This window comes from Coloeus monedula (assembly GCF_965178545.1).
Source record: "Coloeus monedula genome assembly, chromosome: 11".
NCBI lineage: Eukaryota > Metazoa > Chordata > Aves > Passeriformes > Corvidae > Coloeus > Coloeus monedula.
The window spans coordinates 2,328,125-2,447,500 of NC_138791.1; the positions used below are offsets into that span (position 1 = coordinate 2,328,125).

Consider the following 119,376-nt stretch of genomic DNA (forward strand, 5'->3'; position numbering starts at 1 on the left):
ATTACAAGGTATGATAAAGCACATTCTATCCCTGAAGGGCCCTTGCTAAAAACTATATCAATTTAATAATTTTTTACCCTCTCTTTAAATGGGAGCATTCTGCCCCTCTCTGAACAGTTACCTCAAGAGCTTTCTTGGGTGTAAGACAGCCAAGATAATTTAATTGCTTCTTTTTAAGCTGCAGTTACTCACAGTGGGAGCAGTGCCAAACACCAGAGCATTCCCAGTACAGGCTCCTCCTTGAGCTGCCCCTTCCTTGTGGACAGTGTCCTGCTGAAGGCTCCATCCCCATCCAACAGCAGCACCCATCCCTGAGGAACACGAAATAGGAAATTCTCCTATTTTCCTTTGTGAAGCTCAGGAGCCCAGTTCAGCAGACGACAATGGGCAGGCTCAGGGGTTTAGAGCTGCTAATTGCTGTGTCACTTGGGCAGCAATAGCCAGGGACATTCCTCTCTGCTGGGAATGGTTGGCATGGGATTAGTTATACATGGATATTCACACTGGCATGCATTTATATTGTGGCAGAGTTGGAAAAAACAGAATTTCTTTTTCCACAGGCTAATTTCACATAATGACAAAGCAGTTACTGACTTCCACAAGAGCACATTTCACTGCAGTCACATGAGACCCTTTCAATCTCCTCTTGCTTGCAGCCCAGCCAGTTTCACTGCTCACTGCTGCACTGTTCAGTCTAATTTTACATTTTATTTTGCTAAGCAGCAGCTTTCTTAAATGCCAGGGAGAACATCTGTCTTCTCTCCATCACAAAGAGACACAAAGGCATCTGTCAACACGAAGCTGTGTCAGCCAAATGCCTGCTACATTTAATAGTCAAAAAGCTGCTTATCTTAAAACTGTTTACTCAGTTTGGGGAAATACTCTGCACACAGAGCCCTTCTGAGAGCCTCTGCTATCGTGGGGAATCAAGGATACCTTTTTTAATCCAGGAAAACTCAAAGCTCTGATCTCCTGCTTCCTGAAATAGTAAAATACTGTGGGTCGAGCTGTGTTAATGACATCTGGCTTGTGTGTTAAAACATACACAAGATACCACTGAGGTTATAGTAGTTCTAGGTAGTTAAAAGGAAGTATAAAAAACACAGGGCTTTTTTATTTTGCTTTCAGAGGAAAAAACTGATTCAACTAGTTTTAAAAAAGATTTCTCAGCCTAAGCCTAAACCTTTGCTCTCACTGCCATGCTCCAATATTCACTTACCTTTTTTTGAGGGGGGAAGCAGAGATGAAAATAGTGGAAAGAACTAACAATACTTACAGATCAAAGCAAGGGCTTTTCCTTTTCCTTTTTTCTTCCAAGGGATGAATTCCTGGGCTCCTGCTAAGGCTACAGAAAATGTCAGCTTATCAACTTCCCCAGAAGAAAGTGTGTGTGTGTTCAAACAGCACCACAAAGGCTTTTCTCTTGCTTTCCCTGACATACCTGGAGTGAAGTTGATGTAATTTTTCTTCATCACAGGTTGTGAGGAGTTACTGGCACTGTCCTGGCTGCTCCAGAGTCTCCTGTTCCATATCCTGACACAAGCACAAGCACCTGCTCAGGAAACATACCCAAAATCAGAGCTGTTAAAAATAAAGTCACCCTCTGCTGTGAAGGTTTTTACTTCCAACCTTTTGTCACTCGTAAATCTCTTCTTCTCAGTGGCTCTCATACTTCCCTCAGGAATTGGAAAATCATGATTAAAGGAAGTCATTTATTAACCTGCAGTCCAATTACTAAAGTAACAGCAGAGACCAGCAGACATAGTTCTTAAAAAGTAAGCACTATTCTCATTTTTCCCCTAAAACACAGTCACACACAGGTACATAATTCTACTTTTGCTGTGAGAAAGCCCCAAGGATACACCAGGAAAGTGTCCAGAAGAAAATAACATCTAAAAACACTCAAGACATTTTCTATGTTGCAATAAAGATGTGACTGGCTGAATACAGGCTCAGAATCATCAACCATATATAGGTAAAATGCACTTCAGCTTTTAAAGATGCTGCCTAAATTGTCCTATTTCAGAGCTCTCTGTTTTGCTCCCCTCCTCTGACAGCTAATTCAGCCTCCAGCTCCCTGGTCTAGGCAATGTAATTAATGTCATTAACTCAAACAGGGAGTTTTCAGGTGGGGAAATGAAGAAAAACCAAGAATTGCAAAGCCACCACCCACAGAGCGTGGTGGGATCCCAGGGCTTGTTTTAAGGATTTTCAACAGATTTCCTCACAACAGAAAATAATGCTTTGGTTGCTGCCAGGCTTACAAATGCAGCCTGTGAGTCAAGCTCTGACCTTTCAGGATGATGCAAAATCAGCAGCAGTAAATCAAATCATGACTTTGCTGACATGTCTGTAACTTTGAGTGATTAATCCAACAAATAAACAATTTCTGCCTAGAAATGCAGCAAAGAGGAGTGTGGGACTCTCCTGCTCTGCCCTGTTGCAGCTGAACTCGATGCAATTTTCCTCCTACCAATTCTCCCAGGAAATGTGAAAAATGCCTGGGCGAAGGCTGAGGGTTAAAGTCAATACAGATCCACTCATTAGAGATCATTAAAGAGAAACCAGTGAAGGCAGGAAATATTCTCTATTTAGATGAAAAGTTTGTTCCTTTTAACATTTCCCCATTGCAGATCCCATCTTCTCTCCATTCTGTCCTTCTGGGACACATCCCCAAAGCAAATTACATGGATTTTCCCCTCAGAGAAATGTCCATTTTACCAGCACAGCTAAATTAGCTCACACATCACTCTGGACTTTGAGACTTCTTTACACAACTCCCCAGCCATTCAAAAATTGGTTTTCTGCCTTTCTAATGCTAAAGAACAGATACAGACCATTGCTTTTCTATTGCTTGCACAAATCTCCACTGCTGTGTGGCTGTTTGCCCTGCACAGACACCCAGGGACAACAAACAGAACAACATCAAAGTGCTGCAGTGCCTGGAAAGCTTTCTTGCCATCAGTTATTTTGGTTATAACTCACGTGATCAATTGTAACACTGATATCTCACAACTGTGTTATGCAGTCCCAAAACTCAGAAAATATTTCACCCAAATTTTGCAGGAGCAAAATTAAAATCAGGTTATTCTAAATAACGACATTTGGAATTCATTCTGTTCTTGAGCCATTTAGCTTCACATTTTCAAGGCTTTTTTACACAGCCACAAAACAGATGGGTTCAGTTTTAAATTAAATTAAAAAGGAAACAGATCCTTGGGAATTGGAGGAACAACAAAACAACAAAACCCCGGTGGCTGGGAGAGCAGCAACATTTTGAGAGTTGAGAAAGCTGCAATTTACCCAGAGAGGCAGACTGGGAAAAAGCAAAGATTCTCCCCTCAGGAAACCTCCACTGCTTAGCTCTGCATCCCCAAAGTGGGAATCAGCTCCACTACGACCTCAAACCCAAACACTGCAGGAACTCCCACACAGGATGGTGTTCAGGGAGCACAGGGATTGTTCACTGAGGTACAAGATCACACAGTGACACTTCCAGATCTGTATTTATTTATTTAGCCTGTGGGTGAGGAGTCTGCTTAAGCAAATCTATTGCTTTCATTGCTCTGGAGGTACAAATTCAGAACAGTGTTCCTGCCCTTACTGAGAGCACCAGAGCAGCTGGGTGACAAGAGAGAAATAGCACTTAATTTCTGCCAAAGAGAAGGTGAAAGCTGGCTGGGTGACCTGTACTGCCTGTGACCCTTTGAGGCCTTACAGCCACAGTTACCTGTAGTTCCACAAAAGTGTGAAAACCCCACAACAGTGTGGGAGCCCCCCAAAGGAAAAAAACTGATGCTGAGCTGCAGGAGAACTCCTCAGAGACAAACCCTGGCCAGAAAAAGGGATGTGCCAAGGCCTGTCAGCAGCCAGGGAGATGAACTGGAGCTCTGAGGAGTGGCAGCTCCTCAAACCAGTGACGGTACCTCTGCTGGGAAAGCTCCCAAACTGGGGCAGCTCTGGTCCAGCCAGGCTCCATCCAGCTGTTTTTCCTGGCTCTCCTCCAGGTTCCTCTTCTTCTGCCCCTTCATATCTCCCATCTAGAACAAGAGAGGGAAGGAAAATATTAACATGGTACAACAAAAGAAATGCTGGAGCTTTACTACAACAGAGATTTGGGGCAGTGGGCAAGGCTTTCAAAGGTTTTTTCAGTTCATGTGCTCTTGTCTCATAATGGAAGTTTTGTACTTTTTTTTCAGTGAAAAGTTTAACTGGGGAAAAGAGCCAATGACAACACTGGAAAAGGTTTGTAAAACACAAAAATATCACTAACACCACTGGATAGCCCAACAAATTACAGGTCATGGCAACTTATTTACACTTTGTACTTAGTTCATGAACACTGCTCTGTAGTTCACTCAGGAAGTGGACAAAACCCCCTTTTTTTTTCCTCTTCTGGAGTATATTTATGATTCGAATTCATCAAGAAATGCTTGTTAATTAAGAACATTTTAAAACCCCCCAGCCCAATTCTTACTTGCTTCTTAATTTTGTTCCATTACCAAAGTCAAGGCACACCAAATGAATGCAAAGCTTCAGTTCCTGGGGACAGGAACTGTGTCAGTGCAGGCCTGGGAGGACACAGCCAACATTTCCTGCCACTCTCAGCCTGGGCTGCTGAGCTCTATTAGCCCCAGTTCCAGCTGTGCTGACCCAGGCTGAGCATAGATCTGAACCCCTTTGGGATCACTTACTGTGAGACAAAGTCAAGCTTCTGGCACTCAGATGGGTAACAAACAGCACAAGCCTCAAAACCAGAAACTCCTTTTAAAGGGAGCATTCAAATAACATTTCCTTTTCTGTTGTTTCTTTTCCATCAGAATAACAGAGCTCTTTGGTGATTCCTCTCTATTTCAGCTGATTTGTTACACAAAGCCCAGAACATACCTGCAAGAAAGAGCCAAACTGGAACAGAGAGCAGTTAAAAGTGAAGAACAGATTTATTTAATCCTCTTTTACACAGGTAAGTTTTAAAAATACATGCTTAATGTACGATTGTCTTTACATTTGATATCAGCCTTCTCTCAGAACTTTGAAACCCAGTTTAAGACACCATCAAACCCTGGCTCAAGCATCCCAAGACGGGCATCCAAAAATTGAGGCAAATGAATTCCAGTAACCACTCCTGGACAAGTTGTCCAAATTCAGCTACAAGGCATTAGCAGTGCTAGAGGCGAGGCAGACCTGCATCACCTCCAGAGTCTGCACTGTTTATTCTCTTGCCCAGCTGGCTCCACTGAGACTGGTCTTGCTCTACCAAGCCCTCACTCTGCCAGAGTTTCCTCTGAACTAACTCAGACTCTCGGGGACTTTCCTCAGGCTCACACAGCCCAGGGAATTCTGCCTCGATCCACCTTCCCATGGCTGTGACAATTACAGAGAGGACAGAGGTGCTTCAAACAAGCAGCGTTTTTAGAAAGCCCAGTAAATTAATGACATCAAACTCCAAACTGTGAAAGCTGGAATGTAAGACCTTGGCTTAGAAAATTTCTGAAGACACAATCACCTACAACTATAGCAACAGAATAATTTTAAAGCAGTGCTTTGGTCATATTCTGAAACGTGTTGTGCTGCACGTCCCCATGTCCTGAGTGTCAGCCCCTCCTGACACCCTGGTGACATTTGAGTCCCATTCTTTTCCAGTATCTCACATCAAGAGGTATTTTGTTAATCTCTGTTCCCAGAGGACTTTTAAGAATTGCTATCTTGAAGTTATCTCTCTGAATCTCTTAATGACATTTCCAAATACTACCCACAGGAAAAAAACTTAACAGATACCATTGTGGTTGGGAATGAATCTGTCCAGCCACAGCATAAGGCTGGCTATGCACCAGTGACCTGTTCCATCCCTCCCTTGCAAATCCAGGCTCAAAGAAGCCTGGCTTAAGTTTGTAGCATTGCTAAACTCAACTGAGTCCACAGGGCAGAAGTTACAGCTCACTCATCCCAACTACTGCCAAGGAAAAATCACAAATAGTGGCTAAATGCATGCAAGAAACATGCAACAGCAAATGTTTTAATTAGGGGGAAATTGTCTTTGTGTAACCAAATAATTGTGGTGTTATCACATTCACACCACCTACTGTTCAGTGTCCCCAACTTGGTGCCAATAATGATGAATTACTGGGATGTATCAATAGGATATATCCAATAGCCACTGGGTGGGACCTGAGTGAGAGCTTTTCATTAAAAGCCATTTAAAATGTAATTTAGAAAATAAAGGACCCAAGGGAAACTCAGCAGCAACTTTAGGAAGATAAAATGAATTAAAATAAATTATCAGAAAAAGTAGAAAGAGACACAGAAACTTTTTTTAGAACCTTGGTCTAATGTGTCATCTGAGAAGTAACTAAGTTGTAATAGTGCCAGATTTTGACATCACTGGAAGAAAGCCCACTACCTAGAGCAGCCACTGACCCCTCTTCCCTCTGAGTTTTCCTTTAAATGCCACCACAGAGGCTCTGCCTGCTCAGTGAGAACCCAGCACAGGCAGAGCCACCCCTAAAGGCTCCGCTGCACGAGTTCCTGCAGAGCTCCAAACCTGCCACTACCAAACAAAAGGCCAAACAAAGGCATCCTTTGCTCTGCCCAGCAACAAACAACCCAACACACCGAGAGCCTGCCCAGGAACACCCTGAGCCCGTGACCTAGACAGACACGCAGCTCCTCGCATTCCTCCGATGGCCAGAATTCCTGCCGTGACTCCTCGCAGCATTCCCCAGCCAGCTCCTGCCTGCAGTGACGTGGCCAAGGGCTGCTGGCCAGGCAGGAAACAGCTGCAGCAGCTGCTCGTCCCCCAGGCCTTGCTGCTGCCACCGCTGCCGTGGGGACACCCTGCACAGCCCCAGAGCTGCTCCAGCTCCCCCTGAGCCAGCCGAGTCCCTGCCGAGGCAGCTCTGCAATGTGCCCTGCGGCTGCTGTGCTGCAGGTACACGCTGCTGGGAGAGCCGCCGCACTGCCCACCAGCGTGGAAAGACACCTTTTGTTTGCGCTGCTTCCTAAATAATAATGGAAAACGATGCTCAAGACCACCTCCTCCCCTCAGCTGCTGCCCTCTCCACACCAGGAGTGAATTAAGCCTGATTTACAACAGCAGAACTTCTACAAAGGCCTAATTACCATGATTTCATTCATAAAGAGCTAATGTATAAATATGGCTCTCCCATTTTAAGTAACATTGGCAATTTCAGCAATTCAAAAGGCTAAACCCTGGATCCTCTGAATGGCAGGGCTGCCTTAAGTAATTAAACCCCCTCATCCCTCCCCCGTCACACACAAAAAACCTCAAAGCGAAGCCAAGAGCCCTATTTAGGAAAGCAGCAATTTCAGGAGGAGCTGCCGGTGATGTCATGGCATTTAAACGTCGCCTGAGTCACAGGTTCCTGAGGAAGTGGCAACACCTACGGAATTACTAGATAAAAGTCAGCCTTGGAAGCACGAAATGAAAATAAAGACGCTCACAGACAAAGCAAAAACCTCAAGGAAAATCGTGCCTGCTTTATAGAGTTCCTCCCCGGTAATTTGTGGGAAGTCTGTCACTGGAAATGAACTTGCGTGTCACTGAGAGCCCTCCCTCGGGGAGGCTGCGGCACTGGGGATGTGGGGAGAAAAGGAAAAAGAAAAAGAAAGAGGAGAGAAAGGACTCCAAAAATTGTCAAAACTCAGAGTCCAAATGCTTTCAATGCAGCAGACATGGAAGCTTCTCTCCTTCCTTCCTTCCTTCTTGCCTGTCTTCCTTGCCACGATGAGGAAACAATTCCAGCAGCTCTGCTCCAGGCAGCTTTAGCCCGCACTGGTTTTATTTGGGAAACAAAAGCACTCCAGCAATGAGACTTCACACGCCTCGAACCTTGCAGTGCAGGATGCACCAACTGCAGCTTCTGAGAGAAGAGTGGAGACCACCAGAAGACCATGAAGACCATTAGACCAAAACAGAAATTAAGGAAAAAACTACAGAGCTCCAGTTTAATGTCTCCCCTTTCCTACTTCAGTAGTGCAGAGTAGTATTTCACTAACAAATCAAACAATGAATCACTCTGCTGAGATCTTGCAAAAGTCAAACGTCCCAGTGCCAAAGACTGAAGTTACGCACAAGCCTGAATTTTTGCATGCTCAGACTACTGAAGCAGCAACCCACAGCCAAGGAATGTAATAACAGAAAGTAACTGGATGGGAAAGGAGGGAAATTACAAGGAATAATTTTTGAAAAGTCGTGCTTTTGATTTGGAGCAGCACAGCACTGTACATATGCTCCTGTCCTTTCCTGTTAGCTCACTAAAATATTTTGTTAAGAAGCGATTTGAACTTTTATCCCATTTAAAATGAAACGCACGTGTGCATGTGACCTTCACTGAGAGACAAAGCCCATTGTGCTTCCTATCAATGTCCTACATAAACATCCATGCAAAGAACAGGAGGAAACAGGCATTTAGAGAGCTCCAGGAGATGGAAGGAGCGTGTGCTCCCTGCCAGCCAGGAAACACAGCACAGGCTGTTTTTAAAGCTCCTGATTATGCCTTTTCTCCCTAAACCCAAGGAGCTCCAATGGCAAGGGAGCACTGGCTTGATTAAGCAGAAAGAACTTGTGCTGACAAACAACTGGTGGGTTCTGAAAATCTGTTCAGAGAATGTCCTAAATAATTCCACTGCATTTGAGAAAGTGCCATGGTGAAGTCACAACAGGCAGATAATATAATTAGTGAGGGCTGCAAATACAGCTTGAACTTATATATGGTTGGAGCAGTCATCTGCATCCTCATCCTGAGGTGAGATCATCTGGACTGGGAAATTAGGCGGAAAAAACTGCTGCCCAAAGACATGGAATACCTGAAGGCACTCAAAGTACATCATTGCCACTCCGGTTCAGTGCTGTTAATTCTTCTGGGAGGAGCTTCAGCCTGGTTAAAATGATCCTCAAGTGACTCATTCCAGGGACTCCTCCACAACCTGGCCTGGTGTAAGGATGAGGATTGCTGGCCTGAGGAGAGAGGTGGCTACAGAGGAGCACGAGCCACAGCCTGGTTCTCAAGGCTTCAAAATGGCAACAGAACAGTTTGACCCAGGATAACTGAAAATAAAGCCCAGAGATATTGCTGATAGGTTATCAATACAAGTAAAATGAGAGAAAAAAGGTCAATAAACTGTTAGGGGTTTTTAATTCCAAACCTGCCAACTGTTGCACAGGTAAGAAAATGAGCTTTCCAAAAATGATGAAGCTGAAGTGGGAATAGAGAGGGCAAGCCTAGATGAATTTCAAAACTAAAGCATTACCTCAGTGGTGTTTTGAAGCACTGTCAGGCTCTGGAGAAGGCCCAGGCAGCTGCAAGGAAGGAGAGCTGGAAATGGCACAGGTAGGCAAGGTTTTCATAGGTTAGGAATTTATACCCTGGCACAGTCCAAAGTCTTCCTAGTGTAGTATTTCTGCCTTTAAAAACAGTTAATCCAGGTGCTCTGGAAGAGCAAAGGTGCACAACAGCCTCTGGAAGGAAAGTTTCATTCCAGCAGGATATGCACGAGCACATCAGCTGTGCTGAAAATGAAATTTAAAAAAAAAGAAAAAAAGGAATTAATGAAGCCAAATGGTAACAGGCTGGAGACATCTTCCAGGCTCTGTTTCTTATGAAGTCAGCTAAATTTCCCATGTTGCAAATATTTCTTTAATGGCTCTCTTTGGAGTATAAACGCTTATTTGTTCCTAAGGAAAGCCTTGCATTCTTATTTAAAAAAGAAATAAAAAATTTTAAAAAGAAATTACTTAAAAAAGAAATTTGGCAGTAAAATCCCAGCACTGAGCTGCTCCTGCTCTCTTCTTCCTGTGCACACTCTGAATGCAAAGTCACAGAGCAGCAATCCCTGAGCCAGGGGCACATGGAATGGCCTGGAGCACGTGGAAGGAGCAGACAGGCTGGGTATGTGCCAGCTTGAAATGTTTACTTCTGCAAGAATGTGAGCAATCCTTCCTATTCCCGTAAGAATGGAGAGCTACGACTCTCCTGGAACTCCTAAAATTTGGTTATACTTTGAAGAGGAACTATATAAAAATATCCTCATGGATTCTGTCCCAGCTCCCAAAGATTCTGTGAGAGGCACAGTGTCCTTCATCACCATCAGCTCAGGGACCTCACCCAGCCCTGGCCTCCATGAGAATCCTGCACAGCCAAGTCTGTTCCCAAAACACATCTCAGAATCACACTGGTTTTATGGGGTGGCTTGAAAAAGGGGAAGAAACTCAACGGGAAGTTGGGAGCTGGGCGAGTTCACCATGGCCCAGCAGGCCCAGAGCAGGGTGAGGATGGAGCAGCAGTGGTGAGCTTGGAGGGGCTGGGGTTACCCTTGGACTTGATGATCTAAAGGGTCTTTTCCAACCAAATGCTCCTCAGATTCCATCAGCAATCCCAGTTATGCAAGTTAACAGATATTTAGGAACAATTTGTTCAGTAGGAGGGAAACACATGCTGTCGTTTGATTCCACAGAGCAAAGCTCAGAAATAAAACCCATTTCAGTGAGGTTTCTAAATAAGAGCACAAGCGCTTATAGATGGCACAATCACTCCATTTTGCAAATACTTCTGTTGCACCTATTTAAGGTGGGCAGCCAAAATTTATACAAAGAAACAAGATTAGAGTCATAGAATGCTAAGGGGTTGGAAAGGACCTTTGAGATGATCTGGTGCCACCCCCTGCCATGGGCAGGGACCCACACAAAGGGCAATAAGAAGATCAAAGATGGCAAAAAGGGAATTTTAGTTTACCTCACTGGGCTTCTCTGAGGACACAGTACCAAAGCCATGCAGAACACAGGGAAGGGAAAGCATTTTTCCAAGCTCAAGCTCAGTGATTTTAAGGCCTGGAGCAGTCACTGCAGTTTCCTTTGTTGTGCCAAAATAACTCCAGTGCTGCTGACATCTACTGAAGCAGAATCTCTTTAGTTCTTGGGAGCCATCAGCTTCCTGGGAATAGAACTCCTGTGGTTCCACCCCTGATGACCTTCTCAATCAACCTGCTTGGGCCACCATGAATCTTCCTCCATGGATCTAAGTGTGGTTTCCACGTTTGTGCCTTTCTCCCTTCCAGAGCCCAGTGCTGAAGGCTTCAGACTCAAAACACCCACTTTGGGAAGGGTTCTGGCCATGGCTGGGATGGCACCAGGACAGTTCAAGGTGTCCCTGAGGGAAATCCATTCCCCACGGACAGAGCAGGACACAGCAGCAAGGATGAGCGCAACTCAGGGCTCCAAAAAAGAAAACTCTCCTACAGAATCTCAAATTCCTCACTCTGATGGATGTGTTACATTCATGTAACAAATTCTGAACCTCAGCCAGCAGAACACACTGCAGGGGTGACACTGAAGCAAAATCCCAGCTGGTAGAAGTGTGAAATCACAACAGAAGCTGTCATCCCATGAGCTTCTTTAATGCTCAAGTACAAAAGTGGTGTCAGAGCTCTCCACTGAGATCTTCTAACAGTATTAAATGTGCCCAGGTGAGGCCTGTGGGTGCCACAGCTGCAGGCTGCCATATAATGCCAGGATATTTCTATTAGATAGTTGAGGAATATGAGCAGGATCCTCTGAGATTGCTCATTCCCTCTTCCCAACAGATTTGGTTCACACCAGAAAAGCCCTGGCTGGGTTCTCCAGTGAAAGTTCAGGTTCTTCACTGGTGCCATGGGGGAAAAGCTCCTGGCAGCACAAATGACATTAAAATCCCACCTTCTCCATGAAAAAGGGAAAGTTTAGCTTGTCCTGTTAAACAGCAAACACTGGAGCTGGGGACTGTGCAGAAATCCTGCATTAAGTGCACACATGGCAGCAAATAAATGTATTTATCTGCTGTTAATATTTGAATGTACATTCATTCATTCATGGGAATGGATTCTCGGGATTTGTCACTCAGTAAATGCCCAGAAATTGAGTCAGTGCAAAAGGAGAACAATTCTGGTCTGCAAGGAGAAAGAAAACAACATTCTAGTGAGACAAGGGAAGTTATTCCAAGCCAGAGTGAAGTGTTTCTGCACATCAGGGACATCTGGGAAGCACATGGACAGGAAACAGCCCAGCCTGGGAGAGCTGGATGGCACTGGAATGAGAGGTAAGGAAACACTGCATTAACCCTGAGCTCTGAACCTTTCTGCCTCCTCTTCTGCACAGACACGTCCCAAGCAAAGCTACCAGGGAGCTTTAGCAGGCCAAGCAGAGTTTCAGGTATTTAAAACAATTATTAATGTTTACCAGGTTCAGGAAGATGTGCAGCTTTCAAGTTGCAGATAACCCCAAACTGCAGAGCCATTCACACTCCACGGTCAGCAACTCCCAAAGATAAAAAAAGCAGATTATTCCCTTTAAACTGCCCTGGCACCAACCCATGGCTCCAGCTGGACTATGGCACGGCTACAAACATGGCTCCAAAGTCATCATGTACTTTAAGTGCTTTAGAAATGCACATTGCAGGGTGTCAATCTCAGTGTCCAGTGCCTGGCCACCAAAAGAGGACTTGTTCTGATAACCAGCTCTGATTTCTAAAATATATTGAGTTCATATATATTTTATATTACACTGAAGTTACCTAAGCTAGACAGTCCCCTATGTAAGAAATCACATTAATACAATGACTATGACAATAAATAAATAGAAATAATGGCTATTTTAGACAATAATGGCTATTTTAGACACTTGGTGCACACCTCAGCAGGTTTCAATAAATCTTCTTTTCTGATCAGAATATAGGAGTTGCAGATATCCTTGACCTGACTGAACTTCTTCTGAGGTGGCATAAGAGAGAAGATGGGAAATTCTCTACAAAAAAAACAAACAAAAAAAAAAAACAACAAACTCTGAGCTTATGTTAAGGAAGGAACTAAAATAATTGGATTGACTAACTAATTTTCATAACATATCTGGGAAACAGAGGCTGCTTGGCAGATAAAGTGATTTGCATTTTTTTAAGTGAATTAGCTCATAAAGTCCACAATATAAAGCTATGAAAGGGATTTCAAATTTCCTTCTAAAACCTATTCCAAGTTAAGACCAACAGATTCACTTTCAATACTGCTGTAATGTACTTTGATATTTTAAAGCTCCTTTTTCCTCAAGCTATTTTTTAAACTCAAGGATTCTCAAACTCCTGTTTGTGCTCAGCCATAATCTCTGAAAAAACTCAAACCAAAAAGGAAAAGAGATTTGCTCTTTTTGAACTCCTGCAAGGTTCTGCGTGACCACACCCAAACCCAGCAAAGTCAGAGAACAAATTTCTCATTTCAGTGAAGCATTTCCCTACAAGTTTTGACTGAATCAATGACCCACCACCCCCTAAAGCAGTTTTTAACCATGTAACAGAGACTTCTCTGAGCTTCAGGGGAGCCTAACCATGATACAAATGTATTTTGGTCTTTCCTGGGCAAAAATCAGTCCAACCACTTTGTTTCCATGGTATGAAAGGATAACATCTTTACAGGGAGTAACAATTCCATGGATACACCCAGAACAACTGCACCCTAAATTCATGTGGTAGAGGCAGCAGGTTGAGGTCCTTACCCATTCCTGCCCACCTTTAAACGTGAAATTTAATTCCCAAGAGCAGAAAATGCTCAATTCTTAACAAATTCCAACTAAAGTGCCCCAAATCTGAGAGAGATGAACAAAGACATTCAGAAATGCTGCTTGGACATGGCCATTGACAAGCCAAATAAAACCTGGCATAAACAAACCACCCAAATTGGCTTAAGCAGCATATTTTATATGTAAGCCATATTCAGAAACTTAAAAAAAACCCCCAAACAAAACCCAAAAGAAAGAGAGCAGGTTTAAACATAAGCACATTGCTCCAGTTATTTACACAATAAAAATGAAAACATGGCGAGTTGTGTCCATCAGAGACTGCTTTGAAAGTGGAGTTATTCACGGCAAAACGTGGGTTCTGTTTGTTTGTCTTTGCAGCAGCCAGGAGGGGTAAGCAATCATTAACTTGTCCAAGCAGAGATAAAAGGCAGGGCTGCAGTGCAGAGCAGGGCATCCTCCTCCCTCAGCCACCTGATTTCAAACTGTTTCATCATCACTCATGTCCCAGATCTGCAACAAATAAAGGAATTTTAGTTTGTGGAGTTGAAATATGCCCTTAATACACTCCTATAAATTCACATTGCTGTTTAAAAGGAATAATAAATAGCATTTTATGAACTGTTGACTAGCACCAATGGAGCTTTACAGAAAATTCAGTGGTTTTCTCCTCTGTTAACAACCTACACATCAATAATTATTTGTCATCTTGGGGGTACTTTTAACATCTACTTTTCAGCATTTGTCACTTTGGCTATTTACTATTTATTATCATTTACAGTAAGGCTCAGATGAAACCCCAGATATTCTGGGCTGGTTTGCTGACTCACTGGCACACACTTCATGTGAGTAATAACTTCTAATAAACAGCTTATTTTACTAAACTGCAGAAAAATTATTCTAGACATTAATTCAAGAACTAATTGGTCACTTTACACTCAAATATTGGATGTCATAAACAGCAGCTTAAGGACAAGAAGTTATATGGAAATTTGTACTTTTCTAGTGCTTAAAAAAGAAATAAAGCTACACCATTTTTTCCTGCAATACAACACAATTGTACTTTTACTTTCTGGCTTGCCCTTGGCCAGTAAGTGGTTACAGAGTGGGGGGAAAAGTGAATATTTTCACAGAATTTCAAGGTGTCCTTGTGAAAACACTGAGGTGGAGTAGCAGAAATTCAGACCAGGGATCTGCAGAGCTGTTTGTGGGGGGAGAGCATATTCTCCATATCCTCCAAGCTTTTTCTTCCAGAGAAACAGGGGTGCTCCCAAAACACTTTTTCTGATATTTTAGAGGTTTAGCTCATGGCAAACACCCTCTTTTCCACCTGGCAAGGCTTAAGCTCAGGACTAACACGGGTACAGCTTTGAGCTGGATTTAAGAACATAGTAACACCAAGTTTATAATACATAAAACCACATCTCTGACTGGGAGCGTTTCTAACTTGCCCAAATTATCAGCACCACTTGTGGAGTGTTGCAGATGACACTTGACAAGTGGTTTGGATGGCAAGCACAAAAATGCCATTTCCAGAGCACACAGCTCCCAGAAATCCCTTGCTGGCCATGGCCTGACCAAAGGAGCTGCAGCACTTCTGTGTCCCTGGGGAAATGAAATTCAGTTCCTCTGTTCCAAAACACAACTCGTGTGTTGGCATGAGGTGGCCAGCTGAGTTATTCTCTCATTTTACATCCTGACCACTAAAATCTATCAACCCCCCCTCACAGCAGAGCATGAACAGTTATTTGGGCTGTAAATTCTTCAGGGCACAAAGCAGTGTTTTACATGCACACAGTGCCTGGGACAATGGGGCACTGTTCTCACTGCATTGGGTAGACAAATAAAAAATACAAATAACCCCTTTTCTAGCCAGCCAACAATGCCTATTGACCTATAGCTTTAATAAACCCCTACAGGAAAAAATGGACTATTTCTGGAATTTAAAAACATTCTGAAAAAAGCTCTTCACATCCAGCCTAGGGAAAGACATAAAATCAAACATTTCTCTGCAGTGCTACGAGCTGTGTAAAAGGAAAACTCTGAATGGCAAGATTTGCTCCATTCCTAGAAGCGTCACAAAATGGTGGTGTAAATCCTTATGGAAAATGCTGAAGGAACAGTTTGTTTACAAAAGGAAAAAAGAGTTTTCATCCTGCCCTAGATGAGCAGCTTGGAGCTTGCCAAGGCAAACACAAATGTCCAGCTCGCCAGTCAGGGTCAAGGATGTGGAAAATAAATACAAAAAACAAAATCTTTAAATAGAGTTTATGGTATGATTCAAGCCAGAGAAAAGCAGAAATCCCAAGTTCAGTCAGTCCCCCCAGCCCTGTTTCTGCAAACAAAGCCCACAGACTGCAGGCCTGACAAGGAAATTCTCTCCTATCTAAAGCAGCTCTTTTCTAGGAGCTTGTAATGAAAAGGAGGCTTTTTACAAAAAAATCTTCACAACAATACTGAAAATGAGGTTGCCAGGTATTTAACCAATACTCAAACGTCCTGGACTGAGGAGGATGATTTTTAAATGTTTGAAAAGTATTTTCCCCCCAGGAGAACAGAGAGTTTTGGAAGACAGGTTACACTTCATGCAATCTCAGAGCAATCAGAACCATTAAACCATAGAATGGACTTAAAGCTCATTTTATTCCAAACCCCTTCCATGGGCAGGGGCACCTTCCACCAGTCCAGGTTGCTCCAACCCAAATCCAACCTTGGACACTTCCAAAATTCCAGCACAGCATTTTGAGTCCAATTTACAAAGGTTTGTAAAGAACAAAGCAGTGGTATCTTAACAAAGTGCATGCAGAGGGAAGGGGAAAACACAAAACAAAAGGGGAAAATTCAATACAGAAGTTAACAATTGCAAATTACCTCAAAGAAAACAAGCTCCACGGGACTGTGCAGAGGAAGTTGTGTGAAATACTGACAGCTACATTATCACAGGCTCCCGACTAACAGCAAGAGATGTTTTCAAAAAAAGACATTTAAACTTTAATAGATGATGACTATGGAGATTACTTCAGAAGAGTGAACCTTTTAACAGAGGCAATAACAAAATACAGAAAGCCTACAGTGTGTAAAATCATTGTAAAAGAGTCTGACTTCCAAACCAAGCTGTGAATTCGGATTTTTCCACTTCTCCTCTGTCCTGCAGCACACCTGGGTGAGGCAAACCCAAACACAGCTACAGGCAACGACAGGAGAAGTCATAAAATGGGAAGATAGTGAAGCAGCTGTCAACCCCACCCCAGCCTGCACAAATCTGGGCAGATTATCTGAATGCACCTGTTCCTTCAACTACCTGCTTTTATATTCAAACTTCTTTGGAGGGATTCTTAAACTTCACATGCAAATTACGGCTATTCAGCAGAAGAGGAGGATTCCCACACTTGTTTTCTTGCAAGTCCAACTATGATTTTTGTAAATAATAGGAAGAATGGCGGGGTAAGGGGGGGAAGCCTACAAATTCCCACTGCTTGATTTTCCACAGCTCCAGATTGCACATTCAATAAATCCAGTGAAACAGAGAGTTTTGCATTTCCTCCCTACCACAGGAACACCTGGTACCTGCAAACTGAGCTTCCACAACAACAGCTCCAAAATCGGTGCTCACCTACCCAGGCAGTGGCTTTGCATCTTCTGATTAACATCTGTGATTCAAACAGATAACGACTGTTTATCTTATGAATAAACTTGCAAGAATAGAAATGTACCTTGAGGGGATTCTGAGAAGTTTCTTGCCTCCAAACTGCCAAACAAACAAACAACCCCCACATGTTGTTTTCTGCACACAACTGAGATGAATTTACAGACACAGGGCCCAAAACGCTCTGCTCAGGAGGACCTGGAGTCGATTTTTTATGCAAACCACAGGATTTACTGTGTTGTAAATGCTTCACATATGGTGAGGAGTAAAGAGTAAAATTCTAAAGGCTGAAAATGAAATGTTCCATCAATCAAACAGCACAGCTGAGGATCACATGAGAACACGGCTTCCCAAAGCAATTGTCAAACCTTAAGTCTATGATTTAGAAACAAGAAGGATTTTTTAATGAAAAAAGAACACATTCAAGCAAGCTTTTGCTATTTTACAGCAATGAAATGTGAGTTTTTTGATAGGTATGAGGTTAATCATGTTCTTGTTCTGTGCTCCAGCACAGAGACAATACACCAGAATTTTGGGCAGCCTAAATCACTTGACAGTGTGGATATCTGGCTAAACATCCCCACGTGTGTGGATATGTGGCTAAACGTACTGGAAGTGACCAGAGCTGCATGAACACACCTGTGGGACCTGTTCCATCCCTGGCTGCATCTCAGCAACAGCAACAAAAATGAAACTGCGCCTTGAAATTCATTAAATACCTGCAAGTTCCAACCTGCAGCTTTTGCAGCCTTTAAGGTGCAGACCGAGGGGGATAATTACAAAGTTCAGCACCCTCCTTTCATCTCGGCTCCCTCTGCACAGTGAGCACTTCCCTTCCTCGCCCTCAAACCAGGCACACTCCAAGCGTTTTCCATGCTCAACAATTCCCTCCCCATCCCCTTTCCCACAGGAAAGAAACCCCAAGTGAACACCCGACAGGAGCAGTGCTCTGCACTAAGGGGACATCTTGCTTTGCTCAGAGCATTCCTCGCTGTCCAGGATCCAAGGGAATGCACTCCAGCGAGGATCCACTTGTGCTCCCAGTGCAAGACCTCATCCTACAGTAATTCTCCCAATTTTCTTTTTCAAAACTACCTTCTAACTTCCTCTAATTAGACTGTATCCAGGATCAGCTCTGGCCATAATCTGAATAACTAACTATCAGATATTTCCTACTTCAGCTGACACACAAATGACAAACATAAAGCTACAGAAATTAACCTAAAAAAAAAAAAAAAATCAAATCCAAGGCTTATAAAGCCTGCATTTCTTTCAAGCTGCTTTATTTAAGCAGCAGGTGGAGAAAAGGGTGGATAATTCCTCCAGATCCCTGCACACAGTGCCCTATCCCAGCTAGCTGACCTGGATGACAAATCCCTGGCATCTCTTGTACCTCCACAAATTCTGTTTTTCTGTGTCTGCCCCACAGCCTTCCCTTTACTTTCTTGCAATAAAATCAAATCCATCAACTGTGTACCTTTTTTATTTTTTTTTTCTCAATGCTGGTGGCCCTGACTGCTGCTTGTTTTGCCCTTACAGCCTTTCCAAAATTCGGTATTTTCAGCCCACAGCCTGAAAGGTCAGAGTGATGGGGCACTCTCATTTTAATCTCACCAAACAGCAACTCTTCTACAAGTTCCTCTTGTATGAAATTTTTTAAATAGATGTACAATACCTAGAAGAACAGAATGGTTTGGGTTGGAAGGCACCTTAAAGCCTAAATATCTTGTGGAACTGGTATCTGAAGGGCTTTGAAAGCTATTTTTAAGACCAAAACAGAGAAAGGCAAGTAAACAGCACAGAAGGTATTTGTTTACAAATAAACTTTCAGCTAGAAAGTCTTTTTAATATCTCCAGCTCCAAGCAGATCTACAAACAGTAGCACCAAGCAGTAATTAGTCCCTTCTGGGCTTATAGCACTTTTCCCAGGTATTCATCAGAAAATGATATGAAAACATTCACAAAAAGGATTTATTTTGGTCACGACTAACCATTAACGAAACAATACAAAAAAAGAAGCAAACCAAAAATGCACACCAGGGTTTTTCTGGTATAAAAATGCCTCAGACAGATTTCCTTCCATTGTTCCTTGTTTTATGGGGGGGAAAAAAAAGTCCCAAAGCACCGAAGCAGCAAACACAAACCCAATTTCTCTCCTGTCTAGAAGTGCTTTGAGCTGAAAAGAGCATTTTTCAGGGCATAGCACCGGAGCTGTTGCAATGATGGCATCTAAGCAGAGACTTTCTACCACTCTGCCTTTTCTTCAGGCTCCTAAAAACTGCAAACAAGTGTGAAAACAAATAAACACATCCCCCAGCATGCTTGATGATTGCCATTATTCTGTTTTGTGTGGGATTTTCAACCTCATTTTGCTACCACCGACAGGCAGCCATCCAAGGAGAACGTGTGTTTGAAGGAAGCCACAATTAATGTAAATTCTGTCATAGGAATGGTTAGATCTGATATAAAGCTTTTGACTGAAACGAAAATAAAACATTGTAATATATAAAAGTGTATCTTTGAATTCTTCTGTCATCTTCCCCCTTTGATGTGCCCAGGTTTTACATTAAAAATAAAACTGTAAGTTTATATTCATCACGTTTATAAATCCTGCAAAAAATTGGTAAGACAGATATAAAAGCAAATTTCCTTTCAAGCCTTGTACAGGAAATGTGGATTGGACACATAAATGGATCTCAGAATAATTAAACCATTTCTACACCTGAGTCTGTGCCACTCCAACTGCCCAGATTTTGTTTTGCTGTAAATCCATAATTTACCATGTCCCACTGCACCTTTTTAACTCCCAGGTGATGCAGAGCTGCTGTCAAAGACCTCTAAATGAGCTTTCAGGTCACGACAATCAAAGTTGGTAGCTCCTGATTAACAGCAAGCAGCAGATTAACTCTACAACTGAACTGCAGGAACAAACAATCCAGGAACGACGAAGAGATTGTGGAAGATGGGACTTCAGGGACACTCAGTGCTCTAACATGGGGGCACAGCATCAGTGAGCTCCAGAGATAGTCTGGAAATCATTTTGTCCATCCCTTCACCCAAAGCAGGGCCAGCTCCATCAGGGTGTTGTTCAGGCTCCTGGCTACAGAATCACCACAGAATTACAGAATGGTTTGTCCAGCTGAGTTTTAAAGACTTCTGAGATTTCACAGCCTCTCCAAGAACCCTGCTCCAATGTTTTGACATCCACATATGAGATTAAATCATCCCTTGTAACATCTTTGTTAAATTAGCCCATACCTACCACATATCCATAAATATGTCTTCCATCATCATCATCACCATCACCACCCTCACAATGCTTCTTTACAGCCCCTGACAGAGCAACACCCTCCTGGCAGGACCAGCACACTCATCCAGGCTTCCAACAGCTTAAAGATGCTGAATTCTACAGCTCTGTTCACCTAAAACCCAGATAATCCTCATTTATTCTGAAGAGATTCCAGCTGGCTGGCCAGACAGAGCACACATTGCTGTGGGAAGGATCAATCTCACCACTCTTCATGGAATCAGAGATTTTGGGTGGGAGAAGGAACTTAGATTGACTTTTGCAAATCGTATCATGAAGGGACACTGCGCCTTGAGAACTGGGAAGATCTTCCCCTTCTTTTCAAAATATTCCCAAATTCTACAAGGGGAAAAAAGATCCATAAAAATCCTTCAGGCTTTACTGACTGATTAAAGAGCACAGATCATCCTCAGAGGAGACAGAGATTCCCATAACAATAAAAAGTGTTATTGGAAGGTCACCTAACCCAGATATGAATCAAGTTTCAATCCTACAGCGTTTGCGTGTTTGATCAGCCACGCTCCATCTTCACAAAGTGCAGCTGGCAAACACGAGCAAAATATGCATTATTCTCAATAATTCCAAACCCAACAACAGGGATCCTTTTCAGCTCAATTCCCATGATCAGAAAATAACATTTGGCAGAAAAAATTAACACATGTCCCACGTGCAGTTATGTCATCTTACATGTGAGTTCTGTGCACATCTTCAGTATAACCAGACTTCCTCTCATGCACTGTCTGTAACACGTAAGTAACAGAAAACTTGAAATGCAATCAAAATATTAATTCATTAAAACTTTGATTTATCCAGTGACCTCACTAATCTCATCATTGTTTCCATGGAGATACGTGTGGTGTATACACAACATTTCTATCTTGTGGAGGAGGCAGCAAGAAGTTAGGGAAAACTTTGTCCTCTCTCCTCTTTTACTGAAGGAATGCTCTCCATATAGTTAGAAACTAAAATAATTTCTGAAGATATTAATTGAGTGAATAAAAGAACATGGTTTGCAGTGTTAAATGCTCAAAGATATGGGATTATCAGATATATTTCATGATATATAGTTGAGAAACTTAGGGGAGATAAACACATTTGTATTAAAATCTTCCATGCCAGGTTCCCTCACGATTAACCCTGTCACTTTTTCCATCAGGTTTATCAAACAGGACAAAAAAAAATATTACCCAGAAAATTGCAAGTGCTGGTATAAAAGCTCAACTAGGAAAAAAAATCAGTTATTAAAGGTAAGGTAATGACAGTGATGTTCTAGAAACAGAGGAGGCAGATTAGGGTTCTGGTTTGGTTTTGTTTCAAAAGGACAGAACAAAAAGAGTAGAAAAAGTGTGAAAAAGCAGAAGGTGCCCAGCAATAAGAGAGCTCTGCAAGCACCTTGCCTTGCTCTGGGAACATTTGCTAGGCCCGTGCAATAAATTCACAATAAGTAACAGAGGCAGCCTCCACTTCCCTCAAAAACTTATGCACTGATTTAAAACCATATGTCCAACCCAGATCCAGCTGAAAACTTGTCCAAGTGTCAGATTTATTCCTCTAACACTTCAATTAATACAGACACGACTGAACAAACAAGAATTTTGATGAGACCATGCTGATGTTTTGGGCCTGGAGGGTCTTGCAGGACTCTGGATTCCGCAAGCCCTTTTAAAACTGCTTTTGATTTTCTGACCACAGAATTTCAACATCTGCTGGACTAACAGATTGTCTGCAAGTAGCTGTGTCCCAGCTATCAAATCTCCTTATTTAATTCCCAATTTTTATCTGCCCTGCTGGACCTGCTGTAACAAATTGGGCTCCCACTTGCTCTGCTGTTGATTTTTCATTCCCAGGAACAAAGCAATGCTTTGCCAAACTCCTGGTGGTGGGCAAACCTTATTCCAAAGCTTGCTGGATGAAGCCATGACCACACCAACCAACTGCCTTCTTGGAGGGCAGCAAATTGTTCAGCGATCCCAAACCAAACCCACCCTGCTGCACTTCCCTGGCTGTGCCCCAGTGCTTTGAAAAAGCAGAGTGACACAGCCCCTGCAGTCTGATCCAGCTGCCACAATCCAATCCTCTTATTCCAGGTCTATTTAGCCCAGTCAGGCTTAGCAAAGCCCTGCTGCAGCCCTCCCATGGATCCCAGGAACACAAGCACCCCATGGAGCTCTGGGGATGGCACAGATGTGCTCCAGCAGAGGCTTCCAGTTGCTTACAAGCCCAACAGCTTGTTTTGGCTCAGAATTCCCTTCTCCCCCCATCTGGGGTGGCTTTGATCTTTGGGTCTATTCTGTGATTGCAATTCCATGAGTTTATGGGATCACAAAGAACGCGTGAGTCCAGCTGAGAACGACAGAGTGAGAAGCTGCTTTTAAAAGCTGGATTGCAGGCAGCAAATGGGGTGAGTGTGGTTTCAGAATGGGACTACAGACCTAGGCTGTTCAATGGATTTTCCATAAAATTCATCCTCATCATATATATATATATATATATATATATATATGATCAAAACCAGGTTTACACTCATTTATAAACATTTAAAATCATATTACACTTCTGGAATCCCAGAATCCCAGACCAGTTTGGGTTGGGAGGGACCTTAAAGCCCATCCAGTGCCAGCCCTGCCATGGGCAGGGACACCTCCCACTGTCCCCAGGTGCTCCAAGCTCTGTCCAGCCTGGCCTTGGGCACTGCCAGGGATGAGCTGCATCCCATCTTCAGCTCCACGTGGAATCACCTCATTCTCAGCCTGATTCCACACCAAATTTCATTCCCTTTTTTTGGCTCAATGGAACATTCTTGCAAAATGCCAGCGCTGCATTCAACTATTGTGTAATGCAGAGACTTCAAGAAAACCCCAACCCAAACAACCCCACAGAAGACATGTAACACAAAGTAACATTTCCCAGGAGCAGTATTCCACCCAAACATCCTCACTGGGAGCTCAGAAAAGTGAATTTTGTATTTTCACACCCCCTCTCCTGCATTAACCTTTCAAGTGCTTTACACAAAATTTATCTAAGAGCTGTTATATACTGCTGATATTTCTCTTCTGGTGTGATAAATAAAAGCATCATTATTCTACTGAAGGAGCTCTTTGTCCTCATAACTATATAAAACTTTTATATTGCAACTCAGATCTGAGGTTTTGATTTCCTCCACATCAGGGATGGCTGTTTTACCTCACGTTATTTATTATGGGTAGCAGAAGAGATTTTTCTAGTGAGCTAAATCTGAATTAGAGACATTCTTCTCTGCCCCTCTGCACAACATTTAATATCATTTACTTTCATTGTAGATTAAGCAAAGTTTTCCTTCATCTTTAAAGACATGAGCTGTTTCTTCCACAGATAAAAGTTCATAGTCCCCAAAACCTGGCACAGGCAACTTTGATAAATTATTCCAGATACACACAGTTATAATGGAGAGAATAAATTTGTTACAGTGGTGATTTTTACAAATCAGAGCTCTATCAGTGCACTTTTTAGATAAGGCAAGCTTTAAGAACCTTCCTGGTCACAAATCATTCACCTAAATGAATAACCTCCTTTTAAAAAGCAATTTCTTCCTTCTCTAAGACAAACTCTCAATTTAATAACTTCAGTTATTAAACAAATTAAGCTGTACTGACATTATGATGTTACTCAGATGAATTAGTCACATTTGTCATGAACAATTGAATCCTCCAATGGGTTTAGCATCTTGACTGAATCTTTTTTATTTTAAGGCTTATTTCTTGGTGGCAGAGGGGGGATTGCTATGGGAAAGAGGGGTGGCATTTGTTTTTCATGTGCTGCTCAGCATGCACTGTAGTGAAGCTCCATTTCCAGCTGAAAAACCTACACAGCAAATTTAAACATTTAACCAAAGACTGCCTAATTATTTTAATAAATAATCTATAATTAGTACAAAACCATGCTTTACAATTCTTGTTTTGAAAGTCAAGGAACTGTTTTCTAGTTCAAAAGGTTCCTAAAAAACTAAATGAAGCTGTCCTGGTGGGATGTACTCATTTCCTGCTGATCTGATACTGAAACATTGTTCAGAGTGACGTTGGTGATGGAAGGAAGGAATTGCTCATGGAAACTTTTGTATTCTCTGTGCAGCCCCATTAAAGCCTCAACAACAACAACAAAAAGTTCCGTAACATTAACCAGCAATACTGAGGGGCTAAAAACCATCCAGCCATTACCAATCCTATCTCAGGTTTGGATCTGCACGCTTCATTTTCTGGGATGGTTGCTTTGAAGAGCAGGCAAGACGTCAGAGTCACTTCAGAAAACCTCTCCAATTACCAGAGAAGATGAGGGCTATGAGAGCATGAAGCCCTTGTCAGAAACCCCTGGGTGTGTCCAGCCTGGGAGCCTTCCTCAGCAGGTGAATGATTCTCCAACTGCTCCCAGCACAGCAGGGATTGCTCCCAAATTCTTAATTAATATCTAAAAATACATTTAATCAATAGTTTAAACTTACTTTAGACTTCATCCCTTCTGGACAAAAACTCTGTCTAGGCTTCATGTCTTGCTAAACAACTGAGTGGGATTTATTTTTCACAAGCAAACCACACCTTCAGTGGCAGTGGAGTCCTATAACCCACCTAGAACCACCTGTCCCTGGGCCAAGAGCCAGGTGATCACTCTATCCAGCATGACAGACCTCATTTATTCCTGCCTGAGCTGTAATTTGTGATTTTCCTGCTCCTTCTCTTATTAACTAGGCAAAAGCTGTCCCTGACAGCAGCAGCAGAGCATCAGGCCTCAATCTGCATCCTGGGGATATCACAGCAGAGCTCTGCGCTCGCACTCAGGAGTCTCCACGATAAAGCAAAGCCTGAGCAGAGGTTCTCAGGGTCCTTCTGTGGTCATGACCAAACATCACTGGGTTTTCTGACTTTGTTCTCACATAAATCAAGGCCTGCTTTTTGGGCTACACAAAGCACTGCTTCCAGGGAACTCAAAAATCCAAAGACTGGCAGCGAAGACGACGGTGTTGCTTGGAAAGTTACAGTTCTTGAGTAAACCCCAAAGTGAAGAGCCCATGAACAGCTAAAACATTTGTGCACAAACTGAAAAACTCCTCTCCCAGCTGGAAACAAGCTGGAACTTGCATGGGGCCCTGGCAAACTCCTTAATTGTTGGGAGCAGACAAAGTCTGTTTAGTCATGTCTGCTCAGGGCAAGGATCTTACAACACATCTGCACTGGCTCTTTTTTCTCTTGACACAGGTCAATCAGTTCTCCAAGGCTGTTTTTCCACCCCTTTTTTTCCATCCAAGATTCCCCCCTCCATGGACACCCACAGCCAGGCTGGTGACACACGACCAGCAGAATATTAAACCAAATGATAAATAATATATAAGTTAGCACACAAATCTTACTGGGTTTGGAGCTCTCTGTCTCACTGAGGGCATGGTATGACCCAAAGGTGGACTGATTCTGTTGGATTTTTTATATTTATATGGAAATATAAACTCTTTCCTTCAGCTTCATTTTGCATTCTGGAGAATTTTCAGCCTTGCATGTGACACAGACACAAATAATTTATAAGTATGTCACCAAATTCTTAATTAATATATAAAAATACATTTAATCAATATTTTAAACTTACTTTAAACTTCATCCCTTCTGAACAAAAAACTCTGTCTCATGAAACAACTACATAGGATTTATTTTTTCACAGGCAGAAAACCCTAAAAGATCAGGTTCAGTAAAAGAAATTATTTATCTCCATCAATGTCTCCAAGTTCTAATCTGGGGCAGTGATAACATCAGTGCCATTAGTTTAGAGACAATTGCTGTTTGCTTTATTTACAGCAGCCAATCAAAAAGGGATTTATCTCTAGACTAGAACTTTTCCCACACCAAGGAGAAATGAAATTCATATGGAGCCCAAGTACAAAGCTGGGCAGGCACATCCCATTATTTCATTGGGGGGAATTTGCATTTTAAATTGTGGCATTGCTGCTCACAAGAAGAAAGAAGTCAAATGCCAACAAATCATTCAAAAGGCAGAACAAGTTCCAAGTTATTATAATTAGAAAAGTTCATGCAAAGATGAAAAGTGCCATAAAAACTTCTGGAAAATTATGCAGTGAGTCAAGGGTTACTAAAAGACAACAGGGAATGATGTAACTCCTGCATTTCTTCATGTTTGTAACTGGACTCAAAGGACATCAGACCAGCAGGACAATGTGATGCAGTTGTGTTCTGTGACTTACAGAGTATGGCACAATTACATTAATAAAGGGAATTTTTGTTACTTGGAGAAAGTGGTGGTGTCACTTTGATTTACAATCCAGAAAAAAAGGAAATTAGAAGCATCTTCAGAAAGGGCAGCACCTAAACTGGTGAAATCGTGCAGCAGTGAGACTGAAGGATAAACATATTTAGGTTGTCTGATTATTGGTGACAGCTCTCTGAAAAATGAGTTAAAGGAGATTTATTAGAAATGTTTCATAGAAACTGAGATGAAAAACCTTGTAACTGGGTTCTCAAATCACTGCAGGCTGGAAGCATCCTGCAGGAGAAGGAAGGTGTCAGAACACTGACAGCACTGGGGATGAGAGCTCAAAAGGAGACTGAAATAAAATCATTTTTAAGACAAGCTGAGAGTTTGGCCACAAGATGCACAGATCAGAACATGGAAAAGCTCATGGTGGCTGACAACATAAAGGACACAGAGGTGGCAGAATTATAAAAATTCCTTTGTGTGAAACATGGGTAAAACACTGGAGACAAAAACTGTAGGGACAGTGCCATAGAGGGTTTAACAAAAGGGAGAATCCTGGAGAAGAAAAAATATCAGTGCCACACAAAGATCCCCTGCATCAGTAAAGTCACCTTCAGTACTGGTGGCACATCTGCCTGAAGAAACAACTTGTCCACTGGAAGGGCCAAAGCAATGATCTGGACCAGCATCTTTGAGAAATATTGTGATATATGGGAATATTATGATTACTGAAGTTTAAGAACCAGATTAAACAAAACAAGTCAATCTGAAATAGTGTGATATATGGGAATATTATGAGTTTTGGAGTTTAAGAACCAGATTAAATGACATGGGTGAATCCTGACAGCTCTAACAAACCAGATCACAACAAACCATTGCTGTGTCCAAGGACTGGTGGCCACGAGCTCGTCCCCACCCCAGTGGAGCTCAGCTGCCCAAGCAGGGCAGAGCAACACTTGTGACTCTGATTAAAAAACTGCTCCACAGTCCTATTCCCAAAGGGCTGCACAATGGGAATTCCAGCCTCCTGCTGAACCTCATCCTTCCAAATTGCTTTGTCTGTTTTGGCCTGAGGCTGCATATTAGAAATGATAAAAGTGCTTCTTTCAAACTCAAAGCAAGACAGTTGCAGTGCCAGTGTCAACATGACAGAGTGCTCGTGGCTACAGGGGGGGAGGAAGGAAAAGAGGGGCAGGAGAGAGCTCTGCACTTCATGCTGGGCAAGTAGGAACAGAGTTTTTCTCTCTGGCTGAAGCCCAGGCTTATCCCACCGTATTTTTAACCTTCTCTAAGTTGACTAGACTGGAAGAGTTGCCCTGGCAGCAGTTACAAATCAAACTCGTTATAATTATTCTTACAACATAAAAATGAAGAAACGTCCCTGGAAACAGCTCTGCACCTTTGATATGCATTCAGTGCTCATTTAGTCAGGGTTTGCCTCGTTCAGAAACACAACCAATGAGGAAATAAAGACGATTTCTTGAGAGGAAGCCAAAATGCAATGTTTTATGCTGACCTACACATGTAAGGTAAGGAGGGGTTTTTTTTTTCCCCCCCTCAATGAGTGAGCAAAAGTTCAGTTTCAGGAGGAGAATACCTCTTTTGACAGCATATAAATTAGAATTAAGGACAGACAGATACAACCCCAACAGACTGTAGTGGCTTATCACAGTACTCAAGAATCACAGAATATTCTGAGTGGGAAGGGACCCACAGGAATGTCCAAATTACACCCAAATAAGACTTTTCAAATACAGTAATTACAATAATGACTAAGATCACAGAATCATAAAATGGCCTGGGTTGGATGCACACAGGTGCTCACCATGAGCCAGAACAGAAAGTCTGAACAGTCACTTATTCAGTCCTGAAGAATTATTCCCCTACCTAAGAAGAAATATTTATATTTGCAGACATTTTAAGGCCCACAGAGAATGTGTCTGAGGAATTTGCACAATTCAAAGGGAGTTCATAACTCTGCAATGCCAATTTGAATTTCTGAATGCTTTGACTCACGCTGCCATTAATTTCTATGAACAGAAAACCCTCTAAAAAACACGGTCAAAACATCCTGCAGACAAATGCAGGTGAAGTTTCAATCTAAAATAATACACTTTTTATTTACATGATGTGCATGTCCCTGTGGAACATGGCAAAAATTTCCACAGAGCACAAAGCCCAAACCAAGCTTGTGAATGCAACCCCAGTAAGTTACCTGGGTTATCCCTTTAAGACACTCCACGGCATGCAGGATTCTGAACTTGGACTTTTGTTTATGTACAGTAAGCTTTCACAGATTTTATTTATAAACTCTTGCTTGGAATTTTCAATTATTTTATTCCCCAGTGCTTCTCCTTTTATGGCCATCTGTTTCTTCCCATATTTTGCCCCAAGGCACCTCAGCTGTCTCCACAGCTGAATGAAATTCCCATCTCTGGCTCAAAGGAAAACTTTTTGGTTTTTGTTTATTTGTTGAACTAGAAAGAAGCCACCCATCAAAAGGAGAAGCCTTTACCTCTGAGTTGGGTCTTGGGATGCTGCACACATTCTCCCCACAAATATCTGTATATTCTGACTTTGAGATGCAAGAAAAGAAGCAGGTTATTGGGTATGGGAGACTTAACTACTGTTACTAATGTCAGGGCTGCCCCTAAATGTTTTATAATAGAGATAATTAGTGAAAATTTTCTCTTCAATTCATGATTCTTAAATAGATCATTTCTTACAGAAGCCATGTATTAACTGAGTAGTGAACAGTAATATACAGAAAATAATGATCTTCTCAATCAGTGCTTAAAAACTTAACAATCCTAGTGCCTGGCTTGGTACAATGCAAGAAAACTGTGTTTAAATTGGAGAATTATAAATGAGCATAGCTGCCATCATTGACTCAGAAGAGAAAGTGAGACACAGGAAGGGGGAGGAGATGTGGAGAATTTGGAAGGAGGAAGTTAACAAGGAGCTATATTTAAGCTTTTTATCTACAATTTTCCAGAAAATGTTTTACAGCCAAGAGTCTCAAGATAAATGAAAAGCTGCCTGGAATAGGAGAAGCATCCAGCTGCCAACAGCAAAAGAGTTTCCATCAAACCATCCAGCAATGCCCACCACATCAGCCACCTCTGAGCTCACACCCCTCATTCAGGCCTCCCTCAACCCTCTCCAGTCACTGCTGAACTCAGGCCCCAAACCCTCCCTGGAGGGATGGCCACAGCTGGGGAACAGAGTGGGAAAGTGACCTGGGAGGAACAAAACCCAAACCCAACCCAACCCCAGTCCTAACAGGAAAAACGGGAAGCGGGCATGGCCGAGGACGGGGCCGTGCTGTAATCAATCAATCTCACAGCAAACAACTGAACTCCAGCCACCCCAAATTTTTCAGCTTCCCCTTGACACATAAATATTCTACATCAAAGGTTATTCTACTTCTCCAGCTACTCTGTACCCCTAATCCAAGGTCCTTCCTTCTCTGCCAGCCTTGCTGTGCTCATCCCTCAGCCTGCCACTGCTGTATGACATTAATTGTTCCACGTCACCAACTCCAGCTGGAGAATCGGATCAAAAAAAGATTGAAGCAAGCAATAATTTGGACAATTGGATCACTGAAGGAGGTTTCTTGCTAAGTGCAAGCTGTTACATCCTGACTGCTTAACAACACATCCAGTGAGAGACAGCATCTTTAACACCAGGCTCAGCCAGGCTGCCACGTGCCTCCAGTGGTGACTGAACACCAAGGCCTCGACACCCAACTGCCACCTCCCTCCAGGTCCTGATTCCTGCCTGTCAAACAAACCCTCCCATGTGATCCTCCTGCTCAGGAGATAAAAATCAGACTGTGTCTTTTGGGGACTCAGATCTTAACTCTGCTCCCTTTGAAGTCAATCAGAATTTTGGCATTTATCTCAATGATGAAGGATCGGATCCCAAAGTGTTTGTTCAGCAGTTCTGGAAAGATGCCAGCCTTAATAAAATCAATCGAAACACATTTTAAAGACATGGCCAACCCAAATATTTATTTGCAGACTCCCAGACTCATCCCAGGATCTGGCATTTCTTTTCCAGCTGACGTGCACAGTGATGCTGCTTGGCAGAGGCACTAACATGTTCCCCACATTTCATTAGCCAACATTCCTGTTCCTGCAAGCATTCAAATCAGAAGCTTGTAAAGACTTAGCAGGGCTGAAATACTGTTCAGTTTCTCATCTTCACTAATGGAATAACGTCTTTGATAAATCTGGCCCAGCAAGATCTTAATCCTATGGTTGGAAGAAGTTCATGAACTTAGCAAGGTTTTCCCCTTGAGGAAGAATCCTGCTCAAGATAAGCTATGATATTTACTTTTCAAAAATTAATTCTATTGCTCCAATGAAAAACAAGAATTTAAAAAAAAAAAGTAGAACATTGAGGGTATTGTTACCACTACTTTCCAAAAGTACCAAGTAATAATTAGAGTGGAAACTATAACTTTTTTCCATGGTGGCTGGTTACCACCATGTCCTTATATTTTCAGGACACCACATAGTAGAACAATTTGCTGTTTTCCAGTTTTTTTTAGAATCACAGATAGGATTAGAAGCTGAGCTGTGAGGACAGCTGAAGGCTTCTGGGGGAAAGAGAAAAAGCATCAGGCATTTCTCATATCTGCACAGTTTGATGCATTTGCAGAGTGCACAAGTGAAAAGATAAATGAAAGCAAATCCTCAGCACAACCATTGCAGAGCTCTGAGAGATCCTGCATGAACACATTTTTAAAAGATTATTAGACATAACAGCATTTCTTGTAATCTTGCTTTTTATCTTGCTGGATTATTTACATGCATGAATTCTCCAGAATTTCAATTTCTCCACTCTGTTGAAAGCTCCAAGATTTCTATAAATATCAGTTTCCCCATCATGCTGTCTCTGTTACAGGCACAAAGACCTGCACATAGTCTCCATCCTCATACTTAACCCATCTTAAAATCTCCTTTCCATTATGTCAAGGGTTTTTGAGAACTAACCCAACCCAATTTTTTACTTAAAATGCAAAATTTAAAACCAGTTGCCAGAGCTGTGAACTGATCTGAAAAAAACAAAAAACAACCAAAACAAAAATGAAGCATCTATAAATTGAGGGTTAGTAAGAAATCGGGGAATAATATTCTAATACTCTGTTCATAAGGAATTATGATGTTAAAACAACAACTCTTTATCCTGCCTAAGAACACTTAGTGTTAACAGCCAATAATGTGGCAAGAACCACCAAATATTCTACAGTGAGCCATCAATATAGATAATAATATAATAATACAGATGTGATAAAATTCCAATGTAATTCTGAAATCTCTGTGTCTACTTCTAACCATGCTAACCATGTGACTATTTTAATTGGTTTGAAGATTTGCATACATATTACAAGAAAAAATACAGTGCTTTTGTGGGGAGCAAAAGAACTTCTGGTTTGAATGACTGTATCCCAATTAAATCACCTAATGCACATCAGATCTGCAAACAATAGCGGGTGGTGTTTCCTGGAGTAGGGAGATGAGGCTGCTGCCTGGGAAGGAACTCACAGCACCTCATTTTCATGGGGAGTCACCCAGCTCACCCTCACAAGAACTGAGAGCAGGAAACGGGGGCTTCTTGTCAGGGTACCCATGCAGAGAATGGCAAAGTTGATTTGGCAGCCTGAGGCAAAGAGGGAAAAGGAGCTGAAGTCGATTCTGTTTGAGGCTACAAATCTGTTCCCGGGTTAAGCAAACCCACAGAAAACAGGAACCATTTGAACACTGCTTTTGAGAGTTGCGGATTTCAACGGTGCACGACACAATACTGCAACACGTGCTGAAAATTAGCTCAGAAATGATGGATCTTTCACCATTTCGCTGGGTTATAAAAAAGTTCCAGGACCTGAATCAATATATGGATATGTATTGGATTTCGATACAGGCTCTGAGTGTCAAATACAAGTCTGCCAAGGAAACTGAGAGCCTTTTCCCCAAAAAACTTAAGGGCTAGGACACATTATACATGTTTTTCACTGTTTTGTGGGTGGCTTAAACTAGAGTTTAAACAAGCCCTGCATTATTTACACCCGGGGTACTTTTAAAAGCTGCATTCCCAGTTAATCTAAAAAAGCAATTTAGTTTATAACCTATTTCCAGCAGGAATAGCCAGAACCGATTTTCAATTATTCATGTAGTGAAAGGGAAACTCAAAAATATTCCTATTCAACACCACATAACATCATGCTAAACTTTCAAATAAAGCTGTACATCTCCATCTGCCCTCCACGTGATTAACGGGCACATTTTTAACCAGTGCGTTAATTAGTGCCATTAATTCCTAAGTGCACAGCTTGGAATTTCCTCTGGAATACCCTGTGCTAGAACTCTCCACTTCCACACAGTCAAGCCTGAAGTGTGTATTCTAAATTGCTGAAGCTTTTTCTGTAGCTGTAAACACAAACTGATGAATCTTTTATCAGCTTCTCAGCACATCTGAATATTTATTTCTTTCGAAGGACACGAGTTCCCTTGCATGTGATTTGCATGGAAAACAGGTTATGGAGATCACAGTGAAAATTATGGAAGGTTATGCAGCTCCCAAGTTCACCAAAATTGCTGCCATTGTCATGCTATTCCCTTAGATTATCTCCAAAATCACACGAGCTGAGCCAGTTTCCAAAGAGATGAAGAAGGGCTTGAACCTGGGTGAAACTCAATAGCAAAACTTCCTCTGGCTCCCTTATAAAATTTTCAACATGTTCCAAACTGGTTTTGTGTGTTTGTTCCTATGTGGTTTTAAGGCAGTTTGGACTTGCTCAGCACAGTTTGAAGCTGCTTTTGTCCATGCACAGAAAGCAGTAAAACATGGGCTGAGCCCCAAAAGAACGTGGTGAGCTCTGCACTCAGAGATCTGGGCACTGGGCAGTCCTGCCATGCCCACACCAACCTCGTCTGCTGCACAATATATTCCATTAATGAGGAAAATGCAGGGGTTATAGAATTGTCAGTCTGCTCCCAGCAGCAGAAAGCACCAGAACTGTGAGCATAAATTACTGCTCCAAAAAGGAAGCCAGAGAAGGGAACAACGCTGTCCACTAGGACTTCTTTCTTTTTTCTTCTTTTTTTTTCCAATTTAGAACTGCAATTATTTTCTAAAACTTCTCATCCTGACAAAGCAGAAACAGCAGGGCAAGACTGGAGGGCTTTCAAACCAGAGATAGCTCCAATAATTATAAAGCTGAAGTTTAGCAAAAAAAGAATTTTGGAGTTTTTTGCATGTGTCAACAAAGCTCCCAATTTCAGAATAGGATATTCACAAATAGTTGATGTGGACAATAACGTTTGTTTTCTAGTACCACATCCTGTATTACAAACAACCCTGCTAGAAGGTGTCTGAATTTCCAACCATCCACAAAATCAGCTCATTCCTACTGCAGAAAAAAAAACATTTACCCTCCAAGCCATCAGCTCCAAATCTATGAATTAAAAAGTTTTCAAATGATTCTTAGGGAAGTGCTATTAAAAACTTAATTAAGCAATACCATCAAGATGAACTCTTATTTGTGCTCACTCAAAATCATGGCTGAACACTTAAGCTCAAGGTGAGACTTCAGTGTAGCTCAAATGTTGGAAATGATGAAAGCTTTCACAAGTGCAGGCTTAGTGAAATACAAGAACTGAATACAGTGACAGATCTATGTGTGAATTATTCGAGTTTTGCTTAGAATTATAGAAGAAATTCAGTTAGGGACACCTGGAGGTCATTTACTCTATGGGAAACTCATCCCATTTAAACCTTCTCCTCCTGGGATAACATCACTGCCTTCACCCTTTTGCTTCCCCACCTTTGACAGAGTTTTCTGCTTAGAAAGACAGAAATGTTGTGTTCCAAGTGCAGCACCTTAACTGTGGGATTATTTAGAAAAAAAATTAAATTAGATACAGGTGTGAAAGTGTGGAATGAAACCACTTTTAAAACCAAACCCACTTCTCAGCATCCTATGAAAAGTTCCCTCAGAATGAAGACCCCCCTCTGCTTGCATTGGAAATTTAAAATCAAAATCTCAACACTCACCACACTCCAGTGAACAAAACCCAAGACTTTTGCTTTGTAAAATCACAAATATTTATGACTTAAGTTTTTTTATTCACAACAGCAGAATGATATTTGTTCAGCCTCACACAAACGAAGCCTGTCCTGTGAAGTGCCCCTTTTCTTTAAGTTTAACCCCAATCAGAAACCAGGTTTCAGTACTCATTCAAGGGTGTGACTTCCCTCTAAACAATAGCATAACAAACCCTATAAAGGCAACAGCGGACAGGTGGAACCGTACTATGAGGAAAAACACAGTCAAAACAAAGAGGTAAGAGGTTGTTTTATTTAGTTAAGACCAACAAGTCCAAACAAGCAAAGACACCTCTCAATTTAAGACTACTTTCCTTCTGGCAGAAAATGAAAAAGAGTATTTTTACAGTCAAATGACAGCTCCTTTTTTTCTTTTGCTTTAAGTATCAAAATATCCCACACTCTTAATTATGAAAATCCCCCAAAAGACAACTTGGATATAATACAGAACAACTCCCTGATTGCTATATATTTCTCTATTTAAGACAACTAAAACAAAGACAGCATGACAGCACAAATACTCCCAAAATCAGCACTGACTGAGCCTTTTCAGAGAAGGTTTTCCCTGTTAATTTTCAAACCACCACATACAATAGAAGCCTGAGTTTCTACGTGCAAATACATTCTAACATGCTCGATTTTGGTCAGCATCTTACATAACCCAGTGCCAGAGAAGTCTCCGTACAAAACAAAACCAAGCCCTCCAACAAAGAATTCCATCTGTCTCCCACATTCCCGAGGCCCACAGTGCCACAAGCTCCAGCTCTGATTCACAGGTAGTTGGCCAATGAACTAAAAAGCCAAAACAGAGCAGAATAAGAATAAAATCATGTCCTGGCAGCCTGGAATTGCACCAGGAGCCTCCAACCACGCTGGGATGAGCAGGGAAGGAGCAGGAGGAGGACAAGGGGGGAAGGATGAGCTCCACGTTTGCTCCTCAGGGAACACCAGGCAGATGCATCTGCAGCAAGTTTTCATGACTGAACTGCAAGCCTTGCTCGGAGTTTATTTTGCAGTCGTGTGTCCTTGCTGGGTTGATTTTGACAAACTGCTTTCCTGGGGCTCTGCCTGGAAATGACAAGTGAGGGCTCCTGTTGTGTGGAGGAGCTGGGAGCCACCAGCCAAACCCCTCCTCCTGTGCTCTCACTCAAATATTTGCTGAATAACAACATCAGAGCTCCCAAAATGCTGAGTCCCCACGCAGAGGGTGAGACAACGTCCTGCTTTCAGGTTTGGGTTGTTTGCCTGACGTTTCTACCCTGGCACTGCTCTGTTTAAATCGTGATATGAGGCCTTACAGATGTGAAACTCCAGCAGTTTGGCTGAAGAATTAACAACAAAACCTCCCTTCAAACAGCAGCAGGAACGTCACTGGCAGCAGCACGTGGTAGCACAGTTCAGGAGCTAAGTGCATACAAGAGGCACTGTCCAAATCTGCACTTAGTGCTATTTTTACCCCACAAAAAACCCCCAAAATATCTGAAGACAAATATTTTAATACATCGGAATTTTAATACATTTGACTGTTGAATGGAGAAAAATAGATTTCAGCCACTTCCAACAGAGTTTTTATGCTTGGATTTTTCAAAACTTTTCCTTAGCAACAAAACAAAACAAAGATAAATACCAAAGTGAATTTGTCACCTACATCTTCACTGCTAAAGTGTCTTTTCTTTGCTAGGCAGCAAAATGTGACAGATTTCCCTAAAGAACAGCATTTCTCAGTGAACTGAAGGAGAAGTGACAATATTGGGGTCCCAGCTGCTGAAAGTACCATTTCTTTGTATTTCTTCCATTTCTTCCTCCTGGGAGAGGGGAATGTGAGAATGGTGTGAAACCACTGACACTTGAGACACGGTGACTGAGCTGAAGTGTAGGACGATGCAATTAGGAATTAAATCTTGTAATACCTGCAGCACTCTTGCTTATTAAGTTTGAATTTCCGTGATTTTCTCAGGAGAAGTTATAGAGGACAGGTGGGAAAAGTCTGCTGCACAAGCAAGAGCTCTCAAGACTTCATGAATTTCTGTCAAAATTCCATTATGTTAATTAGGAACTAATTTATAACCTGAAGATATTGACTGGCATTGAGTAACTTCAAGGAGCTCAAGATGCCTGCATGTGAAAATTCTGATAGATATTGAGAAATCCCCCCCAGAGGCTTCACTTCTCAAATTAATCCTTCAAAAAGACACAATTGTACTGCAAGCATCACATAAATGCTTCAGATGTTATCTCCTCTAATTCCCTTCCGCAGAACAAATCAAACAGAGCTGTATTTTGTAAAGTTACCTGGAAAGATGGAAATTGTTTGAAATGATTCAAGAGAAACACAGCCCTTGGAATGGGACAGTGGCTGCAAAGGAACTGCACCTTATGACATTAGAGAGAAATACCATAATATCTTTAAATTCTTATTTTTCAGCAATTGGTTGTTACAGATACCTACATTAAATACGGGTAACAGGATCTGCCTGCTCTTTGGAAAGAACTGCAGGAATAAATTAATTTTAGACTTGCAGTCATGAGAAGATCTTGCTTTAAACCCTGACTTTATTATCAATAACCACAACAGGAAAGCTCAAATGAGCCTTTTTGAGAGAGCCACAGCCCTCAGTAACTCTTTGATTTGGATTTTTGAAAGCAAACCCTTGGCTTGTGGTAGCAGGTTTTATACAAAGACCCTCCAAAACCTCACAATATTTGCATAGGAGTGACCTCAACATATCTGATTAGCACCAAGATCCTGCATGCTCCTGTAAAAACATTCTTCTATTTGCTACAATTATAGGTTGACATACATTTCAGAACTAAAAGGAACCAAAACATCATTTAATTCGCCGTGAATTTTTGTTGTGGTGTTGTCAGACTGTAACTGCCCATGTCAAATCAAGTACAGCTGCACTTCCAACCAAGCACAGCAAATACAGCAATGCTGAAATAGATGGCAAAGAAATTTTTGGAAAAATGTCTCTCTTTTGCTGGATTGTATAAATAAATGGTAAAAGAATGCATGGCCAGCTCAGAATATGCAGTTTCAATGTCATTCGTTTTCTGCTTTGGTACTACAACTATCACACAGCAAATAAAGATCAGCACTTGGGTTTGTTTTGACATCTTTTTTTGTAAATTTTAAACTAGGTTTTGCTTGCTTTCTAGTTTCCCTTCTCCCCTGAAATTATCATGTTATCTGGTAGGATTAGGCATCTAAATCAACTTAATAAACTCAGTTATTCTGTGAAAGCAGACAAGGAGATATGTGATTAAAATATCTTAAGTGTATCTTTAGTTATGATAATATAAGTCCAACTCTTGAGGGAATGGCCCACACAGGGAGCAAACCAACAACTTTGCTGTTTTTAGCACCTTGCTCTGACCAGCTGAGCCAATGATAAAACGAATCACCTCAGAATATCCCTGGGGGTCAGATAAACACTCTGGGGACACTCCTGATTTGCTTCAGTTCACATTCAATATAACAGGAAAACATTAATGAACTGTCAGATGTGGGTCAAATTTTTAGAGAGGTCCAAAATCCTAAAAACTCAGCATGTTTGTATTTTAACTGCTGCCTTAATGAGTCCCTCAGTCAGCTCAGAAAACTGCAAAGAGGAAAGGAGGGCTTGGCTAAATCCCAAAGGTGCTGTAATTCCCAAAGGATCAGAGGCTTTGCAGGGCCCACAGTGCAGCACAGCCATGCCCAGTATTTCCTGACCCAGGAATAGCTCGGGATAGATTTTCTCACAGTTCCCAGGGAGCCACAGGGGCAACTTTCCTTCCTCGACCATAAATGCTCTGTGGGCCATGCACAAGTGCCCAGTCCCCCTGGACAAATGCCCACCGTGGAGAACCACTCAGCAAACCTGGAATAAAAACCTCCCTGCTCCCTTCCAGAAGAGAGAACTGATAAACATCTGGGCTCTGGAAATGCCTTTGTGATGTTTGGATCTTGTACCAGCAAACTGCTCTCACACACTGTGGTACCTAATCACATGATACTGCACTTTTCCAAGAAAAACCCAGTCAAGTGAAAAGACTTCATTACCATCAACTCTCCTTTCTTAAAAGTTACATAATTGCTGTGCAATCTCTTATAAGATCTTATTTATTTTAGCTTTAATTATTCACTTCAATGGAAGGCTTATTTCATAAAGTGTATCTTTTCACTTTAAATAAAAAGCTCAAGTCTCTTTCTCTTCGCTGTATATATTTTGTTTACCACTTGCCAAAACGTTGTTTCACATATGTGAAAAGAAAACTGGACTGAACACATGTGAAATAAACTATTGGCAAAGACACTGCAAGGGCTTGCCATTGAGAAGATGAGATTCACAAGGAAAGCCTTCTACTTTTTCCAAAATCAACAAAGGTATTAAAAAAAAACAAAAACAAAAACAAAACCCTCATAAAAAGGAACAGAAAGGATTTTTCAGGTAACTGAATTTCCAAGCTATTAAAATTTTCCTCAGAAGACTTTCACATCTCAGTTGTGTGTTCACCAGAATGTCAGGGCTCCCATGCTGAGGAACGGCAGAATTATAAAGTCCTGATTTTATTCCAGTCTGTGTTCCTCACTTGTTTAGCAAGACTGAAAACTCCTGATTAAATCATCAACAACTCTGATTAGAACTGGTTTTGTTGATTGCAATTGTTGTTAGAATTCTGATTAGAATTGTGGGAGAGAGCACTTAAATTCTGCAGGTTTCCTCGATTTTTGCACAGTCTTGCTTAGACCACAACCTACATTATTCACCTATTTTAGTCCATCAGGAATGTTTTAATTACTAATTTGAGAGCTCCAATTTGAGATCAAATTGAGAGATGTTAAAAAACAAACTCCTGACCTCCTGTGTGCACAGTTCCTGCAGACCAATGGTTCATGGCAAGACAAGAATTTGTTGCACTCACAGCATTTGCATCTCTCGAGTTCTCAGCTGGGGCAGAAAATTGTTTTCAGCCAAACAGATGCTTGTAAAATCGAAAATGAAATGATTTCATTTAGCAGCTTCATCTCACCAAACATCCACCAGCTCAGCTCCCACTAAGGTTTTCCAGGTGCAGATTTTTTAGAAGGCATCTCAAAGATGGAATTTTAGGAGAAAGGGCAGACACAAGTTCAGGAAAAAAACTATAGAAAGCTGCTGCATAACTTCAATGTTATAAGGAAATATTTTCTAATGTTTATGAAATTATCATGTATCTACTTTAGGTTATCCATAACATACTGCTAAAATCAGATTAAATTACATCATCAGCTATGCCACACTCGTCCATAACAGTTCAACTGTGCGGCTTGGTCAAACTGACACTTCCTTCCGTTTCCCAACAGCCAAAATATAAAAGTAAATGGCACAAACACCTACAAAACTCCCTTTTAAAATAATTTCAAAGCTAGCAATTTTCTCACAATTTTTCAAACTTTACAGGTGAAAAAACCAGTAAGAGTGAGATTGAGCTCCCTGATAAAAGCCACACAAGAGCAGAAACAAAACTGGGAGAGGATTCAAGGATCCCCAATTGCTCCTTCTCTGCGAGAAATGCACGTTCCTTTCTAAACCCCAAACAGAAATAAAAGATGGGAGAAGATTTATGGCAAATAAAACTGCCCTTTTATCCCTGTCTCAAACCACAGATTTTGGTTCAAACCCAGTGATTATGGAAAAAAAAAAATCACACTTCCACAGCACAGCACAAAACACTGGTAGATCCGAGCCCTTAAATGTCTTATTAGCAGAAATTGTTGCCTTTCAACTGTTTTCTCCTCACCCTCAGCAGCTCTCAGGAGATGCTGGCAGGTATAAACATGCTTTCTTTTAATTACAGAACTGCATTACTGCTGTAACTGATTCCCAGCTCCAGCAAATTATGATCAAGTGCCCATTCTGCATAACAATCATTTAATGGCCGACAAACCATAATAAAGAAAGCTTTAATGAAGAAAGCTGGAATCGCGCCTGAATTTTATGGCAGCGCACTCCAAAAGAAAGAGTTACAATCTGTATTTAAGATTAAGAGAGCCTTTTAATCCAGATGGCCAGAATTAAACAAGGCAGTGCAGGGAAATTTTGATCAAAAGCTAGTGCAACATGAAAGTCCCAAAATTCCCCCAGCAAACCACGGCTAATTATTTCAAACAGAGGCTGCACATTCACTTTGGATTGGGAAGAACTCTGAGGGAAATACAACGGGAGCATGTTGCGTTCTCTGTGATAATCCACTCATGCACTAGCTTTTCTATCGTAAAAGAAAGCAGCAAGAAATCTCCCTGCTGGCAGAACTGTTTGGAGAGTTAAATCATAAAATTTTCAAGGAGTTTGCAAAATAAATGAAATTATTTCAGATCAGCATGCATGTAGCTTTAAGATAGAGCTGAGTAAAACTGAAGACACTGCAACTGGAATTTGGAAAGGCCCTTAGTTTCAGTATTGTGTTATTAACAGATGACACCCAAGTTTCATCCCAAGTTTGCTCCCCTCTGCTTTAACTCCCTTGGAAGGGCTGACACGCTGCTCAGCACCAGTGGCTCTCCCCAAGTCATGTCCCAGTCAGCAGAGAGGCTGGGAGATTTCCCACTCAGCATCAGCGTTCTGGGCTTGTCCTCGGATGTGTGGGAACAGGCCCGTGGCTGCTGGCAGCATCCCACCCACTCCATGAGCTGGGACAGTCATAGCCCTAAACTGCTGAGTGCTTCTAAAGCCCTCCAATGATTCTTTAGTGACTAAAAAGTACAAATACCCATTTTTAGTAGAGCAATAAAGCAGCAAGAGGCTCTGCTTTTCAATGACTCTCTTTCTGCTGCTGGTGGTTTTGCAGAAACCCCAGCGTGGAGAGGTACACAAGGAACTTGATTGCTCAGCTCCTCTACAATAAAAACATTTATCTTTTGCTAAGAGTTTTTATGTTGATGAAATAAAACCTCTGTAAAATTCATCAATTAATTAGAAATCGTAGGGTCCTGCCAAGTTTGAACTTACACAAACCCAGCTTCACTTCACCTTCTAAAAACACTCAACAAGACCCCATTTTGGACACCTACTTATTCTTGCTCTGATGTTTACATCCATTTCTTTGATCTTTTTGCTGAGGCCAAGCCAGTGCTGAACTGTAACATAAATCACTTTGTCACAGTCAGAAATACTGATGCAGACAGAAAAATAAGGAACCCTTGTAAGCATGTTTGCAACAGAGAGTGGGCAAGTCCCAAGGAATAATGTTGCTCCACAGCATCCTGCTCCCTCCCTGAGCCCCTGAACATCAGAGCAGCCCTGTCAGCTCTGTTTTCTGATGCTGTCCCTGTGCTGCTCTGGAAAATTGAGAAGTGATCTGGTTTCTTACACAGTGACTTTATGCTCTTGCAGAGTTGGAAGGAGATCACGGAATCTTTGATTTGTATTTTTTTTGTTTCATCATTTTCTGACAGCAGCAACCTTTGAAAGTCTGCCAGGCTCCCTTGAATGAGAAAGGACTGACAAAATCTGATCAGCCTCTGCACTGATGTCAGTACTGCCCATATTTATACTGCCTTATTTACGTGCACACACAGAGGAACGTTCGCTCTCTCTGCTCAGCCACCTCCTGCTCCCAAACACACACCAAGAACTGCTGCAAGCACTAAAGCTGCCAGTTAATCTGCTTTTTTCTGTAAAAAACTGCAACATTTCCACCTCATGGATTAAAGGAGCTGAGGAAAAACTTGCTGAGAACATAAGTGACACACACAGAGGTTTGACAGAGAGGAAATTAACCCTAAACATCTGAAACGCCGAGCACCAGGTTCATCCTGGCTGCACAACATCTTTCAGTTTCTAAATGTTAGCATTTTCCCTCTGAGCTCTCCTCTGGGTGAACAAAACATTATTGATGTGACTCCAGATCAGCAAAAACACTGCAGCAACTGAGCGTGAGCTGAATCACAAACTGTACTTGTGGCGATAACAGCATCTGCTGGATTATTTGCAGATTGAGCAGCAGAAAGCAAATCCTGTGCAAAAGCAACAATGGGCAGGCAACTGCTGCTCCCTGTGGGACAAGGAGCAATCCAGAGATGTTCAGTCCCCCTTATCCCAATTTTACAATCAAGCATCTTGTGCAATGTCAGGGTTTCTGCTGCTGTGTGCGTGAACGGGGCACTGCATCATTGTGCCAGGAAAATCAGAACTGTCACTCCCAAGGGTTTACACAGGGGAAAAGCCAAATCCAATGGAGCTGTGACTACGGTCAACTATTCAGCAAAAACAGCCCTGAAAGGAGAAAAGTAAAACAAAGGAAAAATCACACGTGAAATTTATTAATGAAAGACACAGGAGGAAAATCTAACTGAGGAAAAGAGATCAGAATTGCCAAAACAAGATGCAAAAAGAAGGAGAAAGCTGCTGGCCTGAACTATTCCAGCTCTTCTTCCAGGACTGGTGGAAATCAATGGAATATCAGTCAGTCCTGTGTCTGCACTTGGGAACTGGCTCCTGCTCCAAAGCTCTGCTCTCTCCACTGTACAAGAGAATTCTTAGGATAACTAAGTTAAAAATTACAACATACCACACTGAAATAAACACTGGAGAACAAATAATTATAAAATAGTCATTAAAATGCCCCCCCAAATCAATGCATTGTTTATTTGTGGAATGCCTGCAATTGTTTTTTAAGGGAGTCATAAAAATTCCTCACTCACCAGGAGTCTGTTCATGAGGGCAATGAATTTCCAGAAAACCCAATTTTTTTTATACAACTCAAGAGAAATATTTTTGGATACAAACTTTAAAAAAAACAGTGCTTTAACACTACTAGCTTTATTCCTTAAAATGAACAAAGACTTGCCTGCAATGTAAACAATGAAAATAAAATTAAAAAAAGGAAGACCACAAGTCTTGTAACCTAAACACAATACCCATTGTCTGGACTTCCCTGTTTCCATGAAGCACATCTGATTTTCATTCTGGATTAGAACACTCCGCTAAAATTACTAATACACTGGGATAAAACTTAATTTAAAATTTCCAGATGAACAACTTCAGCTCTGATCTGTGTTCTGTAAGTGAGAATTCCCATTTTAACTCCGGAACAATGATTAAAATCCAATATCGAATCCTAGTTCCAATAAGTTTTGATGACCTCAGAGAGAACAGTAGTTTCTCAATAGAAAAAAACACCACATAAAACTCAGATCCACTGGCAGCTTTTGTCACTGCCTAGCCAGGGAAAGCTTGGCTCGTGGCCTGATATGTTTGCAATTCCAAGAACTTCCAGTATTTTTCTGTGAACAGATACTCAATTGCCAGAGATAAAAACTCGACTTTAAATGTGCTGGAGTTGATGGTGAGAACAAGGATGACAAACTCCTCTCTGCTATTTCACTTCCTTGGCTCTTCTGCTCAATAAAAAGCCACGGAGAGACCTGAGCTGGACAAAAAATGGGAATAGAAGGGGCTCCTTCTCCTTTTTGTTTCTGTGAGGGGGGTGCAAACAGATTTGGGAATGGTCAGTGATGCCAACATGCTCTGGTTTGTAATAAAAACACCCAAGGAGCCCAACAGCAGCTTTAGCACAAAAGCTTCAGCACAAGAGATTCAGCCCAGCTTTTCCCTGTGCTCCACTCTTTCCTTGGAACTGGGGTGAAATAACAGCAAAACCTCCAGTGAAAAGTCCAGAAAGGCCTGTACAAAATCCTGACAGAAAAACCAGGGGCAGAAACTGATGGACTCACTCTAGTCTGTATGAGGGCACACATCTAATTCTGACAATGCAAATACAGTATTTTCTAAAAAAGGTATCTCAGGCCATCACTATTCTGTGGACAGCCTTGAATTCCCAAGAAATTACATTATGAAGAAGAAAAAACAAGATTAAAAAAGGCTTTTTTTACAAAAAAAATATAAATGTTAGTGTTTAAAGTGTAACTTTTGATGTTCAATTGTCAAATCTGGAGGTAACAGGCCTTGGCAAGAGCTGTGGATTAGAAAAACTCCCCAGGCACACAGGGTTGAGGGAGGCTGCTGACAAGGGGCAATGGGCTGAAGGAATATTGCCCAAAAATGACTCTTAAATTACACCTGATACTCCACAGTCAGGAAAAACAGGTACTGACAACTTCTTATTGCTCAACGGGGATGCAAGTATTGGGAGCTGCATGTTTGTACAAGAAGAATGGAAAATCAACCAGAATAGTAAATTGACTTTATAGGGAGAAGAGGACAAATGCTGGGCAAGGCAATGGTGCTGTGAGGCCAGCAAGTCACTAAAGGAACAAACGGAATAAAACACAGGACCTGATCCTAACCCTAAGTCCAGTCTTTGTAAAGAACAAATTTAAATATTTAAATACAATCCAAATACTTTTAAATATAAATCAGTTAACAGCACCACAGTATTACTGGTGCAATTCATTTGTCTAGCAGCTGTTTAAAATGGAAGTGTTTGCAAGCATAAATAGAATAAATGCTGCATTACTCAACCAGATTATTGTGAAAGAACAAAAAGACTGGAGAAAAATTATGGTGTTTTTTTTTTTAACATGACAATGTGCTCAGGGGAAAAGGGCCAGTAATGAACAGCGTTTTTTTAGAACATTCTGGTAGAAAACCAAGTCCATTATTGAAAAGTAAATTGTTTAGAAGCATTCCTATATCAACTCACAACTACCATTAGGACAAAAGAATACAAAAATAACAGGAAGCTACAACTGTTGGTTCTGAGAGTTTACTGTGAAATAACTTGAAGTAAGTTTGCAAATCTGGAAGATGAAAAGATTAATGTTTTTATTTCAAGCCATGCAGATGCCCCCTTAAAATCCAACATCCAGAGGATGCAAAGGAGACATTCAAAGCAAGCAGGTGTGAACCAAACAGAAATTATGGATCACAGAGGACATGAGAGGAGAAGTGTTGGGATGCAGGGAAATACAAAGGAAGCAAGAGATGGGATTGAAATAAGTGAATGAGACGGGAGGATTTCATCACTAAATTCACAGCAATGATCCATCTTGGAGAACTAAAGCAAAACTGAGAAAATGTTAAAAATAACAGGAACAGAGGAAGGTTTAAACCAAACTCTATTGGATGGGGCTGGAGCACTTTATAGTAAACTGGAAAAGCACAATAGGATGATGGGAGGTTTTGAATGCTTAACAGAAAACATTTGTGGCCCATGAATGAAATAGTTCCAGCTCCCAGCAACAATGACAAAATTGTCACAGCAAAAGGGAAACCAGGAAAGTACTTAAGAGAAAAAATAATAGCAGTGGTTTGCATAGCAGTGACATCTGTGACTGTGTCAATCCAGGCACAGTGAGAGACAGAGAGCTGTCTTCATCCAGCTTTAAAAATACCTTTGGGTGGGATACAGAGAGAAAAATGAGCTGAGGGCTTGCAGGGCAGGAGAAATCCCAGCTCTTGGGCTTTGTGGACCAACAGATTTTTCCTAATTGTCACTACCATATAATCTGGGCAAGAGATTATTGCCATTCCTCCCTTCTGCCCTCCAACTCTCTGACATCCAGAACAAACAGATTTTTGCATGTTAAAGTTTTGATTCTGTGATGCCCCTCACAGCATGGAACGAGAAATCCTAAATTAAAATATTCCAGTGCCACTTGGACAAGGGGTTTTGAGAGCCAACACTTCAAACCAGGCCACCCTTCCCACACAGGTGGCTCTGCAGATGCTGCTTTACCTCCAAATGGTGACAACACCACACATTCCAAGCCTAATTTAGGTTGGTTTGGTTTCTAACCTGCGCTCCTGCAGGATCAGGAATGATCCTCTGGGCTTCCCCGCCTCCGTTTCCTGGGATTTGGAGTGCCCTGGTGAGTCCCACAGGGATCACACCACACAGTGTGTGAGGCTCCTGAAAAACCCCTCGTTTGGTTTTTCACTTGGCTCCTCATTCTGTAACCCCCACAACCCCAATGTGCTCCCAGGAGTTCATACAGCTCCTGCAAATCCTCTGGAATGTGCCCAGCTTGTCACCCCCCCAAACTACAACATGCACCTGGGTCCCTTTGTACTCTCTCTCTCTGCTGTACCTACCCAGGGAGTCTCTCCACAGCCCCATGAGCAGTATTTCAAAAGGTACAAAGGACAACAGGTATGAAAAATTACAGGTTTGACTCTGCAGGGGAATGATTTATTGATGCTGAGAGCTTAATTTAGTAATCAGGCACTATCTGAAGAGGAAAAAAAAAAAAAAACCACTCGGCCCCAGAATAGTTAGATGAGGAAGCTATTCCAGCTTTTGATGTAGTTTTGTCCCAAATTCAAAGTAAAAAGACTGGGAAAGAAGTTATCCAATTCACTGAAATCCAATCTCATTCTGGATTTCACCCAGGTCTGTACCTCAAAGGCAGAAGGGACTTAGTCATACTTTTTACCTAACTAAATTCCTGAGTCACATTGCAGAGGGGAGAGTCAAAGGGAACACAAGAACGATTTCTCCCATTCCATATTTTCTCTTTATGGTATTGCTTGTGAGGAATTAATGTTGTAAGACTATTTCAAAACTTGAAACCCTTTCATCATTGATTATGGCTCATTTCTCATTCAGACTCATGTTAGTACCCACAGCACTAATTCTGCATCGTGGCATCAAGAGCAAATGATGACTGCTGAGCTAATCTTAAGAAAGCAATAAATAATTTGCAGTTAATCATCTGTTAAAACAATAATCCTTTTGAAACATCTCTGCAGTGCTACAGACTTCATGCAATGGGATGAATGCAGCTGCCTAGAAAGTGTTTCTGGATGTTAGAGCACTCTCTGAGCTGGGTTAGGGAAGCAATGTCAAAACGCTGCCAGTTTTACACAGCTGAGATTAATGAAATGATCAAATGGATGTGAGATGCACTGAACTCCTAATTCACATAGAAAAGAGACCTTGCAGCAGCCCAGCACACCACAGAGCTGTTACACACCTGCATTTCCTCTCTAATTACACTGCCCGTGACTAAGTTTTGCCGGGGAAAAAAAGCCAATTCCAGTCCTTTGTTTCTAAAACCACAATTCCCCACTTGCCCTTGCCTTGCTCAGACCCACATGAAAATTGCTGTCACTCCTCCTGTGCCTCCTCCTCCCACCTCTGCAGATCCCACTGCCCTCAGAAAGTTTCATCCCAGAGATCCAGACCATCCCCAGCAGCTCAGGCCGTTTTCTCCACCACAAGCTCAGGAATTACAAATCACTTCAGAAATAAGATCTTGATCACATCAACTCTGATGCACCCCACTGCACTCATTAAGCTTCATTTCTCTGTGCAAAAGCTGGATTTATTACTTTCTGTACATTATCCAGCAATTTGGAGACCTAAGGAATGCTCCCACAAAATTCATCAGTTGCTCAGCGTCAGTTCAAAGCTGTCAAACCTGCTGATTCATTTCATCAGCATTTACTGTGCTTCATTAATTCTAGATCTAAATGTTTTCAACAAAATAATGAAGTTATATATAACTCAAAGCAGCAGCACCAATAAATCCTTCAAGCCTTTGGCAACTCCTTTAATCCAGAGTAATCATGTTTCCTTGTATAACAAGTCTTGTGATGTCTGTAATAGCATCTCACTATAGTAACAGCAGCCTTCATGTTAGAGCTCTCTTGCATGCCTCGAGTATTAATCAGATCCCAGATTTAAATATGAAATTAGAGAACTCTTGATACTCTTCCTGAAACAGATATGCCAATCAGAGCCCCCCCGTCCCCCCAAATTTAAAACAAAGTCCAATAAAGATCAGGCCTGCGGAGTTGTTGATGCTGGAGTCAGACACTGCAGTTTGTTGGTTATTGCTGTTCTCTATTACCTCATCCCTTCACATTACAATAACAATTCTACACACTTTCTTCTATAGGCACTTCTCTCTGCCACAAGCTCTTTTCTTCTGCTTTTAACCGGAAGAGAGTAAAGAAAAAAACTCACCAGAATGAAGGATTGCAGACTTCATGCTAGAGCTGAGAATATCATTCGCCTTTGAATGAAAAGGACTCAATGATCAAAACATTTATTCTTCAATTTAGAAATTTCTTAATGAAAACAACATTCTTCTATTTCGTAAGTGACCTTAAATCCTAGCAATTTTCCAAATACACAGACTTTCTTTCTAGTACTGTCCTGAAAACTCCTGCAGCATCCTCCAGCAGCTCTTACTCACAGGGATGTTACTACTGACCAACCTTGCTTGAATTTAACCTCACTTTGCAGAAAACTTTGTGACCTTTATACCCCAACTTATCTAAAATGATATTTAACAGCATTACTTCCTTTCCCCAAATCTCCCATAACCATCCCTAACGTCCACCACATAAAAAGAAAAGTCACAGTCAGCTCCTTGAACTTTATCGACATGTTTGGCTATAATCAAGATTTTACTTTGTTGAGCAATCCAAATATAATCTGCAGGCACAAATCTATGAATTAAACAATATTAAATTGCATCTTACATGCATTCAACAATTGGATCCAATACTAAAGTCTGGATTAAATCCAGAAAGCAGAAGTATCAAAGAAGTAGCCCCAGCCAAGGCTGAAGCTGTAATTCCAAGACAGGCAGGCTTTGAGGTATTTCATTACCCACCTAAAAATGTGAGCTTGTGTTTTACAGTTTGGACTCGCTCCAAAGGCTGTCCCCAGTTAATCCAGGCCTGCCTTTGGGGAGCCCAGGACAGCTGGAGAGGATGCTGCCCGTATCAATATCCGTGTGATGGATGTGTGCTGGCAGGCTCGGGCAGCAGGCAGAATTCAGGAGAGAATTCTCTCACAGGAGCCTGCCTGTTCCACTGGGGCAGCAGAGAAAATCTGCAGCGCTGGGAAAGCAGCCCCAGACCAGTCTTTAGAGCATTGCCAGGGCTGCCCACAGTGGGACAGCTAAAATAGCACACCCAGCACTCCCTCACACACAAAAGCTTCAACAGAGGCTCTTTAATTCTTCCTCTGAATGAACCTCAGTCATTTACTTCCATATTTCTTGCAGTGAACGAAACTCATGCAAAGAAGTTTCTTTTAGAGGCTGGAAATAGCATCTTATTTTGCATTTGCATCTTCTCTGCCTGTTACCCTTTTCAGATCTAGTAAGAATTAAAATCCAGCCTCAGGTTCATGACTGCCTGTCCCTGAAAAGAAGCCCAAGGTATCAGAATTTATTAGATATGAGCCTATTGCCTGTGGAGGAAGAGATTAAATGAGTTTTAGTGCTTGAATTACTCTTGCAGAAAGGTGAGCACAGCACTCCCAGGTACAGCACCACCAGTGTTTTCACAGGCACCATGTGTGGCAAAGGCAGATCCAGAGATTAGCACACATAAATCACTCACCCAGGGAGGAAAAAAAAAGCCTCCCCAGTTGCCAGCTAAGACAACCAACACAAAAATGCATGTTTTTACAGGGGCTATTCAAAGAAATAGCTTTAGTGGGAAGAATGAGTCATGGGCCAGCAAGCTTCACACACTGCAGCTACTCAGAGGGAGAAGACAAAGGGAATTAGGACTTAGATGATTATTTTTTTTTAAATAACCAAGAAGCATTACCAAAACCAGCTGCTGCACTGTAATACTTCTAAATAGCTTTGCTATGCCTTCATATTCTCTTCCAGTAGTAGTTTTCTCTTTCTCTCTCTAACTTGCATTTGGGTTTGCTGTTGTTGGCACACTGTCTCAGTAGACATTAGACAAATAAACTTTTCAACAACAAAAAGGCTTTTAAAACTGTATCTCTTAACCCCTATCCCCTTGAGAGGGTGGAAAGTGATTGCTTAATTCTTTACAGGTTTACTTGTGCCTCCCTTCTCCCTTTCTGTGACTGACTTTCTTTAGTTACCAAAAAATAAATAAGCCTCTTAGCTGTTACCTCCACCTAAATCACAGTTTGTATCTTTTCCCTAACCATGTATTTTTTTAGTTATTTATTGATTAACTTATTGGATTTCACACTTGACTTGCAGGGGATTAAATGCACTGTCTGGTGGGCTTGAGTCAGTACTTTACAACTACAGGAATTTATTTTGTGTATAACAAGTACTTCAACAGAGCCCTTATTTTCAGATGACAAAGTACTGATGTACTTGCACACACAGAGTTTTTCTCCAAATTTATTTCCAGAATCTCACAGCTTTAATGTCATTCCAACTAGACCAGTTTTATGATGTTTACTTTTGTGTTTTAACTGGAATAGAGTCCATTCACCTCTTGTATTAGAGAGTCCTGTGCCATTAAAGAGCCCCTTTGCAATATTTTACACTTCAAGAACCAGACAACATCTGCACGTACACCTTCCTACACAGAGATGGCAGCAGAACTGCTACACACAGACTCCAGATCAGCTCTGGGAGCTGATCCTTATCACATCTTAGCCACAAATTTCCTTCCTACCAGGGCTTGCAGCTCAACCCAACTTTTAAAAAGTTCTGTTGTTACATTTCCAGGTCTGGCATTTTCCCCTTTACCAAAACCACTCCTATTTATCCAGTAAAACTGCATTATTTTAAGGTTGCTGTGTAACAACTAAACAACTAAAAATCATCACCACACCTGTAGAATAACAAAAAGCTTTCCTGTATGTGAAAATAACAACAAACTCAGTAACTCATAAACAACTTTGGCTTTGTGAAATATCACATGTAGGAATAGCTTTGGTGTCCCAGACTCAACACTACAAAATGCAACAACTCATCACTAATTTGAAGCACATTATTTAATCTCTAGAGTGGGGTTTTTAAAGGTTGAGAGACCAAGAAAACAGAAACTCATCCTAAAACTTTTTTTTTTAATGCTATGCTTTCCAAACTTTAAAGTGAGACACTTTTCTCTTGGCTAATTTTTTATTTTATGCATAACAACGCAGACTTTTTTGATGTCTCTTCATGAGGTCAGGAACAACTTTCATTTACAATTTACAAGATGTAGCTTTCCAACTAACTGGACCTTAAATCAACTAAAAGAAGTCACTGCTAAGGAAAAATTAGCACTGAAGCGATAAGAGACAACCAATCCTTATCTTCTCAGGCACAAAGTGGCTCATCTTGGAATCACATCTGGGTTTTAACTACAGCATTGGTCATTAATTTTTATCACTCCTAAGCTATCAGGTGGTTTCTCCAGGAATCCAGCCAATTCCACAAAAACAACTATGCTGCATGGCAGATTTCAGCTGGAAGCCAAGACTTAATGTGTTCCAAAAAAGCGTTGGGAAAAGGAAACTTCAGGAGAACCTGAACTACAGTAAGGGAAAGGAAACACCAGCACTCTGCAGAGATGTTCATTAAAGTGCAAATACCAGGAAAATATTCAAATGGAAAGAGAGCTCAGGCCAGTAAGAGCTAGGTTAGTATTAATTTTAAAGGCTACTCAAATCTGCCTGTTTTATAAATTAGTGCCAACCAAAATTCAGCCAACAATATCTGCATTACAGCAGCAACGGGGATGAGAATCTTTAAACACTCATGCTGGTAAAATTATTCCATAGTTCACAAAGGAAGAAACCCTAAGAGATGGTGAAAATTTCAGCTGAGGAGTAGTTCACAAACCGTTTTCCAAATGAGATTTCCACTGAGGAGCATGTCTTAAAATTGATGTTCTGTTCTTAAAAGTTGTGGTGCTTAATTTCCTGTGTGAATTAGCAACTACTGGCATTAAAGAGAGGCTGTGCTAAATCCCCAGGATTTTTCAGCAACTCTTCACATTGCAATCCACTTCATTTATGACCATTTCCTAGTTCCACCTATATTTACAGGAAAATCAGCTCCAAAGTTGAAAAGAAGCCACTGCTGTTTGTGCAGAAAGGTTCTGTGGTCTGAATCAGATGCTGCCAATAACAAACCACCCCTGCACTTGGGGGATGTGATAATTGACTGCATGGCTTTACCCTGCCAGGAATGCCCTCAGAGAAGTCCGGGAGATGCTTCCAGAGGAAATCTGGATTATCAGGAGGAGGCAAACACGGGTAACAATGAAATACTCTGGTGGGCTCCAAGATGACCAGAGCACATTAATCCCTAATAAAGTAACTCAATTAACACTTGATGGAAGGCTGAGGCAGCCCTGCCCCAAGACATTCACAGCACCTCTGGGTAAGGCTGCAACAATTGGTGTTTATTGAAATCTGGCACTGATTTGTCCAGCAGCAATTTTTTTTTTTTAATTTGAATGATCTACAAGGGCTCATATACTCTTGGACTGAGAAGCACATTGTAGAATTTATGTTCTTAATTAGAATGAAAAAGTTCATCAGCGTGCTTGTCTGTGTTGTATAATTTCTTATTCTTCACATGAGAATAATAGAATGCATCTTGAACAGTCTATTCATTCTTCTTTGTGACAAAGAATATTGGAATGGAAGAGATTTGATCCCTAAATTATTTTACTTCTCCTTTACTGGAGATTTTTCCTTCAAAAGAAAAGGAGTCAACAGAGTTTGAAAATCTTTCTAGAAGAGAATTGCTTCCCCAAAATAAAGATTCTGCAGCTTCAGCATAGCAGTTCCCTTCAAAATTTTGGGATGCTGTGTTCATCATTAGCAAAAATTACTCTAAAACCTTAAATAAAGTACAATTTAATATCATTTACTACCACGGCACAAGTCAAAACATTACTTCATCAGTTCAAATACTCCCTGTTTAGGTACTGATCTAATGAGGGCAATTAAAATGAGTCATAAAGAAAAGTAGTGCACCTTTGCAATGCTACTGGAGGTGGAGTTCTTAGGAAAAGAGGAAAGCCCAGAGTCCCCTTGGGAGAGAACAGCTGATATTGATCACCTGCACTGATCAGTTCTGCTCAGAAAGAGGAAAACCTGTAGGAGCCCAAAGTGCCAAGAATATTTCTCTGCCTGTTTTAAGGGTTCTTACCCCCTGAACAACACTGTTTTAGCTTCAAACCTTGGAAAAAATTACCAACAGTCAGACAAGAACTAGAAAATACAGTGGTGTGAATTAGGTGATAGACTGCTATGTAAGATTGTCACAGGGTGAAAAATTTAGATGTTTTGGGCTTTTCTTTTTAGTACATAGATAAGAGTAAAAAAATATCAAAATGGAGGATTGTTGTTGTTCTCTAAACCTTCTTCTCCTTCTTCTACTACTCCATGTTCTGCAGTAAAAGTAGTTTGGAATGATTGGATAGAGAATTCCGCAGTTCCTGCCCGTGTTACTGAATAATTGGTAGGAAAGTGAAAATAACGTATATTTTTAGTAACTACTGGTTAAAATATCTTTAAAAGGCTGTGTAAATCTTGATAGAGAGTCTTCACTCCTGCTTTTCTGTGCTCTGTGCTGTACCTGAGTCACGCTGGTGGCTCAGTTCCTCTGATAAGACTTAATAAACAACGATCTGGAAGCATTGAAACTCAAGGAAAAGTCTCGGTTTATCTCTCAAACTCCCTGCAAGGACTTTCAGCAAATTCTCTCCCATCAGGAGGGATTTGATTTATGGCACGGTTCAGTGTCAAAAACCAACCAGGAATTACTGTCTGCAGAAGCTTCATGAGGAACACAGAATGCACAAGAAGGCTGCTGCAGTTTCACTGCAGCTGAAGGTGCCGAGGTACTGAGGGCTTGCCCAGGTTTTTGCTGCAAAGCTTCTTCCCCTCACATAAAAAGTGATGAAATAATAAATTTATTCCTAATAGCACTTTCCATTTTATAGTTGCATGATATTTACTGTGAAATTTTACACAGAGATTTAAACTCTATCAGTGTTTTGACACTATGACAGCAATTCGGTTAAATACATGAAAAAAACCCCGTATTAAATAACAGAATCTGTTGCTAACCCAAATGCCATTATTCCATTTCTTTCAGTGGGTTTCTTTTCCATATAATTGACATTTCACACAAAAATGATAACTGGCTACCAGCCAACTGTCCTTCCCTTGGCTCCAACAAAATAAAGGACTGCACAAGCCCCTCCTAGCCCTGAAGGGACAAACACACATTTACTCAGATACATCATGAACCAGGAGTATTTGTGCACATCACTCACTGATGTAAGGCCCAGGAAGAGCATTTCAATATAATGACTGATAATAATTGAAGTTATCAGTGAAGGTATCAGGGGAAACACAAGGAGCTCATGTTTTGCCAGCAAACAGAGGCACCACTTCACAGGTATTTCTAAACCCTTCCCAAAGCAGCAGAAGGTATCTGCTAAAGCCCAGTGTGGGGCTTGTCCAAAGGCTGGAAAACTCAGTTTGCAGTGTTGTGTGTTGATGTAACAATTACCCCTCCTTGGCCAAGTAGCAGCAGTGAAATCCCACGTTCAGCAGAGCCCTGTGTGAGGGATACATTGATTAAATCTATTTTAGGCATGGAATCACCCAGCACAGTCACCCCAATGCAATGCAAATTTACTTATATTGAAAATCTCCTTTCTCACTTGGACTGTGCTCAGCACAGAAAAAATTTACCATTATTCAAAGATCTGGGAAACATTGCTTGGTGAATGAAGAGAAATGATGACACTAATTGACATCATGAGAAAACTCAAAAACAAAAAACCAACCCACCTCCTGAAAGAAAACAAATTAATCTCTTAATCTCTTAAGAAAGAAATTCCACGGCAGGCCTGAATCTGTCAAAATGAATTTCTCCTGAAATGCACCAGATTAAAAACATGAAGGAAAACAAAAGCTCACACAGAGAAAAGTCTCAAATATTAATTTTTTGGGCTACCCATCAGTAATGATTTCTTTAGGAAGTTTTCATAACACCAAATAAAATTAAATTCTGAATAATACTTGGCTAACAGATAAAAATTGTCAAGTTACAGAAGTTACTGTTACAATATTGTTGTAGCTGGGTTTTTCTGTTTTGCTTGGGGTTTGGGTTTTTTTTTTTGGCTATTCAACTGTTATTGTTTCAGCATCAAATACACTGCATAATATAATGCAGAATCAGAAACAAGCAGGATATTTTTAATAGCAAAGCACACTGGAAATTCTGAATTTTCTTCCAAATTTGGACAAGCACAAAGTTCCTTTTTAATACCAGTTGCTTATTCTACAGCCTTGCTCCTCAAGAAATGACTGAAAAATGGTCAGGCACAAACCTCAGATAAGTGCAGAAACATGATAAAATAGGGTTGTCTGTATTTTCTCTGAGTATCTGACTAGATTAAAAAAAATCCTTTTTTTTTTTCTCATTAATAAGGATAAGAAGGATTGTTTGGGATACAGTAAACCAGCACAGAAAAGGCATTTTGGAAATACCAAACAGGCCTCATTCAGAGACCACAAGAACTTGTCACAGAAACTACAGACACCACACTTTTTGTGAGAGACAGAAACTTGAAGTACAACATCACTGAAGTAAAAGAGCACAGACACAGGAGCTACCAGCACCCAAATCTGACCTTTACAATCACATTCAAAAATAGGGACTGTGCTCCAGATTTGATCTTTTTTTCCCAAAGCTCTTTATGACCCTCTTAGATTGCAAGACTTCTACCCCTTCTTGTTTTTCAATCAGTCAGAAAACCAAGTGAAAATTTTATTTCTGGTGTGTGTTTTAGAATCTTCTTTCATCCTGATGAAAGCAGGAATGGCAGTAAAGTATCCAAGTAATTCAGGAATTGAAATCCAGAGTAAGAAAAGTGTATTTACATTTGTGTCTTATTACAGAGAGAAATGAGTTGAGTGCATATCAGGAAAGCTGTGATTTAGGGTTAGGAAACTTTAGATTGAATTAGAAATTTTAGAGGGAAAGCATCTTCACAGCAGCAAACCCAACACCCTTTGGAGGGTTAATCTGGAGCACAAGGGGAGCACACAGCTGGGTTTAGGGATGCACTGAGCTGGAACAGTCCTGGGCAGCCCAGCCAAGCTCAGACCTGGAAATTATTCACTTTTCTGCTTCCAATTCCACACCTCCAGCCCCTGATTAACAACCCAAGGATGCTCAGGCTGTCTCTATTTTAAGCCCAGCCATTAAACTCCACTACACAGCGAGCAAGGGTCAAGTTTAAAAGTTGAGGTTCGCAGAAAGGAAACAAAGTGATGGGGAAAACAGAAATTCAGTGCTTCCACGAGCTTGGGCAGCTCCCCAGATGAACTGCATCCAGTGGAAACAGGGCCTGAGTGCTGACATGGGAGTTTCCCACAGCTTCCATTGGCCTTCAAAGCCAGGCGTGTCACCAGAGGCTCCTGCCCAAGCTGCACAGAAATATCTAACTGGGATTAAAAAAAAAACAAACCCCAAAATGTTCCAGAGACCCTAAATTAAAGCCAGATGTAGAAAGAGCAGATGCCTGAAATGTACTGTCAATCCAAGACAGGATAGAAAAGCTTGCTGATGTTATTATTTATTAATTGTCATGCTAAGGAAGTCATGGAGAACATTTCTGATTTCCTGATGCAGCTCATGTTGAAGAAATAGGTGCTCTGTTGACTAAAAACCCTGCAACTACTATCAAATTTAAACCACACTAAATCTGTGTTAAAATATTTTGGTCAACAGCACAGCCCTGGAATAGGAATTAAACAGTGCAAATAAAAAAAGGTTTTCATTAAGTGAAAAGTCTCCCGTATCTTACTGCAAATTGTATTCCTTAAATCTGGGCAACCACACTCTGAGCTAATAATGTGGGGGGAGTTTTCATGGAAATTCAGGCCATCCAAAAATGGTGTGTTTAACAGCCACTCCTACAGAACGTGCACAACTTATCCAGGTTCTCTTTCAGGCAAACTCAAAACTTAGAAGCAATCTCTCATTAAAGCACTTTTACACACACATCATGAAAGCTGCTAAGCATTTAGGTGAATTAAAAATAAAAACTAATAATAAAAGAGGTTCAGTGTGTGATTTCACTGAAGAGCAGCATGACAGTTTTTCTGACCATAACAAAACACTCTTAGTGAAATGTTCAATGAAATGCTCACATTTTAACAGTGAACCTTTTAAAAATCAGCACAAGATTGAGCAGTTCCCCTATCAGATGCAGGTTTATTAATCAAACATCAGGGATTTTATGTATGGAATTACAAGCCAATTATGATGTTACTGGGTAAATATAAGGTTGGATGACATCTAACTTTACAAGTCTATTTTCTTTATAGTTCTGGAATAGCACTGGACACATTTTACTAGACAGGAGGAAAAGAAAATCTGCAGTTACCAGAAGCCATTTTTATGGTCTCCAAACGCACCAATAATCCACAAAATCTCTCTGAAGAGTTTGAGTGGAGAAAGGCAGATAACTTCCCACCAGAAAAATGAAATATTCCCATCACAAACCAGGCCATACACACCTGATGAAACCTCTCACTGCTTTTGCTGCAGCCTTTAGAGTGTCACAAGAATATCTCAAATCAAAGGAGCACCAATCTTAGCAAATCTATCTAATGGCTCCATTTTAGGGAATACATTCTGCCAAGAGCAGCTTCAAAGCAGCCAGAAACCCAAAAAACCATTTTTGCAGACCTCACACTCCCCAGCTGCAGCGTGAGAAAAAGGAGCTCAAAATACAAGAGAAAAGGAGCTCCAGATATGAGAGTAATTCCACAGAAAAGATATTAAAAGCACTCTCTTGTGCACCTAAAAAATATAAAAATTGTCCCAGCTGATGAACAGAGACTTGTGGAAGACCACAAAACAACCTCTTTGTTTTTCAGAGCCAGCAGTGGCAAAATGTAACAAAAACCTGGCTTTTAATCCAAAGCAAGCAGGAGTGCTCCAGGATCTACGAATAATCTGTCAGCCCTTGCCATTCATAAACACAGATTCATCAATAGATTGGTTAACCCTGCTAAAAGAGATGGATTTTCCCAAAAATACAGCAATCCTATAGGGAAGGATCAAGAAAGCTCCCTGGTTTTATGGTAGTTAACCTAATTTGAAAGCATTAGCTCTGCAAATACTTTGTATGTCAGATTTTCCACCCCTGAGCAGTGATTTCACTGCATAAACCTCACTAAAGAACCCCAGGATTTTTGAAAGGATGCTAATTCTGGGTTTTAAGCTAAACTTTGACTTCAGTAAGTCGCACTAAACTCACACCAGACTCTAGACTTTGTAGAGAGTATCTAAAATTTCATTAACAAACACCTGTACACATTCTGAAGCTGAAAAAGGGATTAATACCTGCAAAATAATACATTACTAACTAATTGTAATTGGTTTTACATTTTCCATTAGCAGCCTAGACACTAAAAGCCAGGCCTGGCAATCAGACTTTAATTATTCTCACTATTAATGAGTGGCACACATTAAAGGGTGCTTGTTTTCCCTTCTTGGATCCCTCTCACATACATATATATATTTAAATTTTTCCTAGGTATGACCATGCTGATTTAAGAATGCATTAGGTATTTTACAGTTCACGTTTCCAGCATCTGCTTCCATTATTTTCAAAGGCTAAAACATGAAACAGAGAGCCAAGTCATCGTTATCCCCCCAAAACCTTATTAAGCAACACTGTGGAGCCCTTTCCAGCTGAAAAAACAGCTGCAGCACTTGCACAGGCTGCAGGGACTGAACAGCTTCAGAAACATCCCTGGGATACAGCCACGCCAAGATTCAGTTATGATGTAGAAGGGGAGAGATATTGGCAGAGGGAGGAAGGAATACAAATCATTGTTAAAATGCAGTATTAGGGCAGAGATCTGTTTCATTTTTTAAGGAACACGCTCGGTATCACAACTCAGTGTTGAGTTATCAGCAGTGCTGCTGCCCATGAGGTCAAACACACCCCAGTTTCTTCCCATATTCCATTTTCTGTCACTGGGCAAGCAAACAGCATTGCTTGCCCCATATTACAATCCATCGTGCAGCATAATTACATTTTACTTGACCTAAAATTGCAGTTGATTTCCTCACACCACATAACACAAGCCACTTGCTTCCTTTAAAAGCAATATTTAAGGACTCAGATCCAGAAAGTGACAATGAATTTAAGAGAATGTCTAAACCATCGTGTCAATCATTCTGTAAATCAAATACCACAGCTTGATTCTATCAGTGATTCATTTCACCACATGGTTAATTCTTAAGATCCAAATTTTATTTGCTTACCTCAGCAGCCTGTGTCTCCTGGTGTAATAAAGTTAGACCTGTCAGGTCTTCCAAGAAGGAATGTGAAGAATTAAAAACTTTAGCTAGGAAATTGAACCCTTCTCGTTCATACTGGTCAAGGACCTGCCAAATAAACAAACAGAAAAGTACTTCAAATACAATACCCCAAATCTGATTCATCCTCGTAGTTGGCTCACAAAATAAAGGCACAATCTTTCTGGACACTTAGAAAATGACTGGATATTGCAAACAGGTAAAAATGACAGAGGACAGAACAATCATTTTCCCCAACTCCATTTCTAAAGCGAGGAAAGGTGGAAGCAAGAGGGAAGAGAAGTGGGGTTTAAGATCTCCTGGTTTAAATATATTTTTAAGCCTAAAAAGAGACAGATGATACAGCAAGAAGGAAAATTTGGCTGCAAAGCCATGAAAGGAGCATTTGAGTTCCACAGAACACAGTAAAAGCCTGTTCCAGGGTATCAGTTCAGGGAAAGCACCATGCTGGGACAGCCTGGAAAATTCCCCGAGTAGGTGTCCAAGCCCAACATCCTCCCAGTCTCCAGAGATCCGTGGTTCTGTGCTTGCTGTATCTTAAAGTAGGCTCTATTTTTCTGCTTTAATTTTCCCAGTTTATCTTTCATTTGGACAATCTTAGAGGCTCCTACAAGAACTGTGAGGTTTTAGCTTATGCCCCTCTCAACCCCTGAGCATGAAGAGCTTTATTTTAGCTTCAGATGAGGATTTGCCAGGCTGATTTCAACCCAGTGGGATGGAGATTGAGGGAAGAGAAGATAAATGTCAAACATGAACACAACTCTACACGTTTTGTGACAGCAGATAGTCAGAAAATATAAAGAACTTATGTCTGAGCAATCCCAGTATCCATTGTTTCCTTATTTTTGTTCCAAGTTCTGATCATTTAATGCCTTGCTCTCAGAGATGAAGCAGCAGAGCTTGATGCATTCCAAACAACTTTTCCTACAGAACTTCAGGCAGCAGAGCAGGATGTATGCAGGGACCTCAAAGCCACACAATATTTAAATAGAAAGGAGCAGAATGTTTGACAATGGAGACAGAGAGGCAGAGGAAGGATCACCAGGATCACCCTGGATCCAGAAGAGGCAGGATTTTCACAAGAGTGGAAATAGTTCCTTTAGAATTTATCAAATCACAACTTACTCTCAACAATCTCACTCTTTCCTAGTTTGACAAATCCTAATGGTCTCAAATACCCATTTCATTGATAAAACTGTGGGAACTTGCACAGCCCAACAACATTCTTCAGCAAAACACATCCAGTGAGCTTTTTCACTGAGTCCTACAGGAATTCAAGCTCATTAAAAAACATATTTATATTTAGATGAGAGAATTCTAAGTTTATTGTTAAAAATAGACTGGGATCCTCACTCAGATCTTCATGCAAAGCTATCTGATGCATACTTGGATATCAAAAAACCACAAACAGAAACAACTGAAACACAACTGTGGAAAGGAAGATGTGGGAACTCATGCCTTCTGACCAATGAATCAGCATGACTTTGCAGAAGCTTTTTATTGTTTAAAATACACTCCACTCCCACATCGCACAACTTGACATCATACCCTACTTACACACTTTGCTTAATTATACATTCTACCTACTTATATTACTTATACATATCACTCTACTTACACATTTCCTTACTTATACTTTTTACAACTTCTACATAACACAGTACTTATGTATTTTACCCACTTATACATGTTACTTTATTTATACATCTTACAACCTTTACATGATACTCTACTTATACATTTTATCACTTATCCATAATACAGTAGGTATACATTTTGCAACTCCTGTGTATGAGCTCCCACACTGCTGGGTTGGTTTCTCTATTCTGTCCATGAGCTCCACACACACTTTTCTGATAATATGATAGGTTTTAATCTAGTGCAGCACAGCCCTTTTTTACCTATTCCTTGCTGTCTTGGTATTTAGTTTTTCAGCTTCTTCTTTCTCAATTCTTTCCCAATTTAGCACAGTTTACCTTTCAGTCCTTGATGAATTCCTGAGGGCTCTAACAGGTGGGGCTCCTGATCCAGGCAAGCAGCACTGAGACGATGATGACAACAAAACCCATCCAGTGCTCAGCAGCCAAGTTAGTCCAGGAAATCCAAACAAGCCAGCAAAGGACAGGGAGCAGATAAAAACCTGTCCCTCTTCTCCCCTCAAACCTTCAGACTGGAGCTTAAAAACCCTCCTGGGGCTGATGAGCTGCAGCTGAAGGTGGAAAGGCCAGGTGAAGCTCGTGAGGGTAATTCCAGCCTGGTCCCACTCTGAGGGCTCTAAGAATAGCTAAAGATGGTTTGGCTGGGGCACACTATCAAGTTTCAAATACCTTACAACAAGGAGACAGATGTAGGTGATTATCAAACACTTGGAGCCTTCCTGACCACACTTACTCTTCTAAAAGAAACAAAACCAGCACTTCATGTTCTCTTATTGAATCTACAGAAATTGTTCTTCATACTTTAAAGATTTATTTAGGGGTTTGGTGGATTTGTACAATGACTGATAAACATAATCATAAATTAAAAAAGAAAACAGGATTTAAAAAAAATATATTGGGAGCATTTCTTTGTATTTTCCTTGGTGTTTTTTTATTCCTGAGATAAACGAAGCAACGTGAATGTTCACAAGGCAATACAGAGAACTGGACAACTTCAGCATTCCATTTGGGATGCGTCCTCTCAATATTATCCACTAAATACAGTGGGATTGCACTGGGGATTGATACATTTAATGACTATTCTGGGTTTCAGAATTCTACTAGAACAACCCAAGTGCAGCAGTCTCTTGCATGTGGCTCTTTGTGGAGAACAGACACCCGTTTCTAACCCTGGAGTGCATTCACAGCCCTGCCTGGGGGAATTCCTCACACCAGCAGGGTTATCCGACGTGCTCCTGTTGCTGGAGTCTGGGGGAGCACAACCCAGATTTTTGGGGATGCAGGACAGATCAGAGCTCATGGCCCCCTGAAACCATCCCCAGCCTGCACACAACGAAGCTCAGCCTTAGTTTAAGATATTACAGCACCTCAGAGAAATGCAGGGACAACAGCAGCGAGATATTTTGGTCCCTTCCAGGGGTAGAAGATGTAAACCACCTTGGGCTATGCAAATATTATGAGCAGAGCAGGGAATTGAGTGCAACCTTTCTATACACAGCTCGTCTATCAAGCAGCCCTTAAACCTGGCTGGGTTTGTTACTCAGAGAGCTCTGCTTTGATCCTCGCTCCCAAAAACCGCGATCGAGCCTGAAGTGAGAATTTCCAGGTGCTGCTTCCTCAGTAAGTGCACGAGTCTGGAGTGCCAGGGTGCTGAGCATGAGGTGCCCTGGTTTATCTCAGAGATGTGCCCAGTCCCTGCCAAGGCCAGGCAGGAATTCCTGAGCTAACCCAGAGGCACCCTGACACCCCCAAGGTCCTGCACTGCCTGGGGATGGAGCACCTGGAACAGCTTTCATTAAATCCAGGAGCCCTTTGTGTCATCAGCAGCATGGACAATGCCAGGAAGTCTCCCATTAAGTGCCTTTTAAAGTATTAATATTAATAAAATATTAATAAGCTCACAGATGCAGGAGTTGCAGGTACATTATTTTTAGACTTTTTTGTTGGGTAGAACTGGGATACACTAATGTGACCAAATCTATTGCTATGGAAAGATTCCCACATTTATTTTCCCCCTGTAGCAACTCTGCTGTGTGGCAGAGACCCTCCATAGTGCCACAATGAAAAACTCAGGTTGGGGTAACAAATCTCACCACACACCCCATATCTTAAAAACCAAAAGCACAGCAATAAAGAACACTTTTTTCTTCTAGCAGCAACCACAGAAGCCTGAAAAGCTGTATTAAAAAGTGTACTTGCTGATTATAATGACTTGCTCTTTAGAATGGGGACAGCCTGCTGAATGGAAGTATTTGTTAACTAGCTTTAAATCCAGAATTCCAGCCAACAAACATCAGATCAGGGAGCCACAGAATCACCTGCAGCACCACATTTGCTGCCTGAGCAGGTACCATTAAAGAAGATATCCACTATAATGAAATCCTTTCAACACAGGCAGTGACTGGGAGAACATTTTGGCGCCCTCAGGGACTTTATTTCCCAGCTCAGATGATTAAAACTTTCCAGTGCCACAAAAGGGAGGAACTCCATTAAGCTGCCCACATCCAACCCTTCCTACCCAAATTCAGTAGCAGCTTTTCTCTGATAAATGGAACAGGGCACAGATTTGTTCAGCAGCCATTGAGCAGACCTCAGAAAGGAAAAAGAATGAGGCAAAATAATCTCAGATTCCTGTGCCAGGAGACCACCCAGGGAATAATCACACAGGAATAAAGCCAGTCTGGACAACAAATAGACACGAAAGAACTCGAAAAAATGTTTCCAGATTTAATAAGTGACTGATTTGTTGTTGCATGGAAAGGAAATTTTCTCCTATTTAATCATGTCCAGCAGAGCCCAAAGGCCCATGGCTGGCATGAATTTGCCTTTGCACTTCTGAACAATTCCCTTTGCTGCTGACACCATCCTTGGTCCCACTGTGATCCTCCTGAGGAATAGCTTTACAGGAGGAATGTTCTTGAGAGATGCTATAATTTTTATGATTATTGATCTCAAACCAGTTACTGTCTGACCACAGATGTAAAAAATCCCACCTGAACTCTTCCAGGGAATAAATATATCCCTCCCCAGTCATTCAGGGATGTGTCACTATGCAGCAATTCATTTTCCAAGCAGAAAAAAACCCCAAAACTATAAAAGCACAACAAAATACACAATTCTTGCACCCAGCCTGGCAAGCTGGAGCAGGAAGGATTTATTAAGGAACTCTTATCCTCTCCTCACCTGCAGATCACTTGTCAGAGCTTAGGAGGAGAGCTGGAAAGCACCAATTCCTTCTGGATTTCATGGCTGCTACAAACACTGCCAGGAGAACCCACATTTTCACACCACCCTCTCCTGCCACATGCAAATCTCTCAGGTTGATGCCACAGCCTTGCCTTCAGTCTCCATTTCACAGAGCTCTATAGTTGCTTTTCTACATGATGGCATTTTAACAGAACAAATCAAGCTGTGGATGCACATCATCACAACAGGACCAAATTCATGTACTGCCAAAGCTTTCTGAGTAAATGATACCCAGTAACCCATCCTATGAGCAATCTTTTTATTCTGGCCTGTTTACTGAAGTTAAAAAACCCCCAAATCTCATGGCAGAAGAAAAAAATACAGGCTTGGAGTAAAAGAACGTGCTTGGAAATGAGAAACAGATGTGCAGCCCTGGTGTTATATTCTTTTTAACAGCATTCTGCACAAAGAAGTCTCAATTGCTGGGTACAAAGACATTCAGAAAGAGAATCTGGCTCCAGGATTGCTTTATAGCAGAAAAGTTAATATCTGGGTAAGCAAAAACACAAAAAACAAGCTCCTAACCCAAAGAAACTGGCTACTGATGCAAAATTGGCTCTTGTTTTACTTCTGTCACATCAATTTAAAACTTTTTAACCAGTATTTTACATTTGATTTGGCTTTTTTTTTTCTTTTCAAAGTCATTTGCATCTGTGGAGCTTGAAACGGTGCTGTTTATTTCCCAGGAAAAATAAAATAAGGACTGAATGCTACCAGATGGATTATTTACACTAAATAAGATTTCTACCCCCAAAACAAGAGGGTGCTGCACTTTACACTCTGCTTGGATTTAAACATTTCCCTCCCACAAATGGGGCAGATACTTCACTAAACATTTCAGAGTCCCAAAAGAATCCCAATATTCAAGGTTCTGTTTACATCCAGGCCCATCAAATTTCTATTTTTGCACACTGTTCACTCCCTGGTTATCACAGGCCATGCAGAAAGGAGAGAAAACTACTGTTCACTTGCTGAAAAGAGACATTTGGAAAATAAGACAGACATGAAAAAGTCTTGCCAGTTCCACTCTTCAAAATTCAAGGTATGTGCTGTTAAAACAGCAAATTTAATGAAAGACAACAGTGCTGTGAAGAATCCTGAATGAGAAGAGAATAAGCTGAGCCACTGGGACCTTGGGCACTGCTGATATTCAAAATTTGACCACACAGCCATAATTCTGATTTCCTTAAAAAACCCCTCATTCCCAGACTCTTGCCTTTTCACAAAGCTCTCAATTTTTATTGCCATTTGATCCTAAGAAGTCATAAAGCAAAGCCAAATAAGCTGATGCTGTAATACAGCTGTGAAAAAGAAGGCAGTAAAATTGCACTTTTCTGAGGATCATGGAATGATTTTTCAGGGCCTCTGTTCACGGGGTTGGAGCAGGCAAGTCTGACAATATTGCATGAAAAGAAGATAATACTCCAGGAATTGCCCCAAATGCGTGTGTGAATGGTCACACACACTTGTGCACTCACACACAATCAAGTTTTGAGAACAAAGATGTGCAGAAAGCTGTGCTCCAGGTGTGCACCCGACAAGGCCACGCTGGAAATACTGGAAACTTAGAAACCACAAGGCAAAAATGGCATAATTTTGGGCTCATGTCCAAATCATTAAATCACCCTCTGCATATACACAAGTCTCTCCTTTCCTTCCCATAATCAGTACTAAAAATGAAAGCAAATCAGTATAAAACCTTAATTAATCCAAGTACAATGTGCTGGAAAATCATTTAAGGAAGAGATTGCTGTTTTAATTTAGAGTAGGAAAGGGGTGATACAAATGAGCTTTTCCTGTTGCTACTTCCTACCCTGACTTTGAATTGCAATGGATGGAAAATGGAGAATTAACTTACTGAAGAATCAGCTCTGAAGGATTTTTTTAGCTTGGGATTCTTCAGTTTCTTTTGAATGGTGAAAAGGAGGAAAGTAGAGATCTTAGAAATTTCAGAAATAACAGTCTAAGCATGGTCTTGTCAACATTTAGTTCTTGGGAGCTGCACACATTCTTTTCTGGAATGATCTCGATGTGCTTCATCAAGTAACCGTTTTTTCTGATATGAACTGACAGATAAAACTGCAGGATTTTCATTTTAGCCACTCTTCCCTTTCTCAAACACTTCACACAAATTATTTCAAATGTAACAGCATCCCCAGATTCCAGCCAGCCTAAGGAAGTTTCACTGCACGGCACACAAGCTGAAGGCATTCCCTGCCTGAAAACAGGAGTACAGAGAAGTGAGAGGAAAGAAAGGGCTGAAGAGAGAGCACAAGAAAATCAACATCTCCATTTCAGAGACTGAGAAAGAGGAACAAAAGGGCTTTCTGGTAGCCAGCACCATTAGATCATGTGCCCTGACCTCCCTGAACATGTGGGTACATCCTTCAGCCCCCTCCCAGCCACCCCCTGCTCACTCCATGTTTTCCACTGGATGGATATTTACAACTCCATTGATCCCCACTCTGCTTCCTGTCCAAAAGTGATGCTGATGAGCTCATCAGCAGTTGCAGCATGCTTGGCTCCAGCTCGTTCTGGCATCAGTCACCCTCTGTTGTACAGGGAGGCAGAAAGCCCTGCTCCCTCCCAGCCCCAGCCCAGGGGAAGGACAATTCGGGAAGGATCCTGTGTTATCCGTGCACAGGGACAGGCACCTAACCCTCAATTTTGCCTTGAGGGAACAGTCCAGGAGCAGCCCCCATTGTCTGCAGAGAGCCCCTAACGCTGGCAGGGAAGATCGGGCACTTCCCCAACACCCAAGGGAATGTTCTCCTCCCAGCAAAGCAACTGCCTGATGCTGAAAGATGCTTTGGCTGCCTGCACAAATGGGTGCCCCAGAGGCCCCAGCTCTGCAGGGCTGGTTGGAGGCAGCCAGAAGCTGGGAATGACTGGGTAGTGCCCAGGAAAAGTCATTTATTCCATCCAGCTCTCCCCTGCCAGCAGCACTTCAACAACGAGGCTGATCTGTCCCACACTGAGCACCCAAAGCTGTCGCTGCCTCAGGCAGAAACTGCAGCTGCTCAGTGCTTCCCAAACCCACAGCTCCTGCTTCAAAATCCATGTTTTGTAGACCATTCCAGAGCAGAGGGTTTTATGATCTGGATGTGCTGCAATACCTATGCACACAGCACTGGAGGAGCATCAGTGTTTTCTTCAAAACCACATTTACTGCATTTCATCAGTTTCTGCTATTTTACCATCTTTTACAATTAAATTCCCTCCACTCTTCCTATTTCAAACGAAACAAACAATTCTGTAAGCACAGATATAGCAGCACTTTAAAAACGTGGACAAATTGAATAAAAGTCAAACATTAAGTTAAACTCTTCAAAAATATTTGCAAACAAAGATCAGTTTTCCAAAAAGCAAGGCTGATGATCAGTTAAGTTTAAAAAAAATAGGCATCAGGGTAGACAGACACCTGTCAAAGACTGCAATGAGGGTGCAGAAAAACATATGAGAAACAACAACAATAATAATTAAAATAGAGAAGCATATTGCGTCTCCATGAATATGCACTGATTCCTTGGAATAACTGAACAATAAACTTGGGAACAGAAAGCACTAGGCTGCAAATATGCAAAAATCTCATGGAAGTGAAAAAGAATGACTACCAACTGCTCATACCCAGCCAAACAAACAACTGAGCTTTTGAGTTCCAGATGGAATCCTACAGAATGAGGGCTGGAATTGTTCCTACACTCAGCAGCGGTGGGATGAACACCATCATCATCATCATCATCATCCCAGCAACCTCACATTGAATATTCCCGAGTTTTAATCCAGCTTAGTGTTCTCCAAGTTTGTTTTTGCAGTTCTTGTAGGCAGATATTTCAAGGCAAAGTTTTTTAGTTCAGTTTTGTTTTAACGGACAGAAAAGGAATTGTGTAACAGCTTCACAGAGAGACAACAGGAGAGCACATGGTTGCCATTAATATAAATAATTAAAAATTATATTCTAGGCACAGGTAGATAATTGAACATGTCAATACTAGAAAACTGCAGTGATGCTGTCTTTTTCCTCATTGATAATCCTTTACTTTGTACTAATTGTAGTTAGAATTTAATTGAATTGGAAGAAGAAATATTGGGGAAAAAAGCCCAAACAAAACCCCCTTTTAGACACACAAAATTTCATTTAAATGCAACAGAAATACAACCTGTCAGAAATATGATTCCACTGTTTTAAACAATGGCAGGTTTCTTCTTTCCCTTAAACCCCACTATTTTTAAAGTTAAAAGGAACAACGGGAAAATTCATTTCTATGCCACCTTAAGAGTAAGAGAAGTCCTAGGTTTAACTCAGAATGCTGCAAATATGCCCAGGTGTATTAATGATGCACTCTTCAAGTCTCCATGAAATCTAGCCAGTACTAAGACAGAGGCTGCACTGTGCAGACTTGTCAAATGTTCACATATGTAAATTAGGGAAATAAGGAAAGTTCTAAATGGACTCAGTTTCACTGACTTCACGTTACAGCACAGCTACAGAAAGAACTCTTAAAACATCCTCTTAATTTTTGAAATGTTCATTCCTGAAGGACAAACATTTCTCCCCATTTCCTTCATCCTTTCTGCAAGCTCTGCAGGAGAATGTTCTTTTTTTTTTAGCTCAGGAAAGACCACGGCCTTTCCCCCCCCCATGACTTCTACATCCACACAATGCTTGAAATGAGAAATGTATAATATAAAAAGATTCAAAGGAGTGTCCCTGACAGATCATCCATTGCTACTGGGAGAAAGCAAATAGGAATGTCTTAGTGCAGTTAGGACAAATCCGAAGGGCCTGGAATCGAAATAAAAAATTATCTCAACTGAAAAACATCAGTAAGTGACAGAACCTTGCAGGTTGCTGTCATAAGTGATCAGAATGATTTCACATAAAAATGCACGCACAGCAGTCAGCAGAGGAGAACAATGAGAGCATTGTGGAGGCTACACGATGATGGATTTCAAAACTGAAACACTCATAAATAACTTACGCAACCCAAGCACTCAGTAAATGTCACAGCAGAAGTGTTTAATGTATTCCTGGGATGGCAGAAAGGGAAAACATCTGCAAGGGCAAGGGAACATCCTGACTGAAACCAGAAATTGTAACGTAATGCCAACAGTACCATCCCTGATCCCAGCGTCTGCCCCTTCGTCACACGCAATGAACTGAGGAACATTGGACATTCACTCCGTGGTTAAAAAGCCACTTCAGCAGCTCAAGTTCCCAGCACACTGAGCAGAAAGTTGGGAAAGAACTTGAAAATTAGCAGAGATGCTCATTGCTGATTTTTATCAATTTCATAGTGGGGATAATGACAGGTGAGAATGACTGCTGTAGGGGAAGGAGAGAAATCTCTTTAAGGAGAACAAACCAGCTTTCCAGCACATGGATGCTAAATCCTGACTCTGGAGGGAATGTGAGCTATGTGTAAAAACAGAGGGGGCATCCCTATACCCAGGCTGGTTGGTGGCAATTCTCTTTTGTAACATTGAACTCTGGAGCTGTGGAGCCTCCTCATTCATACCACGATGCACAGGAAATAAAGGGGAGCAATAAAAGGAAATTTTCACTGTCCTCATTAAAATACAAACACTGGCAGTTTTGCATTAAAATCCATCCATATTTTAACCCTCATGATCCAAGGATTGAGCCAGTTTTCTGCAAGGATCAGATCTACCCCACTTTTCCAAGGAACTGCAATGCTTCTCACCATAATGTAATGAGAAAACAGCCTCATTTTGCTCTCCACAGGGTAAACAGGTTAATTAGCACAGCCAGTAATAAGCTAAACATTTTCCCCTGTAAGTAAAGCAGTTGTTACAAATAAATATCCATCCTAAAGAACTCTGGAGTCTCCCTTGTCAATGCCAGAACAAGTCTGGCACCAGAGGAGCTCCCCCTGCTCTCTGTGCCCTGAGCTCTTACAGGGATATTTGACATTCCAGCACAGCTTCTGCACAACCAGAATAAGACAGAGGGGGAATCATAAAGGAAAATTTGGCCCAGAATAAAAATAGATTGGTTTCCTGCTGCGACCACCCCAAAATTCCTGAACAATTGCCTGCGGGAAGCTTCTCTGGCACACGGCCTGGGCAGGACAATTCTGGGTAAAGAAAAGTTGGCTGCTTGCAAGCCTGGCCTCTCCAGCTTCAAGAGCAGAGAAATGAAGGAATGACTGAGTCAAAATGAAAAGGACTCAAATCTCCAAACATGCAGATCATTAGCAGCTTCTCCTGAGTCCTCCAGCTGGACTGGATGGCTTCAGGATGTACTGGAATTCTTCTAAAATTCCTAATTCATTAGTTTTATGCTTTAAGAGTTACAGAGTGACAAGAGCTCAAGAAGGAGAACGCTGACAAAAGGAAAACACAATGAATACAACGCCAGCAAATTCAATTCTATCAGCAGAGCCACTTGTGTGCTGAAAGTCTGAATCTACAGCAAATCTGACATAGAGCAGGATGAAATGATGCTAAATCACGTTATTAAAAACCAAACAAACCCTCACACAACAAACCAACAGACAGAGTACAATTAAATTGTAATTGGATTTATCATTTCCAAGTATCAGCATCAGATTTCCACATAATGCAGGGTGACATATTCTTATGCTAATAAATAGAAAGTTAGCAAAGTAAACAGAGGCTGTGTTTCTACTGTAAGGAAATCTGTGAGCCAATGAAGCAACCTTTTCAGCACACAAGTAATTCAATACCCAAACCACATGAAAAGTGATCTCTCTGGGAATAGCACAGCTGCTAAAATCCAAGTCAGTTTTTATTAAATCATCGAGTCTGTTTATGTAAAACGGGGCTCTCTTAAAATGACCTCCAAGAGGAAATGATTTGCTAATGAAAAATTGATACTTGCATTGAATTTATCTGCGTGGATGTACATTTTTATTGTTTTTACATATCAGTGTTTCCTGAACTGGAGATAAGAAGAAGAAAAGAGAAAAAGAAAAAGAAAAAAAACCTTATTCTAACACTTTAAATAACCCACCATCAAGGTTTTAGCTACTGCTGAGCTTTCAGCTCTTCGAGAGGGCAGATAAAACTGCTGCTATTTTTAGAAACATCCAAGTTTAGTGCTTCAGCTTTTGAAGAGCAAATGCACATTAAGAATCCTTCAAAACTTGTCAAATGTACCCAGACAGCCCAGAGGAAAAAAAAGGAATACTGTAGGAGAAGATACTGTGTGAGATCTCCAGAAGATGCCAGTGCCCCATTATTTTTTGATGGCTGTTTGAAAGGAGGACAAGTGCAGTGGAAGGAACAGAAAGAGCTTCTGGCAGTCAGTCTCGAGGTACAGGAGAGTGAACTAAATTAATGGCACTCCCAAGCAGTTCAAACCATGAGTCAAACCCTCTGCATCTCCCTACTGAGATATCCCAGGGAAAACTTCTGGAAGTTGCACTCCACGGCCAGAAAAAACTTGCCAGAGGGAACTTTTCAAGGCCACAGGAGAGGGAAACAATGCAAGAGCTGCCCCAGAGAGCCAAGAAACAGCTGGGAACTCTGAGGTGACTCAGGACTGGCAGCACCAGCAGCAAAATGAACAATCTGGTCAATAAAGAACCGGTAAGAAGCAATGTTTTCCCCCTCAATTGTTCATTATTTGACTGTTTTGTACCACAAATCATAAATTTAGACAATTTTGCCTATTTGTAAAGACATTAAGCCCCAGAAATAAAGAGATATTTATTCAGCAGGCATCAGAAAGGATTTCTTAAACAATACCAATCTCATTCCTTTCTCCAAAGCTGAAAGATATGGACAGTATTTCTGTGATAAACTTTTCAGAAATGTCTTGGTCAATCTCTGCTTGGATTCTTCAGCTGAGGACAGCATTTGTGTGAAGATAAACAGTGCAGCATGCTGAGAGGTGATGCCAAAGGAATTTGGAAAACAGGTAAAAAAGAAGGGTATGAAGGCAAAAGAACTTTAGCTGAAGTGAGAACAGATCCCAAGCCCTAAGGAAGTCAGAGAAAACGTCAAAAAGTACCCCAGAACTGACCTAGAAATATAAAAATAATAGAAAGCACAGACAAACTCAGCCTTACCTTGGCTGAACAGGCTGTGCACTTATCAAATGCTAGGCTGACTGGAAGAACATTATCAAATCTGGATAAAAATCCTCGGATCTAGAAGATGAAAGAAAAAAATTACATTGCTGTTTTAAACATTTCCAAACCTCAACATGAACTGGACACATACACTCAACAAAAGGAATATCTATAATGTTCTAACAGTCACCCCCAGTAAAACCTGCAGTAAATTTCTACAAAGCACAACATTACTGCTTTTCTATACACAAATAATGGCACAACTACCTAAATGCAGCACAATTTCACCACCAATAGAGGCACAGCACCATCTGCAGTTAGCCTTCTCTGAGTGCAAAGGGCCATGAAAAACAAAAAGCCATGGTGTGACCACTTAAACACATTTTTTCCCTGTCTCTGTAACCCAGAATCTGAAAATTTAGCTGTTGTGCATTCCTCAGTTATGATGTTAATATGATATTATTGATAGGTGATTTTAGAATTCCAGACCACTATTTCGGCTAACAGAGGGAGCACTGGAAGCACTTTGCAGCAGGGTTTGATAATTTCAGTTATGAACTCTTTGTACTGACCATCCTTTTTATTCTGTTTATTACAGTGAAGAGATGCCACCAGGAATAAAACTTAAGTAACTCTGCTATACAAATAACAATAATACCTTAATTTTGAAGTTTTTAAACTGAATTTTTGAAAAACTGTATCATCAACATTGTAACTAGAGTTTGGGTTGAGTAGAAGAAAAAAGTGCTGCAATGTACCAAAATTACAGGAATATTTTGGAGAAATATAATAATTGTGAGTTGGCTTATTTGAATTGTTTTCAAACTCTGAAGAGATTTAAAAAGTGAACTTTAAGATGCTCATACTGTCAGCTCTGATGGAGAACAGAGAAGTCAGAAATTGCTTTATTCACATCATTCCGGCTCCAAACAAATTCCTCCTTAGCAGGTAGCAGGAATTGTGTGTCCATGAGTAACACAAACACAATGCCAGGAACACACTGCCTGGGCCTGTGTGATGTGTCAATATCATTTATATTTATTTTTTAACAAGCATGGAGAGTCAGTCCTCTGGGGAATGGAATCTGATTTTTGTTAAGGAGACAACATCTGTGATGAGCAGTTCCCAGCTCTTAAACAAAAGCATTTATCACAAATAATGTACCTGGTGAGGAACAAGTCCAAGAGAAGTGGGTGGTTCATTCATTCTGTCATCACTGCTGCTGGCCACAGCATAACCACTGCCAAAAACCCAACAGGGAAAATTAGAGCAAGACAACACACTCAGAATTTCCAGTCAGCTTCCAGGAATTTTGCTACAGCTTGGAATGTAGTAAAGAATCCATGTGGAAAGTCTGTTTCACAGGAAGCAAGATTCAGCATGATAAATATATATAAATCAGTCTGAGACTCATCTTCGACTCCTAAGTCACTTTTTCTCTCACAGGTTTTAAAGAGAGAAAACAAGCCTCACTTCCAAGGTGCAGAATTTCAGAGTAATTTCTGAATCACACACGCTGAACTTTAAATAAGCTTTGCTCATCTGGAAGCCCTTCATGTGCCACATGTTACAACAGCTCCTCATCTCACCCAAACACCGTTCAGCAAAGGAAAGCCAAGATCCACTAACAGCAACATTTTCTTCTTTTGAGATATTCTCAATAATTTTCTATGGTTAAATTCAGAGAGAGAAGAAAAACTCAAGACTTGACGAATCAGTTCCCTCAAGCACTGCACACTACATTATTTTACAGACAATGTTACAGAACTGTCCTGCTTGAGGTGTAATTCCTCCTCCTCTCTAAAGACTGTATTGAATCTGTCTTATTTCTCAGAGAACACCTCAGAACAGCAGCAATGGCTCACCCTTCTGGATGTTGGAGGACAGAAACCATTAACTCCACTGCCAGGGCTCCAGCCACCATGGCCAATCCAGGCCGACTGACCGTGCACTGCTGGTCCAGTGTCCGATCCCTGGTGGACTACAAACACAGACAGTTCTGAAGGGAAGAAAAAATAACTCCAAAGTAACCAGCTGCCCTGTACAAAACACCTCTAGTGCTGTGCAATTCATATCTGCCATCTTCCAAATAAAAATGAGCTATTTCTTCACCCCTGTGTATGTCAACATAAAGCAGATCCCTCCCTGAAACACCATTAAAACCAAATAAAAATCCAAGTCACAACAAAAGAGAGATATAATCACCATCTGCATAAGGTTCTACTCACATCCCCTGGTGCCACAACATCATTGCAGAAGTAGCAGCCCAGTTTATAGCCAGGGATATTTGAGAAGAGTGAGGATCCCAGAAGCTCAGAAGAAGCAGAGGCATTGCTGAAACGTGAATCACCAGATTCTTGCTGTTTTGGTTTCTTTAGGCCGTGTCTCATAACAACAAAAGTGTCAAATCCCAAGGCAGCATTGATGACCAACTGTGAACAATAAAGAGAGAACAACAGATATTAAGTGAGCCAAAAAGGGAGGGGGAAAAACAAAAAAAAGCCTCGAGGCTTTTCGCTATAAATGCCAAAAACCCACACACTGTAGATGGATGAACAACCCATTAACTGCATATTTACCACCTTAGCCATAAACAGAGTGTCTGCAAGGTGCAGAATTCCAGTTGTCAAGCACTTAGAAAAAAACAAAAGCAAAATAAAAGTCTGTTTCAGAAAGTCACAACCCCTTGCCTTTTTCTGTGCCTTTCAGGCAAATCTGATCGAAATGAACGACTCCCTCTAGTTGTTACACTGACAAAAAAGTAACAGCAACTTCAAGCACTGAAATGCCATCTGTTAACCAAAACAATTCCTGCTCAGTAAGGAAAGCAATTAATGATTACTTATGGGCTTCATCTGCATCTGCTTAGTCACATGGGGAGCAGGAGCAGCTGTGCTACACAGTTACTACACAATTACTCTGTCCTCATTTTCCCCTTGCTCTCCACTTTGTGGCAAGTGCACAGAGTAATCTGGAGCACAATAACAATACAATAATGGCTGCAGCCAGTAAAATATAAAGGAAGATGCACTGCTTCATCTGCAGATACTTTAGATAGAAATTCTGGTGCAGCAGTTTCTCGTTTTCCATTCTTACAGCCAGGAATTGTTTAAAAGAACAACTCTGAGGGAAGCTCTCTCAAGAATTAGTCATCTTCATTAGCAAGCTTGTGAGTCTCATCATCATTCTCAGTATTTCCAATAATTTCTGCATATTCTCTTTCAGCCTTGTAGCAGTTTATTTTTCCTCAGTCCTGAAGTGGAACCCTGCTGCTGAATCTGCACAGGGCTACAGCAATTAAAAGACTGCATCTTCTCACTGCCTCTACCTGTAAAACCTGAATGTGGTGCTCCACTTCCAAAATATGAGTAACAGCTGGCACTAGCAGAAATTAATAATATTGCTAAACAATTCCCACTGCAATCAACTGTTTCTCTCTTCTCAGTTTACTGGCTGGTAACTATTTCATTCTAGCTGATTGACCCTTAATTAAAAAAATCATCGGGTTTTGATAAAGACACAATGGAAAAGTATCTTCTGGCATGAATTAACAAAAAGAAAAAACAAGTAAATTTTTACAAATTCCAGTGCTCAGCAGGAACAGAGATTTAATATGTGACATGAGGATTTAACATGTGAGGGGTTTGTTTGTCTGAGATGTTTGTTTGGGGGGAAGGAATGGCAAAGATCATCAAGGCAACTCGATGATGAAGTGGGGAGACCGACTCTTACTGCTACCTGTAGGACCTGGCTTTGTGCATCTCACACAAACCATCACTCAGCATGTTCTTTATTTTCTTTTTGAGACTTTGGGAAGCAAACTGTGCAGTGCTTGAGATCTGCAGGTGCCACACAAAACCACATTTGAGCAGAGCTCTCACTGAGTGTTTACCAACATAAGATACTGAGCATTTGTTTGGACATCTTGAGATTTCCCTGCTGTGCTTTTTCCAGTGACAGAGAATTCCATCTCCTCCTATCAAAGTGATGTTATCAAATCAACCAACTGTGATGCAGACACACTGCACCACTGAGCAACAGAGAAATGTCTCCAAAAAATGTCAAAATTTATCCTCAAAATAATTTGAATGCTGCAAGAAAAATGTAGAGGGGCATTGCTGGCTAAGCAAACATGAGAGGGAAGTTTTGGAGATCATAAAACCACTCTATCCTGATTGAACCAGACAGGATTCATATAAAATATGCAAATAAAACTGCATATATTGCTAAAAATTACCAACCATCATACACAGGAAGAGTAGGCTGGCACTGGCACTTCCCAGGTCAATACCCAGCTTTGCAAACTTACTCTTTTTGACATTTCTGTGCTGTTTTTAAACAGCTGAAAGGTTGCTGGAAGAGCACAGGTGCAAGCTGCAGAAAGGACAGGACGATTAAGGAGGAGCTGGTGAAGTTATCAAGTTCCACACACTTACACCTGAAGTTATAATTCAGCGAAGCCCTCGCTAAAGGAACACGCTGCTCTCTCCACTGGCAAAGGAAAGCTCATAACGAAATAAAAGCCCATTGTTCAGGGCCAGAAATGTATTTAAAATAAGGGAAGAATGAAAGGAAAGGAAATAAATGGAATAATACAGTACCTTCCTCTTGCTGGCTGCAATGACAGCAGGCAGCCACCGACTCTCCCGAGTGTCCATCAGCAGGAAAACAACATCGTGGGCATCAATGAGCTCCTCAAGCTTTGCCACATCCTTCCGAGCCTGGGCCATTGTCACCTCAGAAAAGTTCACTGGGTGGCCTGGCATGGGGATGCTCATGTTATAACCTTCTGAGCTCTGGAGGGAGGCAGGCAGAAAATCACGCATTCAGAAGGTAACCTTGTGACTGAATTGGTATAAAATTCAACACCAATCACAGTACAAACTCAATTCCTCTTTGTCAGAATGGCAGCTCTGCCCTTTCCCTCTCTCTGTGTGGCAGGGCTGGGCACTAAAGCACTGTGCTGAAGTTTCTGAGTCTGTATTTATGCAGAACAGACTCAGAAAGTTTTGCCAGGCTTAGCAAATCACTACAAGAACACAGTGGAACTGCTCCTAATCCCAGGGGTTACAAACATCACCACAAAGCCAAGCAGCCACATTTACATATGATTATGATCTGTTAAACTTATCTAAAACCTGTGTCCTGGAATCTCTTTCCAGCCCCTTCCCAGAGGATTTTAACAGGCTGCAGTCTGCATTTCTGCTGCTGAACACCGACTCAATCACAGTCAGACACGTGTGCAGTATCACACACTCTGCTCCTTAGTTTCAGTTCCCAAGGAGAACAACAACAGCCTCAGATGATTCCCCTGTAATTCCCCCAGCCATGTGTGAACTTTAGACAGCAGAAAAGCACTTCTGAGACTTGTCACTGCAGAGCTGGAGGCTGGCACTGTGCAGATGCTGGAGGAGTTTGTTCCTGTGGCAGAAACATTTCCTTCTTCCAGCCCCTTATTTGGGCAAGACACACTGAGAGCAAATATTGAGCCAAATAAGCATATACACAATGCAGATACAATGCAAACAATTAATCCACTCCTTTGGAAATGTGTGAGCACAATCTGCCAGCCATCTGCTGGAAGGGAAGGATGGATCCCTCATTTATGTTACAGAGGCACAAGCCTTGCCAAAGCCTCCCTGCTTGTCACTGCACTCTAAGCAGCTAACAAACTAAAAGCCAAAATGTAAAAGCTGGATGAACCAAGCATAAAATTCCATGGGAAGAGAGGGAAGGAAGGTTGGTGGAATGTGCTTTTACATGGACCAGTTACCAGCACAACTCATAAATCCAGGTGACTCAACTAACCAGAAGGGTGACTATAATTCGGAATATGATAAATATCCCTGAGGATAGAAAGAACCAGGCCCATTTAGCAGCCTGGAGAAATGAGTATGGGTAATACCTGCATTAACAATTCCAAAGGATACACCTTTATTCCCCTCTGTACCATCACCACAGACATCAGGAAATTACTGGAGCAGGCTTTACTTTCAGTGCCATTATCTCCTCCAAAAGGTTGTGGCAGGAACACAAAACTTTAACCCATGCTGGACCTGAGTCATGTGTCCATAGATAACTCATCAAGCCTGTGCTGCACAGGTGCTGATTGATTAGATAAGCACAGCTGACACTGCTGGTGACTCAGGAGGGCAATTTTTGTTCAATAATTTACAATAAGTTGGATGTTAGCTGCACAAAAATATGGTCAATGAGGCTTGTAAAATACTAAAATCCTACTGGAATTCAGAAGAAAAGCTCAATCCAGGGACTGTAGCTGTAGGAATACAGACAAGTCTGGCAGCTTCAACAATTTTATTTGAATGACCATCCCCCAAAAAAAGACAGCAGTCACCAGCCAAAGTGGCTGAGGTGCACCTTGGCAGCCAAACACTGGCAAAAAGGAGGAGTAAATGTCCATATATTTCCCCAAAGGAAGGTCTTGCTCATTCCACAGAAATCCAAAATCTCAGGAATCTAAGAAAACTTTTAAAATGCCTCCAAATTATCCAAGACAAAATATTTAGTTGCCATCTCATAAAATATAAGGATGACATTAAAAAGAGGGGACTATATGTTGTTCCCTTGGCTGGAGGTTAAATACTAAGCTATTATCTTCTAATGTAGAAAATCAATTTAGATAGGATTGCAAATTTTGGGTCTAAAAGATAACAGGAAACCTCAATAATACATTTATTACTTCCCTCAAGACCTCCTCCCACAGTAGACAATTAGTATGTCTGACCTAGCATTACTCAAAGTTCCTTAGACAGGAAAAAATTTTCCTTCACTATCAATAAGCTACCAGATGACTTAGATGATCCTTAATTATATTTCATTACTCCAAATATTTGCCTCAATAAAGTTACCAGGTACAGAGATTTGAAGTGAAAGATTTCAGTAACCAACGTAACACCTGCGTCGTGTTTTTCCCCACTAATGTTTAATTACCAGAACTTGGAATAGTAATTTAAAATCACTTTATTTTTATTTCCCCAGTGATAGTAACATAGAAATAATGATCTTACCACTCCTGGAAAGATTTTCTGCAGCCTGTCTGCCGCTGCCAGAGCCTTGGGCTTGCCCCCACTCAGGCAGTCCTCGAACTCATAGAGTGGCTGCCGCACGGGGTTCGAGTAGGAGATCTTTGCATTGTCCACAAAAGTGATTTTCCTCACCCCCCAGCCCTAGAGGAGAAGATAATTTAATAATGAGAAGTGAGTTTTGTCCACTTTTTCAAGCTACAAAAGCTTTTGCAATTATTCAAAGCAGAAATCAGGGAACAGAAAATTTGTTTGGTCCAAATATAGCATTTAACAGAAATCCCTTAAACCCTGCTGAATTCAGTGGAATATGGTGAACATCCCTGAAAGGAATTATCAGCACACTTACTTCAAGGGCTTCACTGTGAATTTGGTCTTTACAACTTGTTAATTTGTTCCAGAATTTTTTTTTTAATATAACTTCAAAATAAAGTACCACTCTAACAAGGTTCCCTTACTATCTCCTATTAGCAGAACTTCAGTTATTTCCAACAGCTACAGCTCCTACCTCTTCCCTGCAATTCATAACACCAACTAGTGTGCATTATAAGTACTTTGATGCAGAGAATGCAATTTTTCTCTGATGTGTCACGGCAGCTGGACAAAAAAAGGGAAGAAATATAGAATTTATGAGAAACAGGAGATTGATTGTAAGATTAAGGACTTACCATCAAGGTCCTTGCAACGCTACAGCCCAGTGTCCCAGCTCCCAGCAGCAGACACTTGGCAGACACAATCTTTTCCAAATCCAGAGTAGGCACCAGCCTCCAGCACATCAACTTCAAATTCAGATCCACGGATGATTCTGCTAACCTGTGCCACGCAATAAACAACAACAACTTCTGAACCCTCCTGTGCTTCTGCAACAAAGCAATTACTGGCAGTCCAGCTGAAGGAGTTAATTTTTATATTTTTTTTAAAGGAGAGAAAGAATTCAGCAGTTTAACACACAGGCAATAAGAAAAACAAACATACAAGGGCTTCTGAAAAAGTAACAATCCAAAACTAAAATTTTAGTAACAAAATTAATGCAAGCATGAAAATAAAAATGGTGTCTCAGCCAAGATTCCTGTTAAGCTGAGTGCCAAGACAGGTAATTTGTCCATAAATTTTTGTTTCTTTTTTAAACTAACCGGTCTCCTGTACCCAGTTACACCTGCCCTTAACATGAAACGTTCCACTTGTGCCCTAAAGCACGTGGGCAGTTCTTTGTGGAAGCTTGAGAAAGAAAATGAGGAAGGAAATCTGTGTTCAAGCAAGGGGCAGATTTTTGTATTCATCAGAACACAGGGTGTTAAAACTCCCATCAAGCCAGGACACCATAGCTCTCAGATTCCTGCAAGTTTCATTCCCTTACACATGATAAACAAAACTTTTTCAGCATCCAGTAAATTATTTGCCCAACAGGGGTTGAAATAGCAGTTGTCAGGGCTGGCTTTTTACCAACACCTCTGTGGGAAGCACTTATATCATTTATACAAGTAAAGAAGGTCAAGTTACCTAAAGAATTAAGAACCCTGAGATAAACTTTATTGAATGTCTAGGAAGACATTGAGAATTTCCACAAATGCTTGACAAAAATGGCTTTGCTTGATGGGCAAAATGTGAACCTGAACCATGAGACCAACAAGATTTTCCAAGGCAAGGACACAGACGCAGTCACTCTGTAACCCCACTCTTTTCAATCCATGGCCCAAACATTATGTGCAGAATGATAACAATTATTAAGGTCACATTTCCATTAAGGTCACATTTCCTGAGCCCTTTCCTGTCACAATCTGACAAATCCCAAAGGCTGAACTTTCCCCCCTGCTTATTTTCATTACCAACCTGCAGGTTACAGAATTCAATGAAATGACCACAGGCCTGTAACACTCTGACCTACGTTTCACTCAGTTTTAAATGAAATGCATTCACAGTTTGAAGCTGGAGTCCAAAATTGCCAAGATTTCTGCTGCAGGCAGTGCACTGCTCTGTAAAGGTCCTCATCTCCAAAAGGAATGTCCAAACAACAGGCAGAGTATGTGTTACTGTCTGTTCTTACCTATTTCACATTTCAGCTTGGTATGGATTAAACCCAAGTAACGAAAAGTATGGGAATTTAAAAGGTAAGAAGCAAACCTTTTTGGATCCATGCATTCACTGAGATTCACCATCCTTGGCCCCATGCCTCCCTTTTGGTTTTTCTCCCATCCCACAGCTTTTGGACAATCTGTTCGAAATATTTGAAACAAACAAAAAAAAAAAAAAAAAGCAAGGAAAAAAAGAATGAAAACCTTAATATCACAGGACAGAAGAAAGAAATTTTATTGGATTTAACCCTGTAGGAAAAAACCTCTTATTTTAAACCTGCCAGTAAATAACCTGTATTTGAACAACCTACTATAACCTGCTACACAAATGGTGCTGTTTACATCAGCTGAAAGCTCCTGGAGAATTTCTTTGCTCCCAGGTGTCCCCTGTGCTGCTTTTGCCTGTTCAGCTTCACACCCAGCACAGAGATGGCATCATTCCCCATCAGATCTTTAATGTCAAGCTCAGCAAATTCTTAATTCAGAATTCAGTAAATTTTGCCAAGTTCAGTCATCATTTCACGTTCCCTAGACCCCATCTGTAGATTCAGTGGAGAATTCTGTATCTTAATTATATGTAATTAAACAATCTGCAACAATGACATGTGAAGCATTCAGAACTTTTTGCATGAGGCAGAGAAATTTTGTGATACTGTCCTGTACCCAGATATTAATTCTGAGATTATGTTCTAACATTTCAAGTCCATTGCTTTAAAATACACCTGGATGTGTCACTATGGGATTGAAGGAACAGTTCCACTGGGGCAGGTTTTTAACCTTTTTAGAAATTATCCAGAAATGTTGCATCACATAAATTCACTATCACCTTTTTCCTACCTGAGGGACTGTACGCAAATTTAACAAGAAAAAATGAGACTGATTGCTGTTTTATTGTATTTTATATGACACCAGCAGGACTTGGTTTTAAATTAGAAGCACAATTACAGGAGGAAAAAATTAAGAGAGAATATTCCCTCTTCTTTCTTTCTTGAAGAAGGAACAATCATTTCCTTTAAAGACATTTAACAGAAATTCAAACAACTTAAAATTCATTTGAAATAACTCAGCATAAGCAATGATCTTGTAGTAGTAATTCATTTTTCCATGTCTGCAGTGATTAAGGAGGGAGATAAAAAAAGGGAAATAATGTTTTTAATGGCTTACCTGGGCCCAGGGGTCTCTCTGGCAGTTTGATTTCAAAGATGATGCTGTGTGTGATGTCTCTCACCCCTTGCATGGTCCTGTCTCTGAAGCAGAGCACTTCAACCCTCTGAAGAACATTGCCCCTGCCATAAATAAAAAAAAAAAAAAAAAAAGATAAATAGAGACAGACATGCAACTTCTTTAACAGAAAAGGGATTTCTTTTAAACACCATTTCACATGGGTTAGTCCTTTGCAGGTTCTGAATGAGGCTTTTTGTCTTGGTACTGAACACTGTTCTCTGTACCAGGCACAGAAAGAGAAACAATTCCTTGAGTATAAGAAAATGACTGGTTTGGTGTGAAACAGCTCCAAAGCAATGCCCCTGCCAGCCTGTCCTTGCATTTATCCAGCAGTGGACAAACTGCAGGTTTAGAGGAACAAAAGGCAGAAAAGCACCAAAGCACACATCAGCTGGACTTTGCTGTGGCACCAAGATCCTCTGAGCTCTCAATAAATATAATTTTACTCCCTATGATTCAAACCCCCCAAAAATGAGAAGCTTAGTGCCTAAACCCCTCTGAATGCCAGGACTCTCTGGGCCTTTGCAGCTCCTTGTACAGCCCAACCAGCTCACCCAACCCAGCACTTCCCCTTCCTGAGAGCTCTGGAATAAAATGTAACACTCAAAACTATGGAAGTGCCACTTAATTACAGTTTTGTTACAGCAGCCCCAATTTCTTTGTTACTTTTAATATTTTTTTCCCAAAAACCAGAGTGTAAAACTGTGTCCTGTCTTCCCATCCTCTACCCTACGAAAAAATTCTAGATGGTACAAGGAGAAAACCGAAGAATATCTGATTTTTAAAATGTAACTCTGCTATTACCTGACACTAATTAATTATATAAATTCACAGAATATTTTAAACAAGATTTGAAACATCTGGAGGGTATTGGCAGAGGGTGAAGCAGGCATTTCCAGGTACATGCATCCATGTGAGGATTAGGATTAATAGGAATTTGTGACTAACAGAAGTGAAAAAACAGAATAATGCACAAAATGAGAATCACTCAAAGTGGGTAATGCCAAGGCAAAAAGCAAAATCTTAGGAGGATGATATGAGTGAAACGCCATGAGAAGAAAAATATCTCATTTGACACCAACCAGTAAATCATTTTTGTGGGAAAGAATTAAACAGATACCATTTCTGGGCTGCCAGGATCAGGAAATTTCTCAGTGGCCATCCTGGGTACTGGGATAAATTACATGGATCATAAACTCCAACTGTCACCTGCAAATAAAATTGTTCCACATGAGAAGCCATCCATCCACTGCTCAGTTCACAGCAAATGTTATCTGGCATTTTTAAATAAAAATTCTGGACAGGGAAGGCCTACACACACATTGTGCATATTTATAAATATTTATATGGTCACACCACATTTTACTCTTCTTGCCACAGCCCTGAGATTTATTCAGTTTGGCTTCTTTAGGGACACTGGATGTTCACTGCAGTAAATGCACCCTCATTACCTTAAAAACACAATTATGAGGGAAGCCCATCAGCTGAAGCCTTTCTCCCAAACCAAAACTCTGTATTGATTTTGAGATGATCAAGAAGTGAAAGGGTACAGGCCAGTATTAAAATGCCCTAGGGTACATCACCGTGTCCTGCAGCCCTAGGGAGGAGGAGGAGAGCAGATCAAGCAGGCAGGAATTGTGCAGCAAGATGGATTGATTTAATTATTTTACAAACTCTTTTACAGACTTTTTTCTTCATAGTCTAATTGGACAAAGGACCAGCCACCCCTTGGGGGTGATTGGCCAAAATCCTAAAACATCCATTGTCAAAATATTTTTCTACTGTACTATAAACAAAACTTTTCAAGGTTGCAGGTCGCTTGGTTGTTTACAGAACTCTGCTGCCTCTTCTGTGAGAGAGAAAAGTCTCTCACAGGCTTAGAAAATAGCAAGAAAATCCTTGCTAGCAGCATTTTTGTATCCACAGGCCAGCAAGCCAAGAAAGCAAAGGGAAAACAAGCATAAAAATCACTTTACAGCCAACCTCAAGACACGACTGCTGTGCCCAGCTCAGTATTAGAGCTTCAAACCATTTGCAAATTAAACCTGTAATTAAATAAAGTTGTATAAAATTCTCATTACCTTTCCTCCTTGATCTTGAAAGAAGCCATCCCACTTTTTTAGCAGGGATATCACGACAGAATTGTCATGGTACTTGATTAAGAAATAAGGCAGGGCTGTCACCCCCTCCTGCTGGCAGAGGTCATCGTATGCTTTCTGCAGGGCTTGAATCTGAAAGTGGAAAGAAGCTGAACCAACAGCTGGAACAATTCTGCAGTGTAATATGAAAGAAACTAAAAGCTGTTTAACTTTTCTCCTAAAAAAAAAAAAAATTAACTTCTTTTTCTTGTCCAATCATGCATTTTATCAATAATTTTGTAATTTTAATGAGCAGGTTCACTCAGGGGCTGCCCCTTCATAAAGGTTTCTTTTAAATGAGCTTCAAAACCATACCTATATATTCACCCATTTTAATTTTTATGTATAGCTTAATACATATCAAAAATAAAGATATAATATATAGCTTAACATAACCACCTCTTCAAGAATTGTTGCCATATCTGCATTTAACTGAGACAATTTAAACAATCATGGAACAAAAGGTAAACAAAAAAACCCACATGGAAATGAAAAAAAGTAAAGATTTCATAAGAAATTAAGAGTCTCAAGTTAATTCAGTGTGTGGTAACACAAAATATTGAGTTTTACAGCTCACAAAAGTTGTTAGCATTACAGACTTCACAATATTTAGTGTTTTGGATACCTGATTTAGTGAGAACCTGTCCCCAAGACACACAGGTTTCTCAGTTATATGAATTCCATCAGGGAAGCAGAGGGCAGGGTAGCAAAACCAGTAATAGAAATGATACTTTTTTAAATCCTAGGGAAAAAAAAAGTTGTAAAATTAGAAAATAAAGAAATATATCAAAGTAAATGATATAGTGCTAATTAGAATTAATGGTTTCTGATCCTAACCATAGGAACCACAGGAATCTTTACCTCACAATGATTTTAGAAGATCATAAAAATACTAAAAGACTTCCCTTCTCTGTATATGTCTTGATTTAAGATTTAAACAGACAGTGTGGGTACAATCCTTCAGTTTTTGTTAGCTGGAACATTTAGTAAAACTTTCAATTTGTTAAACATGAAACAGCTGCTCTGCTTTTACTGATACCTGTAAGGCCATCAGGCAATCTTACACATGGGTAGAAAATAACACCAAAATATATTAATACACCATTTCTCCTAAAAAGAAAGCACTTCACCATTCCACTACAAAGCTCGAAGCAGGAGACACAAATTCTCTCTACTCACTGCAAATGTCAGCAGCAGGAACCTGTTCAAGAGCATTGGGTTCTCCAGAGCAGCTCCAGATTTGATTGATTCCCAGATCTGCCAGGGATTGTGGGGACAAGAAGGAAGAGAAAGGGCAGAGAAACACCAAGAGAACATCAGAACAGCTGCAAAAATCTTTCAGTCTTCTAGCTACCTTTAGAGCATGGAAAAAAAACATTCACTGCCATCTTTTCTAACTGAATTTATCCAGACTACTGCCTGCATTAAAAGAATTTTAAAGGTTAGACACGAGGCCACAGGAATGCCAAAAATTCCCAGTTTTGAGTGAAGATATACATGAAAACTGTTACTCAAGGCAATCAATTAAAGCAGTCAAGGCCTGGTCAAAGTAAAGCATCTTAAATTTGACTTTCACCTCTCCCCAGGCCATGACATGAAATTACCTGGTTACAGAGCAGGCAGACAGCCCCTCTGACCCACCTTTGTCTTGCTTCATCTCAGCCTTCTTGCTGCTGTGGAGCTTCCCCATCTCTCTGTCACACAGATATACTGCAGTAATCTGAAGTTTAAACCAGGCCCTGCTGGTTTCTGGGTGTAAAGACAAATTCTAAAGATGCACTCTACAGAATTCAAGTCCCTGGCAGCTCCAAGAGCATTGTTTAGCTTAAAATGTGATGGAGCCCTCCAAGTATAATTAGTTATTATTGGTTATATTAGGTACTACTCTTGTAGGGAACAGCAAAAAGCAAACACCAAACTCTTCTTTCCAAAATAAGCTGAATCCTGAGGTTACTCAGGACTGGAGTATCTCCAATATTTGGGGCAGAGTAAAGCACTTCCACTGGTAGAAAGGATTTAGAAACACTCTGTGATTTGATTTTAAATCTTACCTCATTTGCTTCTTTGTCCAGAAGTGATTTCTTATCACAAGATTTGAAAGTCTCAAAAGTGTTGGTGTTATACAACGTTCCAAAAGCAGGACAGCAGCGTGCTGGTATTGAAGCATTCCTGAAAAAAAAGAAGGAAAACTCTTGAGAATTGGATACCAACACCTTTAACAGAATCATCAGCAGCAGTATCTACCTTGTGGTGTAACCTTGCCCTGGAATTATCAAATGATGAGGCACAGCAACAAAATTAACACCATCTCTAATGAAAACATCTTTATGAACAGGGATTGATAGAATAATAACCAGTGCCAACACACATCTGCATCACTACTTCAAAAACAGATCAGGTATTTTCTCTAAGCAAGGTGACACTAAATCACTGACTGAAGATTTTAAATGCTGTTCAAATATAAGCTACCCATGACAAATGGGATTTTCCCTGAGAAAAACTAACTTAGGCTGAACTTAGATGTCAGTATTGTACTCACATAAAGATTTAGTTAAAATTCGATGTTTAGAACACATCCCGAAGAAAACCTAAACCAGACAGAAGATTGAGCAGCTTCTATAGTTTGTAACATCATCAGCTGGAGAAGCTGCTGTTAGCAAACAGTGTTTTATTTTTGAGATAAATTAGGTAGAAACCCTACAATATTCCTTTAATTTACAGACCTGATTGATTTCATTGCCCCCTGTAACACTGTTCTCAAAAAATGGTATTTTTCCAGTCATAACAGTTAAATACTTGGGTAGAGATTACAGTGTACCAACCAGGAACTGCAAAAACTATTTGAAATCCTAATTAAAGCTGTAAGGGAAGGAGTCAGATGACTAAAAAAGCCTCCCTAATGTAAAAAGCTACGGAAATAGGAAAAAATTGTGTTTTATATAAACATACATGCAGCTAGTGAGTGAATTTAAGAATTAAGAATATTTTAAATTCAGCCCTCAGATGAATACACTACTTCAGACACAAGGAGTTCATGTTGGGGACTCAAAGGAGCCTCTCCACTGTTATAAAGTTCATAAAAATGTGTCTTTATTTTCATGCAGAGTTTGTCTAACTAATGCATCAATCTAATGCAAAGGAAGGTAAACCACAGCATGTACTCACATATCAAAGGCACTAAACTCCAGTGTCAAGCGAGCTGGCAAACCCAAAGGATCACCTGGACAAAAAGCAGCAACAAAGCTCCTTTGAAACTGACATGTACAGGTTATTTCCCCTCGTTTTTGTTGACCTAAGTTACCCAGTGAAACATTTAAAATTCACAGTCACGTTTTCTAATGTCTCAGCAAACCATGAGAAACGTTGCATATTTAGAGGAGCATCGGGAGAACCCTGAACTACCAAAACCTGCTCAGCCTCTACCCACCATTGTAGTAGTAGCCCTTGATAACCTTGGGGGTCTCATCCAGTCGGTACTCATTGAGTTTCTTCTGGGTCAGTTCGTGCCAGAACCCCGCATCCAAGGCACTGCTGAAGGGAGCAAACTGCAGCTTGGAGAGCCCGGGATCCCCGGGATCCCCGCTGGCAGTGGCCATGGCTCCAGCCGCTGATCACTGCTGAACAGAACCCTGCAACAGCAGATAAACGCGCTAAGGCTACAGCGTGGGCACGGCACCGGGACCGACACGGCACCGACACAGGACCGGACCCGAACACGGACATGGCACCGGCCCCGCGCAGCGACACCGGCACCGGGACCGACACCGGGACGGACACGGCACCGGGACCGACACGGCACCGGGACCGACACCGGCACCGGGACCGACACGGCCCCGCACAGCGACACCGGCACCGGGACCGACACGGCCCCCGGGCGGACACCGGCACCGGGACCGACACGGCCTCGCACAGCGACACGGACACGGACACGGCCCCGAGACCGACACGGCACCGACACGGCCCCGGCCGCTGGGCACGGAGCAGCCACCGCCGGCCTGTGCGTGACTACAGCCCCCGCTGCCGCCCGGAGAACCGGCTGAGGCCCGGACACACCGACCGCGGGAGCCTGCAAGGGGAAGCGCGGGGACGGCGCCGGTGCTGTGCCGGTGCCGGGACCCCGCGGGGGGCAGTGCCGGTGGCCGTGGCCGTGCCGGTGCCCCGCGGCCGGCAGGACCCGCAGCGCTCCGTCCCCGCTCCCCCATCACCGCTGCGCCGCTCGCTCCGCACTTCCCGCATCGCCGGCCGGCTCCCACCTGCGGCGGCGCCCACAGCGCGCATGTGGCGGAGGCGGCCGGCGCCGCGTGATGACGCCGTGAGCCGCGGTGGGTGGGCCGGCCTGAGGCGGCCCCGGTCCCGATTCTAATCCTGATTCTAATCCTGATTCTAATCCTGATCCTGATCCTGATCCTGATCCTGATCCCGGTCCCGGTCCCGGTGGGGTGCGGCGGTGCCCGCACGCTCTCGGCAGCATCCCTCTGCTCGCCTCTGGGCAGGCCAGCGCAGCCACAGCCGCCGGCTCCGGTGGGACCGTGGCCCGCAGCGCCTGGAGCCCTGTGCCGTGTCCCCACCTCAGGCTGCCGCAGGCCGTCTCTAAACCGCCCCGGGGCTGAGGGTGAAGCATCAGAGCGTGCCAGGGAAAACAGAGCTCCAGGGGGTTTGATGGGGGTCTGACCTAGGGGAGGAAAGGGAGGCAAATTCTGAGAGGTGCACAACAAAAAGTGGGGAGGAAAAGAGCACTTGTCAAACCAAGGAAAATTCCGAATTATTAGAGAGAAAAAATTGGCTGGTGTGGCTGGAATAGGTCTCCAGAGAGACTTGACTGCACAAGCTCTGAGCACCAGGATCTAGCTTTGATCTTAGCTCTGCTTCGAGCCCGAGGTGGGACTAGATGGCATCCAGAGATGCCTTCCAGCCTGAAGCTTTTAATGAGTTTTATTGAGATATTTCTCTCTTTTTTTGTGTTTTCTTTTTTTTTTTTCCAGCTCTAGAATACAAAACAAAAATACGTCTTCTGAAAAACAGGCATAGCCTCTGCAGGTCCTTTATGCCTTTGTATCAGCAATATAAATTTGCCAGAGCTGCCTTATATTTTGGATTTACAGTCACACCCATATGGCAGAAACTGACCCCAAAATGGGGAGGAAGCCTGGGAGGAAAAGCCACCAGCTAAGTGTGGGCACAGTCACGTAATGTTAATTTGTCAGGGAAATTTTTGGAGCTGAAATTCAGCAAATTCAGTTTCAGCTGTAGAGACGATGTTTGGATAGAGGACCTTGCTATGGAGCATGGGCTGGATGGACCTTCCAGGAATTTCCCAAATAAAATAGGTTGGAATAAATGTGGGAGTTTGCTACAGATGGTTGCATCCTTGTGTCCACCTATGTTACATCAGTGAAATCCTGCAATTCCTCCTTTTGCATTTCACTCGCTTCATTAGTATTGGTAATGCCTTTATTCTCTTGGAATAAAGAACTTAAAACTCAGTTCTGCATTTTTTTCCCCCAGGCTTGAAAAGGTTTTATTTTATGCCTTTTTGGTCCTTGTATCCTGTTTTTACATCTTCCTATAGGCAAATAAAAGGAAGTAATAAACATAAGAATAATAAGCAATTAGAAAACAGGTTCTTTAAAAACAAAGAAAAAAATCTGTTGAGTGTTTCTGGCACCTCTTTCCATAGGTAGGAGTTTGGATTTCCCCGAGCAAAATCTTGCAGCAAGGGAGAACCATCCTGGGACTGAAAGTGGGAATTAAAAAGAAGCATATTCAAACCCTGGGAATTAAAAAGAAGAGATTCAAGCTCATCAATTCGTGGGAATTACGGGCTCAGCATGTTTTTGGAGAGCTTCTCAGAACAAGAACTCGGATTCTTCTCCAAAACTCAGATTGAATTGTCTTACAGATTTTAATAAAAATAATATTTAGTTAGGTTCACATAATGTTTTCCATTTTGGGACTTAAATCAATTTTTTACAGCATTCTCAGTGAGCAAGACCACAAAATACAAGCAGAACCTGGCAGAACTATCAGTTCATTTACAAAAAAAGCGCAATTTAGTGCTGTACCCCTGTTACTGCTGCAAGAGTGGGACACTGCAAAGGTAAAAATCTGTTGGAGCACTGAATGTTGGAGTCAGTAGAGGAAAAAAAGCAGGAATATGCTCCAAAAGAACACCCTGATATGATCAGAGAAGCAGCTTTTACCCCTCAAAGAACTGAGTTCAGGATTTATTTTGATGTCAGACATGCACCATGTTTTTAAAGTAATTTTTCAACTCAATATCAGGAGTGTAAACTATTTTCAGGAGCCATTTCCACACTGCATCGACATTAATTGTTCTCTTTTTGTTCTAATCCTTCAGTAGACACATAATTTGATGAAAATTAATCATTTTGTCATTGTATTTGATATCTCAGTGAATGCAAATATGTTTGTACAGTATTTAAATTTAGCTTGGCACTTCCAAGTGAATTGGCATTCTGGCTGAAGGAAAGGATGCGCTGAAACATTTCAGTTTTAACTTCTAAATTTTAAATTTTTAACACCTCCTCTGCAGGAGCTTAAGTGAGGAGAGTAGTCCTCAGCACCCCTGCTAGCAGTGGAAAATCTGCAGAGTTCAGGGCCTCCTAGAAATGTTCAGATACATGTTAATGCAGTGCTTCTGCATTAACACCTGAGGATTAGAAAGGTGTTTTTACAGAGAATCTTTCAATCGGTTTCATTTCTTTTGCTTTCACAAAGCAGTCTCGCAGGAAATTTAACGGACCCATCCTTTCAGAGGATGGAGAGAGGCCAAAATGTGCACCTGCACTCACCTTTCCTTCCCGATCATCCGAGGAGTTCCCCGCAGCATCCCGGGGCTCGCTCCTTTCCCACCAGATGTCCCCACTGGCGCAGGCAACGCTGCGAGAGCAGAGTTTTGTGCCTCTGGTCCCTCCCACCACACCTTAATCCCAGCACAACTGCAGTCCAAAGAAATCCCCAGACTCTCGTCGTGTCCTCTGGAAGCTCCGTGTCCTCCGACCTTGTTTGTTAACTGGAAAGCACTGAAAATGTTTTACAGGAAACCACGCCTGGAATATGCTCTTGAGCCTTGGCCCCACGTGGTGGGAGGCTTCTCCAGTCCTGACCCTAATTTGCTTTGCTTTTCTTACATCCAGAGCCTCTGGAATTGCCTGTTCAGTGAAATAAACTGAGAAATCCTCTTAGGTACCTTGCTATTTAAAATAAGTACTATCCCATTTTCCTTGGGTTTTTTTTTATTATTTTATCATTATTTTTTCTTCTTTTAGATCTGGTAATAAACTTCTTTATATTCTTTCAAGGTTGGTGCCTGCTTTGCGTTTCTCCTAATTCTCTGCTCACAGAAGGTAAACAGTAATGAGTATTTTGGACCAAACCACTACAATTATCTAATGGCTATAAAATGTGGCTATCACCAGTCCTGTCTTTGTTATTAACACAGTGACACTAAGATCATGGGTAAAATGAAGTGACATTAAAAAATATTCAGGCAGCTTTACTTTCCTGGGTTTAGCTCTTTGAATGTTCTTTATTTTTTGTCGTTACAGTCACCGTCATTTTTAGACCAATTTTTGATGACCTTGCTTAGGTTTTGTCGTGTATTGGTACATTGTAAAGTCAGAAAAGGCCATTTTCATGATCAACAGGACAGATTTCTTGATGACTCTCAGCAGCCCTTGGGTAAATGTGTTTTTCAGCACTAATAACTGTGGCTGACTTTTATTTCCTCAGGGATCATCTAAATTACCATCCATTTTGGCCAGAATTGCTGTTGCAAGTCACAGTAGAAAAAACCAATGTAATGGCTGTGAATCTCAGTGATTGTTTGTGAAAGGCCAGGGATTAGAGCATGTGTTTCAAAAGGTTCTGCTCTGTACCCCAAAAAGGTGTCTTTTACTACTGGGGCAGGTGTTCCTCCTGCAGTGAAAAAGTTGCCTGAATTCTGCAATGAATTTTGTTGGGTTTATATTCTCTCTCTGCATTTTGCCTTTATTTCTCCCAGATTTAAGTTTCCTAATTGCAGTTTTTCCTGCATGCAACTTGAAACCAAAGTCAATTAATCTCTGAACCTTGTGGGATACACTGAAATAGACTGAATTGGAGTTCCTTTAGCACATTTTCCCAATTTATTAAAATGCAGATGTATTAGGGCTCTGTTTAATATTGAATACTTTAAATACAATTAAACATTCGGGTGTCTAATTCAGAGAAATGACATGGACAGAGGAATAATACTTTGCATTTAGAGTATTCTATCCAAAATTTATGAGCAGTCTTTCCCACATTCCCCTTAGTGTTGCATTGTTGCTGTGATCTTGTCTTACTCACTTTATGAACTCGGCACATGTCGCACAGAGGGACTCTGAGCAGCTCGAGATCCCGAAGAGAAGAAAATCCAGAATTTCTCCTCTTACCATTAAACCACTCCTTTTTGCTTCTGATGTAATAAAGATATTGCACAGGACACCCCTACAACTCATCCCCCCAAACTTTTGGCAGTTCTCAGCTGAAGGAGTTACAGGTCAGAACTTTGTTGTTAACGCAGCAATCTCAGAAGCAAGAAAGTGTTCAGGATGTGGGAAATGCATCAGCACTACAAAGTGAATCAGAGCACATCCTTTTTCTTTGTAATATCAAATCCAGCCCAGCTTTCAGCTGTAGGGTGTACTTCAACATCTTCTTGGTCTCTTTTCCAACTTAGAGTATTCCATTATTGTGTGTTTCTCCTGAAATGTTTGACAGCAAGGTTTACGAAATGCAATTAAATATGAAGGGTGGAAAAGGGAAACATACTTCATGTGTAAGCAACTGTATTCTGCAATTCTAGAACAGCAGCACACCCTTCTGGAGAAGATGATGACAGTATGTTGAGCATGGAAACCCTTTTAGGACATAAAAATACTACTTTTTTCAGCAAAGTTAACGTACAGTTAATGTAAGTGTGATATCAAAGAGATACAGTAGGTTACACTTAAACTTGATGTTTGATGAAAGGTTTGTGATTTGGAGGAAGCTATAAATAAATAGGGGAGTTTTTTTAAACAGTTGAAAGTTTGTTATTTGACTGTACAAAGTACCTCCACTTGCAAATCTCACTGCACAAGCAATGTGTTCCTGCGTGTAATGGAGTAAGTTGAAAGAGAAAAATGGTTTTGGCCAATCACAGAAATGTGGTTTCTTCCTTTTCTGGGGCTGAATAATTTATAATCACTGAAGATGCCCATGTGTATCTCCATTTCTGTGATGAAAGAGGTGATCTCAAATGGTAAAAGGTTGACAGCAGTGTAACAGTTCATAGATTGACCCTGAGTTTTTCAGATTCTTGACCTGAAATAGCTCTTCAAATGTGTTAAAACTATTAAATGCACATTTCCCACTTTTACTAACACTTTATAAATTACAGTTTGCCAAAGTCTTTTACTTTACCCGTCCTTCGAAACTGGACTATTTTGTTTGGTTGAACTCCTGAGCTGCATTTGAGCTCCAAAAACCCAGACCAGTATCAGTGAATGTGAAGGATCTTTTTGAAAGTCTTCTTGAAATTGTGATTACAAAGAGGATACAGGAATGGATTTAGGGTGGAGTTCACGTAGCCGAGCCATATGGTGATCATGTGCAGTTCTGAGAGCTGCTCATGGTCGTGGAATGTTATCACCATAAATAACACAAAGTAGGGGATCCAGCAGAGCATGAAGACTGCCATGATCACCCCCAGCTGCTTCGCTGCCTTCCGCTCCCTGTTCCTGTGCCGGTGGGCGCTCCTGGGATGGCCGTGCAGGGTGTGCCAGGTCTTCCTCAGGAACGTCAGCCCTCTGGAATCCCTGCACTCAGTCTTTCCCTTAGGACAGCAGGCTCCTTTAGGGTTGGAACTGGAGTGCTGTGCACGGGGTGCCACCTCAGTGAAGGTGTGGTTGTCGGATGCCGCACTGGAGTCACTGTCCTGGCAGTCAGGCTGCTCCTTATTCCCAGGCTTTTTTGTGGCACACACACCCTTCTTCCCTGTTTTATCCAAGCCACGCCCAGGCTTGGCCGTGGTGATAGAAAAACAGCTCCAGTTCAGGACTTTCCCATTACTCAGTGCCTTTGAAGACTTGTCAGGATTGCTGAAATAAAGCTCTGCCTCCACTCTTTGGGGCTCTGGGGAGCTTTGCTTCTCTGTGCCAGGGGTGTTCTCACCTAAGATTTGCTTCTGGAGGCAGATATTTTTCTCATCCTTTATCTTAGTCTGATGCACGGTGGTTTTTTCCAAGGAAGACCAATAAGCTCTGTTGGTGAGCTCTCGGTGCTGGCAGTGTTTCCGAACAGTTCTGAAGATTTTACAGTAGAACCACAGCATCAGGAGGGAGGGCAGGTAGAAGTTGAAAATGGCTGTGAGCACTTTAAACCAGGTGACTTCGGAGAACTCCGTCTCACACTTGTTCTCCTTCACCTTCCTTTGCCCGTTGTTGGCAAAAACGTGCCAGCCCAGGATGGGGATGACCCAGGTGAAGGAGAGCAGCCAGGCCCCCAGGATGAGCAGCGAGGCTCTCATTTTGGTGCGGTACTTGAGGTATTTCAGCGGCTGCTGCACCGAGCGGTACCGGTCCATGCACAGGATGAAGAGGTTGAAAATAGAGGCGGTGCTGGCCACGTAATCCATGGAGAGCCAGAACAAGCAGGCTGCCAGCCCCAGGGGCCACACGGGGCTCAGCAGGTACACGATGTTGAGGGGCATCACAGCCACCCCCACGATCAGGTCTGCGATGGACAGGCTCACGATGTACAAATTGCCCACTGTCTGCAGCTTCTTCTCCGTTTTCACAGCACACAGCACTAAAATGTTCATGACAATGGTGATCAGGGAGATGCTTCCCAGGAACAGGCCTAGAAGAGCTGAGGGAGCATTGCCTGAGTTCTCTGTTGCGTTCTTGGACATCTTCTTCACGGGCGCACAGAGTGAGAATCGGAGCGGACGTCCAGGCCTTGGAAGTTCAGTCGTGGTCTGCACTCCTGGATGAAAATGTGTTGGTTTTCTTGGGGATTCTTATTTCCAGAACTACAGAAAAGAAAAAAAAAACCCATGCTCAATCACTGTAGTAATAAGATAATAAAGCTAATTTGTGCCTCAGCTTAGCACTGTCCCTTTTAGGGCTTTCCTACAGAACAAATTTTTACAACATTTTACACAGAGGTAATTTGTGTTTTATGAAACCCAAATAACCAATCCCAAACAGTTTTCATAGGGCTTCATATATTTCTGACCCCAGAATCTGAAGAAGAAATTTAATTCCTCACAGCTTTAATCCATTACATCTCATTAAACAGCTGATCATGAACCAGAACATAAACTCCATATTGGCAAACTGATTTAAAATGTGTTAGTAAAAAGCATATTAACGTATTTTGCACTAAATAGTTTAAACAAGCCAGTGCTTATTTACAACCTACATCTAGCAGTTGGAGAATCCAGCAATTGGCAGTCAGTAGGCAGTCATTCAATTATAGGTAATGAGTAATCTCTTCCTACACAGTTTAGGCTCACACAGATTTCAAACATTTAAAGATGCCAGGCCTATTTTAGATCCAATACAAAATGATAGGAATTTTCAGGATTAATAAGCATCTTCTGCTTCCCAGCTGCTAACTTCATGTATTGATGCACAGTCCAGAATTGATTAATAATATTTTACATCTTGGAGCATATGATCAATTGACCAAATTCTGCCTCCAGTACATTGAAGAAAAATGTCTGTGATGGTGACACACATTTTGTGCCATGTCACGGCTTTTCTGAGTTTATGTCCTGGTAAATCTCTTAAAGCAATAAGGAAGGAAATTGAGACTGTAAATATATTTGCTCAAGGTATTTACACAACTGACACTGAGATATGCATGGGATTTTTCACCCTCGTAACTCTAAACATGGCCAGAGCAATACAATGCAAGAGATTGTTCAATAATCAGCATTTTCTGTTGAAATCCAGTGATGCAATGCTTCATGTAACTTTATCTTTCTTATTCCAGTAATCAGGGTTTAATCTGAAATGATTTGTGCTTCCTTATGAGAGGTCAAATTCCTTCTTGCCTGGGCTTTACTTACGGGTGGGTGTTGTTGGGAGAAGAGCTGTGTCCTTGGTGGCAGCAGCATCCACAGGGAGAGGGAACAGGAGCACCCTGGGGAGTGCTGTGATCCCGGATTCCTTCAGGCTCTGCCAGGACAATTCCTCTGTGGCAGCTGCTCACAGGTGACAGAGGCCTCGAGCATCTCCTGAGAATGAGGACAGAAATTACTCCATGGATTTTAAACCAGCCTGTCCAGAAAATGGTTATATCCCAGTATTTCTTCCACCTCTTCAAGTGTGTTTAAGTGTACAGGGCACGGCCAAGGCAAGGAGTTGTTGCAAGAACCTGGAATGACTCATCTTCACCCCCAGGTATTTCCATGTAAATGTGTGATAAAATAAAGGGAGAAAAGGCAACTTTGATTGAGTCTTCAACTGAAAAAGAAAAATAACAGCAAAGAAAGCTGCCTGGTTAGACAGCTCCCCTTGGCTGTTCGTGAGCTGCACATGGAATGCATGAACTGCATTTGGGCTTGGGCTGGATGATCTCCAGAGGTCCCTCCAACCCTAACAATTCTGTGATCCTAGGAATAAAACAGAGCAGAACACAGTCAATGGTGTTGACTGCTCCCCAAACTTTCTCCTCAGCACTGCTGTGGTTGGATAGGGCAGGATTTAGGAAGCAACTTGCAGATCTTGAGCTGGAGTAGTCCTGCTCCAAAGAAGGATAGGTGCCTTTTTTTCAGGAGCTATTGTAATTCCTTATCTGTAACTCAGTTGCCGGTAGAGGAGAGCAATAATAATGAATACATGGGGTTCAGTGTTTGCACAGTTTAATTACACCAAAACAAAGTTCACTAAGAACAGATTTTAAAGAAAGCAGCCCAAGACCTTGGATTGCTTTTTGGAAATTCTAAACCCTGACCTCACCATGGAATGCTTCTTTAATTTTTGCTGTCTGTGAAGAGCTTTTTCTACGAGGAGGCTCAGCAATCATCATTTGTTATTGTATTACAGTTCCAAGGAACAAGGCTCTACTGGGAGATGCTGAGTGGGTGCCTCAGTGCCTCATTAGTGCAGGTGCAATCTATTAAGCCCTAAGTGGGAATAAGTTTCTGGAAGCAGCTGCTGGCGCATCTTTTACTGAGAGATTTTTAAGAGGCTGCAGGTCCAAAGAGCAAAATTCTTGTTCATCAGACTAAATTCAAGGCAGAAATTAAGATTTTTATTCAGATGGCCTTTACTCACTATGTTGTACTGAAGAAACCCATTTATTTCTAGTGATTTTTTAAAAAAAGTATTCTTTAGGTGTTGAAAGTATTAGCATGTTAGAAGTTTGATTGATTTCCCTCTCAAAAACTCATTTATTTCTCTGTAAAGGAACAACCCCTATTCAATGCCTGCCGATATTCAAGGAATATTTTTGATAAAAAGTAAATGAAAAAACATGGTAAACCTCCCTGCTATTCCCACTCAGATGACTCAATGTCTGAGTCCAGCAAGGACCAGGCTTTGGTTTTTTATTCCAGAAAAGTGTCTTGCACTGTCAAAGGACAGACTGAATTCTGTCTGCCCTCGAGCTGTCTCCCCTAGGCAGCCTGAAATGAAAAGATTCACAACCTGCAGATGCAGTGTCCAAACAGCCAAATTCTGCCAGTCTGCTGGATTGTCCTTTTCCCCTCACATACCTCTTTTAAGAGAGTTATAAATAAATCTTTTGCTGTGTGAACAAGCAACGCTGCCTGACTTATAAATATTATAAAATTTAATTCCTTGTTTTGTTATGACTCTTCCTTGGGGTGGAGGAGCTCCTTAATGACAGCTCTGGACATCTGGCTGTCCAGTTTTGCATTAATTGCTTTGCATTCCTTTGGTGGCAGGGAATTTTCAGTGGCTTTTGTAGGAAATGCTGTGCTGGGGGGAAAATGAGGCCAAGACTAATGTAGTAGATGTGCTGAAATCTACTTTACAGAGCAGACTGCAGAGCAAATTGCTGTCTGAGTTGTTGGGTTGGGGATCTGCAGGCTGATTTGGGAGCTGGATGCCCCAGGAATGATGCTGTGTGCCGGTGGGATTGGGAAAGGTGCTGTTCCTGGGGAAAGAAAGGGCAAGAGGCTCTTTCTGAAGCCTTCTCCACACTTCACTTCCAAACTTGAGGGTCCAGTGCCATAACTGCTGCATTTCTATACCCTCTCCTGGTCCTGTCACTTGTCTAAAGAAGGTGAACAGGCTGTGTGGTTATTCAGTTATGTCTGGGAACACACATCACAGGTAATTTTAAAATACTTCAGATGGACTGGTTTTTAAATGAATTTTTTTCATTTAAAAACCAGTCCATCTGAAGTATTTCAGAGCAGTGACCCCTTCATGCAGGTGGCCAAGGGGCCAGGGCAAGGTCAACCCCTCTGCCCCTTTGTACAGCAGCTGTATTGCTTGGCTGTGGGCTGGGCTGGGCCATTAAATTTATCCTCACTCCTCCAGCTTGGATGGTGATGTGCTAAGGAGAGCAAGCAGACCTTTTGAAAAACAAGCAGATGGAATGCAGAGCCTGTTGTGAAGGAGGATGGAAACTTTTAAGTAACTTCATGAAGTGTTTCAAGGAGAAAAAAGTCTTTATTATTATAACTGTGTGATATACTGAATTTGTAACTTGCTGATATAGGGATATTTTCTTTTCAGTCCACTGATTCAGCTGTGCTCCCACTATTTCTTTTAATTGGTATATCTGGATATTAGGGTACAGCCTGTCAGGATTGCAGATAAATACTTCTGCTTTTATTTAATGGAGGAAATACTGCCTCTGTATTTACTGCCTTTTTTTTTTTTTTTTTTCTAAATAAATATATTATTTTTAAGTGTGAGCCTTAACCTGAAGTCATCAGGAGATAGAAATAGACTTTTGTGACTCTGGCTGGCATTTTTTAACAACTCTCTTTAACCCTTGGCCTATATGCCATGAATATTAGAAAGAGCTGAAGATGGACACATTCCAAAGAATGTTTTGGCCTTCAAAATGTAATCTCAGACTTCCAGAAACTCTTCTTCCAGCAGCTCAATTTTCTAGTTTCAGTTGTTCTAAATGTCAGTTTTTCCATGACAAAATCCAGTCTTGTCCTTGTGATACTATTTCCCAAATATGGATTATTTTTGCCAAGAGATTGGGGGGACAACCTCATATCTTGACTAGAATCCTGAAGCTTCCAGATATGGTATTAATTTTCCCTGCTAGTCTAAACACTATCAGTATCAACTAACTGCTCATCAATGTGATCTCTCAGCAAAACAGTGTTTAAGTGTTACTTTCTTTAAGTACTGCTGTGCTGGAGAAATCATAGTCCTTACTCCATTACTTGTGTGTAAAAAGAGCATTTGCTGTGGGTGCTAGAGCTGTGCAGTAGCTGTTGTAATAGAAGAAATTTGTGCTGTGATGCACCAAACAAACCCATTAGCTGTAAAATCCCTTCTAAACCAGAGGAGTTTCCCAGGAATGTGGTTCCTTTAAAGCTGAGCAGCTGCAGTGGTGCCTTTCTGTTCTGCGTTTGGAACCCATTATCCCAACTCACCGTAACAAGACATCTTTCCTACGGGAATGGCAAAAAACCCCTTGATTTTTTTGGATTCCACCTTGTGCTACTATTGACTCCAACCCTTGGCAACAGTAAAACTCAGTGGGTTTAATCACTCTGAATCATTTAACACTAATTAACATAATTGTAACATTGATTACAATTGATTGATTTCCCTCTCAAAAACTCATTTATTTCTCTGTAAGGGAACAAACCCTATTCAATGCCTGCCAATATTCAAGGAATATTTTTGATAAAAAGTAAATGAAAAAACATGGTAAACCTGCCTGCTATTCCCACTCAGATGACTCATATACAATTAACTTTTTAAAAAGTAAATATACTTTTTAAAAGGTAACTCACCCTGTCATTCAGACATCAAGATCTGGTTCTTTCCAAGTGACTTGGTAAGCCACTACTCACAAAAGTAAAAGCCAATGTGTGTGAATAAGAGTTGGTAGTTCTTTCAGTGCTGAGGTTGACCACTATGAAAACTCTTTGGGGATTTATTTGAATTCAGCTCGAGTGAACTTCTGGTGCTTTGAAGCTGTATGAAAACCTTCATCACAAAAATGCACACATTTAAAAATCCTAGTGGGTTTGAGGAGTCACTGTCTCCTTGTACTGGCAATAAAAGGAAACCCTGTTACTGAAAGATTTATTTTGGGTCATTTTTAGAAAAAAATCACCTTTAATTTGCAGCACATATTATCAATCTCTTCAAACAGCAGGTGAACTTACTGTATTACTTACTGTATTACTATATTACTGTAGTAATATGATGAGTTCCTTCATATTTTAGCAATAACTCATTGAAAATACAAAGCTTTTCCTTTATAGAGATACAGATATGAGTTAAACAAGCTCTTTTTTCTTTTTGCAGGCAGCTTTAATGTTTTTTGTTGAATTAAGCAGATGGCAAAGGGGCACTGCTGGAGCACAGGGTTTCTTACAGTGAGAGAGCCTGGTGCCTTGCAAATAAACAGTTTAAAAGCAGCTGATCCAAGAATTCTGACTCCTCTCCATCATTCCTGAGTGTAAAGGAAAGCCTGGGGAGGCTACATCAAGAATGGTATAAGGTTTAGGGCAGGTTATGTTCCTGCTCTAGTGTCAACCCCCTCAGGATGTGCTGGACTTGTATTTGAGAAAAGATCTGTATGAAAAGAATGCATTTACCTCACGAGAGCACAATTGTCTTCAGAGGGGGTGAGGGTTAAGTTCTCTATCTTCCTCTTTCTTCAGCCAAGCCACTGTTCTCCCTCAAAACAAGGAACCCACCCCTCCCTGCCTGTTTTTCCCAGCCGTGTCCCCATCCCTTCCCTCACCGTTAGTCACCAGAAAGATGCTTAAAACAAGAGTGTAAATATTTTGCAGACAGACGGGAACTCCCCTTTAATTGCTTAAACCATCTTAATTCAAGTGTGCCCATTAAGTACAATGGAGAATCCGGACTTTATCTATCTGTTTCCCTTCCCCTCCTTTCCATTTCCATCTGAACATCCTCTCCGTGCTCTGGCCCTTGCTGGCCTGACCCCCAGCGACTCCTCTCTGCTCCGGGGGCAGGGGGCAAACCTGGGAGCCTTTGGAGCTGCTGGATCTGCAGCTGGGACAAGTGTCCTCCGGGGAGGAAAGCTGCCTGAGCTTCCTCCAGTGTATTGGCGCACTTTCGGGATTTCTCTTCAGATTTGTTTGCCCCGACGGGAGACCCTTTGCTCCCCGCACCCCTCTGCTGCTCTGGGCTGGGATGCGCCGGGTAAGGAGCAGAAAACTTCTGCCGAGGGCTCCCAGTTAATGCTGGGGGGGAGTTACCAAAAGCGGGGTGTGTTGCTGAGTTGTGCTGCTCTGGCTTTCCTGCCCCGCTCCTCTCGCTGCGCTCAGGTACCGCCGCAGCCTCAGCCGGGACGAGCGATCTCCGAGGAGCCGCCAGCGCTCCCCCAGCCTCAAATCCCTCAAATCCCTCCCGCTTCCCCTCGGCCCCGCTCCCTCCCCGCTTTCCCCGCCGCTGTTCACTCACCAAAGCGAGAAGGAGAGCGCGGAGCGGCTCCGGCAGCTCGGGCAGCGGGTCCGGGCGGAGCCGCTCCTCCTGCCGCGGGGCTGGGCAGGGCCGGCCGGGACGCGGAGGGGGCGTGGGACGCGGTGGGAAGTGATGGATGCGATGGGATAGATGCGGTCGAGGCGGTGGGAGGCAGTGGATGCGGTGGGAGACGGCGGGAAGCGATGGGCTGCTGTGGGAGGCGATGGGAGGCGGTGGGAGGCGGTGGACGCGATGGGAGGCGGTGGATGCGATGGGATGCGATGGGAGGCGATGGGATGCGATGGGATGCGATAGGAGGCGATGGGATGCGATGGGATGCGATGGGATGCGATGGGAGGCGATGGGATGCGATGAGAGGCGGTGGATGAGATGGGATGCGATGGGATGCGATGGGAGGCGATGGGATGCGATGGGAGGCGGTGGATGCGATGGGATGCCCGGCCCCGTGCCACCCCGGGGCTCCGGGACGCTGCAGAGTGGTGCTCCCCTCTCTCCGGGGCTGCGCTGCCGGGAAGAGCCCGGCTCTGCCCGCCCGCTGCCCGCAGCTCCGCTCTCCCCGCCCGCCGGAGAGCCCCGGGTGTGGCTGGAAACCTGTGGCGATCTGAGCTGGCTGCAGCCGGGAGGTGACGCCGGGGTTCCCCTGAGGTAACCCAGGAGTCTGCGGAGGATCAGACACCACATCCTGCTTTGGGATCATCCCAGCCCTCAGCAGCCACAGGACTGTCACTCTTCTCTGATAACCAGCACTGGGTCTGAAGTAGAGACGGAGTTTCTTTTAGTGGAGCTGCCTTACACAACTACTTTAAGAGCTGGAAAACCCCAAGTGTGTAACACATTTCTGGATATCTCAGCTAAACTGGCGTTTTTGTGATTCATGTAGTTCCCGTACATCTGCTCCGTGTTAAACATGCACACAGGGTTTGGGGGATGTTTTTGCAACTAACTAACTAACTAACTAACTAACATTTTCGTTCCTTTCTTCAAGATCATGCTTATTTCCCCCTCACTTTTAAAAATATTTAGAAATATGTTGCACAAAACTCTCCGTGGATTCAAAGGGGTAATTTTGTTATGTAAGTCATGAAGAATTTGTGCAATGGTGTTTTTGCAAACAGCATTGTGGGGCATTTGGTAACTTCATTTTCTGTTAACCTGGTGAAGAGGAATAGTAAACTTTGCACAGTTCCTCCCCACCATGAGCAAACAGGAAAATACAGGAAATCCCCATGTTCCTTCCCTCAGTCTAAGAGGATAATATCCTTTGTCAAAAAGTGCAGCTCTATCAGCAAAGAAGTGTTACAGCCATTAACTACTTTTTTTTTGGTGTTACTAAGGCAATTTTTGAATTGTTCCCTATCCCATTGCAATTATGATAAACCCGATTTCTAAACAGGTATTTGCTTGGGTCTTGTCTGTGGGTGTCAGAGCAGGGACCAGGCTCTGCTCAGTGGTGCTGAGAAATAGGAAAAGAGGCAACAGGCAGGAGGTGATCCCAGAAAGTTCCACCTGGACAGGAGGCAGAACTTCTTCCCTGGGCAGTGACCAAGCACCAAACATTGTCCAAAGAGGGTGTGGAGTGTCCCTCACTGGGGATGTTCCAGAGCTGTGTGGACAAATCCTGTGCCCTGGGATGGCCCTGCTGGAGCAGGGAGATGACACCAACTGAGCCACTGTGGTCTCTCCAGCCTGATCTGGGATTCTGTGCTGAGAGGCTTTGCACTGGAAAATTCTGCAAGAGATGAAAATCCTTTCTTGCTCCTGCCTCTCACACAGTGATTTGAAGAACAACTTCTGTGCTCGCAGGTCATGCTGCCCACTGCCCACTCCACGATGTTTCGCTTCACTTCTGCACCAGTTTCCTGCTCTGTCTCTTTCGCTGTTGTTTGACCTTTTTGCAAACAGGTTTTAGGTGGGCTCCTTTGGAAGAACGCTGTAAATCAGGAATGTTTATAACTTTTCACATAACATTAATTTGCAGCTGCTCCCTGTGTTTATCCTCCTTTGGACCTCTTCCATCCAGGGAATGTTTTCTGCAGGGACTATCAGAGATGGACTGGAGGCCTTAAACCCACGCTGAGGGGTTGCTGTGAGCTGTTCCTGTCTCCCAGCAAACACGTTTGTTCCCAACTGGATTTAACCTCCTTTAGAATGGCAGGGGCTTTGTGCTGCTGAAGGCAGAAGTGGAATTTCCATTTATGTAGAAAGGACCAAAGTAACTCATGGAACCCCAGGATGGGTCAGGTTGGAAGTGACCACAGAGGGTCACTGGTGCCAACTCCCTGCTCCAGCAGGGCCATGCCAGAGCACAGGGCACAGCACTGTGCCCACACAACTCTGGAACAACCCCAGGGAGGAGACCCCAGAGTCTCTCTGCACAATCTGCTCAGGGCTGGGCACTGCCCAGGGCAGCAGTTCTGCCTCCTGTGCAGGGCAATTGCCGGGCCCAGGCCCTGCCCGGTGCTCTGGTGCCACTGCCGGGCCCCGGAGCAGAGCCCGGGCCCTGCCCTGAGCCCTCCCTGCAGCCAGGGACAGCCAGGGCTGAGGGCCCCTCTCAGCTGGGGCTCCTCTCGAGGCTGAGCAGCCCCGGCTCCCTCAGCCTGTGCTGGGCACGGAGCTGCTCCAGGCCCTTCCTCAGCTGCGCAGCCCCCGCCGGCCCCGCTCCAGGAGCTCCCTGGCCCTGCTGGGCTGAGGAGCCAGAGCTGGGCACGGCACCCCAGAGGTGCCCCCAGGGATGGGCAGAGGGACAGGGTCACTCCAGAGGTGCCTCCAGAGCTGGGCAGAGGGACAGAATCACTCCAGAGGTGCCCCAGGGCTGGGCAGAGGGACAGAATCACTCCAGAGGTGCCCCCAGAGCTGGGCAGAGGGACAGAATCACTCCAGAGGTGCCCCAGGGCTGGGCAGAGGGACAGGGTCACTCCAGAGGTGCCCCAGGGCTGGGCAGAGGGACAGGGTCACTCCAGAGGTGCCCCCAGAGCTGGGCAGAGGGACAGGGTCACTCCAGAGGTGCCCCCAGAGCTGGGCAGAGGGACAGGGTCACTCCAGAGGTGCCCCCAGAGCTGGGCAGAGGGACAGGGTCACTCCAGAGGTGCCCCCAGAGCTGGTTCCTGCTGCCCCCAGGATCCCATTGGCCTTCTTGTCCCCAGGACACTCTGCTGGTCACCACGCCTGAAGGAGCTACACTTGTCACTAGAAGGAGCTTGAGGGATTGTCTCATGTGCAGAGCTCTGTATTTATTGTGAAATTGTAATTTTTCTTGCCAGGCAAAGCTGCAAAAGTTGTCCTAACTTGTGCCTGCCAACAGGTTCACAGAGGCATATAAATAAGAATTTCACAGAATTACAAATATAGCAGGCCTTTCAAACTTCCTCTTAAAAACTTCCAACCCAGACTACTTTTGCTGGAGGGTTATTAAGAGATTCAAACAAGCTCTGATGGAATTTCAAACAAAGCAAATGGATTATGGCTTGTGACATGGAGCCCTCTTTATTTACACTGCCATTACTCTTTATCTGGGAAAACTCTGCAACAGGCTAATAATAGTACAAGTGTTGAAGTGTTTGTCAGTGTTTTTTAAAGTTTGTTTAAATGTTCATTGAGGGTCTGCATGCCCCCTCTCCTTGTTTTTAATTCTGTGTATTAAATTCAGAGTACTGCAAGCAATTGTTAAAGTAGGTTTTTGATTTAATTTGAAGATTCATCTTTATAATAAGTAATAAACTAATCCACCCATGCAGATGAGTAAATCTTTGGAAGTTCTTTTTGATTGCCTTGTATGTCAAGAGTAGTGGTATGTGGTAGACAAATAAAATTTGTGCTGGTGTTGTTTTTCTGTATTTTCTTACCAGTTCTCTTCCATGATTCTTTTGGATGCAAGCAATCTTCTGTTGGCAGCAGGGATTTGAAATAACTGTAGGCTTTATGCCTTTAGTGATATCCATGGCTTGCTGCTCCCAAAGCACATAAACTATTCAGTTATTGTTATACCTTAGACCACTTACTGTCATTAAACTCACTCAGCAATTTTTGTTTTCTGATTGAAAAGCTGCCTGTTGAATTGGCTTTATCCCCCCCTCTTTCTCTCTCTGTCTCTCTTTTAATAATTATTCTAAGATTTACTTTATTTCAATTATGAAGCTGTTCTTCTCTCAGCCCACAAGTTTTACCTTTTTCCAGTTCTCCCCATCCCAGTGGGGTGGGGTTGAGTGGGTGGCTCATGGTCCTTGGTGGACTGAAATCCATTGGTCAGGCAGAACTCAGTTTTACTCTGTGTGTTTTAGGGTTTTATCCTGGAACAGAGCAAAGAACATTGGAGCTGTAGCTGAGAGATGTTGCTCGTTCTCTATATCAGTGTGGATGTTTAGGTGTAGAACAAAGCATAACCTTGGCTTCAAAGGAATCCAGACTGGCTGTTCCTGATGGAGCACAATAAATGGGGAGAAATAGGGGAAGCTGTGCACCTCTAAAGATCCCAAGTTGCCAGTCTGGGACTGGAAAATTAAGCCCTGAGTCCTTAGTCTCAAATTAAACATCTGCAAAGCAAAAGCTGAGGTGCAAAACGTCATCCTAAGAACATCCTAAGCATTCAGGTAGCTGAAGGAGGAGACAGGTGGGTCCCAGCCACATTTATGCATTTATAAATGCTTTTATAAATGAATTTATAAATGAATTTATAAATGCTTTTCCTTGGACACTGCTGGGTCCATCCATATCACCCTTCCCTCAGCTCAGGGCTGCAGGAAAATGGGTCAGGTGGGTTAAGTTTGATACTCCACAACCAGGAGTTCTGCACTGAGGTTTGGGCTCTGACTCTACATTTGTCTTTGATTTTGGACAACCTCTGTGCTGTAGGTTCTCCACCTGTTGGGTGTTATTTTTGTCCTTAGAGGGCTGCTTTGTTACCAGTGTTACCAGTGGATCCATGGCATTTTTATATAAACATGAAATATTTAATACAGCCAATTTTTCTGTCACTGCCTTTAATATAAGTCAATTAACAGAGGTATAATGGATGTTAGGGTATCTTTGCTAATCAGTCTCCAATGATTTTTATTTTGTTTGGTTGGCTTTTTTTTGGACAGTCTGGTGGGTTTTGGACAGTGCTGGGTTCTGAGATCAGGGCTCTGGGATGGACATTTAAAATTCCCATTATGCTTTCAACGTGCCAGATACATTGGGAAGTCTTTTAAGTGTGGGTGAATCTCCTACCTGTCCATTTGAGTGGTCAGCTTTTCAGCCATAGGTCAAGCACATTCACATGGAAAAGTTGACTCCAAGTTCCTGGGAATATTAACAGAAATTACACTCTTCGAGGTCTGTGATGTAAGATTTCCCTAGAAATCTCAAAATAGTATATTTGAGAACTTGGCTTCTGTGACTGAAATTGCCTGATTTTTGTCTTGCAGATTGTGACAGGCCCTTCTCCTGATAAACAGGGAGATCTATTCTATTGTATAAATATGTTTCTTTATGCTTGCAGCTGGTGATTTTTTCTGGAATGGGATAAAACACTGCTGTCAGAGAAACTGCCTAGTAAAAATAAACCAGTGGAGATAAGAAACAGCTTTCTAGTCCCTCAAAGGGCTCTATTGTGTCATGAGGGCTGAATACACATTAGCCATAAGATGGAGGTGGAAAAAAAAGGAGTGTTGCAGTTTCAAAGCTCCTTGGTTGTGGAATAGGGGAGGAATCAGCGTGCTGAGGGGCAAAGGCTCTGTGTAACCATTCAGCTGCACATTCCCAGACATCCAGCACCTGCTGGAGGCAGAAAAGCCTGCTCATTCACTGTCCTCCACCTCCCAGTGGATTGTAGATGCTGTTTGAACTGGGGTGTTACACCCTCATCTCCCAGTTCCAGCTTTTCCAGGCAGAAATGGGAGGGTGGCATCTGCTTTGCTCTCTGTGCTGTGCACAGTGCAAAAGGAAACTCGTGGAGAGGTTGGATGGGAGGAAGCTCTGGAGGTCACCTAATCCAGACTCTGTCGCAGTGGGATTCGTGCCCCTCCTGGAGCTGGCCAGCCCTGGCTCTGTTTAGCTTTAGGAAGCTTCCAGGGATGGGAATTCCACCTCCTCTCTGTGTAGGTGACTCTGGTATTGCACTGCTCCCCTGACGTGAAGTTCAGGCACTGAATGAATGAGGTTATGGGGTAAAACCCTAAAAAGGGTTGTGATCATCCTTTAGGGGTCTCACTGGGATGGAAGTGGAGGAAGGAAGGAGGTAGGCATTTTTTAACACCATAGAATATCTTTATTATGGCTGTGTATACATTTAATAAACCTCTCACATTTTAACCAAGGGAACAAGGCTAAGAAAGTGTCATTACAGATGCCTTTTAAAAATCCTATTTTACTTATTAAGTTTAAATATGGAAAGATGATTTTAGGTGTGGGAAATCACACTTTCATGCTGAGACCACTCTTTTCACCCATGGTTTAAATCTCTTTGCACAGTTTGGGGTAGCTGTGAGCCAGGGGACACTGTCATCTTGCAAATCATGATGGTCATGGACATGGGATGGAGTCACAGAACAAGCCAGTTTGGGAAAGTTGGACAAAATTTCATTGTCATTAACTTCTTTGGTGTCTTTCAATTCCACCTGAGCTTTCCCACATGGAACACTCAGGGATACAAAGGGTAGAGATTGAATCTCTGGTGAAAAAACCAAATATTCTCCTTCCAGACCCTCCAACTTTTCTGCAATGAACAGAACATAATCCAAAACCTAAAAGATCACATCTGGGATTAATGACAACTAAATGAACCAGATTCAATTTTCTAATGCAATCAAAGTCAATATTTCCTAGTGAAAATATTTCCATCTTTCCATCCATGCACGGATGTTGCTATGCTGAGTTTTCTCCAATGGAGATGAGTTTAATTGTTCTTCAGACTGAGACAAGAGACAAGAAAAATCAGTTTCCAAAACATGGAAGCATTGTGGAAGCTGCTGAAAGGAAGAGACTAAAATAACCTTGTTTTATTTTTAAATATCTGACTATGCAATTTTTTCTTTTTATAGTTTTTGTAAAGAATGGAAACACCTTGGAGAGGAATTTTTTGGGGGTTTCTTTGGTTTGTTTGTGCTTTCTAGTGTTCAGCCACCATATAAATAGATTACTCTTATTAATCCTCCTGCTAAGGACTCTTGTGGCAGGAGGAGATTTGCATCTCTGCTTTTGAGCATCTAAGAGTTGGCTCTGATGGAGATTTCCAGAAGTGTTGTGCTGGACTTTGATTGCTGTTTCCCACTGTCTTTCTTTATTTCTGATGCTTGTCGAGTGAATATTGGCTTTACATTGACGCAATTTCCACCATAAATGTTATTTATATTCTTACCTCCACACTGGAGCTGTTAAGGTGAGTAATTGCCCACAAACTTTAAACAACACTGGCTGATTGTCTCTGTGGATGAACATAAACTGGCCAGGAAGAGGAGTCTGGTCTTTTTTAATTCCATCTGTCTGCAGGAGATGGATCTGGTTTTAGCTGGAGCTGAAAGGTGAGCCTCGTTCCACACCAGGGACTGATACATGAATGCTTTTTTAAAACACACAGTGCTTTTTTAGTGAACCCCAGAGCTCTTTTTAGCCATTTAACCATCCATAAACCACATGAAAGTGCTTGTAGGCACCGTCTGGTGCTTACACTTTTAAAATAATAATTTTAATCAGTTTCTTACTGATACTAGAAAATACTTCACGTCCTGAAAAGCAGCCTGGGGGAATGTGTAATCTTGAGAAACTTCACTTTTCCTTGTCAAAAGCCCTAAGTTTTAGATATTTAGGCAAGTTATTAATGTTTGGTAACTGTGTTTTGCGAAGGAAGAAGAAAGATTTTTATCTTCAAGATAAGGGAAACAGAGTTATGTTTTGGCTCTCCATGTTGAAGGAAGGTGGTCGAAATGAGAACATTCAATTGGTTTTCACTGGCAGGGGGCCAGTGGCAAGAGGAAAGGTAATTATTTTAGATCCTGAAGAGACTTGGAGGAGCTGAAACTTGAATTTGGCCTTGACTGAATCCAGCAAAGAGAAACTGAGTTGTTTTCACAAACATGTTTGAGTTTTTAGGGATGAAAACTTGCTTCTTCCCCCTCCCTGCTTTCCTTCATTACGAAGTTTTTGAAAAACTTTTCATCCTGAAAATTGGCCGATAGTCCTTGCCTTGGGAAGTTCAGCATATCCCGGATATGGATGTGTGCAATGTATGAGAGATATCTATGAACAAACACTTCATTTCTGGATGATATATTCAGAATTAATCGTGTAGGGAATGGCATGGAGCTGACAGGAGAGCTCACTTATTTATGACGTGTTTCAGACTGTTCTGAGATGGTTTTAGTAGGAAGGAACAGTGGCTGATGCATTTCCTGGGCAGCATTCCATGCAAATCCCGAGTTCTGCTTTCCTTTTCATTTCTCTGTTTGGGATTTTTTCCCTCCTGTGATGCTGGGTAATGTTTGTGTGCTTCTCACTCTTCTGAACCCTGGTAGCAACCTGTACAACCCACCCTTACTCTGCCCAGGTGAGACCCCACCTGCAGAGCTGCCCCAGCCCTGGGGCCAGCTCAGGAAGGAGCTGGAGCTGCTGGAAAAAGTCCAGAGGAGGCTCCAGGATGAGCAGAGGGATGGAGCAGCTCTGCAGGGAGGAAAGGCTGGGAGAGCTGGGATTGTTCAGCCTGGAGAGGAGAAGCTTTGGGTGATTGAATTGTGGCCTTCCAGAGCCCTGAAGGAGCTGCAGGAAAGATGGAGAGAGATGATTTACAAGTGGCAGGACAAGGGGGAAGGGTTTCAAACTGACAGGGAGCAGGTTTAGATGGGATATTGGGCAGGAATTGTTCCCTGTGAGGGTGGGCAGGCCCTGGCACAGGGTGCCCAGAGCAGCTGTGGCTGCCCCTGGATCCCTGGCAGTGCCCAAGGCCAGGCTGGACATTGGGGCTTGGAGCAGCCTGGGATAGAGGAAGGTGTCCCTGCCATGGCAAGGGTGGAATGGGATGAGCTCTAGTGTCCCTTCCTACCCAAACCAGTCAGTATCTTGCAAAACAAGTTTTCTCTGAAGTTAGAAGATGCTGCAGAAAGAAACTGCTGTGGGAATGTGGCACACATCAGATATCTTAATGAGCTTCAAAGGCACTAATTGCTATCCAGATCTACATTGTTGTCTGAGAGGCAAATCAGTTTAAAGTAGCAAATGCACTGAAATTGCCTCACTTACAAGAAGTGGAGCCTTAGCTGGCTCTAATTTGTCTGAAAAGTGGATAGAATATTATTCTAAAAATATTATTGTGAGTCTGAGTGCAGTTTCCTTTGCTGGTGGATGAGTGGTGTTGTGGCAGGTTCTTAGTGCTGGGATTTTTTTTTTCTCATTAGACATCTATGTTCCATAAACCAAGTCTTTAAGATGTGATCAGCTAAAATCAGGCTGCCTTTCTTATAAATGACTCCACGTGCTTCCAGTTCTTATATCTGACAGAGGAAAGAGCAGGAGATCCTTGTCCTTGTAACACAGAAAATACTGGATTTGTTTGCAAATTGGTGGGTGTTTTAATATTTGTAAAATGTAACTTGATTCAATCTAATATCTGTGAAAATACTCAAATTTAACTGGAATTACCAGAACAACTTTTTATTTTATACTGGATTTGGTTCCAAAAACTTGCAGATATTTTCAGTGAGAAAGTGAAATCTGTCCACACTAAGAATTAAGGTTAAAGCCAAGATGCCTTCCTAACCAAGCCAACAATTTCTGTGAGGAGAATTATTTTATACAATCTCTGAATATGATCACTTGTGGAGAAAGGTGCTGTAGCTGCACCAGGGTTGATGAAATGGAAGCACCCTGGGTCATGTCAGATCTCTTCAGTGTCATAAGTGCAGGGTCTAAACCTTGAACTACTTAAACTGGGATTATTTCCTCCCCTTAAAATCCTTTTTGTCCCCTAATTATTACTTGGCTCTGAAGAAGCAATAGGAGGAATTCTGGCAGTCAGAACAAAATATTTATCTTTTATTTTTCCATTATGCTCTTTGTGACAGAGGAATAAATGTATTTGTGCCATTTAAGAGGCAGCTACAGGTGGCACTCAGGGACATCATTTAGTGGTGGACTTGGCCATTTTGGGTGCGATTGATGATCTTAGAGGCCTTTCCCAGCCTAAATGATTCTCTGATCACACACTCGAGTCTGCTTTGAGGGCAGAGGAAAATCAGCCAAGGGGTGCTCCCCTGGATGTGGGGTTTGGAATGTTTCATGAATGCTTCTTGAGGATGGGGATGGCACAAAAAGCATCTGAGGAACCTCAGTGTGGGTTGGCAGAAACTGTGTCAGCCCTTTGGGGTATGTGGAGTTGGCAAATACTTTTATTTGCAGCTTACATATCCTTTCCAGAAAATGTTTTATGGAATACTGAAGGAAAAGCTGATAAAAATTCCAAATCCCTTTTCAGCAGGATTAAACTTCAAAGGAAGGCATGGGTTTCAGCTGTTCTCACAATTAAGGTTATGGTGGAGCTTTTGAGGGGAGAGATTGTTTCCCCCTTTGTTTTTGCAGCAGTCTTAGAAGGAATCTGAGTCACTTTCAGGCTTGGTTTTGGCAGCATTTTGCATATTTCTTTTGCAAGCATTGGCTTTGGGAGCTGTCTTTTCCCATCAATGGAATTCTCCTCGTGGCTGCTCCTCACAAGCTTTTCAGGGCTGAAAGCTGATAAATGCTGAAACCCTTCAAGGAGGTTCGAATCCAAATTATCTGGGTTCAGTTCTGTTCCATATGACCAAAGATGGCACTAAAAATCTGGTGGCAGGTTTCATTTTACATCCCTGCTGGTTCTTACAGAGCTTCTTGACATGTAGGAATGTAGAAAATGCAGAAAATAGGTAGAAAATTTCTCACAGATCCTTGTGATACAGTCACATAAATTCACTTTTCTAGGTGATTTAGGGCTCTTTCCAGTAAAATACATACGTTAACTTCAGGATAATATAAGAATATAGAATAAGGTAACATCCACATGTCTTGACTAATCTGGGAATCGTTCTCCTCATGAATCAGAGTGATTTTCTTTTTCTGTGCTGTGAGGAAGAGCAATCAGGCCACCCAGGAGAATCTGTGGTAAACAAAGTGAATTGTACTCGTGAGGGGAAAAAAAGGGTGCACTGACAACTGCCTTGTATTCTCAAAAACCCCAATGAATAGCACCAGAAACTGTTGTGGTGTTTTGGTGCTGTGTTGTGTGGTGCTTGTGGAATTTATTGCACTGCCCTGGATCTAAGAGTCCACTTAGAAGCCATGCTGCCCTGGGTATAAAACCTGTGTAAAAAATAAATATTTATGAGTGATAAAAAGGGTCCTTAATAATTGCAAGATGGATTCAAGGAGACAGAAAGGCTTTCAGTGGAAGATTAAGTGCCTTTTCAGGCACTTTATCCATTTGTTTTCATCTTCTACTGAATGTATTGTTTATTATTTTGCTTCCAAAATAGTTGGTCTCATCTGTGCACTTTTTCTTGCAGCTCTGGGGTGGAACTGGGAGGGGGTTCAAGGTGCAAACTTTTCTAGAGCAGCTTTAGCTGAGCTCAGAAAGGGATTGCTGGAACTCAAAATTCCTTTCCTCTCCTTTCTTTACACATCTCTGTGTATTTATCTGAAGTTACTTTGCTATCTCTCTGTTCATACAAGTAACATTAATGTTATTGTCCTCACAGAAATTTGTTTTGAGGCAAAGTTTGGCAGAATTTTAATAATAGAAAGCATTCTGAAAATAGACTGCTCTGAAGTAGTCTGAAGTTAACAGACCTAAGCTTAGCCTAGGAACAATTTTATTATATATATATTTATAATATATATAATATTTACTGTGTTTATTATATTCAGTTATGGTAAACTGAAACAAAGTAGAAAATGATCCCAGGGGAAGAAAGCTGCTAAATAAACAGGTATGCACTTGAACATTTATGTACACCATGGGGTATGTGGAGCAAAATCTAATATTCTTCAGCTCTTCTGCCTCCATGTGAAGCCTGATCCCACTGTTTTCTGCCTGCAGCACCAGTTTTGTGTACGTGTTTTGTGCCATAAAGGGGTGTTTGAATTGAAGGGGCAATACAATGTTAGCACCCCTGTAAAAGAGAGAAACAAAGGCCTTTTGTTTATGCCCAAACAAACTGTCTCACTGTGGACTCCACTCCAGAGCAGGAACCTTTGTGCTGTTGCAGGTGAGCCGAGAGCTGCAGTGGCTGGAGTGACACTGGACATTTATATCCAATTATTTTGTGCCCTGAGAGTTTAGGAAGTGCTCAGTAATGGTGATATGTCCCCAAAGTGCTTTTCTCCACATACAATCATAAAAAATTGGAAGAGACTTCAAGGTCAGCGAGTCCAAACTGTGCCCAGTCCTCACCTTGTCCCCAGCCCAGAGCTCTGAGTGCCACCTCCAGGAATTCCTTGGGCACCTCCAGGGATGGGCACTCCAAACCTCCCTGGGCAGCTCTTTCCAAGGCCTGAGCACCCTTTCCATGGGGAAATTCCTGCTGCTGTCCACCCTGAGCCTGCCCTGGCCCAGCCTGAGGCCGTTCCCTCTCCTCCTGTCCCTGTTCCCTGGCAGCAGAGCCCGACCCCCCCGGCTGCCCCCTCCTGGCAGGGACTTGTGCAGAGCCACAAGGTCCCCCCTGAGCCTCCTTTGCTCCAGCCTGAGCCCCTTTCCCAGCTCCCTCAGCCTCTCCTGGGACTTGTGTCATCATTCCACTTTGTAGCCATTGCTCTAAATTCAGAATATTTACAAACTAAGGATTTTTTTTTATAAACGTTGTCCTTTTTTTCCCCCAGTAAATGAGCAGGGATAAATCCCCTCACTTTTCCAACCACAGAGCTTTAGGATCCCAAATTAGCGCAGCTGTTTCCTTCCTGAGAGCCCTCCAGATCCCTGTTCTTCCTGGGGATCAGAACAGGAGCAGAAAACAAGCAAACCCTGAGTCTGCCCCCAGGGAAATCATCGTGATCCTTTGATAAGGAGTGATCTCTTCATTCCAGTGGGTCACACAGTGCAGCTCACAGGAAAGGTGGGAATATACTTCTCTGCATAAATTTAGCTAGCTCATTATAGAATCCTCTAATTTATCTAGAAGCACACTGGAAGTGGCTTTGAACGACAGTCACTGATTCCATCAGGCCTTTCTGAAGGACAGTTACAGAGCAGAAACTGCCCCACAGGATGCTGCTCTCCTTTCTTCTTTAAAACCTTGTTATTTCCTGGGTAATACAGGCACCACCAGCAAATACTGAGGATTTTTAATTTTAGCCAAGCATACTTCAGGCGAATCTCATACAATAGAACTAAGTCAGGTATATAATTTCCTTTTTGGCTGTTTTCTTGGAAATGAGGAAACGTCTTTGATTAACAGGAGGAGGATTTTTTCTTTTTCCATGGTGGAAATGAGGAAACATCTTTGATTAACAGGAGGAGGATTTTTTCTTTTTCCATGGTGGAATTCTTTGGTAATGCTCTGTCCAGATTGAGGTGATGCAAAATTTACAGAAGCAAATTACTCATTGGAAAGATTTCCACAATAAATATATAGAACATTTCTGTGCACACGGATAGGTTTGAATGTACACCATGGAAATAATCAGAAAAAAACTTAAATAAAGTCATAATCCTGGTCAGAACTGCATGGAAGCAGTTTCCACTTTTAATGGGAGCCATGCCCAGTGCAACACAAACCCTGTGCCAGGGTTACCTCAGGATTGCTGCAGATCCAGAATTGATGACCATGGCTTACCTGAAGTCCTGTTTGTATCCTTAAAATTGGTCATTCTTGGCTACTTTTGAATGCAAAGAAGGAACTTTCTGCTTTGTTTTTCTTTTTTTTCATGAACCTAATTTCTTTCTTTCTCTATTTGCTTTGTCATAAAGATGATGAAGACATCAGAGGAAGGAAGAATGCTGGGAAAACAGAGGGAATGGAAAGAAAGAAAACTACAGGAAGAATCTAGAAATAGAATAATTACTAATCTCTATAACAACCAGCTTCAATGAGGAGACAAATCCAAAAGGAAGAGTGGCTGAAGACTTTATTTCAAGTTTAGAAAAAGAAGCAGCCCAGGTCTGTTTGGTTTTAAAGCAAATAAACCAAAGTGTTGGTAGCAGAAGGGAATAATGGGCTGTCAGCAATATCAACAAACCCAGAAGTGTTGTTTGCCACTGCTGCTTCAAGTCAAACAAAGAATACCTCTGAAACCTGCAGAACTGGGAGGCATTTAATGCTGTAACCTCGAAGTGTGCTTGGTCTTGGGCAAGGCTGCAGTTAGGAACCTGTGTGTGAATGCCTGTCCTTGTTTTTGGGAGCTCTGTTTGGTGCAGACTGGCATCAGTGAAGGGCCAGCCCATGTGCACAGAGTTGCATTTGCCCTGAATTCTTTTTTCCCCACAGAATTTGTTCCTCCAATAAGCTGGTGATGAAAACCTGAGTATAGGAAGTGTCTGGGTTGGAGCAGCAAGCAGGTGTGGGCAAGCCAGTGAAGGCAAGTCTGGCATGGTGTCCAGAGACTGCACGGATTTCATCCTGGAAATGACAGGTGTTCACAGGTTTTAGCCCATTCCCTCCAAGTTTGCCCAGAAATTCAGCCCTGGAGGAAAACTTTTGAAGAAATAACTTTAAAGGCTTCCCTGCTAATGTTCACAAGAAAGGAAGACAGACAAAAGCACAAAAGCATGTGCAGGGCTTCTCTTAAATGAAAACCTGGCTGATATTTAACTTTTTACACTGAGGAGTATTTTCTCAGTGATGTTTCATTGAAAAGAAAAGGAAAAAAGATACAGAAGTACCTTCTAAACACTCACTTTCCCCTCTGTCCCTGTTGATCTGCCATTTAGCACAGGTCTCTGAAAGTTTCACCTCGCACTGCCTCTTCAAAGAGCTGCCAGTCCTGTGAGGGAGCATCCTGCTGTCCCCTGGCAGTGGGACAATTTATAGGGGTGAAGAGAAGAAGGAGGAAATTGAACTCCAGGCACTGCCTTTTGGATCAGTGAGCATCAGGAAAGGCCCACAGGGAGCCTGGGATGTTAATAAAAGCTCATCCCCTTGGCACTGGGGGAGCATCAATCTCTTGGTGTGTGTCAGGGCCACGCTGTCCCTTGGATCCTCCTCGCAGCTGTGTCCTCACAGGCAGGGGGTGAACTGCCCAGAAAAAGAGGTCTGGGCTCCTCTGGGGTTGATTTTCAGCTGACTTGGATTCCAAACCAGAACCACTGTGGATTCTAACCCAAGGGGATACCCACAGGAAGAAGGGATGGAGGGTAGTTGGATTATCTGTGCTTTATTACATTGCATTTCTGTGCAACCTTTGCCAGTGAGGGGTTAAAAAAGCTTTAAGGAGTCCCAGCTGGGATTTAATGGTAGGGTTGAATTGTGGGGAGAATTGCTGCATGCAGAGGTGAAGGAGCCTTGGCACAGTGACCTTTGGGAAAGCCTTCAGGACAATGGCCCTGGAACAACAAAGGAATTCTAGGGAGAGGGAAGTGGACACCTGTAGAGAGGGGAGGTAAGGAAAAGCAACAGAGTCAAGAAAACTGGCATTATTGGCTTTTCACTTTGCTGCTGAGATGGGAGACTGGGAATGTTCACCTTTCAGTGCTTTTGTCACCTCCAGCTCTAATCAGTAATTCGATATCTACAAAATGTCCCTGGAAAGATCCATGAGGAAGCTTGAACTGGATGTGTCTGTCCAAATGATCAGCTGACAGTGCAAACAATGTTCTCATCGATTTTTACAGGCTCCCAGAGAAGCTGTGTGTGCAGAAAGTGTCCTGGTGGCAGATCTACATCAGCCAGTCACGGTGTTTGCAGATAAAAAGTGAAATGCTTGATGCTTGTACTGATTGCAGGCAGCACAAGAGAAGAGAACAGAATGCTGAATTTATGGGGAAGTTGCAAAGGATGGGATTTGACCTCACACTTTACAAGTTAGAGCCTCATAATGAGGTTTCTAGAGGAAATCCTGACTTTGTAAATCCAGGCAGAAGCACTGCAGGCAGGGAGAAGGGTTCTCTCTTTCACCATATCCCATCTGTTTCAAAGCAGAGTCATGCTGGAGATAAATCTGCACGTGCAGGAATATTTAAAGGTGAAAATACACGTGTCAAAATAAGTGTGTGAGGAAAAAGATGGGGCTTTAAAAATCCTTCAGGATTTAGATGAGGAATTACATCTTTGTTCCTTATTGTTGGGGAGTTAAAGGGAATAAAAACCATAAATACATGGATACATTTTCACCTTGCTGTGTTTGCTTCCCCACCTCCTTTGCCTCCTAAGCTGCTGCAGAATGGGCATTTTCCTGGTGTCCCTTGCTGGGGGACAGAGCTCCCCTGGTGCTGGGCTACAAACAGGAAATATGAACAGCCCCTGCTGGACCAAGAG

The 119,376-nt window shown here is 42.0% G+C and overlaps 2 protein-coding genes across 5 annotated transcripts; both read right to left on the minus strand.

The window, feature by feature from the left end:
• Positions 1 to 13,428: 13,428 nt before the first annotated feature.
• ATG7 (autophagy related 7) lies at positions 13,429 to 92,221 on the minus strand. Of its 4 annotated transcripts, none has more exons than XM_082289020.1 (19): positions 92,123 to 92,221; positions 88,738 to 88,939; positions 88,476 to 88,530; positions 87,362 to 87,479; positions 86,490 to 86,567; positions 85,936 to 86,052; positions 85,254 to 85,403; positions 84,293 to 84,381; positions 83,113 to 83,234; positions 81,998 to 82,088; positions 80,545 to 80,689; positions 79,862 to 80,020; positions 77,435 to 77,629; positions 75,062 to 75,265; positions 74,699 to 74,814; positions 73,998 to 74,073; positions 72,831 to 72,911; positions 59,816 to 59,938; positions 13,429 to 14,065 (listed from the first exon to the last, which is right to left on the minus strand). In XM_082289020.1, exons 2-19 carry the CDS (start codon positions 88,904 to 88,906, stop codon positions 14,033 to 14,035), a joined length of 2,121 nt encoding a protein of 706 aa, XP_082145146.1. In that variant the 5' UTR covers positions 88,907 to 88,939; positions 92,123 to 92,221; the 3' UTR covers positions 13,429 to 14,032. The 4 variants fall into 4 exon arrangements, with proteins under 4 accessions (XP_082145146.1, XP_082145145.1, XP_082145147.1 ...); XM_082289019.1 differs by lacking the exon at positions 92,123 to 92,221 and adding an exon at positions 89,538 to 89,564; XM_082289021.1 differs by lacking the exon at positions 92,123 to 92,221 and having other exon boundaries at positions 88,763 to 88,892.
• Positions 92,222 to 94,833: 2,612 nt separating this feature from the next.
• HRH1 (histamine receptor H1) lies at positions 94,834 to 96,246 on the minus strand (the record flags this gene model as incomplete). Its single annotated transcript, XM_082288530.1, has 1 exon — positions 94,834 to 96,246. One exon carries the CDS (start codon positions 96,244 to 96,246, stop codon positions 94,834 to 94,836), a length of 1,413 nt encoding a protein of 470 aa, XP_082144656.1.
• Positions 96,247 to 119,376: the final 23,130 nt, after the last annotated feature.

What these genes read in the sequence shown, in the direction of transcription:
- ATG7 (XM_082289020.1), bottom strand. Translation starts at nt 88,906, where the DNA reads ATGGCCACTGCCAGCGGGGATCCCGGGGATCCCGGGCTCTCCAAGCTG. An exon ending in CAAGGGCTACTACTACAATG is followed by an intron (nt 88,531 to 88,737) that starts GTGGGTAGAGGC and finishes CTTTTTGTCCAG; the next exon opens with GTGATCCTTTGGGTTTGCCA. An exon ending in TCCTGCTGCTGACATTTGCA is followed by an intron (nt 86,053 to 86,489) that starts GTGAGTAGAGAG and finishes TTTTTTCCCTAG; the next exon opens with GATTTAAAAAAGTATCATTT.